Source organism: Cetorhinus maximus, chromosome 15 (assembly GCF_964194155.1).
Source record: "Cetorhinus maximus chromosome 15, sCetMax3.hap1.1, whole genome shotgun sequence".
Taxonomy (NCBI): Eukaryota; Metazoa; Chordata; class Chondrichthyes; order Lamniformes; family Cetorhinidae; genus Cetorhinus; species Cetorhinus maximus.
In genome coordinates, this window is record NC_135893.1 from 88,451,494 (window position 1) to 88,595,672 (window position 144,179).

At 41.6% G+C, this 144,179-nt stretch overlaps 3 protein-coding genes and 1 long non-coding RNA gene across 7 annotated transcripts in view; 3 read left to right on the forward strand and 1 right to left on the reverse strand.

Annotated features, from left to right (window-relative positions):
* The first annotated feature begins 7,564 nt into the window (after window positions 1-7,564).
* On the forward strand, window positions 7,565-63,312 carry sun1b (Sad1 and UNC84 domain containing 1b). 2 transcript variants are annotated; one of them, XM_078558887.1, is made up of 23 exons: window positions 7,565-7,802; window positions 14,926-15,016; window positions 25,501-25,701; window positions 27,389-27,585; window positions 30,677-30,706; window positions 30,818-31,012; window positions 33,272-33,391; window positions 33,942-34,025; window positions 34,157-34,273; window positions 34,475-34,573; window positions 34,939-35,032; window positions 35,163-35,221; window positions 37,311-37,459; window positions 37,545-37,805; window positions 40,706-40,792; window positions 45,451-45,494; window positions 45,577-45,718; window positions 45,903-46,154; window positions 47,889-47,973; window positions 56,208-56,323; window positions 61,060-61,227; window positions 61,743-61,835; window positions 62,457-63,312. In XM_078558887.1, the coding sequence occupies exons 1-23, from the start codon at window positions 7,799-7,801 to the stop codon at window positions 62,571-62,573; spliced, it is 2,805 nt and encodes a 934-aa protein (XP_078415013.1). In that variant the 5' UTR covers window positions 7,565-7,798; the 3' UTR covers window positions 62,574-63,312. The 2 variants fall into 2 exon arrangements, with proteins under 2 accessions (XP_078415013.1, XP_078415014.1); XM_078558888.1 differs by lacking the exon at window positions 34,475-34,573.
* Window positions 63,313-75,092: 11,780 nt separating this feature from the next.
* On the forward strand, window positions 75,093-106,774 carry get4 (guided entry of tail-anchored proteins factor 4). Of its 2 annotated transcripts, none has more exons than XM_078558891.1 (9): window positions 75,093-75,264; window positions 84,648-84,726; window positions 85,958-86,039; window positions 88,961-89,110; window positions 89,864-90,002; window positions 92,135-92,275; window positions 92,378-92,453; window positions 98,960-99,032; window positions 105,500-106,774. In XM_078558891.1, the coding sequence occupies exons 1-9, from the start codon at window positions 75,131-75,133 to the stop codon at window positions 105,529-105,531; spliced, it is 906 nt and encodes a 301-aa protein (XP_078415017.1). In that variant the 5' UTR covers window positions 75,093-75,130; the 3' UTR covers window positions 105,532-106,774. The 2 variants fall into 2 exon arrangements, with proteins under 2 accessions (XP_078415017.1, XP_078415016.1); XM_078558890.1 differs by having other exon boundaries at window positions 105,520-106,774.
* Window positions 106,775-112,735: 5,961 nt separating this feature from the next.
* LOC144690960 (arf-GAP with dual PH domain-containing protein 1-like) overlaps window positions 112,736-144,179 on the reverse strand; it is a 115,985-nt gene continuing 84,541 nt past the window's right edge. Inside the window, exons 5-11 of one of the 2 annotated variants that reach the window (XM_078558892.1) lie at window positions 135,826-135,938; window positions 132,018-132,164; window positions 130,441-130,524; window positions 127,565-127,627; window positions 119,729-119,800; window positions 116,769-116,997; window positions 112,736-115,106 (exon numbers count right to left, since the gene is read on the reverse strand). In XM_078558892.1, the coding sequence (XP_078415018.1) occupies window positions 115,078-115,106; window positions 116,769-116,997; window positions 119,729-119,800; window positions 127,565-127,627; window positions 130,441-130,524; window positions 132,018-132,164; window positions 135,826-135,938 (737 nt within the window). In that variant the 3' untranslated portion in view covers window positions 112,736-115,077. The remainder of the gene's footprint in view (window positions 115,107-116,768; window positions 116,998-119,728; window positions 119,801-127,564; window positions 127,628-130,440; window positions 130,525-132,017; window positions 132,165-135,825; window positions 135,939-144,179) is intronic. The other variant, XM_078558893.1, reaches the window with a different exon arrangement.
* The window catches only part of LOC144690961 (uncharacterized), a 54,718-nt gene continuing 35,830 nt past the window's right edge, over window positions 125,292-144,179 (forward strand). Inside the window, exons 1-2 of the long non-coding RNA XR_013578997.1 lie at window positions 125,292-125,388; window positions 133,774-133,889. This is a non-coding gene — a long non-coding RNA (uncharacterized LOC144690961). The remainder of the gene's footprint in view (window positions 125,389-133,773; window positions 133,890-144,179) is intronic.

Consider the following 144,179-nt stretch of genomic DNA (forward strand, 5'->3'; position numbering starts at 1 on the left):
GTGCTTTAGAACAGTTTTCCCCCTAGCAAACTCTCAAGCTGAAGCAATTTGCAAATCCTTCTTCAATATGATCAATGTTGAAACAGTCTGAGAAGTCGAGGCAGGTTTATTTATAATTTGCTGATACAAAAATAGGTGGGAGGACATGTTGTGATGAAGACATAAGGAATCTGCAAGGGGATATAGATAGGTTGAGTGAGTGGGCAAAAACTTGGCAGATGAGTTTAATGTAGGAAATTGTGAGGTCATGCACTTTGTTAGGAAGAATCAAAAGGCAGACTATTATTTAAATGGAGAGGGACTCCAAAAAAAGTGCAGCACAGATGGATATGGGTGTTAAAAGCAAAAAACTGCGGATGCTGGAAATACAAAACAAAAATAAAAATACCTGGAAAAATTCAGCATTCCTGACAGCATCTGCAGAGAGGAATGCAGTTAACGTTTCGAGTCCGTATGACTCTTCAACAGAACTGTTCTGTTGAAGAGTCATACGGACTCAAAATGTTAACTGTATTCCTCTCCGCAGATGCTGTCAGACCTGCTGAGTTTTTCCAGGTATTTTTATTTTTGGATATGGGTGTTCTTGTGCATGAAACACAAAAAGTTAGCATGCAGGTACAGCAAGTAATTAAGAAGGCAAATGGAATTTTGGCCTGTATTCCTAGGGGGTTGGAGTTTAAAAATAGGGAAGTCTTGTTACAACTACAGGGTGTTGGTGAGGCTGTACCTGGAGTACTGTGTACAGTTTTGGTCCCCGTATTTAAGAAAAGATATACTGGCATTGGAGGCAGTTCAAAAGAGATTCACTCGGCTGATTCCTGGGATGAAGGGGTTGACTTATCAAGAACGGCTTTACTAGCCATTTATTCATTAGAGTTTAGAAGAATGAGTGGTGATCTTTTTGAAACGTACAAGATTCTGAGGCAGCTTGACAAGGCAGATGTTGAGAAGATGCTTCCGCTAGTTGGGGGAATCTCAAACTAAGGGACATAGTTACAGAATAAGGGGACACTCATTTAAAACTGAGATGTGAAGGAATTTCTTCTCCTGAGGGTAATGAATGTTTGGAATTCTCTACCCCAGAGAGCTGTGGAGGCTAGATCACTGAAAGTATTTAAAGAGGAGGTATAGGTTTTTGAAATATTGGAGTTGAGGGCTATGAGGAGCTGGCATGAAAGAGGAGTTGAGGCCTGGGGCAAATCAGCCATGATCTTATTGAATGGCGGGGTAGGCTTGAGGGGCTGAATGGCCTACTCCTGCTCCTATTTCTTATGTTCAATATTATTTACGTGAAAATGCATGGAAAGTGTACCTTGTTTTGTTTGAGTTCTTGCAACATTCTGATTCATTTAGTTCAGATTGCATGAGTGATTTACTCAACATCCCCTCTGCTGAATAGGAAATAGTAGGTCTGAAAGTGACCGGGAAACACTGAAACCCTTTATAGGTATTACTGCCCCCTCCCCAAGTTCCAAGTTTAGTTTCACAAATGCATGAGAAACTTAAAATCAGCTGGTGCTATTTTTAGTCTCCGTATTACAAAGCTTTATAATTCCAATGGCTAAGTATTTAGCGCGTGAATCTTGTTGAATGAAATTAAAGTTCTTGGCAAATGAAATGGTTGAAGAAATCCTGCTGCACAATGGCTCCAGCTAGTTAAGATCAGCAATATGTAATTATATTCTAGAAAGAAGCTGATGTCTTTGGGGAAGAAGGTTGGAGAATATTGTCAGTTGTGGGGAAGAGAGAAAAATGACAGGATATCAGTTAGATGTGATATAGCAGTATAACTAATTTTAGGGAAGTGTTGGATGGTAAATTTTAGATCCTTCTCATTTATATGTAAACATGTGAGTTGAAGAGATTTAACGTTAATGTCAGTGGAGCTCATTTTGAGACCACAAATGTTAAATTACAAACCCTTCCACAATCTTGTCATCACAGCCTGTGGTTTAAATAGTATATACTTTTCTGTGTACATGTGTTGATCATTGCTGCACCATTTTTTTCTTACTAGTGTTTACAACAAATTTTGGGAAGACTGATAAAATCCAGAAATTTAACATAATGTGAATCAGCTTGGAGATTCATTCCAATGCCACTCTTGGCATCGGGAAGTATCCAGGTCTCTCCCTGCCCTGCCCCTCCCCCTCTTTGTACAGATACAATAATCAAATCACTTAAGTTTGCATAAATATACACTTCACATTGAAAACTGATCAAAGCTGATGCTGTTACAGGTGATGATAACAATTTTTAAAATATGTGGTACTATGGGTTTTTTTGTTCCTCTTGGGTATTTTGACATTCACTGCATGAGCAATTCAGAGGCCCAGGCTAATGCTCTGGGGACACGAGTTCAAGTCCTATCATGGCAGCTGGTGGAATTTGAATTCAATTAATAAATCTGGAATTAGAAGCTAGTCTCAGTAATGATAATGAAACCATTGTCAATTGGTGTAAAAATCCATCTGGTTTGCTAATGCCCTTTAGGGGAGGAAATCTATCATCCTCTGGTCTGGCCTACATGTGACTCCAGACCCACAACAATGTGGTTGACACTTAACTGGCCTCTGAAATGGTCCTGGCAAGCCACTCAGTTGTATCAAACCACTACAGAAAAGTCAATAAGGAATGAAACCTGATGAACCACCCAGCATTGGTCTAAGCACTGGAAAAGACAACAGCACACCCAGCAAAGTCCTCCTAACTAACATCTGGGGGCTTGTGCCAAAATTGGGTGAGCTATCCCACAGGCTAGTCAAGCAATATCCTGACATAGTCATAATCACAGAATCATACCTTACAGACACTGTCCCAGACACCACCATTACCATCCCTGGGTATATCCTGTCCCAGCAGCAAGACAGACCCAGCAGAGGTGGTGGCACCCAGCAGAGGTGGTGGCACCCAGCAGTGGTGTACAGTTGGGAGGGATTTACTCTGGGAGCCCTCAACATTGACTCCGGATCCCATGAAGTCTCACAGCATCAGGTCAAACATGGCAAGGAAATCTCCTGTGGATTGCCACCTGCTGCCCCCCTCAGCAGATGAATTGGTACTTTTCCATGTTGAACACCAATTGGAGGAAGCACTGAGGGTGGCAGGGGCACAATGTACTCTGGATGGAGAACTTCAATGTCCATCACCAAGAGTGGCTCTGTAGCAGCACTATTGGCGGAGCCCTAAAGGGCATATCATCTGCAAGACTGGTCTGTGGCAGGTGGTGAGGGAACCAACAAGAGGGAAAAACCTATTCACCTCATCTTCACCAATCGATCTGCCACTGTCCATGACAGTATTGGTAGGGTGACCACCTGGTGTCCTAGTAGAGGTGAAGTCCTGTCTTCACATTTGAGGACACCCTCCATTGTGTTGTTGCGCTACCACTGTGCTAAATGGCATAGATTTTGAACAGACCTAACAATTCAAAACTGGGCATCCTTGATGTGCTGTGGGCCATTGGCAGCAGCAGAATTGTACTTGACCATAACCTGTAACCTCATGGCCCAGCATATCCCCCACTCTACCATTACCACCAAGCCAGGGGATCAACCCTGGTTCAAAGAAGAGTGCAGGTGGGCATGCCAGGAACAGCATCAGGCATACCTAAAAATGAGGTGTCAACCTGTGAAGCTACAACACAACTACTTGCATGCCAAACAACAGAAGCAGCATCCTCAATGATGGGGTGGCTCAGCACATCAGTGCAATTCACAAGGCTAAAGCATTTTCAACAATCTTCAGCTAGAAGTACCGAGTGGATGATCCATTTCTGCCTTCTTAGTTGCCATCTCCAGCCAATTCTATTCACTCCACATGATATCAACAAACAGCTGAAGACACTGGATACTGCGAAGGTTATGGGCCTTGACAACATTCTAGCAATAGTACTGAATCCTGTATTCCAGAACTTGCTGCACCCCTATCTAAGCAGTTCCATTATAGCTACAACATTGGCATCTACCCGGCAATGTGGAAAATTGCCCAGGTATGTCCTGTACACACCACAAAAGCAGTACACATCCAACGCAGCCAATTACCGTCCTATCAGTCTACTCTAGATCATCAACAAAGTAATGGAAGGTGTCATCGATAGTGTGATCAAGTGGCACTTACTCAGCAATAACATGCTCACTGATGCTTGGTTTGGGTTTTGCCAGGAGCACTCGGCTTTTGACCTCATTGCAGCCTTGGTCCAAACACGGACAAAAGAGCTGGATTCTTGAGGCGACATGAGAGTGACTGCCCTTAACATCATATTCGGTGAAATGCTGCCTTGGCATCGTCGAGCTCTATTGAAGCTGGAATTAATGTGAATCTGGGGGAGAAAATGCCACTGGTTGGAGTCATACCTAGCACAAAGGAAGATGGTTGTGGTTGTTGTCAGTCAATCATCTCATTCCCAGGACATCGCTGCAGTAGTTCCTCTGGGTAATGTCCTAGGTCCACCATCTTCACCGCTCATCAATGACCTTCCTTCCTTTTATAAGGTCAGAAGCGGGGATGTGCAATCATCAACGAACAATTTTCACCATTTGCGACGACTCAGATACCGTCCCCATAAGCAGCATGACCGGGACAACATTCAGGCTTTGGCTGACAAGTGAGAAGTAACATTTGCGCCATACAATTGCCAGGCAACGACCATCTCCAACAAGAGAATTCAACTGTCTCCCTGTGACATTCAATGGCATTACCATCACTGAAACCACCACTACCAACATCCTGGAACATACCATAGACCAGAAACTGAACTGGACCAGCCATATAAACACAGGCTACAAGAGCTGGTCAGAGGCTGGGAATTTTGCAGCAAGTAACTCACCTCCTGACTCCCCAAAACCTGTCCACCATCTATAAGGCACAATTCAGGAGTATGATGGAATACTGTCCGCTTGCCTGGATGAGTGCAGCTCCAACAACACCAGCTTGACACCATCCAGGACAAAGCAGCCTGCTTGATTGGCACCCCATCCTCTACCTTCAATATTCGCTACCTCCACTATCAACATACAGTGGCAGCGTTGTGTACCACCTACAAGATGCACTGCAGCAACTCATCAAGGGTCCTTCAACACCACTTTCCGAACCCATGACCTCTACTGCCTAAAAGGACAAAGGCAACAGGCGCATAGGGATACCACTGCCTGCCAGTGCCCCTCCAAGCCACATAACATCCTGACTTGGAACTATATTGCTGGGTCAAAATCTTGGAACTCCTTTCTGAACAGCGCTGTGGGGTGTACCTCACCACATGGACTTAAGAAGTTGAAGAAGGCAGCTCACCACCACCTTCTCAAGGGAAACTAGGGATGGGCAATAAATGCTGTCTAGCCAGTGATGCCCACACTCTGAAAGAATTTTTTAAAAAGTATAAACTTGAGGTGGCAGATGGTCTGATGTTGTGTTCTGCCTGTTTGTTACCGGGTCAGTTACCTGGAAGTGGCAGATGGCCTGATGTTGCGTTCTGCCTGTTACTGCATCAGTTACCTGGAGGTGCACAGAGTAGTCAATAAACTACCTCCTCAGAAGATACATGGAAGTTGTCATCTTGGCACTTGGTGTCCTTGTGATGAGAGTTGTAGCTCCACGTTCCGTTGAGACTTGAAATTGCATGACTTTTCCACATAGCGGCAGAACTTCCTGCACACTCTTCTGATGTGCTTTTCTGAATTAATTCTAAAGTGTGGCTCCTTTTGTAAAGAGTGTGTGTTCAGGGACTGAGCACTGTCAGGACATTTGGTCAAGTGGCCATTTTTTAGTCATCACCTGACTATGTAGGCTAGCTGACTGGGGGAGGTGTTGGGCCATCACAGCTGAGCCTGACCTTGTCCTTAATCAGTCATATGCTCCTTTTCAGCAGAGATGGCTGGAGAACAATGGGGATCCTTGGCTAGTTGTTTTTACCTCCTGTGCGCTAGGGCTGTTTGTAGCCACTCCCACCATTGGCCGAATGAGATCTCCTAAATTAGGGCATTGAATTGAAAATGATTTTGCTTGGTATGGCTCAACTTTTTTATTGAATCAGCTCACTGGAACTGTCAAAAGGTGTGGGAGCCCTTTAAATTCTTCAATGATCTGAGTGGGCCCAAGTAGCAGGCAGCAAACATTAAAGAATGGAAAGCAATATTAATGAAAAATGTAAACAGTTTACACAGAATAACTCTTTAAAGTCTTTGTATGTAATGTGGAGAGATCACTTGAATAGTAATCTTGAATTCTTTTTCAAATTTGATCTTTAAATTCCTTTTAAAATAAATTAACACAATAATCTGCCTTTGCGTTTATTGTATGCAAAACTGGAATTTCTTATCTCAATTTCAACTGAACTTTGTTATTTTTGCTTTTGTAATCTCAAATTAGACAATGAGGAGTTAAGTAGCTTGTTTACACTTATATTACCACTACTGTTCAGTATTATAAATGCCTGGATCATGGCTTGCTCAATTGTTTGTGGGTTTAGAAAAAAAGAAATTCAGATTCAACCCCAAGGGCATATAATTTGAACATCACTAATTCGGAATGCATGTGGTCTTTTGCAGAGGTCTGCTCTTTTGGTGCTGTTACTGGTGCAGGGTCTCTGGCTGTCTTAGTCCTACCCAGAAATTCCCTACCTAAAGCTCACAACTTTTATACTTAGCCCTCTAAACTTATCCTTTTGATCAATCCATGTTAGCTCTTCTAACTCTCCCTCTGTGGCTTATTGTCTATTCCTTTATGGGGGTGGGACAGGAATGAAAATAAAGCATTTTGGGATATTTTTAATGCACCTTAATGTTGCTATAATTTGATTTGGCATATGGAACTTGCACTTGTGTACACCAATCCCAAGTGATATATTTGGATAAGCCAATGAAGATAACATTTGATTGTTTTCCTTAGTGTATCTTTTTAAATTGTGAATACTGTGGTGAAAAATGGTTAAAATGTTAAATTTACAGCATGTCGATAAGCATGCCTTAAATACCATTCCAAAGCTGGAAGAAAACAAACCATAGCATCACCAACAGTACCTTATGTAAACATGGCTTCTAAAAGTACCTAGTAAAAGTCTGTTTATACAATATACTGCGTATTTAAATATTAGGCATTCAGCAATAACTTGCGTTTATGGTGCCATTAATGTAGAAAACCATTCTGAGCCATTTCAATTACAAGTTAAATTCCCACTTGTCTAAATGTATTTTTTTTAAACTGTTCTCAAATGTACAAGTTCCTGGTGATATTATCTAATCCATGAACGTGATTATCATGTCTAGAAAAGACATATTAAGTCTCTAAGCTTCTACTACTTAGCAGTGCAGTACAACAGTTAAGTGGTTAACATTCCCAATGCAGCAAGTACTGTAATCCTGTTCCTGCTTTTCCTTTCTCCCCCTCTCATTCAGATCTGTCTATTGCAATAGGTTGGAATCGGAAAGAGTTTTAATTGCCTTTGCAGTTGGCTGAAGTGCAGCTGCAGTGGCCAATAGCTTTAAAGGTTGTTCCTGATTGACAGTATTAATTGTTAGTAGGTGGACCAGATTCATAATCCTTCATGCTTTGTGGAAACAGGGAGGCCATTTTGGAATACTGTGTTGTTGACTGAGAAATACATCGGCAAGTTGTGGAAGTTTGCCTGCCGTCAGCCGGCATTAATCACTGTTTAAAACGGTGGAATACAACAATGTGTTGAATGAAAATAAACCCCTGTGTCTAAAGATGTAAAACAGATCTGTGATTGTAGGAAACTTGGATTTGCTGCCGTTTTGGATTTGCATCAGGAGGTTATGCTGACAGATTCCGTGAATGCTGCATGGGCAAGTCATTCCGATGAAAGCTGGTTTACTATAGTTTACATAGGGTTTAAATATTTTTACGTGCCCCAGATTCAATAAGTTAATGACAAATATAATATGGTTTGTAATTTGCTTGTGTGTTGTGGGCCTAACTTGATTTATACTTGCTGCAGGCTGCTTGATGTAGTAGACAAATGTGCCTAACTGGACAAAGTTCTAGCTCTGCATGAGCAAATTTTAATTTGCCTTCTCTCTGTTGATGTTTATCTTCAGTGTAGATAATTTGCTGTGTGTGTGTTTATTCACTGCATTCTGACGTACTGTGTTCAGCCTGTTTTTAATTAACTTAACATTTGACCTCACTAGATGGTTTGGATGAAAATGGGATTAAAATTTATTCTTGATTGTGTATTTGGCTGGAGAAACCTTTAATGATTGTTTTCTTAAAATCCTTCCGTGTTCAACCTGTGTAAAATAGCAACTGGAAGCTTCAGACAATTCAGAGCTTGGGAATATGGTGAAGGATGCTGCCGTGGGGTCACAGCAGTAAAGATAATTTTAAAATATTGTTTAGACTTGTGATGGTTTTTCCCATTTAATTGGGTATAAAATGTTTCCATTCTTTATTTTTGGAATGCATGCTAATGTCAGACATTTTAAGGACAATAATATAACATCTTTACTAACATCCAGTAAGTTGAATTTCTGAAAAACTGTCTAGCAATGGCCAATTTTATTCCTATTGAAAGTCTGCTCAAGGTTTTTTTTTCCTACTTGCTTAACACTAAACAAGAGAAGCAATAGAGTGAGCTAACATGTTACATGACTTGTGAATGTTTATCGGCCATCCCAGGTTTCCTGTTCGTTGCTCGTAAATCAACTTTGGGATTTGATCAAGCAATAACATGTGCTGGTGATGGAAAATTGTTCTGATAAACTGCCATGACTACCACTAGGACAGTGAGATACTGGGAAAACATTGATACGTTTAAAAGGTCAAGAAATGTCCACTTGAAGTGCTGATTTTTAAAAATATGAATGAGGTTCTAATGTTGTAAATAACTTTTTAAGAAAGACAGTCTTCAAAGGAATACAGTTGAGCTCTGAATACTGCCGAATGCAACAATTAATGATATAACTATGCTGTACGCAGTAAAAGATGCATTTATTGTTGTGTACAAATGGAATTGTTGGATTTAAATAATAGTGATCGAATAGAACATCAATATAGGATCAGTACCTCAACTGTTGGTGGCACAAGCGACGTATTCAATATTGATAGCTGCTCTCTTGCACTCTCCTGAGAGAGAGAGAGGTGATGTCTCTGGTTCCTGTTCATGCTTCAGTTCTGAAACCATTGCTAAAGTGGATTAAAATGATTCCCTCTGACATTTCACTCTTTGTAGGGAAACCACTGGCTGAGACAGGGAACTCCAGCAATTGAAGATGGAATCTGCATCTATCCCACTGTGGCACTGTCTGGTGCTTGACTAAATTGCCCTATTATAAGGTTGCCAGACTTCCCACATTGTCCTGGAATCTCATGGAATTGAAGACTGTGAACTCCTGCAAATAATCTGGCAGAAAAATGGGCAAAAAAACTTTGCATTTTAATTTCCTTTAGGACATTCTGATACCAAAATATTGGAGCTAGGGAGGAAGAAAGGTTGTTTGACTGGGTTAAGATTCACCCAATCTGTTAATGAGTCTGTTTGCTTTCTAATTGCCAGAGGAAGATTTTTTCCAAAAATATACTTTTATTCATAAAATTTGTATAACTGCATTACAGAACATTTCAAATTGAATAGGACAGTGCAATAAAATTCAACTTTTCTCCATACATCCTGTTCCACTCTGAGGCTGCTCAATACTTTTGATATTTGTGAAAGGCATACAGCCCGGGAGCAAAGCATTTCAAGATGAATATTACTGAGTGCAATAGCATGTACAGCATATTCCATTCTTGAGATGTCTCACTACAAGCCATGGGAAGATGATATACTGCCAGGATGGGTGTGTTAGCCAACTAGCAGCAGGAGAATGGGGGCTAGTCAGTGGGAGGACGTGATGAAAACTACCGAACTATATTTTAACCAATGTTGATAACCCTGCTGTGCTTGGGACTGTCCCATGGTTTGAAGGTTCCCCCCCTCCTGTTTGTGTAGAGCATTAAAACCAAAGGTGTCTGCATTTAAAAGAAAATAAACAAACAACTGGTGGCAACTTACACAATTGTGCTACAGAATGATGGGATGTGGCATAATTTGGCCAAATGATAAATTCCTCATCTCGTTTGAGTTGCTGTGGAAGGGCTTTCCCCCAGATATGATGCAAATCGCTGTAAGAATGTCTGATTGTACTGCAGTGGTATAAACCTGAAACCTGGTTGCATGTTCATCATCTTGGCTGTGGAATTGTACGAGTTAGGGAGGTAGAGGAAATAGGAAAAAAGTTCAGGGTTCTGAACCCAACACTTGGAAATTCTTAAATTATGAAGGAGAGTACTTTTTTCCCTGGCCATTTGGTACATTGAGCATGCCCATGTCATTAACAGCAAATGAAACTTGTCTGATGGGATATATATTTTTCTGGTGACTAGCTTGCACTGCTGATAATACATACATACGAACATACGAATTAAGAGCGGGAGTAGGTCACTCAGCCCCTCGAGCCTGCTCTGCCATTCAATAAGATCTTGGCTGATCTGATTGTAACCTCAACCCCACATTCCTGCCTACCCCCGATAACCTTTCACCCCCTTGTTAATCAAGTATCCATCTAACTCTGCCTTTAAAAATATTCAAAGACTCTGATTCCACCGCCTTTTGAGGAAGAGCGTTCCAAAGACACTTAACCCTCAGAAAAAAATTTCTCCTCATCTGTCTTAAATGAGTTACCCCTTATTTTTAAACAGTGACCTTTAGTTCTAGATTCTCCCACAAGAGGAAACATCCTCTCCACATCCACTCTGTCAAGACCCCTCAGGATCTTAGAGGTTTCAATTAAGTTGCCTCTTACTGTTCTAATTTCAAGCCTAACCTGTCCAGCCTTTCTTCACAAGTACAATTTGAGATAAACCAGTGTTTAACTGTTCAGCTTTAGACTCGTTTAACGACAAATGTAGATTGCCCTTGTGATTTGTGCTTTCAGTTGAGTTTTTCTATTTGGCTTAATAAATTTATCTCAAATACACAATTTCTAGTAGGAGTGGACGTTTTTACATTTCCTGCATTTTGGAAACCAGATTCTAAAAGGAGATTGAAATAGAAGCTGTACCTGACAGCCTGGTTTTATTTTGAAAGTAATGAGGGGGGATCCCCGATAGAAATTTAATTTCAGCATATATAAGCATTGCTGGCCAATGAAATCACGTGATGCCATTACAGCAATGTTTTCTTTGGGTGTGTCTGATTTGAAAACATCCTCAGAGGAGGGCATTCTGGCACAATTTGCCTTGCAAAGTGAGTTTAAGTCATTAGATTTAATAATAGTAGCTGGTGAGAATGATGAATGTCACATGAAGGGGAGTCTTTTTTAATTGAACTTTGGGGTGGTTCTCATGATAGATAAATAGTTGACTGAATCCGGAATGGAAGAGTTGGACTGGATAATCTTGAGCCTGGTCCTAATGGGATTTCAGTAAACATTACATCAAAATGAATATTATTTTCCAGTACTTCAGGCAATGTTGTACATATTGCCAGGAGAATAATTAATTCTATTTGAATGCAGTTAAATTCCGTTTAAATTAAAGCTAGTAACTTAACACCCTTGTGGACAGGCAGAATGTTGCATGTCATAATCTAGGACATACACCTCCACTTTTGGTTTTTTTTAAAGTCTCAAGCAAGTTTAATATTTAACAATAAATGACTTTAAAAAATGCAACATCCAAAGCCAGATGCACCAGAGAATGCAGATACAAGGTGCTATTCTGCGTCAACACAAGGTCAGCCCAACCACTCGCTGCTCTTTAAGTGAGAGGAGGGAAAACCCACAAACAGTCATTGTGCACACACGTCCCTGACCTTGGCTGTCCATGCTCTGCTTGATATTCGCTTGCTAATACTTTTATTCAGAATTTTAGGTTGTGGCCTCTTCTAATCTATCATAGGTTTGTGGTGGCTGATTCAGTTCCAACTTTAATTGCTGTAAACCTGAAAACTAGAAACTCTGATAATTTTTTTAAGGATTTTCCTAATAGAATGGTTAGCTTTTTTAATAAAAATGGAGTTACATGGTGCTCTCAAAATATTTTATGTATTGTTTCATTTGCGACCACCTCTCTCTCCTATTTGGTAATTTGCTTTGTGGAAGATTGGGGTTTTTTTCTTTCAGAGAGCAGGGAACTCTTGATGTTGGGCCCTGCAGCTGCAAGCTGTAAGACGTTCAGGATCATGTTAATTGCATTTACATAGCACTTTAATGTATAAATACATCACGAGGTGCTTCAGCAGTGTAATCCCACATGCATATGGTGGCAGAACTAAATAAAAATGTAGTCCAGAAGCTTGTGGAACTTAGGGAGGACCTTTTAAGGGGAGGGGTTTAAGAACGTTATTCTAGAATTGGGCTGAGGGGTTTAAAGGCACAGCTGTCCATAATGGGGTGAAGAGAGGGAGTTTGTACAAAAAGCCACTGTTAGAAGAATTAGAAAAACTGAGGGGGTGTTATTAGACTGCTGGAGCTATGATTTGGGCAGTGGTGAGGCCATGAAGGACTTAAGTTTGACAATTTAACAATGGAAACGTTGGAAGACTGAATCAATGTAGGCTAGTGATGGATGAGTGGAACAAGCAGCAGAGTTTGGATAAGTGAAAGATGCGAGGCTGGGGCAGGGGAACTTTGAAATAGTAATGTCTGGCGATGATGAAGCCATGGAAGAGAGATTTATCAGAAGATAGGCTGAGGCAGGTGTAATGTTATTGAGGTGAAAGGCCATCTTTGTGATGGAAAGGATGTGAGGTTGGAGACTTTAGCTTGGGTACTAATTTTATTAGTAATATAAACATATTGCTTGGCCTCTGCTAGCTAGGTGCCAGATTTCACCCCACTTCTTGAATGCTCTATTCAAAAAGTGCAAATGCACTCTACCTCTCTCATACATCTCAAAACTAGTCCACATCAAAGCACCCAGACTAGTTGGCTTTAATCCAATTAAGACACCCATAGACTAAACCTCTATTTTAAAAGAAAAATATTTTCCAATAATATATACATTAAAAGCTTCATGATAGTTGCTGAGGTTGCAAATGGCCTGGATGAAACTGAAACGGGGACAAGAAGAGAATCAGTGGCAAGGGTAGAGAGTTTGTGACAGAAGTTGTGCCTCATCCAAGACTGAACCTCAAGCAAGCAGTCTGATAACATGGGTGGTGGCGGGACTGAGGGAGGTGATGCATAACTGGAAGCTGACTCCGTGTCATGGCGACAAGTCAGAGGCAGCATATAGATGAGGATTGATCCTTGGGGAAGACTGGAAGTAGTGGTGTGAAGAAGCCATTGCTGGGGATGCTCTGACTACAATTTGAATGATAAGATTGGAACTAAGTGAGGTCAATGACACTGATATAATACTGATTCCCTTAGGTTGGAATTTTCTGCGTGGGAAATGGTTCTGGTTCACAGTATATTTATTTACAGGGGTTGTCAGCAACAGTTTTTGGTTCTTGTGTGAAACACCATTCCCCTACACAGAAGGGACCAGCTTCCAGAGGTTTGCCACATTGTTGCACTAATCACTAGGTGCATGAGAGCAACCTAGATGATTTGCCTGCAATAAAGATAACAGAAAATGCTCTAAATACTCAGCAGGTCATGTAGCATCTTTGGAGAGGCCATCAACCTAAAATGTTAAGAGATGTGCCAGGTTTTAAGAGGCAGAGACAAGTGACTTGACTTCACTTCGATTTATTCTCCCTCAAAGAAGTTATTTCAGAAATCGGTCTTAGTTATTGAAAGTTTTTGCCTGGGTTCTTTAATGTTAGATGGAGTATTTACAAGCTTGTGTTGTCCAGGAAATGTTCTGTGGTCATGAAAGGATTGTGTGAGATCTAGAGTTAATAGGATACTTAAAGCATCAGAATCGACCTTTCCTTAATTCTCACCTAATGCTCTTCTAAAATGGTGTTGATTCAAAATGTTTTTGTACTTGGCAGCAGAGAATAAAACTAAACCTGAATTATTTAGACTATTTAACCTAGAACCATGTGTCACTTAAAAAGTGGAGGTGATGAAAAGGGTAAATAAGGTGCTTCATATTGCCTCATCACAACTGCAGGGTAAACCTGCTTGGCTCCTTCATACAGCAGTCTTTTTAAAATCCTGATTCTGCTTAAGATTCAGACTCTAGAACAACAATAATAACTCAGTGGCCATTTCCCTTGAGTTACAGAACCCTAGAAAGACTAATAGCTGTGTAAGAGGTGCCCATAAAAGCATCAATGCTACCGGCCTGGAAAATTCCTCTGGGCCTGTTGAGCCTTTTCCTATTTTTGGAATAATGGAAATGTTCCAGATGCATTTACCACTAAGTTTTAAGCCTGGCATGAGATAAGAATCATGAGATTAAGCCACCCTTATGGTAGCCCAGATTGTGATCTTTTTAACCTCCTATAGAACTTGGCAATAGCATGGTTATCCTTTATGTAGTTGATGCTAGCATTGTATAAATGCTTTTATTCATGTATATAATAACAAATATATTGCTCATAAGTTAAAAGCAGAATTTTAATAGACTGAAATCTCATGAGTTTGGCATCTCCCTGGGCTTACTGTCTTTGTAGTTCCTATGGACTTCAGTTGATGAAACTGAAGTAGATAGATCTACCTGAGGTGCAGTATGCTTCACACTACAAGTAGGGAACTCTTCAATTGTCAAGATTCCTTTATATCTTTAACTTTTTAGGGGGTGACTTGGGTCAAAAGATGTAAAACACTCAAAGCTTTCAACCATCCAGACCCCAGCTTATCCATGCAGATATTCCCAAGAATACTGTAGTAATTTAACCAGTGCATTTTACCATTTTGATTTCTTGTATCAGAAACAGGTTGAACACGTGGATTTTTATATTCTGGTAAACTGAAATGTACATAGTGTTGTGTTGCTTGGAAGTATTGCATCATGTTATTATTCACCTTGCAGTAGAACAATTGAGCATGGATTTTTCCCGACTGCACACATATGCTCCTCCTCAATATGTGCCAGAGAACACTGGCTATACCTATGCACTCAGGTGAGATTCTTCCAGCTAAGGTGCATGGTGTTTGCTGTAAATGGTCTGAAGCTGTGCTTCTTTTGACTTGAATGTTTGATAGTTATAAACATTTGTGATAATTTAAATGTATTCTAGAGGATGAGAGCGATACACTGACTTGTTTTTGGAGTATTCAATCAACAAACTGAAATATCCTAAATTGTTGATGGTTGTAAAAATTTTCCTAACTAGAGAATAGAAAAACATTTTAACCATTCTTATTTTGTGTTTAGAGCATATTTTAATCTTACTGCCTAGCTACAGGGGAAAGCTTCATAAAATAAATAGAAAATTGTGATTGTACAATGTGATTGTGTCCAAATTGGACTTAATTTGAAAATGTAGGACTATGTATTGAGCATCCCTATAATAGAAAAGTGAGCATCCAAATGCTAGTCTAAATGCATCTGTTTTGGAGTGTACTTGCTGCTTTTCTAGGAGAGTGTGAGAAAACCAACACATGCTTGATTTTGTAACTTGAACTGACCTTGAGTTCAAACTGGATATCTTCATTAATCTTATTCATCATTGTTCTGACTTGCCCTCTCTTGTAAATCCTGCTTGCCTCTATTTTTCTGATTAAGGAAATTAATTTGTATTATGTTGCTTCATGTTTGTGTAACAAAAGTTGGTACATCATTGAATGTGCTGCTTGGCCAGATTTCTCTTGACTTTTGTTAACTATTTCATATGTGCAGGCTTCTGAGAATTATACCTGTAAAAGTATGTTAACTTGCCATCTGCACAGTGTGTAAGCAGTTTTCTCTGCCGTTTTGAGATTCTGACAGTGCATTTGTTTATTTTCATTACCATATTATACTGACCTACTTTAATCCTTTTTCAAGATCTTGGTCGCCAAGAGTTTCAGTAATTGGCATTATATCTGTGTAAGGATCCTCTACCCTGATAATCGTATCTTAAACTTCAGTTGTTTGTTCAGTCTCTCCTAACTCTGTATTCGTTGACTTGAGCAATGCAAGTTATGGAATTTGGGATGGGTAAGCACATTCAGAAACAAATGCCACGAGCCTGTTAACACAAACACTGCTTTATGTTTCTGGTTATTGCTTTTGGTCAAGAGTGAAGAGACCTGGCAAGAGTATCCCAGTTGTCTTGTGAGAGTGCTTATGGTGTGCATGTTTACAAGAAGATAGCAGCTGTCATTTCTTCTTTGGATTTGTGCTTCTAGTGTTGCACCTAACACTGTCAATATTTGTTTAGTGTGGGGAGAATGAAGACAGGCAGATGCACATTACAAGTGTATGATGAGTTAATGGAGAAAGCAGACTGTAGTGTATTCAGAAAAGCCTTTGAGCTGATAATTAGCTTTTGAAATAAAGTAATCCTACAGGGTGAGATTAGGGTTTTCAGCGGGTTAAAGATTTACACAAGAACCACTGTCCTCAATTCAAAATTTGAACAGTGAATTGCCTTGTGTCGATTTGTATTGCCATAGTGAATCTAAGACTCCGTAACATAAAGAAGGCAGAACAGCTTTCAGTTTCAAATGCTGTTGCTACCCTTTTTAATAAAATGTTTTAAGTGATATTTTAGTTTGGCAAAGAGAAAGTAGAAGGCAAAATTTGATTTTCATTGTAGTTTGACAACTCTATCAAGTCATTATTGTAGACAACTAATGTAGTGGAAAAACTAATATGTGCTGTACCTGGATAAAAGCAAAAATACTGCGGATGCTGGAAATATGAAACAAAAACAGAATGCTGGAAAAACTCAGCAGGTCTAGCAGCATCTGTGGAGAGAGAAACAGAGTTAACGTTTCGAGTCCGTATGACCCTTCAGACCTGAAGAGAAGCGGAAATGTGATATAATTTATATTGTTAAAGGAGGGTGGGGCAGGTGGAGCTGGATAGAATGCCAGCGATAGGTGGGGACAAAGGAGGGATTGACAAAGATGTCATGAACTAAAGGACAAGAAGAAGAGTCATACGTACTTAACGTTAACTTTTTTTTTCTCTCCACAGAGGCTGTCAGACCTGCTGAGTTTTTCCAGCATTTTCTATTTTTTGTTTGATTTCCAGCATCTACAGTATTTCTTGCTTTTATCAGTATTAATGGTAGCGGTTAGTGCTAAAAAAGATGCTGATAGTGGTATAAAGGTAAGAAAGCAGAATGTGATAATAGCAGAACAAGGGTAGCATTGTGTGAAAGAACATCATGGACCAGGTAACAGATGGCCATGTAGGGGATAGGGTGGGGGGAGGAGGCAGTGGTGGTGGGGGCAAAAAGAATAGAAAATGGGATAGAAGGGGGGATAAAAAGGGATAAAAACACAGATAAATGAATAAAAATAAAAATGGATGAATGTAGAAAAAAGGGGATTTTTAAAAAAGGGGCAAGGATGGAGGAAAGAGTTCATGATTTGAAGTTGTTGAACTCAATGTTAAGTCCAGAAGGCTGTAAAGTACATAATTGGAAGATGAGGTGCTGTTCCTCCAGTTTGCGTTGGGCTTCACTGGAACATTACAGCAGGCCAAGGACGGACATGTGGGTATGAGAGCAGGATGATGTGTTGAAATGGCAAGTGACAGGAAGGTCTGGGTCATGCTTGCAGACAGACTGGAGGTGTTCTGCAAAGCGGTCACCCAGTCTGTGTTTGGTCTCCCCGGTGTAGAGGAGACTGCATTGGGAGCAGCGGATGCAGTAGACCAAATTGAAGGAGATACAAGTGAAGCACTGTTTCACCTGAAAGTGTTTGGGCCCTTGGACGGTGAGGAGGGGGACGTAAATGGGCAGGTGTTGCTCTTTCTGCAGTTGCATGGGAAGGGGATGAGGTGTTGGGAATGATGGAGGTGTGGACCAGGGTGTCTTGGAGGGAACGGTCCCTATGGAATGCCGACAAGGTGGGGTGAAGGGAAGAAGTGTTTGGTGGTGGCATCATGCTGAAATTGGCGGAAATGGGCGGAGGATGATCCTTTAAATGTGGAGGCTGGTGGGGTGACAAGGGGGACCCTATCATTGTTCTGGGAGGGAGAGGAAGGTGTGAGGGCAGAGGTGCGGGAGATGGGTCGGACTCAGTTGAGGTCCCTGTCGACCACAGTTGGGGAGAGGCGGAGGGAACCTCGGTGAAGGAAGACACATCAGAAGCACCGTTTTAGAAAGTGGCATCATTGGAACAGATGTGATGTGCTGTACCTGACATGGGACTAGGTGAGTTGATGACACTGGGTAGAGTCAGAAGAAGTTCTCCCAACTGTATTAAAATCAACCATCTTTGCAAAATCCACCTTAAGCTCATTTATTTGCTAATTGGGAAGAAGGATTTTGTTTAATTGCCTGGGTTAGCAGTGAAGAAGCTGTTCTATTAGTAATGTTGTATCCTGGATGCAAAAATGAAAATGAATTATTGCAGGTGCCAGCACATACTCAAACTAAAACAAAAGCAAAATGCTGTGGATGCTGGAAATCTAAATAAAACAGTGCCAGAAAAACCTAGCAGGTCAGGCAGCACCTGTGGAGAAAGAAACCACACTGACGTCTCAGGTCGAATGTGACTTCTTCGGAATGAAGAACACTTCCTGTTTTTATTTCAAATGAACTTATAGTTTGAGTATGAAGGAGAATCACAAGTTTTTTTGATAGCCAGGGTATTGTCTCTCTGACACCAATATTAAGCATATCTCATTAAATTCGATATTAATAATTGATTGCTTGGTCCACCATGACCACAGCAAGGTACTAATTAGCTCACCCTGCTGTTAGTCAGGTGGGACAGGATACTTTCGGTATCCTGATCAGTAGGGAAGCTATTCAATTCGGACACCCTGTGATTTGACATCTTTAGGATTGTTCCTAAAATTGTTGGGTTGCTTGACAGCACTGAGGGAGACGAGGCCAGCTCTGTAACTATAAGCTTCTGATTTGTTGGATTTTATTTCTCTTAGCCCACCAGTAAATCTGAAACCTGCATGGGTGCCAACGAGTTAGAGGACTCCTTGGTAATTGAGGTCTCTGTTTCTATCCTGAATTTTAAAAAATTCTCATCCTCCTGTTTAAATCCACTCAAAGCCTCAGTCTCTTGCTCACTTATGTCCTACAGCATCACGGTTTCAACCCCACCCCCACCCCCCACTCCTCCAACATTGTTCCTCTGACTCCAGCCTCTTGTGCGCCCTGTTATGACCTACTCAGAGACCGATAACATTTTTTCTTAAAAATAAGTTTGAATTTCCGGTTAGTAGCTGAAAGGACGATGCAACAAGAGTTCACATTTTAAGACTTTTACTGTAACAAAAGGCTAAAGGGACTATTGACTAAACACAACCTTTGTAGGCAACTTGAATACTTTTATTTATAGCACAACTGAAAAAACATACTTTTTGGTATACTTAAAATGAATACCTAATTCATAGTTCATGTTAATATTTTAGAGGTAAACTTTAATCTTCCCAGAATTAAACTTTAACTGTAGAAAATTGGATAGTACGACTAAAGCAGCTTGGAGTCTATTACACTTAACACTTTGGGGTCATGTTGACTTAAGGGGTTAACAGTTAGAGGGGTTAACAGCTATAAAACAGCAGGTGGGCTCACTTAGCTGGAGACAGTGATGTCTACATCGCTTGCAAAGAAGTACAGTGCAGAAAGATGTTTTGTTTTGGGAGTTAGAGATAAATTAGTTTGGAAGCATTGTGGTCCCTGAAAGGTACGTCATCATAGAGACGGGTGGAACTTGAGAAGGTTCCCTGAGTGTTCTGCAGCAGGGGAAGAGGCTAGACTGAAAGGGTGCTGCTGTTAAGCAGGCTTAGGGTTCGAAGAAGCCCTGGGAGCAATTGGTGCAGCTGAAGGTTCCAGTTTGGATCATGCAGGCTTGTTGTCAGGCAGACGACAGGATAGGTCTCCTTCATTTTATCTTAAAGAGACAGTCCCAAAACATTACAATTATGAGATTTATAAGATTGTTAACAGCCTTCAACTTTCCTTTATTGGTGGTCCTGTGTTCTAGAATTCCTGCCTTAAAACCCTTCACCTCACTACCTGGCTCTCTTTTTAAGCCCCTGGTTAAAACTCCTCACAGAACTTCTGATCACCCTGGCCAATAGTTAACCATACAAGTGGTTGAGGGAAATTTATCTCATTGTTGCTTGTGGGTTGAGGCCACACGCCAAGCCTTGAACACACATATTGTAATCCAAGGTTGTGCAACATGTCCACTGGCCACAATCCTGTCCGCTATTCCTCTCTATCCAGCCCGTGGACTTGCTGATCAAAATACAGGTAAGTATTTCTCTCCTACGTTTGCTGCTGATAGGCTCACCGTTGATTGAAGGAGCAGCGTGAAGTTGAGTGACCGTGATGCATTCTTTCCCTCTTGTCCTCTTGTGTAGGCGCTGGCTCCCTAAAGGAGCACGGATCAAGATGACAGAGGGGGCTGGGAGGCCACAAGGAGCAGCAGTTGCAGTAACAGTGCGCAGCCAGGACATTTGGGGTCTCTAACAGGACAGAGTGAGGAAGTGCATCTTGGCACTTTCACAGCTGCCCCAAATTCCTAATGTCCAAACGTCCTGGACGGGGAATGAATATGTATGTGAAATCTGAGCCTGGGAGTGAGCTGGACACACGCACCATTCCTCCCCCTCCTGCCCCAAAAACCTAGCCACAAAGCAGGCCAGGAGAGGAGGAAAACCCAGGTCAAACAGCAACCTGCTTCCAACCCACCCCCCCGCCAAACTTTCATATGAATTCTGCTGAGGCCAGCTTGGGGTATGTGTCACCAGAGGCAAACACAAGGTCAGAGTATAACCCTAACTCCTGAGCTTGGCCCTGATCCCCACCCCATCTCTGGTGCCCAGGCCTAGGGCCTATTCTGTCTCTCTAGCTCTGCTTCTTAAGTAAAAAGGCAAAGGCTTTATTGGTTAGCTCTGCTACTTGGCACTTTTTTAATGGGCGGTTTTATTATTGCTCTTAAAATTATCAATTTAACTTTATCAATTTTGTTGCTTTGACATTGGTTTTTAAAAAAATTCATCTTTAATGTTGTGCCAAACCTTATCTTTCTGAAATTTGCTCATTGGCCCCTTGAGTGAAAAAAAAATTGAAATGTGGCCCCTCATGCAAGAAGGTTGGACAACCCTGATGTGATCTGACTTTTTGATAGGATCGTATGTGACCACCGAAATTTTTCACCTTAATCAAAGAGGCGGCGGTCCTTCCTGCGACCCAACACTACCAAAACAGATTAAGTGAAATAAACAAATCATTTATTCCATTACTGTTTGTGGGACTTGGTACAAATCAACTGCTGCATTTGGCTACCAAACAACTTTGACTGTACTTGACTTGTTTTTAGTGACTTTGAAGTATTGATTGTGTTACGCCCTTGTTCAAAAAAAGGTGTAAGGATACGTCCGGCAACTACAGGCCAATCAGTTTAAGACAATTTGATTGGCTTGCAACTTTCGAGTCCCTGCAGCGACAGGAGCTGCAGTGGACAGAAGATGAAGTGCATAAGGACAACTGACACAAAGTCTAGGCACTGGAGGTCCAGGTAAGTGTTCTAGGGTAGGGAGGGTCTGGGCGGGCATGTGTGAAGGGGGAGATCGGGTGAGACGCCAGGGGTAGAGGGATAGAGGGAGGTCCGGAGGCGATCGGAACTTGACGGGGGGGGGCAACTTAAAAGGGCTTCTGATGGAGGCGCCACCGTGCCCAAGATTTTTGGGCTTCCCCCATGCAAGGCCAATCCTCCTGCCAGCCTAAAAATTGAGGCTGGGTGGGAAACAGCCCTTTGGCCACTTAAGGGCCTCAATTTGGGCAAGGGCAGGCTTTCCATCTGAGGCCTTGCCCGTCCCAGCGTAAAATTGCTGCATGGCCGGGATGGGCCAGAATCCCATTCCTTCAATTTATGCGCTCGCGCGCGCATCCCCTCCCCCCTTCTCCCCAAAACCCCAGCTGCCTGAAAACCTGCTGCAAGGGGAGCATAAAATTCAGGCCCTGAAAAAAAGAAATAATACTTCCTGGAATATATTGCATTGCCTCTAGGATACATAGGCCTCCAATCTTGAAGCAAAATTCAATTCAAGAATTGTCATCTGCAAAAGCTGTATGCAGAGAAGAATTGAGATTTGCAGAATTTACATTCATAAAGAATTTAGGTTAATCCAGTGTCATTACATAAGTTATTTTTCTTCAATTGGTAATTTCATCCTGTTGGATGAAATTTCTTCTAATTGAGAGTACTGCGTATCATTAATGCTATAAACAGATGCATTACTTGCTCATAAATTGTATTTAATTTGTTGACACTACTTGCTACTTTTACTTCCTCCTTTCCAGCTCTGTGGTTGGTTGGCTAGATTTCCATTGAGATACTGTTGGCTGCCACCTGTAGATTTTTAAGTGAAAGACTTGGCTGGTAGATGGGCCAGCAGTTGATTTCACCCCTGCTTATGTTGGGATTTATTTTGATTTCTGCCTTTCTAATCCTGTGCAGCTTTTTACTTTCCAACCTATTCACCAGCGAGATGTCTTTCCATATTTTTTGTTGCTACACTTGCTCCATTTTGAATTGCTGTCTTGTAGAGAAGAGCATAGTGCAGAAACAAGTGAGGGGCTCAGAAAAATTGAGAAAGTGGATAAGCGAAAATTGGGGAAATAAAAATAGAATGAGATTCTTTGGTAATAAGGAAAGAAGGGAAGAAAAGTTTGAATTAAACTGCACCACCTTGTACTTTAAAGGGACAGGCACATAAACTTAATCTGGAATTTATACTCCTTGTTCACACAAACAATCTGTGTCTTTTTGTTTGATGGAAGTGTGTCCCATTATCTGCTTATTCTCTTTTTAGTTTGAGATCTTCAATGAAACACCTCACACACCTTAGTGCCCCTCTGATAATAGAATCCCTTGTGTGAAGTGACATTTAAATAACTTGTGGGCCTGACCGAAGACGACGCTGAAGCAACTTGTATGTTACATACCCGAATGGGTTTGAGCTTTCATTGATTCACAGGAATACCCATGTGGTGTTCTGTTCATTTGTGCAACGGTGATGTAATGTTTAAAATGGGAACAGCAGATAACCTACGATTTGAGCAGTTTTTCAGGTTTCTGTGGATATTGCAGAAGTTGTGTAATAAAATAAGCTCTCCAATTCTGGGTTGGAGACTTGATGTTTCAGATGATTTGTTGACAGTCAGCAATGCTGTTGAAATACGATAGAATGTGCAGTTTAGTTGTAGCACCATTATTAACTAAATTTATTTAAATTTTGCTATGCTCATATTTTGTAATTTAACTATTTGAAGTAGTGTGTGACAGCAGCATGTGGAGCCTTTTCAGAAACTGTAGCTTCTAATGATGAAAAACAGTTCTGTGCAGAATTGTTGCTGTTTGTTATTGGTTTAGAGACCACAGCTATATGTAAACTAAAAGACAGTTCTCTGCTAACAAGGTAGCTTAAACGCCTGCATAGAACTACTTTGCTCAAGCTAATAAACTTTGAATGTTTAGCTGAGAGCTTTTTCAAAATACTACAAAAAGGCTATGCTTCATCTTTTAAAATGCCATGATAAGCAACGTGGCACAGAGTAAAATCAGTAAAGTGTCAAACTTGTTTTTAAAAAGTGTTAAAAGAAATTTCTACTATAAGTAAGGGGATCTCTCAGCAGTTGGGGAAATTAGAAACTTTCCCCAAAAAGCTGCTGCGGGTAGCTCAGTTGAAGATTCCAAACCTGAGATTGATAGGTTTTTGATAGACAAACCAGTAGGTGTTACGTACCCAAGACAGTTGGGTTACTATATGGATCAGCCATGAACAGGCTTGTGGAAGCTGAATAATAGCAGCAGCAGTGCTGTTCCTATGTTCCACCAGTATTTGGGTCAGTTCAGTCCATGTTCTGGAGTTCTGTAATTTTGGCATTACTACAAAGTGGAAACCGATTTTAGAGGTTCTCAAATTATTGCATAACTGCAAAAGGTTGCATCCAAAACATTTCATCAAACTTTGTAAGGGAACTCTTACAAAACTCGAGCAATCCTCAGCTGTTTTAACCAGTTGGTGTTCAGTTCATATGTTGTTACTAATGGCTCAATTCAGTGCCTTGTATTCTTTGTTTGTTTGGCACGAGCACAAATCTGCCACTCTACTCCCCACCAACAGTGTGAATAGAATTAATACTGTTTTCCGTAATCCCCCATCATGAAAGGGCATCTTGTTCTGCTTAAGTTTCATTGGGATGAATTTGGAGGCCAGGCTAATGAAGCCCGCTGTGAATTTTCCTCAACTGTCTCCTTGTTACCATCATTGTATTTGTCAACTATTCATAATTTGTTTTGCATTACTTATAAGGCACAAAAGAGCCTTGATCATAGTGCTTAAATCGTTAAGAGGCATGTACTGCTGAATTTAGAATATTGGATGCACACAAGGGAAAACCCAAAACTTGTTAAAAGTGCCCTATTTTTCCATGGACTATTATTAAAAAAATTTTCCTGCTTCATATAAACTTGTAGTAGAATGTTAAAGTCTCTGGTAATTTGAATATTTTTTATGTATGATATACCTTTTTTGCTTTCTGCTGCTTCATTTTACTTTCTCTTGTCTCCCCCCACCCCCGCAACCAAGAAAATTGTTTGAACTTTGATAAAAGTTCAATGACACAATGACATTTACTGGGCACAGATGTTCTAAGTTGCATGTTTTATCCCTGTAATGTTCTGTATCACTCTTGGTATCGCTCCGAGTGAAGTCAAGATACAGAATAAGGAACCAAAGACATGTGAACTTAGATGGTTCTCGAGGCCCCTCCCCCACCCCCAAAGCAGTTGGTTGCAGAGCACGGTTGGGAAAGACGTAGGCAAACTATTTGTGTCAGTTTGAGCGGTGGGAAGAACATGAGGAGGAAGAAAAAAATAATTGAAGTAACTCTGTTCCATGCTAAAATGTTTGAAAGTGTTTTTATTTTCTTTGCAAATGGCATTTAGTGCAATAACCTGCAAGTTCATAACCTCTGGATTTTGAACCTTAAAAGATTAACATCACAGGAGGATGCCAAAATGCATGACTTTGTAAAAGTTTGAGTTTTTGTGACTTGTTGTTGATGATCTTTGCTAATCTAAGCACTGTCTTTTTTGCAATGGTGCTTTAACACTGAATCTTTGCATGTTCTTGAAACTGGAACTTTCACATCAGTAATTTTGATTATCTATAAAATGTGAAGATATAAGATCTAGAACAGCAACTACCAGATTGTGTTTTTAAACTTCTGGTAGTTTGAATTAATGATCTGAGATTGCCAAGTCCACATTACCTCAACCTGCATGTTATGTATTGCATGATTTTAGTGGAAACTGCATTAATGACTGGTTAACTGTTCTGAGAACAATGTGCAAATTCTTTAAAACTGAAACCAGAGCATGAACAAGTCAGTACATTACTATTCTTCAGTATTAATGTTTAATTGCTAAGTGCATGTGTGAAATATTCACAGAGTATATTTTATTACAGTTCCAGCTACTCAACAGAGGCAGTGGATTTTGAAAGTACGCATCAGTTGCATCCAGTATACGACTCGCCAAGAATGTCACGACGCAGATTGCGTCCTGTTAGCAATGAGTTTTATTCCGCAGAGAGTGTGCACAATGAGAGCATTGGGAGCAACCATTCTTTCACGGGAAGTCTCTTGTCCTACAAAGAATCTTCATCCAGGTACGCCTGTTTATTTATTGAGAGAAGGGGACAACGATCAGACTGACACTGATCGGTGGTGTGAATGTTACTGGTCACTTAAGTGCCAGGCAGTGACCATCTCCAACAATGAATCTAACCATTTCCTCATCACCTTAAATGGCATTACTAATGCTGATTCCCTCACAGTCACATCCTGGTGTTACCATTGACCAGAGACTTAACTAAACCTGCAGGTTAGAGGCTGGGAATTCTGTGGTGAATAACTCATTGCCTGACTCCCCAAAGCCTGTCCACCATCTACAAGGCAAAAGTCAGGAGTGTGATGGAATACTTTTCCATGTGTCTGGATGAATGCAGCTCCAACAATACTCAAGAAGCTAAGCACCATTCAAGACAAAGCAGCTCGCTTTATTGGCACCCCATCCACCAGCTTAAACATTATCCTCCACCACCTGTGTACCATGACAGCAATGTGTAACATCTATAAGATGTACTGCAGCAACTTTCCAAGGCTCCTTCAGCAGCAGTTTCCAAATTTGCGGCCTCTATCACCTAGAAGGACAAGGGCAAGGACACAGACACTTGGGAATGCCATCAGCTACAAGTTCCCCTCCAAGTCGCACACCATCCTGACTTAGAAATATATCGCCTTTCCTTCACTATCACTGGTCAAACCCTGGAACTCCCTCTCAAGCATTGTGGGTGTACATTACATTGCCTGCAGCAGTTCAGGAAGCTGGCTCACCACCACCCCTCCAGGGCAGTTGGGGATGGACAATAAATGCTGGTAGTAACGCTCATATCGCAACAAACCAAAAAAAAAATAATGATGCTGAGCAGATCTCTTCACCAATCCACACCACCACCCTCTTCCCCCAACAACTGGCATCTTTCATCTTTCTCCTTGATTTTCTTTTTCTTTTTCCTCTTCTACCCCAAAACCAATAAAACACCTGCCAACTGAATCAGATCACTTCAGTGCCTGATTCAGATTGATGGTTATGATTCAATCCTTTGGTTTCCCTCAAGCACTTGAGATAAAAGAAACTCTGAAAATGAAACAGAAAATGTTAAAGCACAACAGTTGTGAACATTTGAAGGTTTTTAAAAAAAAAAAGTAACTTAATAGGCAGAGGCTCCTCATCAGAAAATATGTGATGCAGATGCTGTTTCTTACACCTGATGCTGACTTACACAATCTTCCAGCCTGGGAATGGGAAATGGAGGTGACCTGATTCAAATGTCACTTAAAGTCATGATGTGTGCCCACAGAATGTGTAAGTTTTTGGCAAGATTGCACCATTTTGGGGCTACTGAGAGACACTATTGATGTATTATTTCTATTAATTGTGCTACTGAAATATATGAAAAATTAGACAAGATCATGAGTTGTGTATGTTTGCATAACATCAAATCATGACGTTACCAATGGGAAGTGTTTGGTTATCATTGGGTTTTCCCCTCTTTTGAAGTTTCAAGTCGACCAGAGACCTGGTTCAAGACCTCTGCTCTTTTTGTTGTTGGTTTCCAGGTGTTTGAAGGCAGCCTTGGGGTTGACCATTCTCCTTCGCTTAATGTTTTCCAAAGTGGGTGTAATTGGAATCTCCCATGTGCTACCGTTTGCCTGAACTCTACTGTGACACAGTGCTATTGTGCAAAACATTAAAATTAGCTGAAGATATTTTAACATAGCTTTCTCTTCCAGAAACACACAACAACAGAAACACAAAAGTGCAAGCAAGCAAACTGTTTCTGTGTCTCATACTCCAAGGAAATCCATGTTTGAGTCCTCGGTTTCCAGTCACAGCAGTATCCTAAGCTATGGGACAGACATATCAATGATGTCCACAGTACTGGATGAGTCATCAATTCGAGAAAAAACAGAATTAGGCCATTTCTGGGGTAAGCAGGATAAAGTGCAAGCTGTTAAATTGGTTATAAAAATAGCTTATGATTTGCTTCAATTTGTTTGCAAGTTGGAAGTTTAAAGAATTAAATAACTTCAGTTTAACTTGGGGCAATTTATTTCCCTGGAGATTGTTGAAGGTTGAGTTGGAGACTGAGAATGTTTGTTTGAAAACAAATCTGATCCAGTTCTGCTTAATATTTTCAGATTTATCAACTTCATTTGAATTTTTCTGTCACAGTATCTGTCCACGATAGGGCCATGCTGGTTCATTTTTGTCTGGAAATCCTAACTGTGAAAGAGCATTTCAGAAATGGCTCACAAAATGTTCTTGAGTTTTACTGAAGCATCTCCTGTTCCTTCAACTAGGAGATGTTTCAGAAGCTACCTCTTTACTATAATCACAACTCTTGTTAGCTTCTTTCTCCAACTGACTTTGTAGCATTGTGGTCCTCTTTTAAAAAAAAAAGAGTGCTTAACACAAACTCCTTCATATGCTTCATTACTGATTTGAAATAGAATTTCATGATATTGATGAACCGTGAGTCCCCTTTTTCCCTATGTGAGCAATGCTTTTTCACTTCATCTTGTGAAATCTCTGCTCCAACACTGTAGCACTGCAGCAGTGGGCTTGAAATTGTCTAATGGTTGTAATTTGCATATACCCAGTGACTGACTTTTGTGAGCCTTGCCAGGAATGTTTTGACTTTTTTGAATAGGAGCTTGGGTGTGATTAAAATCCAATGTGGAACCGTAAAATCTGTTTCTGGCTTCACTAGCAAAAACTAATCACCAGCTTAGCAGTTAAAATTTAAACTCATTTTCACTTTAATGCATTTAGCCATTTTTACATTCTGAGTGAGCAAAACTTCTTTTGAATGAGGAAAATGCTCCCTCAAACTTCATGTCAAATATGAATTTGGTGTTTTACTGGACACTTGGGTTAGTTGGGATAAGAGTTTGATAGCCTTGAAAATTAACTAATGCTTGTGTAAAACAGTGGAAATTTGTGAATCCTAACTGAAAACGCACGCGCGCGCGCACACACACACACACACACATACAGGTCATTCTGGTGTATAAAAGGCTCGACATTAGATTTAATGTAGACAAAATGCTCAATTTTAAAATCCGTTAACACGTGGAGTGTCACAAACATTAACAAAGGAAACAAGCGATGTTTGAAGACATTATCTTAAAACCACCAAGCACGTTCTTTTCGGAAACCACTTCGACCGCAGAAAGGGAAGCAAGGGCAAAAGAAAACAGCTTTAAAACTGCTCAATATTACTTGGTGTGCTGTTCAAACAAAACCGCCCTTGGGGAGCAAATTTCAAATTGATTTCAGCAGATCTGTGCCTCCACCACCAATATATTTGAGTTTGCATGGAGAGCCCTGCATTTAAATCCATTCTGGCAAATACTTACACTTCCTGCACTTCAAAATGTATAGACAGCCAAAAAAAGTTGCACGAGTGCTGTCTTTCAAATGAAGGATACTGTTTACTTTTGATGAAAAAAGAGAGGAAGTAACTTGAAACACACCACCTGAGCGTGGGAAAAAAAACCCCTGAAAACTGTCATAATTGCTCTGGTACTTTATGGCCCATAACATCTGAGCTCCCCAATGTTGGATTTTGGGGGGAGGAGGGGGGACCCCAAAAATGCGCTGGGGAACCCCTCTGGGAAGTTCCCAGGTAAGGGTTTGCACGGCAATTGCCCAGAAGTGCACACTTCCCATGGGCAATTGCGCTGTGTTGGGAACCATCTGAAAATGTAGTTTAAATTGCAAACTTTAGATGGTTCTGCCAGGGTTATACCAGTGGTTACTTAGAAAAAGTGAGAAGAATTAAAACCTCTTCTAACTTCTGAGTAACTATTGTAAGTCTTTTGGTGCAGGCCCTAAGCAGCTCTGTCAGCATAATTTTCAACACCAGGTAAGTAGGTATTTCTTTCCGTGGGCCAGCACTTTCCAACGCTAGTCGGAGGTTATGGCCCTATGTCTTGTGTCTGTGTTTCTTTGAATAATGCTTAACTTTTGAAACTGGATATGAAATGTGGTCCAACCCTGAGGCTGTGTCAAGCCCTAGCTGTATTGTTTTATTGTCTTCTCCCAAATGTGATTTAATATACTTGAGGTTAGTGTACCTGAATGTTAATCAGAAACTTAGTTGTATCAAGTGATTCGATCAATAGCAACACATTTAGTAGTTATAAATCTTAAAATGCCTTTTTTTGTATTAATCATTCTTTATAAATGAGTAAATGCACTGTCCAGCATAGAAATGTTATACAAAGTCCCACATTCGATTCTTGTATCTTTACTGAGTAAACAAAGGGGTGCAACAACTGATCCCAATTCATTTTGGGCCGAAGGGTGAAAAATTAGCTTTGGTTTTGACTGCTAATAGCTATTCATGGATCTCTGCTGGAAAGTGGGTTGATGTGGGTGATGGGCGAGAACTAGTTGATCCTTATGGATGAATAGCCTTTTGCAATTTGCTGCCTAAACTCGTGTGAAGGACAGCTTGGGAACAGGTGTGAAAGGAATGATGGTGCTTGTGAAATTGTGCCCCGCATAAGCTCAGGAAATGGTGGGGTGAGAGTGAATTTGTATAAAAGAGCATTGATTTCCATTTTTAATGTGTTACTTGTGGCGGAAGTTTATTTAGTGATTTGTTAGTCATTTGCTTCATAATGCAATGGAACAGGATCAGTTGCAGTTAAAAGAAGAATTTGCATTTATACAGTGCCTTTCATGACCTCGCGATGCCCCATGGCACTTTACAGCCAATGAAGAACCTTTTGAAATGTTCTCACTGCTGTTGTGCAGCTAGTTGCTTTTTAATAATGATTTTTGTAGCTATTTGAATTAAATGCTTTTTTTCAGCATAACTGAGCATTAAAACTTCTAGGTGTTACTGCTGGCACTGGAGTGAACCCTCTTTGTTCCAGTGTTTGACCTGAAGTATCTACACTGAAGGGTATTTGCATCAGTCCACTGATGCTGAAGTTGCTTGAGATAAGTTAGCTAATTACTGTGCATTTGAGCAATATATTTAAAAAAATTGTTTTGTTTTTACACAGGTCTAGATGATGAGGATGGTGATAGCAAAGGTAAAGAAATCTTCAGCTGTTAAGACTCATTTGACATATTAAAATACTACACCTAATTTCTTTGGTTAGTGCTGGTGTCAAAAATCCAAGTCCCTCTCCTTTGTTATTAAGGAGGAAATACAACTTTAATCCGAGCAAATGGAGACATAGTGACAGGAGAAATGCAGACGGCCATGTTCAATGGTTACACCTGTAACGACTGCAGCATTCTTTCTGAACGAAAAGATGTTCTGACTGTATACTGTGCCTCCCATGCACCTTCTTCAACCGTGTACTCCAGGAGCAAAAACAAAAAAGACAAGTCAAGTAAGTGACTGGCATATAGAAGATTCCCATTTGTAGCATAAAAACACTGCACGGGTGAAACTAAGCCACATGAAATGGTGGCTGCAGGACCCCAGGGCTGTTGGGGTGACAATCCAGTTGGGAATCTCACTTCTTGCTATGTACTTGCAGACATCGTATAAGGATAGGGTCGATTTGTCTGTGATTATCGTTACCCTATCAGTGGTAAAATACATTGTGGTCATTCAGACAAGACTCAGCCCTGGTTGGAGTATTGTCTGATCCTGGGCCACCACACATTAGGAAGGCTTTGGCAAAGTAAAGGAGAAATTTACTACATTGGTCCCAGGGATAAGGGAGTACAAATATGTGGATAGATTGGAGAAACTGGGTTTTTTCTCTCTGGAGCTGAGAAGGCGAAGAGGAAATTTGATGGTGTTTAAAATTATGAAGGGTTTCACTAGAAACAGTAGATAACAAAAGAGCACCAATTGAAAGTAATTGGGGAAAAAAATCAGCAGCAACATGAGGATGATAACCTCTTTACTGAATGAGTAGTTTGGATCTGGAATGCACTGCCTGATAGTGGTGGATAAATATCCAAAAGTAGCTTTCAAAAGGGAACTGGATAAATACTTGAAGGAGAAAAAAATTACAGGGTTATTGGGAAAGAGTGAAGGAGTGAAACTAACTGAATTGCTCTTTGAAAGAGTCAGACTCAGGGCTGAATAGCAACCCTCTGATGTACTGTTCTATGGACAGGGTAGTGGGGTTTACCACCCCAGCTGCTGAAAAAGTTGTGAAACCTGCCCCTGTTTTGGTGGGCTGCACCTATTTAGGGAGCAGTGGCTACTGCTGGGACTGTATCCAGAGACCAGGAAAAGGGGCCCATGAAGGAGGCACCCCTCACTTCCTAACTGAGGCTTAATTGGCCACTTAAGGGCCTCAGTTAGCGTGAGGCTGTGCAGGCTGCTGAATGCCTTGTCTTCCACCCATTAAATCATGGCCAAGACCAGGGTGGGTAGGTAGATGGTGGGAAAGGCACCCACAGAATTTTATGGGCCCCACCCCTGCCTGCAAGTCTACCCAGAGGAGCTGTAAAATTCTGCCTTATGGTTCTGTTCCATGATTTTGTTTAAAAAAAAAATGCTTGAGTGAAGTACCAAAAGACCATAGATTTGATCATTCATTCTTTCTTCTTTCATGGGATGTGGGTATCGCTGGTTAGGCCAGCATTTATTGCCCATCCCGAATTGTCCTTTAGAAGGTGATGGTGAGCTGCCGCCTTGAACCGCTGCAGTCCATGTGGTGTAGGTACACACTCAATGCTGTTCGGAAGGGAGTTCCAGAATTTTGACCCAGTGACCCACTCATTCTTAATCTGTGACTAAAGCTCAAGTTGATACTTTCACTGGCAATGGATAGAAAAGGGGGACTGTATGCAGAAGAGAAATCTCTGTACGGAGGAGTGGAGGCTTGGAATTCTTGACTTTTATGGATGGGGGATCCAGGAAGCTGGCAACCTGAAATGTGTTCCTATTTATAGGGAAGGGATATTGGAAGATTGGTTTCCCTGAACTGTATGCACTTGCCCTTTGGGCATGTGATATTATCAAGGCTCAGGAGCAAACTTCCTTAGTTAAAGAATTGCATGAAAAGGGGGAATATGAAATTGAAGGAAAAGAACAAATCTAATTCCTGGTTTTATTTGGGTTCAACAATAAATGTACAATTTAAGTCTACATGGTGCATCTCATTGCTTACATTGAATTGTTGTTTTGAAAATGCAGTACACCCTAAAATACCTGAATGTTAATGTTTGGAATTCTGGGCTTGTGCCGAATAGCTTACAAGTTTGTTGGCTGTTACTGTAAGTGAAGGTGGCAATCCTTTTTTGTACTGCTGGGAGGGAGCGAGTAATTAATCTGCAGTTCAGTAAAAAAAAAAATCAAAGTACACAAATTGATAAAGCATTCATTTTTAGATGGGGCGGCAGACCTGAGAAACTATAATTGAGTATAGACAGTGCCGTGTAATTTTGTGAAATTAAAAATTATTACTGAAATAATTATGTATTTTGTTTTATTCTAATAAGTGTTCTGATGGCTTGAATTCAATTTTACCGAAATTTAATTTTCATGGTTTAATCAGCAAATTTTAATCCCTTAAATTTTGCAGTAGGATCTGCTCCTGGGTTTAACAGCCCCTACATAAGTGTCATGAATGTAATATTTGGATTTTTTTTTTTAAAATTGGTTGCATTTGCTTGCTTTTTTTCAGGAGTGCAGTTATTCATGAATCACACACTCCAGTTGGCAAAGTATACTGTATCAACTGCAGCCGCATGGTTTTTGCAGCTATATCAAACACTTTTGTTGAAGACTGGTTTTTACTCCAAAGGTATCTAACTGTGTGGGGTGAAACATGTGCTTGCATGTTCTTAAATCTGTTGCTGCCTAGTTGAGCCCATTACTTTTTTTTGTATTCCCCTGTTGTAGAAAGTTTTTGCCACTTTATTAATTTTCAGTGTAAGATTACTGGTTGTGGTCTCTTCAGGTGCTTTTCCTAAAAAGCATATCCAAAATATTTAAAATTCTTCTAATCATTGCAGTGGTATGTGCATGGCATGGAATGTCTTTTCTATAATAGATCACTTTCACTTGTTTAAATTTAAGTAGCACGTCACCATTTTCACTTTGTTTTGGAGGGCTGACCAAAGCCAGCAAAGTGAGCTGTGAATGGGTATCTAAAATTTAAATGGCTTTTGTGCTTGTTTATTTCAGTAAACTCTTAATTGCTTATGCTTATTTGCATGTATAAGCAGCGTAGTCCTGGCTACATGCAAATGTAGTAACTTCACTACTCATTGGTTTGACAAGTCGAGATTTTTCTCTGCAGAGTATTTTTTCCATCTGAGAAAGACAGCTAAGAATCAGTTTCTGTGTTGCAGCCCATTCAAGTTACTGTGGAAGAATGAATGTAAAAGAGTTGATTACTGGGGATGGACACCTGAATATAAATGGGGAATCTTTGTGTAAGTATTTTGGTTTGATACCTGCTGTTGCCACTTCATTCCACAGTTGCTTGTGGGGCAAAATGCACTTGACCACAAATTGGGTTCACTTTGATCACTCCACTAATGTATTGTACTGCCACAACCAACAGGTGATGACTGTAAGGGGATGAAACACGATACATATAAATCCACAGAGGTGGGGTCCACAAAGCACATGAAGTTTACACAAGTCACGCGGACCATCTGGCTGGTCTTTGCTTATGCAGGTTGATTTTTAGACTTCTATTTCGTCCTCGCGCTTTGACAAAATTGTGAAAAATGGTGATATTTGATGCTGTTACAACATGTTTGGGATATTTGGTGCATTAACTATTGTTCAGTATATTTAGTAAAATAAAAGCTACACCAAAAATACATTGCCTGAACATGCAAAGTTGATGTACTGCAGATCTGTTTTTTATTTGTAGGCTCTTTGTTGCTGCAAGTGATGCAGGCTGCTGGTGCTGTTGCCTGGTTTGTATCCAGGAAGGTCTTGTCTATTCTGTGGTTGGCCATTGTATCTCCAGGTTATTTAATTTTTTTATTTTAATTTTTGTTCTGCATCTGTTCCACCTATTAATTTTTGCACACTTGGCCCTCTAGAGCTGGTGTTTATTGTGGCTGGCTATTTGGTGGTAGAGCGTTGCAAGCTTAGATTTCACCCCAAGTCCTGCGCATCTAGTGATGGCTTCAGTAGTATTAACCCTGGCTTAATTTTCTTCAATGTCATGGACTTGCACTCTGGATTCATGCATTTGCTTTTCCTATTTTCTCCGATTTATAGTTGGGCTAGTTCACACAGCATGTTTTTCATTGGATTTTCACCTACTTCCCAGGGTAAGCACCTGAATTTGTAATCGTACATCAATCTTGTGCATTTGTTTTTTTTTAGGAAAGGCTGCTTCTGGAGCTTTCTGGTGGCTTGGGACTGGATGGTACCAGCTGATCACTTTAATGTCCCTTCTTGATGTATTTTTGCTCACTAGGTATGTTCAGCTGATGTCAGTTGATTTCAGTTTGTTTAGCAATGAAAATATAATGCCTGAATTTATTATAGGTTGTAGAATTTGCTGGATATAATCTGGTTTGGCAATTATTGTTTATCTTTGCATCCAGGTGTCTGTCCAGATTGCTCAGATGGTTATTCCTGTTGATCCCACTTCTGTTTTTATTTGGTAAGCAAACACCGACGAGTTTGAATCTGTGGTCCTGATAGTAAGTGTTATGTGATGCGCTGGAGTATGGTGAAGATGCCTGTTTGGCTGGATTAACAAACTGCCAAAGCAACATTGTACATGAAAGCTGGTTTGTGATTTGGAAGGACTTGAAAGCATACCTGTTGTGTGTTATATTTTAGGATGACTGTTGCATGTTGCAAGACTGATACTGAAGTGTGACATTTCCATTCCCAACCCAACACAACATTGCCGTGCTTCAAGTCCAAATTAAAGTGTACACCAAACTCAATAATGCTCCCCTCTGATTTTGTACCTCTGGCAACCATATAAATGAATGAATATGTTGTCCTATCTCACTTTCAAATGCCACCTGTGGGACCCAATTATTGGTTTGGAGAGAGATGTGCTTCATCTTGAAATCCCACTAAGTGGCCTTAGAATATGGCACAAGAAAGAAATGGCCAGGCCTGTGAGAGAAAGACCTTTACCCCTTTAGACAAATTGCGAGCTTGGATCTATTCTTCTACCTCTAAATACTCAATATTGAGCCAACCCCCAAAAGAGCAACTCTACCTCCACCCAAAGTGGCTCACAAGTTGACATATGACACACATATCATACTCGTGTTCAACTTCACAAAGTTCACAAAAGGTCTGAAAGAGGACTTGAGGTAAAATTGAATCCTGTTGTTCATCTACCACAGGAACAGTATTCCTTCACCAGGTAGAAGCTTTGTGAAGTGCCCCTGTGCAGCTAACCCATTTCACTGCTCCATTGTGCCAAAACATCCTGCTTATGAAGCGTACAACACTATCTGCATATGCTGCCTTCTGGCAGCCTCTCGAAGCAAGGAGGACACTTTCCACTGAGTACAGCCTGTGGCAAGAACCTGCGCGTGGAGTCCTGTAACGTGGGGAGGCTCTTGTGCTCCCACTCATATAGCCTGCCATAGATGAACGTGGCCATCAAGTCCTGGAGTGGGATTTGAACAAAGAGCTTCTGGGCTCGGGGCAGGAATGCTACCCACTGTGCCACAAGACCTCCTATGCCGCTATACCAACAAACTTGCTATCCATGTTTATTCATGAAAGAAAACTAATTTCATAAGTATATATTGAGTATAAAATTTTCAATTTTTCTTTCAAAAAGAAACCAATTTAGGCAAATTAAACACGCTAATGGGTGGAAACCAAAGACCACATGCAAACTAAAACACAATTGAGAACGTGCAGTGGGAGGGTTTATAATGTGTTCTGAGTCAACTGGGTCAGAACCAAAGACTGCTTACAAGTTTTTAAAAAAAAGCTAAACTTACTCTTTGCGCTTCAAATAATAACCGCTAACCCTACGTGTGCATTCCTTTCCATTACCTTTATTGAATGAAAGTTTAAATGACTACGTTTAAATATATTGAATTACAATTGGTATCCAAATGGTTCATTTGTCAGTGTCCTGAAAGAAATTACATTATTTTTTGTTGTGGTGTTTGTTAGTCAGGTTCCCAAATCCTGTTGGTTTTGATTCTATTGTCCTCCCACATCACGACAACAACTTGCATTTATGTAACAGTTTTTAAACATGAGATAAGCATCCCACTCCTCTTTCACTTGTGTGCAGAAAGATATGACTGCATATACCCCTTTACGTATGTGATGGTTGACGAGACTCCTTTATTGGTAGTAGAGTGTCATCTACTGGGTTGTATAAATATATATTCTGTGGATAATCTGGTAAATCGTTGAAAAAGGTAGGGGAAATAGTGCTATTAAATTCTTGTTAAATACCCAATGACTAAATTGTTTTTGTCTGCATAAGGTCTAAAAATAAACAGTCTGAATTTGCCCTGATGCAAGTTATTTAAAAATATGATGTTTCAAAAGGACCAGGAGAACATGTGAAAGAAGAATGCAGAAAAACTTGTGATAGCTCAATGCATTTAATAGCACTAAAGGTCTAGACAGAAACAACAGCTCTCCAATTTCTATTTGTAGCAAGTCTTTGCTTATCAAACTTATTGCAAATAAACTGAATATTGTGATTTTTTTTTTCTCCCCCCATAAAAATAACATGCTTCTTCTTTCTTTAGTTGGCCTGTGGTACTTTGGTCTGGCAGGCTTGTGGTCATTGTTACCAGTCCTTAATGGGACAGCAGTACAAACAGCGCAGGGCTCAAAAGAAACTGTACCAACTATCCGGACAAATGGGGAGATTCCTGGTTCTCTGCCACTTCCACAGGTAATGCTTCCAGCATAAATATCTTTGCGCAGCATGGTTTGAGGCCTAAAGGGCAACTTTGTCACCATGTAACTATCTGTTTCAGAGTACTGGACACTCATTCGATTGGAGTCGTGTGACAGAGTTGGAAAAGCAGATTGCCGTGCTCAGTGACCAGTGTTCTCAGAGCTCCCTTGCTTCAGATGAGCGTTACAGTCAGCTTGCCAGTTTGTTACAGAAACTACAGGAACAAGTCGGGCAGATGAACGATAAAGAAGCAATCATGGTCCTCATCAGAAACTTGATCAGACAGCACTCAAATGGGCTGTGGGAAGAGATGAAACAGGAAGGAACTGATGTTCTCCAGGTAAACTGCTGGAGTCCAAAACATCGAGAAAAAGCAACAGCTGAGATGACCAAATACGTCTTCAACTATGCAGATGTTGGGCACATCAGTGTTGCAGCAGCTTTGGAATACTAACTTTTTTTCATTTGAGTTTAATGTGTTAAACATTTCTTAATTCATGCATGAGTTGTCCATATACTTGCAACCAGCTTTTAGCAGGTGTGTATCCTAATTGTAACCTTGGCTACGGGGTAGTATAACTACCTTAAATTATGGATTTACAAGTCTGTCTCTGGGAGCAGTTTTCTCCTACTGCCAGGTTTAAAACATATAAAAACTTGGGTTGATATTCTTAGCTATAGTTTTGATTTTGAAGTGCTTTACATATCTACATGTACTTGAATTTGTGTGCAGATCAGTGATGGAGCGCATTTGCTATTTTTGGGGGCTGTATCATCATTTGCATGGCTGTATGTCAGTATTCGTGCTTGGTGCAAGGTGATACTAAGTGCAGCTACCTCACTTGCTTGGGAGGGCTGTACCACAGTTAAAGTGTTTATGTGCACGAGCACATTTTGTATTCCTTTTTAAAAATTCTCCATTGTCGGGAAAGCATTATTAACAGGTGCAAGTCCTATGATTTTTATATTGAGTGATGTCAAATGTTCCTCAAGTGAAGCAGGAACTACATGTAACTTGAGTTTATAATGGGGATTGGTGATGACGTTTCAGATATTCCACTGCATTTGTTGATGCCACTGAGATCAAGTGTTAAGATCAAGTCTCTCTTGAAATTACCTGAGGGTGATCATTGGCACTCTTGCTCTGCAAATGCCACATTTCTGGGGAAATAAACATTTTAGCCTTCCTATAGAAAGGATATGACTTAAGGTGCCTGGGTGTTTTGAGCTTTCTAACAAGAAGCAAGCTGCTCTTTTGGTTGATGAAAGTGAGCAGCTCAGTACTTTTTTCAGGCAAATGTGCAACTGGAGCTGACCCGGTTAAGTAAGAACTGAAAATTTTGTACATATGCTTAATTGTCTGTCACAACTATGGGCAGAATTTTGCCGTCGGCGAGCAGGGGGCTGGGCCTGCTCGCTGACGCGTAAAATGACGCGAATGACGTCGGGCGGAAGCCCCGACGTCATCTCGCCCCATTTAAATTTTCAGGAAGGCGGGCCTGCAGCAAAATCAGCTGCGGGCCCGCCGACCTGTCAATGGCCAATTGAGGCCATTGACAGTATCATTTATATAATTAAAGGGCCTGCCCGTCCAACCTTAAGGTTGGCGGGCAGGCCAGGAGCCCCGGCGGCAAATAGATAAAACATGAAACCTCATCCAGTGGTGGGATGAGGTTTCATGCAGGGTTTCAAAAATTTTAATAAAGTTATTGTGTAAATTATGAACATGTCCCATCTCATGTAGGGGACATGTTAGGGAATTTTTTTTTTCTATTTTTAATATTTTTCAACGTGTAAGCAATCTCCCTGAGGCAGCACTTAGCCTCAGGGAGATGTGTGCTCTTTCGTGCGCATGCGTGAAAGAGCGCACTTTCGCTTTTGGGGAATATCACCCCCCCCCCCCCAAGGAAGCGCATAACGCTTCCCGCCGGACGTCATGCTGGGCGGGCCTTAATTGGCCCACCCACGTAAAATGGCGGCGGGGCCCGCTTCTCCGGCGGAGATCGGCTCCCTGCCCGACAGGTAGAAAATTCTGCCCTATGAATAGAGATAACATGGAATCCTTCAATTAGCAACAGTGGAGGTGCATTCAAAGCAACTTTTTCCATCATTGGAACCCAGCAGCCTTAAATGTCCAAGCTAATTCCATAAATGCCCCTGTTACAGACAGAGTCCATATCAAAGCTTTTGTGTTTTGAAACACTCAAAACTATTAAAATGGGACTGCACTCACTGTCGGGGGCAAAACAGAATGTTATCTCAGATATGTTGAGGCCCTTTTTTGCCTCCAATGCTTCAGAGGCTTCAGAAGTTGCATTTGCCATGGTCACTTGACATGGTCATAATGTAAATCGGCTCCATAGCATTTGTATTTGACATTTGCATATGACATGACAACCCAACCAAAATTGCCTTTTGTATCTGCCAATTGATCTAGTTCAAAAGCTATCAATCCAATGTAGGCTACTTAAATATTCTCACCAAATGAAACGAGTAGCCACCTAGGTTTAAATCCAAATGATGCATGTCAAATGCAATGATCCTTAAACAGCAGTAAACATGGCAGGGCAGGCAGCATGTATGGGAGAAAGAGTTTAAAATTTCAGGTCGATGACTCCTGATTGCAGAGGAATGTTTCTCTAACCATTTTTACCCTCTCTCCACCCCCCCCCCCCCCCCCCCCCCCGCCCCCAAAACAAATAAAGCAGTATTCCTCGCCATACACCTGTAAACAAATCATGTGCGGACAGCTGGTAATTTGCTAAAGTTTGGCAAAAAATTATTACATCTCCACACTTGTTCATTTTGCATGAAAAATTACTATCCAAATAACTTAATCAGTGTGTATGCTGACCATTTTACAAACATAGATGTATGCTACAAATCTCAAGATTGGCTTCGGTTGAGCCACTTGGATCTGCTGGATGTTATTCCTTCAGGTTACCAACCCTAACCCCTTTATTCTGCAGCAATGTGATAACTTATTATATTGTTTGCATTTATAGCTGTGCAATTTAGCTGTTGAGCTTTCTCCCAGAGAACTCGTGGAAAAACCAATTGTTATTACAGGCTACGATGTCAGCTCCTTTATGTAGTCTCACCTTGCAGAGAGGCAGTGAAAAGTTTCGGGATTACTTGTTTTACATATATTTATCTTCTTGTTTATCTTCATGTACAGCTGTCAGTTAACCACTTTCAATAGACATATTTTGAATATATTTCTCTTTCTTCCCTCCCTAGAATCAGTTTATGGCTTTACATCAGAAGCATGAATTCCGAATCGCTGAACTGGAGTTTCTGCTTAAGAGTTTGTCTAACAGATCAGCGGTATGGTAACATTGTAATTATTCATCTGCTAGCTTAATATTTAACACAACTGAGAATTGTAGAATATTTAGCTACTTGCTACTGGGAAGCCTCTAGTGGATGGTGTTCGTGCATAGGAATCTTTGAATAGTTAGAAACTGATATTCTTGTGTTTGAGCAAAAACAGCAAAAAAAAAACCCTGAACTATACGGTTAGATAAACAGCAAATCTCGAGATTAAAATATTACTAGGTCACTTAAGCTTCACCCTTCGGTGGTTCATGATGTCATTTAAACCTTTTTTAATGCTCTACAATGCAGTGTAGCTTCTGCAACATAATTGCAGTTTCACGGACTTCACTCATTTTCAACTCCCTTGCTAGTTGAGTGGGTAAGTACACATCTATTCAATTGTTGCAGTCCAGGCAACTTAGATGGGTTTGAGCCAGAGTTAATGGTGATTAATTTCAGTACAAGGGTGACAATAGAAGGAACTGTCCTGAGGAGAGGAGTGTCAAAATTGGAGAAAGTTCATGTCTTGGGACTAATATCAATCTGATTTTTATGTGGTTAATATTGGTACTGTAATGAGTCCTTAGTCCTTTAGCTGAATGAAGTGAGTTGTTGAATGAAAAATTAAGTTGATTGTAGGTGATTGAAATGCCAACTATCGGCATTGCATCGCACTTAAGATTGCAGACCAGAAAGTTGCAATAAAGGCACATTTCCCCGTAAGATGGGAAAACTCATACCTCATGCATTAGATACCTATATCTGTTTTACACAGAGGCCAGCATGGAGTCATGTCATTAACGAGAGCTGGCTGTAAATGCTCATTTAAAGAGATTACTTGGTGCATTGCTTGTTACATGTATGACAATTGTTAGGTTAGTAGTGGCTTATGACTGTTGTAAAGAGGCTGATTTATTTATATATGCTGCAGCACTTAAGGAAGAGCCTGACTATGGAGATGGTGTGTTTACAATGGTTTTCAAAAACGGTATTCATTGAGAAATTGAGAGCAGCATGGGTGTGTTTTAAACTGGAGGCTAGATGTTTTACTGAGAACTTTTCTGATCTTGAGTATCCAAATGTTTTACTAAAGTAAATTTTATTTTCACTGTTTACACTGCAGAAAGGGTGTGTGTGTTCGTTTGGATGCAGTTTGGAGAAAACGATTGTATAATTGCATTACTGCAAGTTAGCTCAGTCTGGGCATCTTCATCCTGAGGGTTAGGTTCGGGGAAAAAGAGAAACTTAAACAAATGCTCACTTTTCAAATGATCACCAGAAATATGCACACTGTCATGATCTTAGCTGGGTGTGTTGATGCTCATAGAGAAGCTACAAGCGTACAAAGTTCATATCTGTTATTTGCCCAAAAAAGTGCTTAGGTGTGAAAATTGTGTTTAACTACACAATTGATGCACAATAAAGCTGTTTGAAATGATGGTGTTCTATTACCAGTAACAAAGCCACATATAGGGTATAATTATCTGTATAATGTCCTGCATGTGATGCTTTAACTGTTTGAGCTCTAAGACATTTTAGTTTGCTAAATACGCATCTGTCTGTCCACGCTCATTCTCAGTGAGAACTGTTAAATTGTTTTTTCTGTTCTGTTGTAGAGTTCATGAAATCAGCTAAAAGTGATTCTTGGGCAGAAATACCAACACAGTTCTGAAAGTTTAACTAAACTTTTAACTTCTAAAGTTAACAAAGCAACAAAAAAATAGCAACTGCAGATATATTGTGTATTAGTTTACACTTCAATTTTCTTCCCACATGCGCACCAGTTATTGTTGGAAATGCATTTTACTCTTTTTAATGGTAAAAAAAATTGTTTTGCAAAAGTAGTATAATTGTATATTGTCAAAACACCAGAAATAGGAGCAGGAGTAAGCCACATGGCCTCCCAGACCTGCCCTGTCATTCAATAAGATTGTGGCTCATATAATCTTTGCCTTAACTCCATTTTCTTGCCTGTCCCCCATAACCCTTGACTCCCCTGTATTTCAAAAATCTGTCTACCTCAGCCTTAAATATATTCAATGACTCAGACTCCACAGCTCCGTGGAGTAGAGAATTCCAAAGATTCATATCCCTCTGAGAACAATTTCCTCTTCGTCTCCATCTTAAATGGACACCTTATTCTGGAATTATGCCCCTTAGTCTTTGATTTCTCCCAGGAGGGGAAACATCCTCTCAGTATCAATCCTGTCAGGCTCCCTTCAGAATCTAGTATGCTTCAATAAGATTGCATCTCCTAAACTTTACTGAGTATAGGCCCGACCTATTCAACCTTTCTTCCTCAAGACAACAGCTTCATCAAAACAATTAACTAAGAGAACCTTCCCTAAACTGCCTCTGCTGCAAATATATCCCTCCCTTAAAAAGAAAACAAAACTGTACACAGTACTCTGGGTGCGGTCTCACCAATACATCATACTGTCTAAGCTTAGAAACTATTATCAGATTAATGGTATTTTTAAAAGGTATTTTTGAAAGTGCTTCTGAACTTTATGATCCTGAAAGGTCCGAGGAATACTTTGGTACAAAATTTCAACACTCGGGGTCCAGATGCAATATTCAAGTGGTTCCTTTATTATGCATGCGGGGAGCAAACGCTGGGCAGTCCAGGCGCTTCTCCACCGAGGTTCAAATGAGCACAGTTTATATATTTTTCACTATCAGTTACAACTTAATGGTATTAGTTAGATACAATTACCCCCCTGGTGGGCTGATAATTGTGTTCTTGTACAGTAATTGCAACGCAGAGACTGGGTATTGTCCTTTTGGAGACAGCAAAGTATGTATGTTTGTCCTATACAAAAGGTTTACGGGAGCTGATTGGATGTGGTTCGAGGCCTTCCCAATTTCTTAAATGAGTTGTCCTGTGTCCTTGTGTGTGTGTCTCCCATTTCCTAATTGCAAATTTGCAGCTGAGCCCTTTTGTACAAGTTTTTAGCTTTCATAAAAGCAAACTACTGCGGAAGCTGGAAATCTGATGTAAGGCTGTGATTTGTCTGTGTATGCTTTGGCGCCTTAGCTGCTGGTCCTGGCTGGCACTTAAAAATAAATCCAAATTTTCTGCACCTTCAACCCCAACATATCACTTAGTGTGGGAGAATGCGCTGACTTAAAAAAGAGTGTTTACCCCAATACCTTCACATTGCTCCCTAGGCCGAGTGTAATTTTTATCATCATTTGCTGGAACCATGGCTCCTCCACCAAACAGGGTTTGGGATAGGAGGGTCATTTGAAATAAAATACCTACTTCAGTTGCAGTACTCACTGGCACATGTTTATTTAAAATTTGCATACTTCAAAGTTTCTTCCTCTTGCTTTCTTTCTCTCCTGCACCACTGCCCCACCCCACACCCCCAAACAAATTTGAGTAATTGCCCTGCAAAATCCTGTGTATTTCAATGACTTCATTTTGACAAGCTGGTGTGCATGGTGATGTCTTCTTTGCACGGTAATTACTGGCTTCCAGTGTTACTGAAGCTTTCCTGAACAGGAGTTTTATTGTTATGCATGGTGGAAAGCTTGTGTGTCTGGCTCGCCATCTGCTGTGACCATGATTTCAATAACTTGCATCAGCTTTCAATGAGTAATTATTCAGGCTGGTGGAGCAGGTTAGTGAGAAGGTGCTGATCTGTAACCATGATTTCTCGCACATCCAAGTACTAAATATCAATTTCCACAGCCTTTTTGTAGGTCTTGAGCTGCAGTTAAAATGGGCAGCTGTGCTTCTGTAACTCATCAGGTGAAAAACATAGGTTTGGCCAAGTGTGGGTGTGAAGGGCATATGGCACAGCTGTATAAGTTCCTGAAGAATTTGGAAATCAAGCCATCCCAGCACATTGATAGGAGGGACAATAGTTAGTGATTGATCCATTAAACAGTAGTGTATAGCTTGGTGAAATTCAGGGGAAGGCATTTATTTTTTTTGTTTTGAACATTAATCATGCATGTGTAATAGCGTTAACCATAGTTGGGTGTGTATAAAATACATCTTTATATAAAATCCTGCACCACAAGATTTTATATAAAGATGTATTTTTGTGTCGACTTAGCTCTCTCAAAGGTCTGGTAAAAGCTTGTGCTATCAGGTTTGTCGCCCCCCCCCCCCCCGCCCGGTTCTTTACCCACAGCACAGCAGTTTTATCCAATTCCCTTTTGAAAGAGCTATTGAACTGCTTCCACTGCCCTTTCAGACAGTGCATTCCTCATCACCATAATACTATTGCTGTGTTTTGAAAATAACTCCTAATTTCACCTCTGACTGTTTAGCCCATGAATTTAAATCTGTCTCTTCTGATCACCAGCCCTTCTCCCAGTGAAACAGAGTAAATAAGGAGAAACTATCAAAAATGTTTATATTTTGAACACTTATTAAATCTCCCCTTAATCTCTGGGAACAAACTAAATTTCTCTAGTTTCTCCCCAAAATGGAAATAACTAATACTAATTTAGTAAGTCCACTTAAATTCCTCAATTCCTAGTCCTTTGAATATTACATCCCAATGTAATGGGCAAATTAATCATTGGAAGGTAAACTTGAATAAGCTATATATTCTATATACATATTCCTGATGGTCGGTTAAGAACGTTATGTTTGACTGAAAGCAGTTTCTCTGTATGTAAGTAATTTTCCTTTTTCTCTCAACCTACAGGAAGTTTACAAAGAGGTTGAAATTGCCAAGGCCAGCACTCTGAGGTATGATGCACCATATTCCTTTCAACAAGTATGCAGTAAATTCTCATTGGATACTATTTCCAATTTCTTTTTCTTTCCCAAGCAATGAAAATGAGGAACAATACCAGCACCTCATCTCTGAACTCAAGAGACTGGATATAGAATTGTCCACAGTCAAATCAGAATTGTCAAATATGCAAGAGCTAAAGGCATCCTGTGCAAAGATTGATGGGATACAGGGAAATGTAAGCATAATTTTTTTTTTCTCATTTTTGTAAAAATATTTGAATATTTTGCTGTTGTGCTACACAACTCACTGTTCACTATTGGATAAGTGCATTTATAGTGACAGTGGCCAGAACAATCATCCCAGCAAAATCTGCAAGGTTTCTGTACACAAAATTGCCGTTTGCTGTTCTGCTTTTCAAGGTTGACAATCAGGTCAGAGAATTGGTCAACTTACTGGTTTTTGGAAACAAACAAACTTCACCCGAGTCCTTCAAGGAATGGCTGTCCTCACAGTTTGCCAACCAAACTGAACTCCAGGTCCTGTTAAAAAATTTGGAAATGAAGATCCTGAAAAATCTTACTCAACATTGGATTGAAACAAAAAAACTGCCAGATGCACAGGTAGCTGCATGTGCAGTCACGAGTGCTGGGCTAAGTGGCATTTCAGAGGAGGTGAGTACCATTTAGATTGTTACTCCTGTACCTTCACCTCACACACTGCCTCTTTTTCTTTATGAAAAAGGACTTTGTCCTGCTCCATAAGTTTGTCATTGTGGCATCAATGTTCACGTAACATTTTTTGATGTGGTGCTTGGTCTATGGGCTAAGGTGCTCCAAACCAACATCCTTCTCCCTGATCAACACAACAGAACTTCTCCCACTATGTATAGAGACTAGATACTTCCAATCCATTTAGAAATATATTTGGCTCTCTTTCCTGTTTAGTACGCACCTCCCCCCCCCCACCCCCCAAAGTATTTAGAAGCTATTAAAACATTTTTAGCATTAGTAATGTCTGTGGAAGCATCAAAAGGCTTTGTGTAGTGTTTAACCATTCCTCAACTTCCCCCTGCACGCGCACAATCTGTTGTCAATACTGCTTTATTTTACTTCCAAAATGTTAGCTGTCCTCTCACCCTCTGCTGCCAAATCCCCATTCCTTTGTTACTTAGAGGCTTGATTTTTCTCCCAGGCAGTCCTTGTTGACCTCCCCTGCACAAACTAAATGATACAGAATACTGTGACCCTTGTCTTGGGCTCATGTCCCCATCACCTCTGTCTCTACAAAGCTACAGCAGCTCTCAACATACAAATAAATGGAACTCGATCCTCATTTTCACCTTCAAATCGTTCCGTAGCCTAGCCTCCATCTGTGATCTCCAGCAGTATGAGTCTACAAGTACCCTTCACTTTGACATTGACCTACACCTTGATCCCCACTCTCTTCACTCCACTCTGTGACCACTCATTCAACCGCAGTGCTCCACCCTCTGGAATTTCTTCCAACAACTCTGAATTTTAAAATTTGCATTCTTGTTTCCAAATCCCTCCATGGGTTAGTCTTTCCTATCTTTGACCTCCTCCATCTTTACAACCCTCCAAGATATCAGTGCCCCTACAATTCTGGCCTCTTTAGCATTCCTGATTTTAATCGTAAATCATTGGCAGCTATGCCTTCTAGGCCATTGGCTCTGGAATTCCCTCCATAAACCCTGTGCTTCTCCACACCTCTTTTCCTTTAAGTTGGCCCTGACCAATCTCTTGTCACCTGCCTTAATATCTCCTTATGTGACTCTGAGTCCATTTTTGTTAACACTCCTGTAAAGTGCCCTGGGATGTTTCACTACATTACTTCAAGTCGTTGTTGCCCTATCAAATTTCACCAGTCGGTGAAGCTTTGTGTTCAGTTTTTAAATTGAGCATTTTGCAAATCATGCAACCTTAAAACATTGCCCAATTTTTGACATGTTGCTGGCATGTCAAGGATTTTGTCAGACACTGGGTTTGAATTTAAGATTGTATTATGGGTTGTTGGTGTGTAATTACTAACACAACTCAATGTTGCTGAGCTATCATTGTATTTTGTACTGAAGAAAGTTCTTTAAAATGCACTTGTGCTGTAACAAGTTGTTTAGAAATTTATATTCATGGTCCACATGAACATTTGTGTGCACGTCCTTATGTACTTAAAACATTCTGTCTGCTTCTTTGAATTTTTTTCAAGGGTTAAGTGCTGGAGGGAATGGATGTGTTTGTATCTAGCTTGATGTACTTTATTAGTAGCCATCATTAGTATGTCTTAAGAAAAATTAGTATTACTTATAATTCTATAAATATACAGTTTTTCAGCCCTTAAGTTTTTTTTTTATGTTTATTTCCCATCATGTCTGGTTACCTGCTGTCCAGCAAGTGCATATCATAGTGGACAATGCTTTGAAACTGTACAGTGAAGATAAAACTGGAATGGTGGATTTTGCTTTAGAATCTGGAGGTAAGTAGCTGCAGTTTTCCTTTGGGGGTGGGGAGGGGAGTGAAGTGGGAAATAATTTGGAAACAAACAAATTCATATGAACAGAAATATATATTAAAGCACTTGATACCGATATTATCAGAGAGCAACAGTGGGACCTGTAAAAAGTCAGGCATAAAATATATTTCAATCTGCTTTCATTTTCCATTTTCTGTGCAGTAAGTAGGTGCTTCAGTTTGTGTTTTGAGTTAAGGAAATTGGTGATCTCTAGGTTTCTCCAGTGCAAATGAACTTTTGATCTATATTGGAGAGGATAATGGGTGAAACAGAAATTGGTCGTCTTGTTGAACAGTCTAATGTAGATAGCATCAAGGTTTATTTGAAGCAATGATTTGGCTGCTCTACCCCTTTTAGGATCTGTCTTTGCAGGGGTGTTTATTGAGGGATGCAGCAATCTATTTGTTGGATTTGTGATATGCCACCAAACCCTTTTAAATATATTTTCTACATATTTAATTAAAATTAAGTGATCAAGCAAAGAAATTAATTACTGAAGTTCAATGTATCTGAACATGCAAATTAATAAGTCAGGTGTATTATTTTTTATAACAACCTTATGGTTTCTGGATGCAGAGCAGAGTTCTGTATCTGAATGGCAAATTCTGTATGCCCTGTCTCTGACCATGTGCCTGAACAGTAGATTATACAGTTACATAAGGTATCAAGATGAGTTGTTTTCACCTAATTGCATGCCAAAATTTTTGATGGGTGCTTATTTACAGCCCACATTTCTTGGAAATTTCAACCTCCAGCTTTCCAGATCAAACAGTGCTTCCCACTTAAACTCGAGTACAGTGGTGTACAGAAATTTCTCATTACGGAAATTCATACAGTTCACGTTTTCTGGGCTTGTACACACTTCTTACGATGAATGAACTATTAAATCGATATACGAAGGCTCAAAGTGACATGACCAATTTGCATGATTGTCACCTACAAAACCCACACAAAGAATAGACCATTTTCTTCTGATTTGAAGGAATTAACAGTACAAAAACTTTAATGAAACAATCCTGTTCAACAAATGCTTGTCAAAGTATACAATCTTTTGAAATTGGAATTGAAGCCAGTAAATCCACACACGCATTTGTGCCAGACTCCTTGGATAAAGCTTGCTGTGCTTGTGCAGTGATTTAAATCGGGCAAAGGATTAAACTGCTTGCTGTGGTTTGATATTTTAAATAATTTATTTGGGAACTCTTCTGGAAAGGTGATCTCTCTCAGCAAAAGATTTTGATGTATCACTTGGATTCCATTCAATCTCTACAACCATACAATCTTTCTATGAAAGCAAATGATTTGTCATCAGATGTAACTCAATCAATCTAGTAATTCGACCTGTGCACAGGATGGGGCATGAGCATTGCGAAAAGAGACCAGATTGCGTGTATAGTGTTCGTTAATCTATTTGGAGAAGTCCCGATCATAAATGGTGACAGCAGCAGATAAGTTGAAAGTGTTGCGGGTATTTCCTGTGGGTGCCACTTAACATATCACACTGCTGTATGACACCTGTTCATCAGGTTTTAACTTCCCCAAGTGGTACGTTTAGATCTCTCTTTCAAATTTAGATGTTTTGAATTGGGACTCCCATGATTCCAAAGGTTGCGAATTAATGAGTCCAACAGGAAATGGAAGTAGCTGCAAATATATTCAGCTGAGAACTTTTTAAAAAAAACTGTCCTGGAAGAATTATCTTTGCTGTTCAAAAATCATGTGACTGAAATTTGCACTCTGTTGGGGACAGAAGTATTCAGGAGTAATTGAGCCAGTAGCACTATTTGAGTCAGTAACTTGGCAATTCCATGATATGGGACCTTCCACAAGCCGCCAGAGCATGTTGTAAGATAAATGTGTGTAGTCGTTTGATAGTACAGAGCTTGAGTATTGCTGAAAAAAGAGACTTTTTCTTTGGTCAAAGCTTTTCATCTTGCACTCATCTGGACAATTCACACGAAATGGATTTCAGTAAGGCCTTTGGCAAGGTCCCTCATGACAGACTGGTACAGAAGGTAAAGTCGCACGGCATCAGAGGTAAGCTGGCAAGATGGATACAGAATTGGCTTGGTCATAGAAGACAGAGGGTAGCAGTGGAAGGGTGCTTTTCTGAATGGAGAGCTGTGACTAGTGGTGTTCCGCAGGGATCAGTGCTGGACCTTCGCTGTTTGTAGTATACGTAAATGATTTGGAGGAAAATGTAACTGGGCTAATTAGTAAGTTTGCAGATGACACTAAGGTTGGAGGAGTGGCAGATAGTGAAGAGGATTGTCAAAGGATACAACGGGATATAGATCGGTTAGAGACTTGGGCGGAGAAATGGCAGTTTAATCCGGACAAATGTAAGGTAATGCATTTTGGAAGGTCTAATACAGGTAGGAATTATACAGTAAATGGCAGAACCCTTAAGTGCATTGACGAGCAGAGCGATTTGGGTGTACAGGTCCACAGGTCACTGAAAGTGGCAACGCAGGTGGATAAGGTAGGAAGGCATATGGCAAAACAAAAACAGAATTACCTGGAAAAACTCAGCAGGTCTGGCAGCATCGACGGAGAAGAAATCAGTTAACGTTTCGAGCCTTCATGGCCCTTCGGCAGAACTGAAGCATAGTTAGAAGAAGGGAGAAATATAAACTGGTTTAAGGTGGGGGGAGGGGGAGAGAGAGACATTGAGGGTGTGGTGATTGTGGAGATGAGCAGATAATCAAAAGATGTCACAGACAAAAGGGTCAAAGAGGTGTTGAAGGTGGTGATATTTGTCTAAGAAAAGTGCTAATTAAGAATGGAAGACAGGATATTCAAAGTACAGCTCTAGTGGGGGTGGGGTGGAAAGACTAACAAGGTTTTAGTTTTAGATTTAAAAATAATGGAAATAGGTGGGGAAAGAAGAATCTATATAAATTATTGAAAAAAAAGCGGGGGGGGGGCAGGCTGGGGGGGATGGGGGGAGGGGGAGTTTAAGATCTAAAGTTGTTGAATTCAATATTCAACCCGGAAGGCTGTAAAGTGCCTAGTCGGAAGATGAGGTGCTGTTCCTCCAGTTTGCGTTGGGCTTCACTGGAACAATGCAGCAAGCCAAGGACAGACATGTGGGCAAGAGAACAGGTTGGAGTGTTAAAATGGCAAGCGACAGGGAGGTTTGGGTCTTCTTGCCTTCATCGGCAGGGGTATTGACTATAAAAGCTGGGAAGTCATGCTGCAGCTGTATAGAACCTTGGTTAGGCCACACTTGGAATATTGCGTGCAATTCTGGTCACCACATTACCAGAAGGATAGGGAGGCGTTGGGAGAGGGTGCACTGGAGGTTTGCTGCCTGGTCTGGAGGATATTAGTTATGAGGAGAGGTTGGCGAAACTCGGATTGTTCTCACTAGAGCGACGGAGATTGAGGGGCGACTTGATAGAAGGTGACAAAATTATGAGTGGCATGGTCGGAGTAGATAGTCAGAAGCTTTTTCCCAGGGTGGAAGGGTCAATTACTAGGGGACATAGATTTAAGGTGAGAGGAGAAAACTTTAGAGGAGATGTGCGGGGCAAGTTTTTTACGCAGAGGGTAGTGAGTGTCTGGAATTCGCTGCCAGAGGAGGTGGTGGAAACAGGTACGATAGTGGTGTTTAAGAGGCAGCTTGAAAAATACATGAATAGGATGGGAATAGAGGGATACGGACCCCAGAAGTGCAAAATGTTTTAGTTTGACAGGCAATATGATCGGCACAGGCTTGGAGGGCCGAAGGGCCTGTTCCTGTGCTGTACTTTTCTTTGTTCTTTGAAAATACCAATGTCAGGGGACACACCATATTTATATTGTATGAGAAGAGAGTGTTAATTGGTTGGCAAGTGGACTCTGGTAGAGGCATTACCATGGAGAATACATCTGTTGATGGTGACTAACAGTTAACTGCCAAGCATTATTTGAAATTTAAACCAGGCAACTTGACACTAGTCAGGATGTTGCCCATGGGAATGAACCAGTGAAGAGAGAATCCAACCATTGTCCCTTGATGTTCAATAGCATTACCATCACTGAATCCCCCACTATCAACATCCTGGGGGTTACCATTGACCAGAAAATGAACTGGACTAGCCATGTAAATACTGTGGCTACAACAGCAGGTCAGAGGCTAGGAATCCTGTGACGAGCAACTCACCTCCTGACTCCCCAAAGCCTGTCCACCATCTACAAGGCACAAGTCAGGAATGTGATGGAATACACCCCACTTGCCTGGATGAGTGCAGCTCCCACAATACTCAAGAAGCTGGACACCGTTCAGGACAAAGCAACCCGTTTGATTGGCACCGCATCCACAACATTCGCTCCCTCCACCACCGATGCACAATAGCAGCAGTGTACCATCTACAAGATGCACTGCAGGAATTCACCAAGGCTCCTTGGACAGCACCTTGCAAACCCATGACTACTACCAGCTAGAAGGACAAGGAAAGCAGATAGGTGGAACACCACCACCTGGAGGTTCCCCTCCAAGTAACTCACCATCCTGACTTGGAAATATATCGCCGTTCCTTCACTGTCGCTGGGTCAAAATCCTGGAACTCCCTTCCTAACAGCACCGTGGACGTACCCACACCACATGGATTGCAGCGATTCAAAGAAGGCAGCTCACCACCACCTTCTCAAGGGTAATTAGGGATGGGCAATAAATGCTGGCCCAGACAGCAAAGCTCACACCCCGTGAATGAATTTTTTAAAAAAAAATGTCTGTCATTTATTTTGTTCAGCTGAAACAGGTGCAATGTGTGTACATGTTCTTTCTTCCTGCAAAGTACAGGGGCCTGTCTGTATTAATATGTGTAGCTTCCAGTATATGCAAATGAGCCACACTGCGAGCCTGACTGACTATCTTTAATTGGTTGTCAGTGTAATTCTTAGCACACTGAGCATTATTTAACAAATGTTGTCCAATTGCGGAATCACATCTAATGTTGGACAGTCTTTTGAGATTTGCAAGCACAGACTGGTTGGGTACGGTCCATACCTTGCCTGTTGTGAACAGCGAAAGGGATGTGCTGTTTGATACGATCTGTCAGTCTTTGGAATGTACCTCTGGCATCACACTGGCACTGAAATTCATAAACCACATTACTGGTGTGATAGGCAGAATGTTTTTTTAGCTTGATGGCAGCATCCTGTTAATGGCGAATACCACTCGTGTTGCTACTGCATAGTAGCAGTGTGAAACAGCTAGCTGCATCTGTTGCTCAAATTTTTTGAGATACCTTGCCCTTCCATGGTAATCTGAGATGGACTGGGCACGTTTCAGGGTTGAAAGTGAGGCCTTAGGCCCGTTCATGGGTTTGCGCGATACACAGCATGAAATGATCCGATCAGGGTAGCCATTATCCCACAGGAGGTCTTTGAGCCCTATTTCAGCATCAAGCTTGCACGGTGAGCAAATAGCTCGGGCCCTATTTACAAGGTTGCCAATAAGGCCAATCTTATAGTGCATGGAACTGTAAGAATGCCTTATATTGACCAGTGAAGATAGGCTTGCAGTAGACCATGGTAGAGAACCCCCTGGCAGATTTCTCAACTAGTACAACAAGGAAAGGGAGTTCATTTGACTCTTCCATTTCAAAGGTGAATTTGAACGTCAGGTGGACCCCATTAAGACATGCAAGGAAATTATTATAAGCAGCTGCGGATTTAAATATAGCAAATGTATCATCCACATATTGGAAATATGCAAGGGATTGGAGGTTGGGTGTCATTCCATCGAAGATACATTTCTCATGGAACCCAACAAAGAGCTGGGCCTAGAGGGGATCCCATCTATTTGGCCATAAATGGTGTCGTTAAAGCTGAACTCAACTGTGCGAGTTGCTGAGTTCATATGCTTAATGGATACTGAATCACACAATAATGATGGGTCTAGATTGCCAAAATATAGTGCTGCAGTGCAATTATCTATGGTTTCCTTAAGTGGAACATTGGTGAATAGGCTAGCAATGCCAAATGAGCACATGGACACAGCATTGCTATCAATATGCAAGTCCTTATGGTCTTCACCATGTATATGGAAAAGTTGCTGAAAATTGACTAACAATTTGCCCAACCATTTGGCTAATTTCATGCTGTGCAGAACCAGTCATAGATGAGGGACGTCATTTTTGTGTGTCTTGGGCACCCCATGCATACGCGGACACAGCAAGCCATGAGGACGGGCCCTGGCATGTTTATCATGCTGATCACTGTCTTGCACAAGTCTAGAAAGCATTTTTTAGCTTGCTTTCAAGCAAGGCTGTCCGGTCATGTTGAGCGGCAGGCCCAATGGATACGAATTTGGACCCGTCATTAAGAGTGGTGTGCATTTCGTTGATGTAGTCATGCTTGTTAAACCTGTCCCTTTGTCAGGTTTACTGATGTGTATGTCCATGTTGGTCTTGAAGCCTCGCACCGCTTTAAGACATTCCTGTGCATATGAAAATCAGACAGATCTTTCAGAATCCCGAAATATGTGTGTGCTAGATCAGCTAGGCGCACTTTCAAGGATTCAGTGATTGTCAGCTGGGCTCACAGTGTGGCGCATTTGCGTGTACTGGAAGCTACATATATTAATACACAGGGGCCCTGTCCTTTGCAGACACAGAATATCTACATACAGTGCATCTGTTTCCGCTAAACAAAATAAGTGACAGCCATTCATTGGTTCATTACCCAGCGCAATGTCATGACCAATCAGAGTCGAGCTGCCTGGTTTAAATTTCAAACAATGCTTGGCAGTTAACTCAGTCACCATCAACTGGTGTATTCTCCATGGCAACGCCTCTATCAGAGTCCACTTGCCAACCAATCAGCACCCTCTTCTCATACAGTATAAATATGTTGTTTCCCTTGACATTGGTATGTTCTTGCAAATTGTCCTGATGAGTGCAAGACAGAAAGCTTTGGCAAAAAAAAGTCTTTTTCAACAATAAATGTTTGATATTTTGCTAACTAGCTGTGTGCCGTGGATCTGTATCATGTCAGATTATAAATGGCCTGACCACCATCCATTCACAAGATATTTTCATATGTCCATTTAAAAATTGAATGGGTTAGAAATTGGTCTCTGATGGGCAAAAATGGGCAGTAATTGGCTGTCCCCTAGATGCAGCATATGATGTTTAATTCCACTAAATGTACTAGGTGGATGATCTTGTACCACCCATTTTCTCCTCCAAACGAGGTGAATTTCTACCCCAGTGTTTGAACCATAAAAATCCAACCAGCTACTCTTAAAACAACTGAATAGGTCTCACCAAAAACGCAGAAGCCATCCTCTTTAGTGACTCTGAACAGCCTCACTATGCCCTTTGACATGGTTTACCACATCAACCTTCTCCAGTGCCTCTTCTCTATTGTTCAAATCTGAATGCTTGTGTTGGGTTCCACTCATCTATCCGATCATCTCCAGCAAAGGCCTCTATTCCACCTTCTGTGCCATTATCTCGAGTCCTCCAAAGATTTACCACCCTCCTAAATTCCCCCCTATTGCCCCCATAACATCTCCAATGTTCCTTGCCAATATCATCCTTGGGCATAGGGTTAGCTACCATATATTTACCAACAACAACCAACTCTGCCTCTCCAACACCCCTTGAACTCCTCTACTGCCTCTGTTACATGAGTGCTTTCCCAATATGCAGTCTTTGAGCTGCAGTTTCCTCCAGTTAATATTGGAAAGACGGAAGCATCATCTTTGGCCCCAAAATTTATGCCCTCGCCACTGATTAACTTCCTGACCTGTGCACTGTTTCGGGCTGAAAGACAATGTTCCCAACTCCGGTGCCCTGTTTGAATCTGACCTGAACTTCTGAACCTACGTTCCCCATCTTTACCCAAAGCTTGTTCCATCTGCTACTAAAACCCTCATCCATGTCATTGTCACCTCCAGGCCTACTATTCCAAAGCATTCCTTGCTCACCTCCCCTTCTAAACCCACTGTACACCTCTGCTAATCCAAAACTCAGCTCCTGTGTCCTCTTTCCTATGACTGATGCTAGATTTTCCACAATACTTCAGATTTGAAGCTGGCAGGTTGGGTGTGATAAACCAACTCAGTTGGTCCATTTGAGATCTTTGGTGCTTCTTGGGGGGGACAAGCAATAGTTTGGATGGGTTGGAACTTTCAGATCCTTCCCAAAAATCACCCATACTGTAGTGTTCCCCATCGATTACTGCATCTGTCTTCATATTTCCAGGTGGCAGCATCTTGAGCACTCGTTGTTCTGAAACTTACGAAACTGCAACAGCTGTGATGAGCCTTTTTGGAGTTCCACTTTGGTATTTCTCCCAGTCTCCTAGAGTGGTAATTCAGGTGGGTAGATTACAAAGAAAGACTTGTGAATTATTTTCCAATGATTAGTGTATGATGAATGATATTGGCAGTATATTGAGCTGAATAGCATAGATAACCTTTTAATGGGAAGCCAGATACGCACATGGGTGTCATATGTAGATAGTACAAGATAAAGAAGTGTGGGAGGAGGTTCATGTGGAGTGTAACCATCAGCACCCTCCATTGTGGCTGAATGACTTGTTTCTGTGCTGTAAATTGTATGTAATGCTCCCAAATGAGCTCTTGCCTCAACTGATCAACAGCAGAGTTGAGAAATACAAAGAGTAGCAGCTCCTAATATGTACATGTGTGAGACCATAATGCTCTAAACGGTATTTCTTTTAAAACCTCCTTTATCCTCATTAAATGTCTTTTAAAATGGTTTCCAAAGAATGAAAAACCAACATCCTCCCGGAGTTTTGATTCTATGCCCTGTTCATCTTGTATAAGATTCCTTTCGAGGAGGGTAATTTCTCAGGATTCCTTGCAAAACAGCAAAAAAATTGCACTACCCTGGAATGTCTAATTAAAACAAACAAATTCCAGCTGGATCCAGTAAAACCGTACATCAGTTGATAGGAAAGTTTGATTTTTGGAGCATAAAGCAAAATTGATCCTGTCAATGTTATAATGAACCTTCCTGCTCCAAAGTGCTTTTTAAAAAGAAATTGGAACACACGTATCTAATTATGTTCTATCCAACTGGTCCATGGTTTTTTTTTTGTCTTGGGGAATCTTTCTACTTCAAGATAATTTGTTCCTAAAGTTAATTGTTTATAAAGTTATCAATCCATTTATTTACTCGACTGTGCGCAAGTTTCTTGGTTGAAGCCACTCTGTCGTGTGGCAATTTAAAAAGGTATTTTTTTGAGAGAGGATTTATTTTCAGACAAAAGGCCACTGATGCCAGTGGAAGAAGCCAGTTCACCGGATCAGCAGCACCAGAACCAAGCTCGTTCTACAGTCTCGGGATCTTATCAATGTGTATTCATTCTGGGTTTAATTACTTGCCTTTGTAGTATTACATAGAACTTGCATTACAGAAACAGGCTATTCTGTCCAACTGGTTCATGCCGGTATTTATGCTCCAAACGAACCTCCTCCCACCAGTCTTCATCTCTACTTGTCTGCATATCCTTCAATTTCTTTCTCCCTCGTGTCCATCCATCTTCCCCTTCAAATGCATCAATGCTATCCACCTCTAAGTACACTTACAATTATTCAGCGGAGGTATTTTTATATAATCCTACTAATGACTGCAGTGGGTGCAGAACTAATTACAGAGCATTACAAACCCAGGCCCAGAGAAGACTCGAATATCCATTCCCAAAAATCTCCCTGAAATTTGTCCTGAACATCATAACAAACAGGGGCAGGAGTGGACCATATGACCTCTCTCCAGCCTGCCCCATTATTCAGTACGATCATACTGATCTTTGGCTTTAACTCCACTTTCCCCACCCACTATCCCATATCCCTTGATTCCTTCACACCAAAAATCTTGTCTATCTCAGCCTTAAAGATATTCAACAATGAATGTCCACAATCACCTGGGGTAGAGAATTCCAAAGATTCATATTCATTTGAGTAAAGAAATTTCTCCTCATCTCAGTCCTAAATGATTGGCCCCTTATCCTGATACTGTGCCTCCATGTTTTAGATTCCCCAACCAGGGGAAGGAACCTTTTCAGTGTCTGCCCTGTCAAATTCTCTCAGAATCTTGCATGTTTCAACGAGATCACCTCTTATTCATCTAAGTTCCAGAGAGTAAACCCAGTTTACTCCTCATCAAGCAACAACTGCTCTGTGTAAGGAATTGTGAATGGCAAATAAGCATTCTAAAGTATATTGGGGGCTTTATTTTACTGTGTGATCCTTTGCTTACCTGAGTTTTCTCACTATCACTTTTTTTTTCTTTTGTGTATACAATCTCTTGGTCATTTTATTAATAATATCACTAATTATTCCCTGTTAGCATTTGTCCCCAAACCAGCAGCATCCTTTTCAACACCAATATTTGTGCACTTGTTCCCCCTGGTGGTGGAACCCATGAACGTGCTTCAGTTTTATTTTCTCCACAGCCCCAGATGATTTTCAAGCTATGCTTTTTACATACAGCTCTGCATTGCGGGGTAACTGGGTCCTGCATGGGAAGAACATGATGACTTAATGTGGTTTTGAAAATACAATTGCTCTATATTTTGTATATATAAAGAGAGGGAGACGGGAAAAATATATTAAAACCCACTTACGCTCGGTTATTATTCACATCATTGTAAGTGCTTAGTTTTCCTATTGCTGGTGATTTTTGATTCCGTGATACTTGGATTCTTCAAGTGTAGACTTGTTGAATTCGGTTTGCTAGGAGGATCATTGGCGTCCCCAGTGTAGGCCGGGTACTGACGGGTGGCGCAACAAGAAAGCTAACCTATTGCCACCCGAGGTGAGCTTAAATAATTCCAACTAGTCACTGACAAGGCTATTGCTTCACTCTGTGACTAAATAAACCGTGCATGATGCACATAGTGATGGTTTTAACGCCACAAAAAAGGAACTAATGAGCGTGTATGCTGGATCATTGCTATGGAGCTCTCTGATTCGAAGCTGATACCTTTCTGCTGCCCCTTTCGGTTAATGTTTAGGTAAAGGAATAAGCTATTGAGCTAGATTTCAACTGTGTGAGAGAATCTGTGGCGCAGTAGGGAGTACCCTTGCCTCTTGAGTTGCAAGGTTCCGGTTTCAAGTCCCACACCAGAGATTGAGCATAAAAGTCAAGGCTGACACTCCAGTGCATTGCTGAGAATGCAGCAGCACCATCTTTCAGACAAAACATTAAACCTGCCTGCTTGGGTGGATGTAATGATCTCATGGCACCACTTTAAAGAGCAGGGGAGCTATCCCCAGTGTCATGGCCAATATTTATTTCTCAATCAGCATCATAGATTATCTGCTCATTATCATATTGTTGTTTGTGGAAGCTTGCTTTGTGAAAATTTAATGCAGTGTTTCCTATATTACAGTGACTACACTTCAAAAGTACTTCATTGGTTGTAAATTTCTTGAGACACCTGATGGTCGTGAAAAGTGCTAGAGTCTGCTTAACTTCTCAGATTCACCTTTTCAGATGGTGCATCTTGGCCGCAGTTTGAAAACTGCAGCAGCACAACCTCGCTTCTGTATTTCCCTTCCAAACATACAGATGCATTCCCTTTGTCTGTTGAACTCCATCATAACTGATTAGTGCTTCGTATCTAATGTGGCAAAGATTTCAGGCCCAACTCCACCACCAGCTATGTAACGGAAATGCTTTGCAAAGCAATTGCCTGTAATCCCTGTTTGTTTTTCACCTTGTTTTACAAGGTTTCCGCATAAAAGTATGGCAGTTCAATTTTAAATACTTTTGCTCAAGGCAGTCTGATGTCCTGTTGCTGCCCATTCTTGATTTTTGTTTTAAAAGTGTGACCGCATGTGTGATAATTATAAATGTTGTGTGAGTTGACGAGTACCCTTTTTTTTTAAAAGGGCTTCTATAGTTTACCTCGGCCTCAATCCTAAAAGTTGTTTAAACCTGAACACTTACTAGTGTTAATATCACCTGTTTCCTGTTTAGCGCTCTAGAATTCCTGGCTGGAGGCAGCTTGGGATTAGGCATTTTGTGTAGTGATCTTCCAGTTGTGATGTAAAATTCAGGTCCAAGGATATGGCAAAGAAACAACGACCACAATCCTTGTTAAATTTCTCCCCTTCCTTCCGCCTCCATTTTTCTTCCCTCTTCACCCTTCTCCCCTAGAGGCTCCAACTTGGAGCATTTCCACAGGTGTAAACAGTTTTCTGGTTGAGTGGCCATTCACTTTTGAATCTAGGCAGAGACCATCAATGGTCTATTTGTGCAGGACTTATAGTCTAGTCTAGCTCAGTCCTATCCTGGCCCAAAATAAATAATACACTTTCCAGCTGGGGTAATTGCATAGCATTTGGGAATAGAATTAGCCAAGAGTTCCATCACCACCTGGGCAATGAGCCCAGTTGCACTGTCTCTACTCCTGCCCCAGCTGAGATTGTCTAACTTGGCATAGAAGTGTGACTTTCCTGGTCTGGGTGTCTCCGTATCACACACGTGATGGCTTTACCTCCCGAGCCATCTGGAGAACAGCTGTCTCCATTCATAAATGCCACGGGAGTGGAACCTTTTATGATGTTGCAGCAGAAGGAATGTTATGCAAAATTTATTCCCAGACTGTTTTGTGTAACAAAACTCTTCAACCAACCGTTGCAGAACATAAAACTGAGTAACAAAGGGCGACTTGAGACACTCCAATAAATGTCAGGTATCTCCCTATAGGGTAATCGGATTATGGCTAGCTAAAATTTTGTGTTATAAAAACAGTGTCGCTGAAATGTTGCATGGAAATTTGACTTGTGCTGAGATTTTTGCAAGGCTACAGGGAAAAGGCAGGGGAGTGGCACGAGGTGAATTACCCCCTTCAGAGGGCCAGCACAAACATGATGGGCCGAATTGCTCCTTCTGTGCTGTAACCATTCTGGGATTCCATGAGATGAGTTGATGGAACATTACAGAATTCTCATAACTTGTGTGAAAACCTAGGATCTGAAAGCTGAAAAATTTAAGAAATTGTGAATCTGAAGTTTGCAGTGGTTTTGAGGGGAGCATTGAGTGGAATATTTTATAATGTTTTTTATTCCTGTTCTCACAGCCAGATGTGTACCCTGGAAACTGCTGGGCATTCAAAGGATCCCAGGGGTATCTGGTTATTCGCCTTTCTGTGGAGATCCACCCTTCTGCTTTCACTCTGGAGCATGTACCAAAGTCTCTCTCACCAGCTGGCAATATCAGCAGCGCACCAAAGGACTTTAACGTTTATGTAAGTGTAAGCAAATGATCGTTCGAGAATAAGGGGATGGAAAGCATTGCTCAGCTGAAGTGGTCTCATATCAGCTATGTCCACTTGTGAAGAATGACCAAGCATTAGGTTGACAATTGGAGAGGTACCCAGGTCTGTTGGGAGCACATGAGTACCTGGTGTTATATCTGCATTTTGGTTTTAAGTGGCTTATGTGCTAACAACTTAAACTTCACTTAGAAACAATACATTTATGGAATATAAAAGCAAAATACTGCAGATGCTGGAAACCTGAAATAAAAACAAAGTGCTGGAAATACTCAGGTCTGGCAGGATCTTTGGACAGAAAAATGGTTGACGTTTCGATTCTAATATGACTCTGCAGGGAAAGTTAATTCTGATTTCTCTCTCATTTATAGAATATTCTTTTTAAGAAAAAAAGTTACATGTCGGCCTTGATGGCAGCATTTTAAGAGGCTTTTTATGTATGGCTTTTTCCAAGTAACAAGAAACCTGTCTTGTGCATTCCTGTTCAGGGCCTTGATGATGAGTACCAAGAAGAAGGCACAATTTTTGGAAAATACACATACAATCAAGATGGAGAGGCGATACAGACTTTCTTTGTCAGGGTAACTTAGTTTCAATTAATTTTTTAAATTGCCAGTTTAATGCTTTTAAACTTTTTGATATTTTCAGGAAGTAGTTCAGATTTTTTTACGATGGTTTTGCATTTGCATTTAATGTTCAATTTATGATTTATCCCAGTGCTTTGATGTGTGAAAATTGCAGCCGGTATATTGCAGGTCATTGGGAATCTTTTTACCCCATTTCAGTGCTGACTGACCATTACGGAATATCGTTTCGGTGCAGGCATAAAATCATAAGATGTAATCAGATAACTATTTGCAAGATAAAAACAAACCAAATTAATTTGTCTCAAGTCTTCAGCTGTCTAGGCCTGAAGTTCTGGAATTCCCTCTTCTAAACAACTCCTTTGACACAGTTTTTCGTCGCCCTGTCCTAATATCTCATTATGTGTCTCATTGACAGATATTCTGATAACACTTCTGTGAAGTGCCTTGGAATGTTTTTTTTACTACATTTGAAGATGCTATGTAAATACAAGTTGTTAATTCATGAGTGAAATGATTCGAGGAGTGCAATCAGATAATAATTGGGAATTTGAGTATGTAATAATTCCTCTCTCTTCTGTTTTTGTTCTCCCCCCAACTTCCACCTGCAAATCTTAGGAGGAAAGCTTGAAGAGCTACCAAATAATTGAACTCCGAATATTCTCCAACTGGGGTCACCCAGAGTACACATGTCTCTATCGGTTCAGAGTGCACGGCAATCCTAGGAAGCAATGAAACATGGACTGCACTAATTTGTAAAAAATGTAAATACTGGAAAAACTGAGAATAATTCTGGACACTGGAATTTGTTCTTGGGGACTGTGGCATGAATAACGTGTACTGCTGAATCGCCTACTATCAGATGCTTTAAGAACACTGCCAGCTGAACGGTTAATGGCTTTGTCACCTTTTTAGAGAACGTTTGTCTTGTTTTTATTTTGGTGAACGTCTGGGTGTGTTTGCTTCGCGCAACAGGAATATCGAATGCCTTTCCTCTTGGAAAAAGTGGAAAGAAATTGATGTACAGAGTATTTTATTGGACATTGGATAATGTTTATTTGTATATTGCACAACAGTCCTTGTATTTGTAAAGAGAATACTTCAAGTATAAACTTATATTAACCGATGTAATCCATATATTTAACTATTGACATTAAACCTGTGGCCTGTGTAGAAAGACTGGAATATGAAATGCACTCGTATATTTCAAACTATGATATGAAACAAGGCATATTTCCTCCTGTAAAGCAAATTTAGGGATTTTGGGGAAGGGACTTTGTGAATAACTATTTATTTTTCAAGAGCAACATAGGACTTTGTGCAATGTATTTTTGTAAATTTTTTCACACTGTCTTGAAGTGTTTTTATTTCCTTGGCTGTCGCTGAATTGACGATGCTGTTCAGATGTTTAAATAAAGAATTTAATTTTTTGAGAGGCTGCATGTAATTGAGACATAATAAAGGGTAAACTTTCTTTTGTGTAACATTTGTATTTAGATATGATAAATTTCCAAAAGTTGGAGCTTTTTAAATGTGGGACTGTGTAAATTGAGGTCCAGTTTTAGGATAAACTGGTCAGTAAATAGCATGAGTTATGATCTGGAATGTACTACCTGAAAGGATGGTAGAAGCATATTCAATCAGAATCTCAAAAGGAAATTGGATATATATACTTTTTTTTAAAAAAAAGAAAAATTGCAAGGCTATGAGGAAAGAGCAGGGTCGTGGGACTAATTGGATTGCCCTTTGAATACTGGTACAAGCCCAATGGGCTGACTAACCACCTGTGCTGTATAATTCTGCAATTGCTGAGTTGTCTTCTGACCCGTCACGCACAAGAAAGGTTGAAGGTTCAAAAGAGAAAACATGGTTGGAGCATCTGTACATTTTTCAAAGTGCATCAGAAATGCCACTCCCTCTGATAAATTTTGGTAGGATTCATGCAATCAGCCACAGAATGGGGTAAGGGACAGTGGTTATACAGTATGAATGGTATATGGGCACAAAGAAAAAAATGGGTAAATTATGGGGTTCATAGGGAAATAATTACTATCTGGTAAAAGCAAAAAACTGCGGATGCTGGAAATCCAAAACAAAGATACCTGGAAAAACTCAGCAGGTCTGGCAGCATCTGCGGAGAGGAACACAGTTAACGTTTCGAGTCCGTATGACTCTTCAACAGAACTAAGTAAAAATAGAAAAGAGGCTTATATTTCACCTCTTCTATTTTTACTTAGTTCTATTGAAGAGTCATACGGACTAGAAACGTTAACTGTGTTCCTCTCCGCAAATGCTGCCGGACATGCTAATTACTATCTGGCCTTATTTAAATACTTCTCATCTTGGGATGTTGTGCCGTAAAAAGCAATGTACTCCTATATATGTATTGACTGTAGCAATTGGTTAGTTATCCACTGCTGAATGCACTGTGAAAACTGCCAATGCAGAGTGGGTAATAATAGTGCCTACTGCAGTCAAAACCTTACTGTTGCAAAGCATTGGTAACAAAGTATTATCTAATCCTTCAATTCGTAAAAAAATTGCTAACTTTCACCTCATAAAACACTGATTCTGAGGTATGATTCCATGTGTACTGGCAATCTCCTGGTACCCCAGCCAAGCGGCTGTTCATGTGGAGAGAGACTGGATAAGCTGACATTGTTATCCTTTAGAGCAGAGAAGTTAAGGGGAGATTTGAGAAGTATTCAAAATTTGAGGGTGTTTTTAGGGTAAATAAGGAGAAACTGTTTCCACGAAGTAGAACCAGTGAGATTGGCTAAAGAATCAGAGATGAACTTTTTTTTTCCTCACTTAACTGTTTATGATCCTGAATGCACCACATGAGAGGGTGGCAGAAGCAGATTAACATTCAGAAGGCAATTGGACGTTTAGGGGAAAAACTTTGCAGGGCTATGGAGCAAGAGTGGGGGGTGTGGGGTGGGTGGAATGTGTGGCTAATTGGATGTCTTATTATAGAGCAGGCATGGCAGGGGGTGGGCTGAATGGCCACCTCCTGTGCTGAGAGATTCTGTATCAACTAGAATGGGGAAAGGCACTGTAGCCACGCAGCACAAATGGAAACGAGCTTTGACATTTTGAACAACCTGAACAGTCTGGGATATAATCTAGCACCTTGTGTGGCTTATTGCTACACCAGGTGGTGCCTTACACTCAAACATCACTAGAGCTCAATTTTAATCATGGGTTTGAACTAATTCTGTTGTTCAATGTTAAAACCAGCTAGATGGACCAGCAGTTATTTTGGGATTTATACATTCCTGTGTTTGAAACATTTTTATTGAAAGTTAATTTTCACAGCAACTGTTATGAGGAAATTTCTTTATTAAAGTGCATGCTGTTCTGTTTGATTTCTATAGAAGTTCATTGGGACCTGATTAAAGGTTTGAGACTAAAGTTTTGACTAGTTATGATTTATTGCATACTGTTTAAATGGTAGCATGGCTGAACTTTTGCTGTCTGTTTTATTGTGACTGTTGCAGATGTTGGGATACTTATTTATTTCAACAAACATGATCCTTTCTTGCCTAAGATTTGTACAAGAATATGCAAAGCTCCAAATAAGCTATTATTGCTGATCAGTTGATTGTAAATTCTCACTAGTGAGATGCATTTAAAAGCTATTTGATATGAACACTGTTTCCTGCTAGCAAAACTTGGGAGTTGTGGTAAAGTAATGCAGCACAAGCACAGAGGCAAAAGGAGCACAGCATTTTCATCCTGGGCCTTCGCTGACCATTAGATGTAATGGTGAAAAGTTGGTGTTCCTGCTTGAGAGGAAATGGAGTAGCTGCCCTGACAAATCTTTCCTGCAAGATCTGCAACATGCTTGTAAAATCTTCATGGAAGCAAAAAGAATTTACACATTCCAATGGCTTCAGCTGTGAGGTGAAACATTTGGGTATTCCTCATTTTGGAATGCACCATGATCTTCCCATGCCATGTTGGGGAGATGCCACACAAATCGGCGGGTGAGACGTCTTGTTCACATGTGTTTCCAAACCTCTTGTTTAGAGCAGTTTTTTATGGTAAGCATTTGGCAGGAAACAATACATGGCAATTTTTACTGCGGTGTGGTGGGGTGGTTGTGGTAGAGGGTGTGGTTGATGAGCAGCACGTTTTCCATTTTCAAATCTGGTTAATCAAGTCCAAGTCACTTGTGTCCTTGAGCAGTTGGTGAAAGCTGACAGCCCAAGTAAATCAGTCTGAAATAAAAACTATTAACTGTTTCTCCACAGATGCTGCCAAACCTGCTGAGTTTTTCCAGCACTTTTAAAAAAAATTTCAGATCTCCAGCAGCTGCAATATTTTTGCTTTTATTCAACAGTCTTTTTTGTGATGACGTGTTGCCTGAAGAAAAGCACTGCAGTTGAAATGTCCAGTTGACAGGAGTCTTGTAAACAATCCTCGTAGAACTGGTTGCTGTGATCACTCCCTTTAGTGGTTATTGTCTGGACTGTAACATGTACTGCCACCTACTGGACTGGGAGCATATCTCCCACTGCTGAGCACATTGAAACAAGAAACTTAAAATATTCACAGACTCTATATTTTCAACTTGCTACATTAGAACCCACTGCAGGACAGGGAAAAATGAGAAAAAATAGCAATGCTGTATTCATGGAGTATTGTGTTGAAATTTAACAGCCTGCAAAATGTTCAAAAATAGTACAAATTACAATCTGTATTAAACAAAAACAGAAAAATGCTGGAACTCAGCAGGTCTAGCAGCATCAGTGGAGAGAGAAATGGTTAATGTTTTGAGTCTGTATGACTCTTCAGAGAGACAACGTTAACTCTGTTGCTCTCTCCACCGATGCTGCTGGACCTGCTGAGTTTTTCCAGCATTTTTCTGTTATTTCAGATTTCCAGCATCTGCAGTAGTTTTGCTTTTATGCTACAGTCTATATTGTTGCCTGACAAATTTCTTATCCTGTTGTGGTTTTCATTTTTTTTTAAATAAGGAAGCAGCTTCAAAAAAATTTTTTTTTCTCTAACCATTAATTATTCTCTGATGGTTTGGCCGGTCTTTCTACCCTTAATGTTTATGTCTGCATTTGGGATACTTGGAATTCGGTATTATTTGGGAGTGGACTGATAGCTTCAGACTGTCCAATCATATGAAAGGGCTTTCATAGACATACAGACAAGAAACAAAACAAAAAGCAGTAAAATTTAAAAAAAACACTTTATTTCTCTTTCTGCATTGAGAAAATTGAGATTGAGACCATACACATTGGGTCAAAATCCTTAAACTCCCTGACGGCATCGTGGGTCTACCTACACTTCATGGACTTCAGTAATTCAAAGAAGGCAGCTTGCCACCACCTTCGAGGGCAATTAGGGATGGGCAATAAATGCTGACCTAGCCAGGGATGTCCACAACCTGTGAAACAATTCGAAAAATGTAGGAGCTAAAATATTCCAAAAAAACTTTTTCAAAAAATTAAATCTAAATTTAACAGCACTTCATAATTATTTTTTTTCACAGCCAGTTCTGTTCATCAATTTTTATTAATCATCACTATTAAAAACTCAATTGCACCTGATTGAATAAGGTGTAACTTTATAAGGGGTTTCGAATGACAATGTGGGAGCAGGAAAGCTAAAATTCTTAGTGATATCATGAATGTTGTTAGGGGATTGGGAGGCATCACAGCGCAGCATGTATTGGAGCCTTGTGTGACAGATCATAACTTCAGGAATTCTGTGCTAATCTGTACATGCCCATCATGCTTAAGTTGGGGTCAGTTTGAGGGGTGAGGACGGTGAAAGCTGACAGTTGTTTTGGATTTGCAGGCTCAGGAGTGAAGCAAAATTTAATTCCCTTGGCAGTCTACTGGAGCGTCTGGTAGGCATTCAAGAATTACAGTCCTAACTGCACTACTACTAATGAAATAAATCACTTTGTATACCGGTGAGCTTTTTGTGAATGAGGGCTGTGACTTTTGGAGTAGAACATGCCTCTCAGATCTGTGTCACACTCAGCTGGTACTGGTACAATCAATAACACCCAAACGTAATGAGCCTTGATTGATTGTGGAAGGGACATAACCCAGTCTTTCACTTTGTAGAATCTATCTGGTGTTCAATTTGCATCTTCATGTTCGTGACCTTAGAATACAATGGAAAATGTGGAAGGCCGACTATGAAATTTGAGATACGTGCATCTTATTGCACCTCATTGCAGCCTAGTTTAGTAAAGGTTAAACTTATTTGTACAAAATCTCCATATGTAAAAGATCATGGATGGTCAAACCCAGGCCTGGGAAAGCAGGGATGAAATCTTTTGGGAACATTTCTCTTGAACTTCTTTCCCTTGGAGACTCCTCATTTCTTCGATAACCCAACAGCAACTTTCTGCTCTGTACTGAGAAAGTTAATGTTTCTCCCCTTTTATTAGCACTATTCTATTTGCAAGTATAATTAAGTATATGAATAGCAGCATTTTATTATTTCAGTATTTCAAGTCAGATTTCCCTACTGTTTCCAAACCCACTCTCCTCCCGGGGCCCAGGCACACTTAAGATATAAGCTTGATCTAATGTTCTGGATATCTATAGCAGAAATTGCCTTATGGATAAACCAAATAGATTTTGTATTAAACTTTCATATTTTTTGCCTGATGTTTCTGGGTCCTTCCTCTCCTTGGGGCTGCAATTCTGCAGGTGTTGGAAATTGTGCTCTCATCATTGCTCACACATGAAGCTTGGCGGCGAATGTTAGACAGTTTAACTGCAGGGGTGGCTGAATCAGCATTGTAGCTGAGCCCAACCCTCTCCTCACCTGTCCTTAGAGGTTTGTTTCCTGTGTGGGCTTTGCTGGGAAAAGACAACCTAACTTTTAACTGGTGCGGAGATCACTAAGCCCTACCTCTGAACTGGTTGAGTCAGCTAACTGCACCGATTAATCCTAGTATCATCATCTCTCTAGCCTCTCTTTGTGAGTACTGTGGTCAAGTAGAAAGCTATAGTGTGGTTCTCTTAGGTCAAAGACACCTCCAGCTTCAAGATTGTAGATACTGGATTCCTGAAGATTGTAATGCTTCAGCTTAGTACCAAATCTCTAAACCACCTCAACTTTGAAACAAAGTGAAGTTTACAAAGGGACTATTTTTTTTTTGGAAAGATATACTTTATTCATAAAATATCTGAAGGAACCTTACAAAACATTTCAGAATTGCCATCACATTCAAGTTTTCCACATAGATCATGAGGTGCTACAATACAATCAATGAACATTACAAACAGTGCAATGGTATTTGTTATCTACATAGATCATGTTGCAGTCTGAGGTGCTTCAATACAATTGTGATGCATGTAATATTAACTGCATACATTCAATGTGAATCATACAACCCAAGGGGTCTATACAATTCCCAGCCCCCTGGTTCACTATGGTTGAAAAGTCTACACACTGACCTTTCCCCATTGCGCCTTTGCGGCAGCTGCCCCAAGCTTTAGTGTGTCCCTCAGTACGTAGTCCTGGACCTTGGAATGTGCCATTCTGCAACACTCGGTCAGGGACAACTCTTTGCACTGGAAGACCAACAAGTTTCGTGCAGTCCAAAGAGCGTCTTTCACCGAGTTGATGATCCTCCAGCTGCAGTTGATGTTTGTCTTGGTGTGTGTCCCTGGGAACAGCCCGTAGAGCACAGAGTCCTGTGTCACAGAACTGCTCGGGATGAACCTCGACAGAAACCACTGCATCTCTCTCCAGACCTTCTTTGCAAAGGCACGTTCCACAAGGAGGTGAACAACGGTCTCTTCCCCACCACAGCCACCTTGAGGGCAGCGTGTGGAGGGGGTGAGACTCCTGGTGTGTAGGAAAGATCTGATTGGGAGGGCCTAATTGTTAAGAATTAAAGATACCTTCCTAAAGCAGTGTTCTGTATATGCTGAGAAGACAGTGGGAATCCTCAGTATCTTGCTCAACCTCCTAGGTTTGATCATGGAAGACCTCTACTGAAATGATTAAAGCATCACAGTTATTGACCTAGATCTTCCAGTCAGCTGTCTCTGCCTGCAAAGATTTTACCGACTCGACACTACTGCCCATGTCTTCCAGGATCTTCCGGTCTCGGCTGACACAGAAATGGGCAGGACGGTATCTCCCGTCTAATTCCAGCAAGTAGACTAGAGTCGGGGTGGTGGGGGGAGGCTTCGGCACTAGCTACCGTGTTTATGTAAGTTTTGAAAGGTCCAGTCTTTTAATGAATAAGTGTGGGTTAGCAAATGGGTGAGTGAGTGGGTAGTCAGGTTGGGGTATTAGGGTCTTAGTGGGTAGTCAGGTTGGTGGGGTATTAGGGTGTGGTCAGAGGGGGTAGCCAGTTTTTGGAAGGGTAGTTGGTCAGGGCTAGTTGAGTTGGATGCTCGGGATAGTTGGGTCTAGTTGGGGGTGGTTGGGAATGTATTTGGGTGGGGGGTCAGGGGAGTAGTCAGGGGTTGGGGATGGTAGTCCGGTGGGTTTGGGGGGTGGGTGGTATTGGTTGTGGAGTTAACCAGCTGTTAAGACTGTTTAAGAACTGGTCTAACATTTCCAGGGTAAGTATACAGCTAAGTCCCCTGTATCTGGCCCAAGTCTCCACCCTCACCTCAGGGTCGGAGACATTCGCGGAGGGTCCTGGACAGCAGGGCTGACCCATTGGAAGTTAAAACTTCCCAGGCAATTCCCACATTATGTCTGTGCGTCAGGACTCCAGCAGGGTCCTAATACACATCTCCCAACATACGCGAAATCTCCGACAACCTGGAGACAGGAAGATTTGGGCCATTAATTGGAGCGAAGGTATTTTTGGTAATATCGAAGCAGTACACGTATCTCTATTCAGGAATTCGTAAGGTCTACCCAAGTCAATGCTGAGCATTATTTCGATGTGCCCTGCACCTCAGGAGGAGTATAAATGGCCAGTGCTCCAGACTGATTCTGAAGGGCGCCAGTGAAAACCTGGCCTTTTCATTAATTTGTTTCCAGCACCAAAATGGATACACACCAGTAACATGATCTCAGATCTTTCAAGATTTAAGAGCCTGGGAATAGGAACAAAGTAAATAGGAAGAGTAGGCCATTCAGCCCCTTGAGCCTGTTCTGCCATTCAACTAGAGCATAGCTGACCTTCTACCTCAATGCCATTTTCAGCACTGTCCCCATATCCCTTTGTCTTTAATAACTAGAAATCTATCGAGCTCTGTCTTGAACATACTCAATGACCGAGTCTCCGCAGCCCTCTGGGGTAGAGAATTCCAAAGATTCACCACCCTCAGTGAAGAAATTCCTCCTCCTCCTCAGTTCTAAATTTCCTACCCCTTATTCTGAGATGGCGTCACCTGCTTCTTGACTCAGCCAAGCAGGGCAAACATCCTGCATTTATCCTGCTGAGCCCTGTGAGAATTTTGTAAGCTTCAATGAGATCACTTCATTATATCATCCTGTGACCTTACTGTTATTGTTTACGCTTTCTTAAAAATCTCAATGTAAAACCTTTTTATCACTGGGGGTTTAGGTGAAGAGGAAAAGAAATGGTGCTTTATGGCACTAAGACAGTTTGTTCATCTCACACTTACTGCTGACAAATATCTTCAAGCAGAACTTTGTTTTGTGTTCCCTATAAAGAGTGTTTTTCTCAGCTTCAACAGAAAGTACAGTATGTGGAATCTCCTGATGGAGGGAAAAGCTGCACACTAGGGCAAAAACATAATCTGTTGAGGGCTATAGTATAGAGCTTGGGCTATGTGTCTTTATAAAACCCTGATATGGTTGCCCCATTGTTTTTAACCACACAGATGTTGAGAGAACTGAGCAACACTAATGAAGAACCAAGGGTTATGCAACCCTCCTCTCAAGCTTTCATTCTGTATTGTGCATGTACTGTCCACTGTTTTTGTCATCAAGACACATTAGATTTTGTAGATCTGTATTTTTGATGTCCGTTTTATCAATAAAACTCATCATGGATTCAATTACCTGCATTTAAAAAGCACATTTATTATGGTAAAACATCCCAAGGTGTTTCATGGGAGTGGTAGCAGACGAATTTGACACAGTCACATCCGGAGTTAGGTCTTGAACAAAGAGGTAGGCTTTAAGGAATGTCTTAAAAGAGGGGAGAAGGGCAGAGGGGAGAAGGGCGGAAATTCCTGGGCTTGGGCAGCTGCAGGCATGACGCCGATGGTCAGACGAAGAAAATCAGAGATGTGCAAAAGGCTGGAATTGATATCATATTCCTAACTTTCAAGAGAGACTTCAGTCGATGCAGACTTTTGAAAATTGACTTTAAAAAAAGGGTCAGAATGTTGCCCTAGTTGGTCACTGAGGGTCAGGTGACCTTCTGTGATTTCTGCACAAAGGATTAACTCATGTCTGAACATGCTTCCAGAAAGTTCTTACAATGTATATGACCGTGGGTGGAGCACCCTCCCTTGAATAGACGTTCATAATGTGAAACCACTTGTGAGATTACACCTCTCATTGACTGGATGTTTATTGAAACTCAAAATTAATAGCTCTCCCAGACGGAGTGGCTGGGATTTTCCGGCCCTGCCTGCGGCCGGGATCTTACGGTCCCACCGAAAGTCAATGGACATAAAAACAAAAAAACTGTGGATGCTGGAAATCCAAAACAAAAAATAAAAAATACCTGGAAAAACTCAGCAGGTCTGGCAGCATCGGCGGAGAAGAGTACAGTTGACGTTTCGAGTCCTCATGGCCCTTAGGGTTTTTTTTATTTTGAAAGTCAATGGACTTTTGGCTGCCGGCCACCACAGCGGAAAATCCTGGCCAGTGTCTGCCAGCTCAACTCTTGACAAATGAAAGGTGTAGAGAAACTAGTTATCACAAGCAGTTGTGAACAGCAACCATTAAAATCCCATTAACAGTGGCTTCTAACCTTGAATCAGTCATGTCAACAATGGAGGTATTTATCAAGGTGGGGTGTCACATGACTGAAGCTGACTTCAGATCACAAATTATTTTACTCCCAGAACCAAGGAATGACAGTCAGTCTGCAAATCAACAGGAGAAGAGGGACCATCCTCCAGCAAGAAGAATAGAACTCTGCCTGAACAACCAGTCAACCCAGGCAGTGAGGGAGAGGGAGGGCTGACGTGTCTTCCTCTGCAAGACTCAACTCCACAGAAACTTGGCCACGGAGACTTTTAACCTCCATTTGTCTTCAGAGGATCAGAAGGAACTCACTGGGCCTGCAACACTTCCCATCCTAAAGGGTGGTTTCAAATCCATCTTCACTTGTGGGTATGTCTGTGTGCATGACCGAGTGAGTGTGTTTCACTGCATTTACTTTCCAGGGTGTTGTGTGAATAAACATTATCCTTACTTTTGATTTAGACTTACCTAAAAGCCTGCTTCCTGTTTATTGCCGACAATCACAACACAAAAGTTTAAAAACACTTCCTCTAAAACACAAATAATAAAAATACCTGGAAAAACACCCAGGTCCCTTTGTACATCTACACTTACTAATCTCTTACCACCCCAGCCTCCCCCATTTCACCTACTTCAGCTATTGGAGATGGTGGATGCATTTGTGATCATCTTTCAAAATTCTATAGATCCTGGAATGGTTCCTGTAGATTGGAAGGTAGCAAATGTCACCCCACTATTTGAGATAGGAGGGAGAGAGAAAACAGGGAACTAAAGACCTGTTAGCCTTACATCAGTAGTAGGGAAAATGCTAGAATCTCAAGGATGTGATAAATGGACACTTGGATAACAATGACCTGATTGGGCATGATCAACATGGATTTATGAATGGGAAATCATATTTGACAAACCTGTTGGAGTTTTTTGAAGATGTTACTAAGGGGAGTCGGTGGAACTAGTATACTTGGATTTTCAGAAGGCTTTTGATAAAGTCAGGATAAACAGGAGGTTGGTTAGCAAAATTAAAGCACATGGAATAGGAGGTAATATACTGGCATGGATTAAGGATTGGCTAACAGGCACACCACAGAGGGTAGGGAGAAATGGATCATTCTTGTGTTGGCAGGCTGGTGGGGTACCGCAAGGAGCAATACTTGGGCGCCAGCTGTTCACAATATATATCAATGATTGGGATGTGGGGACCAAATGTAATATTTCCTAGTTCGCAGATGACTCAAAGCTAGATGGGAATGTGTGCTGTGAGGAAAATGCAAAATGGCTTAAAGGAGATTTGGACAGACTTATTGAGTGGGCAAGAACATGGCAGATGAAATATAATGTGGAAAAATGTGAGGTTATACACTTTGGTATGAGGAACAGATGTGCAGGGTACTCCTTAAATGGTAAGAGATTAGTAAGTGTAGATGTACAAAGGGACCTGGGTGTTCTCATCAATAAGTCACTGAAAGCTAACATACAGGTGCAGCAAGCAATTAGGAATTATAATGGAATGTTAGACTTTATCGCAAGAGGATTTGAGTACAGGAGTAGCAAAGTCTTTCTTCAATTGTATAGAACCTTGGTTAGACCGCACCTGGAGTACTCTGTGCAGTTTTGGTCCCCTTACCTTAGGAAGGATATTATTGCCATAGAGGGGGCGCACCGAAGGTTCACCAGACTTGTTTGGGGATGGCGGGACTGTCTTATGAAGAGAGATTGGGGAAACTGGGCCTGTATTCTCTAGAGTTTCGAAGAATGAGAGGTGATCTCATTGAAACCTACAAAACGCTTAAAGGGTAGATGCAGGGAAGATGTCTCCCCTGGTTGGGGAGTCCAGAACCAGGGGACACAATTTCAAAATAAGGGGGGGAGCCACTTAGGACCGAGACGAGGGGAAATTTATTTACTCAGAGGGTCGGGGAGCTTTGCAATTCTCTGCCCCAGAGGATTGTGGAAGGTCAGTCACTGAGTATGTTTAAGGCAGAGATTGGAAGATTTCTAAATCCCAGTGACATAAAGGAATATGGGGATAGTGTGAGGGGAAAAGCCATTGAAGTGGATGATCAGCCATGATCACACTGAATAGCAGAGCAGGCTCGATGGGCTGAATGGCCTCCTCCTGCTCTTATGTTCAAAACCTGTTGTGTTTCTAACTATTCCCCGTTCTGGTGAAAGGTCACCAACCTGAACCGTTTCTCTTCCCTTGAATATTTGAAGCATTTTCTGTTTTGAAGTTAGATTCTCAGCAGCGGCAGTATTCTGCCTCTGGAGAGCGTCCCCTGCCGTTTTGAAGTTGGCGGTCTGGCGCCTTGTGATGAGTGAGGGACGCCGTAGCGATGACGTCAAACGCGGCGCGCATAAGCCGCTGCCCCTTTGACCTTTGGCTGCGAGCAGCAATGGCGGACAGTGAGCTGCCGAAGTGCTGCAGGAACCGGGGCGGAGTCCAGCGGGTGGAGAGCAAGCTCCGGGCCAGCGTGGAGAAGGGCGACTACTATGAGGCGCATCAGATGTACAGGACGCTTTTCTTCCGGTGAGGAGTAGGGGTGGGTGGTGTATGTATGTATGTGTGTGGGTGGGGACGGCAACGGGGAGGGCGGCTCCGACAGACCAACCCTTTCTCCCTTCCCCACCACCCCCCCCGCCGCTGCCGGCCGCACCTCCGGCGGCTTCCAGATCCTTCTCTCCCAGGCCCCCGCGAGCGGAGCGACAACCGAATCTGCTGGTAGCGGCAGCGGTCCATCCCACTCTGCAGCGGCGCGCTGATTGGTCCAGGCTGCGGATGGTCTATTGTGACGCGCGGCTTGTGAGTGGCCAACTCTCTTGTCAGTCAGGGGATTGACAGCTGAATGGGGGGAGTGGGGGGCGGGGAAGAGGGGAGCATTGAGAGCCAGGGCACAGCACAGGCGTTATTTCAAGGCAGAAAATGCTGCAAATACTTCGGAGAAAGTTAGAGAGGCAGGGAAAGGCAACAAAAGGTGATGGGCTGGAAAGAAGGAGAGATTGAATGACAAAATGGCGCAAGGCAAAAGGAGGTGGTCAGGGGACATATAAAGGAACAAAAGATCTGTCCAGAGGAGGTGTAACTGGTAAAGGCAGAATCATCATCAACTGCTGTGTAAATGTAAGATACTGAAGTTGCTGGAAATCTGAAGTAAAAAGGAAAATGTTACAAGAGAGAAAAGGTTGGAGAGAGGAAGTTAACGTTGCAGGTTGATGACCTGTCAAAACTGGAAAAAGTTAGAAATGTAATAGGATTTAGGCAAGTACAGGGGTGGGGAAAGGGAAAAACAAAAGGGTAGATCTATGATAGGGTAGAATGCAAGAGTGATTAAATGACAAAAGGGTGATGGTCTAAGATAAAAGGGGTGGGGAACGAGACAAGTGAAGAGATAAAAGACGGGTCCAGAGGAAGTGTAAATGGAAAAAGCAACATCATCATTGACTTCTATACAAAAATAAACTATAGCAGATGCTGGAAACTTAAAACAAAAACAGAAAATGCTGCAGATACTCAGCAGGTCAGGCAGCATCTGTGGAGAGAGAAATGTTTCGTGTCGAGGCCTTTCATTTCAACAGAACTCTGTTCAGGATGCTCTGATGAAAGGTCACAGACATAAAATGTTAACTCCCTTTCTCTCACCACAGATGCTGCCTGATCTGCTGAATATTTCCAGCATTTTCTGTTATGTCGCCAAGAGCTACCAATGAAAGAAAAAGGGCAGAAGTTAAGATGTGAAATTGTTGAACTCAGTGTTGAGTCTGAAAGGTCGGAAGGTATCTGATTAAAAGATGAGGCGCTGTACCTTAGGCTTCTTTTGATCTTCATTGGAACAAGTGTAGGAGGCCAAGGACAGATCTGTCATTGTGCATGTGGGGTGGTGAATTAAAATGCAGGTGATCAAAAGGCTCGGGTTATGCTTCTAGGCTGAATGGAGGTGTTCCACAAAGTGGACACCCGTTCTGCGTTTGGTTTCCCCAGTGTAGAGGGGACCACATCGTGAGCAGCGAATACAGTATACTAAATTGAAAGAAACAGTTACATTGCCATTGCACCCGGAAGGAGTATTGAGGCCCTGGACAGTGAGAAGGGAGAAGCTAAAAGGGCAGCTGTTGCTTTTCCTTGCATGGGAAGGGGGATGATTGAGGAGTGAAACAGGGTGTGGCAGAGGCAACGGCATCCCTTCAGAATGGAGACAGGGAGGGGAGGGATGTGTTTGGTGGTGGCATCATGTATGAGGTGGCAGAAATGGCAGAGGATGATCGGTTGAGTGTGGAGGTTGGTGTGTTGGAAGGTGAAGTCAAGGGGAGCTTTATTGTGGTTCTTGGAGGAAGGGAAGCGGTGAAAACAGAAGTGCAAGAAATGGAACAGATACAGTTGAGGGCCCTATCAAACATGGTGGAGGGGAATCCGAGGGAAAAGGAAGACACATTGGAAGCAGTGCTGTGGAAGGTGCCATTGCCAGAACAGATGTGACATTGAAACTGGGTGAATGGAATAGTCCTTACAGGAAGCTGGATAGGAGGAATTGTAGTCAAAGTAGCTGTGGGAGTCATTGCATTTATAGTGGATGGCAGTCAATAACCTATCCAAAGAAATGGAGACAGGGAAGTTGAGGAACAGTTGGGAAATCAACCTTGTGAAGGTGAGGAAAGAGTGGAAATTGAAAGCAAAGTCAAAATTTTCAGGCTTGGGATAAAGGCCAAAATGACATTGAAAGATCAGAGTACTGGAAGAAGAGATGAGGAAGCGAACTTGACTAAGGCTGGAACAAACAAGGCAGGCATAGCTGGGACCCCTATGGGTTGCCATTGCAACATCTTTTATTTGTAGAAAGTGAGTGGAGTTAAATGAGAAGTTGTTTAATGTGTGAACAAGCTCAGCGAGGCCGAGGAGGGTGATGATGGACGGGGACTGGTTAAATCTCTGTTCAAGGAAGAAGCAGAGAACCCACAGACTGTCCTGGTGGAGGATGGAGTTGTAGTGATATTGGATGTAGATAGTGAAAAGGGGGCCAGGATATTGGAAAAAGTGGTGGAGCATCTCAGAAGAGTCGTGGATGTAGGTAGAAAGGAACTGGACAAGGAGAGGAGTAATGGAGTTGAGGTAGGAAAAAATCGGCTCCATGGGGCAAAAAAAGGCTGAAATGGTGGATCTACCAGAGCAGTCCTGTTTGTGGGCCATGGGAACGAGGTAGAAGTGGGCTGTGCAGAGTTGGAGAACTATGAGGTTGGAAGCAATGGAGGGACGATCTCCAGAGGAGATGGGATCGATGATTGTTTGATAGTGGGGTCATGATACAGGGGAAGGTTGGAGGAAATATCAGAGAGTTGGCATTTAACCTCCGCAAGGAAGAAGCCAGTTCACCAGACAACAAGCTTCATGGACCAAGTAGCCTCCTCCTGTGGTCTGTTATTCTGTGAACAACAGGGTGCTCCATGGGCTTTTATATAAACACTACCGGCAGTTGGAAAGGAATTTCATCTCCCAACAGTTTTTGATTTTAACTTAAGGAAGAAAAGAAATCAGGGACCATGTTACAGTAACAGGCCATTTGGTCCAACTAGTCCAGTTAATAAGGCATATGGATCATGGGCTTTATCAATAGAGGCACAGAATACCAAAGCAAGGAAGTTATGGTAAGCTTTTATGAAACACTGGTTTGGCCTCAACTGGAGTATTGTGTCCAATTCTGGGCACCAGACTTTAGGAAAGATGTGAAGACTACAGAGAGAGTGCAGAAAAGATTACAAGAATGGTTCCAAGGTTGAGTGACTTCAGTTACTTGGCTAGATTGGAGAAGCTGAGGATGTTCTCCTGAGATAAGAGAAGCTTGAGAGGAGGTTGGATAGATTCAAGATCATGAGGAGTCTGGTCAGAATAGATACGGAAAAATGGTTTCTGTTGGCAGAGTGGTTGACAATCAGAGGACACCAACTTCTGATGAATGACAAAAGAACCAGGGGCAACGTGAGGATAAGCTTTTTTTACCCAGAGAGTAATTAGGATCTGGAATGCACTGCCTGAGAGTATAGTGGAGGCAGATTTTATCATGGCTTTCAAAATGGAATTGACTAATTATCCAAATAGAAGAATTTGCAAGGCTACAGGGAAAAGGCAGGGAACTGGGACTGGATGAGTTGCTCTTGCAGAGAGGCAGCATGGACCCATTGGGCTGAATGTCTTTGTTCTGTGCTGTAACTAATCTATGATATGAGTATGCTCTGATGAGTTTCCTCCTACCCCTACATCATCTAACCCCATCAATTTTCTCCTTCCCCTTAAATCTGTAGGTTTATCTCACCTACGAGCTCCACATTCTTATCGCTCTTCAATTTTTTATTGATTTACTTGTGACTATGTTCTATTTATGGCCCTTCAGTTTGGTCTGTGCTCACAAATGGAAACATATTTTCTACATCTATCCTATCAGTTCCTTTCATAATCTTAAAGACCTCTACCAGGCCACCCCTTCAGCCTTTTTTCTGGAGGAAAATATTGTATAGGATACAGAGCTGAGCATTCAATCTCTATTAAAACGTCACCTGAGTGGGCCCAGCTTTACGTACAGTAGAAAAAGAATCTGTTGTTTTTCAAAACAGCAGCAAATGCACCTACACAAACCTGGCTCAGTGTCAGTTACCTCCTGCTACCACTCCGTGACTGTGAAGTTTGAGGTCTATCTCTGAGGCTTCTGGTGGCACACCTTTCTACGTGTCGTTAGATTTCACGGATTGAAGTTCGGTTCACTGTATGATCAATAATGGAAACAAAATCAATTTCTAACCTTTAAACCCAACAAGCTTGGGGACTGTTTGCCATGTTCTATGGAGGTTAACTTTTCCAGGAGGGAAGTTAAAAATGGGATGCTGGAATCACTGTGATTGTGATTTATTCAAGAACAGCAAAGGTCAAGGAGCAGTGTAACATGGTCACCTGTCAGTAAATGGCACTTAAGTATGTGTGCCTAAAGAAGTGTGTTTCATATTATTGGGGAGGGATAGGTAAAATATGGAGCTTTAGCTATTAGAAGTAGCTTCTTCATGCATAATCAATCGATGGTTACATTTCAGTGTTCTGGGATGAATTTGGATCATACCAGATGTTGCCCCAACAAATTATTCAATATATATTGTTATGGCTCTTTCCAACACTCTTTTCCTGTGCAATAGGCTGATAATGGTTTCCTTAAATTGACTGCAACTCCTGTGATCTGAACCATGTGATTTTCCTTCTTTGCCATGCAGAGTTCTATTTATCTATTTGGAATAGATATTTTTTATAGTAATGAAATATATAGAGAGTGCTTAATAGGGAGCATTACAATGCATTTTATTCATTGAAGACCATCTTATTCAAGTTATAAATACTTACAAAATAGGTGAGTAAATTTTGTATTCTGTAAGTAAGTTTAGCTTTATAATCATGTGATTTTGTAAAACAAGCTTTTTTCAATTGTCTTAAAATGTATGAACATTAGGCCTTATGTTAAATGGTAGCATTCAACAGCTAAAAATATGAGCAATTGGCCAGATATCAAGTGTTGCACCATGCCCTTAAGTAAACATTTTCTTTTTCCATTATTTAAACTGTAAACTTAGCCTAAGCAATTGCTGCAGTATTTGGCTAACTATTTCCTGTGTAAAGTTGTTCAGCTGAACTTCAATACTGTGCTGATTAAATCTTGGAATTGTGAATGGCTATGTGCTGGAGGAAGAGTTAAATGCTTTTTTCATGTAAATGTCTTTAGGTGCCTCCTTAAGAAATAAATCTTCATACTCAGCAACAATCAGGTTATTAAAAAATACTGCTATGTGACAATTCTAATTTATGTGAAGAGCCTAAACTAGCAGTTGTAGATCAAATTGGTTAAAATTTGACAAGCAATAATTGGTAAAAGTGCTGTGCAAGTTGATCAGAATTTCTTCATAATGCATACTGTATGAGTTTGCAGTTTTAAAGACGTTAGTTTGAGATATTGAATTTGACTGAATCTGCCACTTTATTACAGTACTTCACATCATTTATGAATGTTTCTGCAGCATCCTTTGGTTTGGTGCAATATGAAACTGAAATGCATGTACCCACAGACAAGGAGAGGATCACTGAAACATGTGAAATCTGAAAATTCATTGGATTTGTTTGACAAGTGTGAAATCTTGGCTCTATGAATGAATTTAATGTTTATCACAAAACCAGCCTAGTGATTAATAAGCTTCTATTTTAAAAAGATGGGTTGCTGTTTCATTGTGACCAGTGGTGGGATTTTAAAAGTACAGTATTCTGTGTAGTATTGATGGTGGTTACCATAGTGCTGAGACTTCAGGATCTGTTGTGACGTATGTGCACAGGAGGATACTGTTTTTCAGGCATACAGCATGTGGCAAGGAGTGTAAGAGATATTTTCAGATCTGTGTAATATTTTTAACTTCACAGTTGTGAAGAATCATTAGGAACTGTGGAAGTGACTTATGAGTGTATAATTAAGGGAGAAAAACATGTTCTTGAGTTGTAACTCAGAACTGTACATAACTAATGCAAGATATTATGTTTTCTGGTTGCTGTTGTACCCAGTGAAATGCAAAGTAAGTTTAGTAGATTACTGTTTAAGCAGGCCACTTGTCTACCTTTAATCCAGATAGTTTGTGTGTGTATTAACACATATGTGTGGATTTAAAATTTATGACATCAAATTGTACACAGAGTTCAATGGTTGTAACTGGCCCTAGATAGTCTTTTTAAACATAGTCTGGACCTTCCATCTGTAAGGAGGACTGGGGATTGTGTTGGGTGTCAAAACTGAAGAGTCACAATGAATATTTTTCTGGAAAACAATAAATGACTCAGAATATGTTCTAAATTGTACAATTTAGTGACTCAAATGATGTTTAGATATCACCGCAGTTCAGGCTCAACCCTTCCTCCCATATCTTTCTTGGCCAGGAGAGGCAGTATGTTTATTTGTCTCGATTCTTCCCCAGTGTCACTTTTGGAATTCAATGTAAAGAAGCTGGGTTGCTTTGGCCACTGGTTCATTATTTTGTCAGTGTCTTAAACTTTTAAAAATCTCATTATAATTGTTTATAATTACCCAATAATGTTGCCAGTTTTCTCCTTTGTTGCATACTATTGTGCCATGCTTAACCGGCTTTGCATTTGACCATGGGAATGAAAAGTACTTACAAAATTATGTGACGACATCAGGAATGTTGGTGATGCCAGCTAACAGCAAAATCATTTCACTAAAGTGATTTTAAAATTGGGTTACAAAAGGTCAACAATTACTTTCTAATTGTACAGTCTCAGATCAATGTAGAAAACTAATTTAAAATCAGTGGCTCAAATCATACAAATGCAAGAAAATGTTGGTATCTCATTTTAGTCCCCTTTTATATGATCATATCTTTCCTTCATTTTAATACTTTCCAGATCTTTAAGCCTCCTATTTTGGTCATTTTGAACAGATCAAATTTAACCATGGCTAAAACATCATTGGATTAATTAGAAATAATTTAAGTGTCCTGGTTTTTTGACCTTTTTGACTCCGATTATACTCTTCAGATGCTTAGCTCTTTTAGAATAGATTTGAAAAGAAAAATATTGTAAAACAACAAAATATGATTGGGAGTAGGAAATATGTTCAAGGCTTTAACACTCTCTTGGATTGCTGTCAAATCCAGTTTTGCTGTAATAGATTATGCCTTATTTGGGCTGCAACTCTGTCTCTCTCGGGCAGACAGGATTTGCTCATGGTTATATAATATGACCTAAAAATGATTCCCCTCTCACTCGATTTTTCCTATTACAATCGCTACCAAAATCTTTCACTGGTTAGCTATGTTAAAGATGTCAATAAAGCACAGCTTCTGTGGAGAGAAGCAACTTTAATGTTTTAGGCATTGCCTTCTTCAGAACCAGGAAATAATGCAGATGAGCAGCTTCTAAGAGTGGAGGGGGGAAAAAAAACCTTGTTACATGGGATTAAAAAAAATAAGCTGAAGTAATTCATGGAAAACAGGAGATGGCTAACTTACAGAAGTGATAATAGTGAGAGATGAAAAGAGGTATGAAGAGAGAAATTAGCGAAATAAAAGATGGATATGTGACAGTGGGGAAAGAAAGACAGCAGTGGCGCAGACCATCCCGCCATCAATTTATCGATGGAGGACCATTCTCTTGCCTTGAAATGTAGATGCTGCACCTGGTTTTTTGAGTTTCTATTACAGATATCACACACCTATATTATTTTGTGCTTTGATAGATGTCAGTGTTGGGGGACCGAAGCACTTGCACTTTTAGCATCCAATGTTAGCATCAAACACGTAGCCATTTAGGTTAGAGCTCCCATTACAGTTTTGTAGTACTCTTGGTCCTGATCTCCACATTCCACTTCCAATTGCACAGAGTGACCTTTCTTTTCCCCATTCTAGGCATTGAAATCTTAGGCTTTGGATGTGAAGGTTTGGTATTTTAATTCGTCGTGCTACGTAACATGTAACTTTTAATCATTATGGATGTAAAGTAATACCTATCCACTTACACTTAGGAAATCAGAATTTCAAATGAAATTTCAGAAATTTGTGTTATTTTAGATCTCTTGTGTGTAACAAAATTGTAGGAGGTCTAAAATTGCCTTGGCTGAAATTATCCAACTTGGCACAGAATAGGGATCACACTTTCCTGGTCTGTATTGCTCAGATACACGCAGTCCTAAGCCAGATGAAACATTGGCAGTGTTATATTTCGAAGGTTCAGTCCAGTTCCCAGTGACTGTGGATCCAGAATGTAATAGGGCATTATATTTTGGTACCATCTGATGCTGAATTGCACCGTTACTCAAAGGAGATTATCAAGAAAACCATGTTTTTCTGTCAAATTGAAGAATTTACTCTGATGTAGCCAAACAGCTCACCAGCATCACTGTCAAAGGTAGTAAATGAAGAATAATGTACCTTTGAATGAGTGTGATGTATTGGGCTAGTGTGAAGTGGGCTTTACTGTGACCCATTCAATACCTGATGTAGGATTGCTCAGTACAGGCACTTAATGTCCACAAGTGGAAAAGTGCTCCACCTCCCTGTACTGAGTGGAGACTTTCACCCGACTCAACGTGTCAAACGTGCACACCTATTTTAATAATTGCATGTGTTATCCATGTAATAGTGCCCTTTAGAAAAGAACTTTAAAATGTTACTTTAAAATTACAGGAAAGTTCAGAGATGTATTGTTCCATCGGCAGTACTGTATATCAAATTTAAGTTAAATTTCAGCAGCGAATTGATATTTGTTCCCTGCTTGGGTAAGTATTTTCATTGACATGTATATTGAAACTTTCCATAGTGCAGTATGATCTTCTCCCAGACACACTACAGATTATGAAGTTTTAAGAATGTTTGTTTCTAACATACTACATTTCCAGACATCAGTCACATGTTCCCATCCCATTTTATTTGAATGAAGTTTTAGGAGGATTCTTGCTTTAAAATGTCTTATCGCGGAGGTTACATTTTCTAAAGATCTCTATTTGCATTTTATCATGTAAAATTGGTCACATTTTTTCTATTTTGTAAAGTTTCCTCACGCTACCTTTGCTTCATTGTGCCAAATAATAAATACTGATCTCTGAGGTAATTGTATCTTATTTTCAAAAATGCAGGTTTCCCCAGTGATTACATTCTGGTGATTCAAAAAGCTTTAATGTATTCTGATTGAATAAGGATTGTAATACAATACTTAATTTACATTGTTAAATATTTGCAGGAACTCTTTAGTTGGTGAAAGTGTAAGCATTGCTGGAGGTGACCTGGGGGAATGTAGGTGTTCTTTTACAGCTGTCTCTGAAGTCATTGTTTTTAGAATGTAAGTAGTATGTTAATTTCTACTTCTTCCAAAAATAATGCTTGCCTTTTTTCCAGGTATATGTCACAAAGTAAACATGCTGAAGCTAGAGAACTTATGTATTCTGGGGCGTTGCTGTTCTTCAGTTACAGCCAGGTAATCTCCGTTTTCAAAAATTTTTAAAATTCGCAATTCTTGGCTGTTTTGACAACACACAAAATATTATGCTAACAATTATCTGTTCTTTTGGTTGAAAATTATTATTTATTCAGGAGTTAATGTGATGCTGTATAAATGCAAGCACTTTCCTGCTCACTTTGTCCTTCATTTTAAACTTTGGCATTGACCAAAAGTATTCAATTCTATTGAGTCATTTTAGTGAATAGGTTATTTGGCAAGGCACCCTGAAGGTTAATAATGTCTGAGATTTTTTTATTCGTTCTTGGGATGTGGGTTTGCCAGCAAGACCAGCATTTATTGCCCATCTCTAATTACCCTTGAGAAGGTGGTGGTGTGTGCTGCCTTGAAACGCTACAGTCCATGTGCTGTTAGGGAGGGAGTTCCAGGATTTTGACCCAGCGACAGTGAAGGAACAGCAATACATTTTCTAGTCAGGATGGTGAGTGACTTGGTGGGGAACTTGCAGGTGGTGATGTTCTCGTGCATCTGCTGCCTTTATCCTTCTAGGTGGTAGAGATTGTGGGTTTGGAAGGTGCTGTGGAATGAGCATTAATCAGTTGCTGCAGTGCATCTTGTCGATGGTACACACTGTTGCCACTGTGTGCTGGTGGTGGTAAGACTGAATGTATAAGGTGGTGGATAGGGTGTCAATCAAGGGGGCTGCTTTGTCTTGGATGATGTTGAGCTTCTTGAGTGTTGTTGGAGCTGCAGTCATCCAGGCAAGTGGAGAGCATTCTATCACATGGAATGCAGTGACTTTTGCCTTGTAGATGGTGAACAGGCTTTGGAGAGTTAGGTGGGTTACGCACTGCAGAAATTCCTAGTCTCTGACCTATTCTTGTAGCCACAGTATTTATACGGCTGGTCCGGTTAAGTTTTTGGTCACTGGTAGCCCTCCAGGATGTTGAAAGTCAAGGGGAGATGGTTAGATTCTCTCTTCTTTAGAAGGTCATTGCCTGGCACTTGCGTAGAGTGGATGTCTCTTGCCACTTATCTGCCAAAGCCTGAATGTTGTCCATGTCTTGCTGCATGCAGGCAAGGACAGCCTCAGTGTCTGAGAAGTTTCAAATGGTGCTGAACACTGTGCAATTATCAGCGAACATTCCCACAGATGCCAGGAATCTGTTTTATTGTCCATTGGTGTTTACTTTCTGAAGATGAAAGTTTTCTCCCAAGATATTAATTTGCTCTTGTTTTCTTGGTACAGCTAAACAGTGCTGCTGATTTATCTATGCTAGTTTTAGAGTCCTTGGAAAAGTCCGAAGCAAAGGTTGCTGATGAACTCTTAGGTATGTAACTTGTTGACATTCTCCCTTTTCTGCTGTTCCAACGTTTCTGCAGATATTTGAATAATGAAATATGATTAATATTAGCTTCATGGCAGAAATAGAAGAAAATGAACTTGGTATGCCATCTTTACAATGAGTTATATTTATTTTATATTTTGAACTTTGGCCTAGTTACTATTAGCTGAGCTCCTTAGTTAATGAGGAAATGAGCATTTCTGCATGTGGAGAGATTGATACTCTTTCGAGTTATCAACAGTCACAGATTGCAACTCTTTTGAGTGCAATCACAGTTCTTGGTTTCCGGGAGTGGGACATGAACCCACAACCCTCTGATTCAAAGGCGAGGGTGCTATGGACTGAGCCACAGATGTAGCACAAGAAATAATTCAGAGGCAAATGGGCATTATTAACAGACAATGTAAATATCTTGCCAGTTGCTCAGTTAGAAATTTGAGTGCTTGGTGTGTTGTTGAAGCATATGGATCAAGGAGGTCCAAGGTTAAGCCATTGGTCAATACTAAAATTGTTGTTTACAGCAAGGCTCTTAATGGGACACTGTAATTGGTTGCTGTAGAGGTTAAGGAGGGTCAAGTCAGCTTGAAGTCCTGAGACTTGCTGATAGAAAGTGGATGTCAGTTAGAACTGGATTTGGGTTGGCAGATTCCGTTCCATCTCTGCTAACAAGCTTTTTGTGAACATTGAGATTTTATGACATGACTGCATTGCAAACAGAAACAAAAAAATGGTGTGGAAGAAATGAGACACCTGAAAAATGAACACATGCGGCAGAGATTTTGACATTTTTCTTGATGTATTTTGTTTCAGTAACATTACATATAATATTTATTGTTCAGAAATTACCAGGAAAACTCTTAAAGGTATACAGTTGAAAAGTTCAGATTCAGATAGTGAATTGCTGGATGTTGATTAATACAGTGATTTATTTTTGTTTTCTTTTTTATTCCAAACCTGCAAGCTTGTTTTTTTTGTGAGAAAGCTGAATGTGTATGATAAATATGTAAGGATTGTTATTATGGTTTGTAGCTGTGTGCCATGTATCTCTCACTGGGTGGTGTATTGCTGCGCCTTAGTTTTGGTGCCTGCTGCACTTAATGATTTTGTAGGAGACTGACCATTCCTGATTTGTACTTTAACTGATTGCCTTTCTCAAAGCAAGCTTGTGGTGTTTTAACAGAAAACCAAATGACCGTCAAATTGGCCAATGTCCTTTCAGATTTCAGCATTGTTTCTCTTGGTACCACCCTGTCTCATTTTTGCCTGGTAGATTGTGTTTAAAAAAAGTACACAATATATTGCGGGTCTGTTAGCATCTGTAAATAGAAAGGGTAGGTTCATGTCTGGAGTGTAACTTAGGCAGTTCTAGTGGAAGGGTAACTTCAGCATGTTAACTCGCCTGTTCCCTTTATAGATGCTGTTGGCTGAGTATTTCTAGCATTTTCATATTTTGCTTCTGGTTTCCAGTATTTCTATCTGTCTATAGGATATTTGTACTTGCAAATAAAAAATTGTCAGTTTGTCCATACGAGCTGACCAAACAACCAGTTCTGCACCAATCTGAACAAGCTATGCATCCGGCTACAGGTCCTGTGTTAATGTTGATGCAAGGGCCTTGCCCTTTTCTACATTGAACATTATCCCTCCCCCATAGAAAGTAATAGAAAATACTGCAAATGTACAGCAGGATCATCAGCATCTGAAAGAGAACAATATGGTTTGATGTTTTGTGATAGAAAGTATTACAGATATTTATATTTAATGGAGATGCAAATCAGCATGGTGAACCTTTATAAAACACTGCCAGGAGAATTGGATTAGCTGAGTAGCTCTTACTGAGAGCTGGCACGGCCTGACGGGCCAAATGGCCTCCTCTTGTGCTGTAATAATTCTATGGTTCCAAGGATGAGCAGTTCCGGCTGGATTTGATTGCTGAACCTGGCTCTCATTGTAAACAAGGATTAAGGCAAAATGTTAGGATCACCTGACGTTGGGGCTGGGCATTATTTGTGTTTGCAATTCTGAATTCAGCAGCAGTACATTGGCATGTTAGCAACTTCCATGGGCTGGTGCTGTATAACATAACCGTAGTACAGAACTGGGCTTAAAGAATGTCTTGCTAAATTACAACTAGTTTAATTCTAAGAAAATACTGGTGACTCCTGAAGAACTGTACTAAAGCTTCCATATCTTCCTTTAGACTTGCCACATTTTACTGAAACTCTTTATGCTTAGCCACTTTTTTGATGCTTGTAATCTCACTCCTTCAGGTTGGCCATTAGACAACTTTTATTATACGCAATACAACCTTCGTTACTGCTTTTAGTCTTTAGTGATGCACATAAAGGACTTCTTTTTCTCACAGATGTTTTTTGAATTATGTGGAGTTAATGCCTCAGATCTGTCCAGTTAGTGTAACTATCTAGAGATTTTAAAAATCTATTTGCCCACCAGGTAATACGTAAATAATGTAAAAAAAAAGGATTAGGCATCATTTCACAGTATTTTATTGCTTTCTGCAAGCTGGACTGGTACAATACAGATTAGTTTGGCTGTAGAAGCACTTAAATTGCCGTTTTCCAAAATCTTTGAAATTGTTTATTCCAATACTTCATGTTGGATAATGAAAATGTTGCCAAGCCTCTATTGAAGCTGAAGTAAATTTCTTCCTTCGTTTCTGCAACACCAAATACTGGTTTTTGAAAATGTTTATAGATATTGACACGTTTTAGATCCTAATGCATAACTGCATTTCCTCTTCCAAAGGTTGGATGATTTACTTATTTCATGTGTTTTACCCGAGTACAGATTTTGACATGACTTAACGCTATTTTATCTTAATTCCAGGCACCCTTCGGAATTTAGTAAAACAGTTGCAAAACTTATTAACATTTCATGTCTTTCAGAAAATCTTGGTAAACTTTTTAGTCTAATGGATCCAAATTCTCCTGAGAGAGCAGCATTTGTATCCCGAGCACTGAAGTGGTCTAGTGGAGGTTCGGCAAAACTTGGCCATCCGAAAATACACCAACTGCTGGCAGTCACACTGTGGAAAGGTAAGACTAGGGTAGGCGAAATCAATATCCAAAGCTGCAGTTATGCTGCTATTTTGTGATGATCTGGAGTGATTTAAGATGACAGTATAACATATGTCAGGTTTTCATCTGATGCCCAAGCACCGAGGCAGCCTGGCCAGGAGCCAGCGCACACTGCTCGCACTTCATACCAACAGGATGTAACTCCCAACTCGTATGAAGCTAGGTTTAAAAGTTGTTTGTAATCTGATTGACCTCAAGCACTTTACTATAAATTTAATCTTTAGCCATTTTAATGTTTTGAGAAAGTGGATGCTGCTGTCCACACTTGCCACCCTTCACAAAAATAGTCATATATATTCTGCATAAATTATTTGATTCATTCATAATGCTGATCATTGTACGTTGTTTTTCTCTCAATAAGTGGATAAGAATTTTGGAATCTTGTTGCAGTATAGAAATGCTTCTATTAGATACAATTAAAAAATATAATATTAGTACCAAAGTAATGATGAAATTGGCTGCCAACCATTCTACTGACAAACTATAGTCCCATATATGGTTGAGTTAATAGACTTAATGATTTGATCAGATTCTAATAGTGCTCAACTATTTGCATTTATTTATAGTGTGCTTAGACAATCAGTGAACGTGCTTCAAATAGAAACATAGGAAATTTATGGCACAGAAGAACATTCAGTCCATCATATTTGCGCCAACAAATTATTTTCAGTTTCATTGCTTATTTACAATGATTTTACATTTTTTTTTTAGAGCATAACTATAGTGAATCTCGGTATCACTTCCTGCATTCAGCGGATGGGGAAGGTTGCGCAAATATGTTAGTAGAATATTCTGCATCAAAGGGTTACCGGAATGAAGTGGACATGTTTGTGGCTCAGGCAGTCTTACAGTAAGTATTTAGTAAACAAACAAATGTGTAAATTTATTGGTTGATCTCTTTATAGTGTAATAATAGCTCTACCTAATTGCATTATATTGTTAGATGATCCTAGCTGAGTCTGATGCACCTGAATTTCTATTGAGAGTTTTTCTTTGTATTCAAGTCCATTTTGAGTAGTACACCAGGCTGAAAATAGCTTGATGTGCAAGACTTTTATGTTTTAGCCAGATCCACAAGGGAGAATGAAGTGAGAAAAAATTGTTCTGTACACCACAATTGAACTAATTTCTTCTGCAGAGTTCTTTTACTAGGCACTTGGAAACAGCAACAAAACAAAAATGCATGTTGACTCACAACATTATACAACCTTCATGCACTTCGGAAATTGTGTGTTTTGGAGTTTTAAAAAGGCATTCCTTAAATATGTTTAGAAAGATTAATTCAGTAAAAATCTTTTATTAGTATTTCTGGATATATATCTATTTTCTTGTCATAGTTTGTTTGAAATTCTTCACTGAAGGATGCCTTTTTAGTTATATCTTACATTTTTGGAAAAATTTGTAAAAAAGACCACGGTAATCATGGCATAGCTCTTTGTAGTTTTACTTGCCTTTCACCTGTACAGTTTAGAAAATATCATAGCAATAAAGTACACTGAGCTTCTGCTGCAAAAAAAGTGAAGTACTCTGTGTGTGTTTTAAACTAAAGTCCTTGGATCAAAGGAGTAATTTGATTCCATTTTGATTGGTGCCCTTTGGACAGTATCCCAGTGAGAGTTGACATGTTCAAGAGAGGGGCAGAGGAAAAGGGGAAAAGCTTTTTAAATGACATTTTCAAATGAATGAAATACTACCTGTTTTGAGTGCCACATAAAAAGCATACAATAAAAATAGAGCCATGCTGTTGATGCTTTTCGTCTTGCACTCAGCAGGACAGATTCATGAGAATATCAGTAGCAAAGAGAACAACAATTTATACTGCATGAGAAGAGAGTGCTATTGGTTGGCAAGTGGACTCTGACTGGTAGAGGCGTTGCCATGGAGAATTCACCAGGGAACAGTTAACTGCCAAGCTTTTGTTTAAATTCAAACCAGGCAGGTTGACTCTGGTCAAGACATTGCCCTGAGGAAAGAACCAAGGAATGGCTGTCCCCCAAGCTTCTTTTCAGTTGAAAAAGGCGGAATGCGTGGACATGTTCCTTCTGTCTGCAAAAGTCAGGGCCCTGTGTGTGAACATATGTGTGTGATTATATTCACACACAATGAAAAATATGCCCCTCGCCTCCTCCAATCAAAGTTTTACATTCATATGTAACCCTGTGCAATATACTGGTAGGTCAGTTTTACTTAAATCAGAGCAGTAAATTTGACTGGTAATTATTTTCAGAATGCTCATCTAGCTGTTGTTTATAGCGTTAATTCTGTGACTTTGGAATGTAGAATATTTTTCAGTTTCGAAGAGAAAATAACATTTACATATTTGCAGATATCCCAAATCAAACCAAGTGTTTATCTTTACATTTTTGAGTTGAGTTGCAATTCTTTTCTGGCCATTAAAGAGTTGAGAGAGAACTCACCTATTGTAGTATGTAGTTGAATCAAATATTAGAATAAAATAAAGAATTGCATTGCAAAGAAATTGCATTTCTGTAGCACCTTTCACAACCTCAGGATGTCCAAAAGCACTTTACAGCAAAGATGAACTTTGAAATGCATACACTGTTTTAGCCACAAACAACAATTTAATAAACAGATAATCTGTTTTTGTGATGGTGATTGAAAGATAAATATTGGCTGCGACACTGGGGGTTCTTCCCCTGCCCCTCTTCAAGGTAATGCCATGGGATCTTTTGCTTCTGCCTGAGGGGACAGAAAGGGCCTCGATTTAACATTTCATCCAAAAGATAGCACTTCCGATAGTTCAACATTCACTCAGTACTTCACTGGAGTATCAGCCTTGATTTTATTGCTCAGGTCCTGGGTACCAACTGAGCCACAGATGGCACTCTGTGAAAGTGATATGCTGCCTGGGTCTGTGTGTTGCACATTTGTGGTTTCCTTTGCATTTTGTTTTTATTACAGATTATTATTACAGATGAGTAGAAATACCATTTCTGAATATGGTTCTGATTTTTTTTTCAGATTTCTTTGCTTAAAAAATAAAAATACTGCATCACTGGTCTTTACAACTTACACAGAAAAGCATCCCTCTATAGAAAAGGGACCTCCATTTATACAGCCCTTGTTAAACTTTATCTGGTTCTTATTACTTGCTGTTGAGGGGTAGGTATTTCTTTTTATAAAAAAAGGTTATTGGTACTTTTTTAAAATAAAAAGTTAAAACTCTCCCAACTTATAATCATTGTGCTTGTTTTTTTGCTGAAGGGGGAAACTAACCGTTTTTACAGTGTTATGTGAACAGTATCAGCCATCTTTAAAGAGAGACCCAATGTACATTGAGGTGAGTTACTTATTCCCCTGCTGCATTAGTTGGGTGGAACCAAGATTCATGTTTTAATTTGTTTTGCATAAATTATTTGGATGTGAATGGAAAGCAAAATTTTAAAAGTCTGAGCTATTCACAACATTATACAGGCTTGTGCCTGCATGTCTGAAGCCATACCGTAAATAGCCACTTCAGAAAATGCCCTAAGAGAAAAGTGAGAGAATGTTTTAGTGCATTGTTAGTTAAATGATCAGCTTCCAAGATTTATAAAAATATATTTCTTCACCACCCAATGCCTGTCTGTACTACACCAAAAATGGAAGAATTTACCTTATATGTTCATCATAGGAATTGCGGTGTGGTTGCTGAGTTCCCCCACAAATTCAAAGCCAGTTTTTGGACAAATTAATTGTTTGCAGGAACTAAAATGCAGATAACCATGTAGCTTGTGTACTGTTGGGACTGATGTTCTTATCTCCTCAGGACTCATCCCCTCACAAATGGAAATTTGCCTCCTATGGTATGCCTGAAGAGAAAAGAGAAAATCAGGCATCCCTGATCCTCCTCATACTCTTAGCTTTTCCAGGATATAGTGAAATCATGACTGTACAATATAATTTTCTTTCAGCCCTACAGCAGTTTATTTCATGTGACACAAGTTTTGCTTCATATAAGAACCTGATCATTTTTAATGACAGATAAAGCTCAATCTCTTTATCTGCGAGATACCCAACTTCTTATGATATCCCTCCAACCTTTCAGTCCAGAAGTGCATCATGTGTTAGAATTTCCAAACTAAGGTAGTATAGTGCAGAGCAAGGTGTCTTTCTAAAACACACTGCTTAGTGAATGACATGACCTTGAGTTTCTGTTTTGAAATCTCAAGATCAGTTGCTTTTACATATGCTTTCATCAATTCCACCTCCCAAAGAGATTTTCATTGATAATGCCATTTCTCAAAATGCACTAAAGTCATCACATAATAGGTGTGTGATTACAGAGGGGCATATGGGGCCTACTTTTCTAACCTTCAGCCATGAATGGTGTCTGTTTCCGGAGTGCAAAGATCAGAAAAATGACAGAGACCCCTTTACGTTGTTCTGGAATTTCCAAAAAGGTGGCGGGGAATGTATGTGCGCAGGGGAAAATGGAACAGTAACTGCAGTAGGTGCAAGCCTTAGAGATGTGCTGTACCTGTCTGAGGCATGGGACAGTAAAATGGCCCCATTTTAACTAAATCAATTAGCTGCTGCAATTCATGTGGCATAGGTAAAGACCAAAGAATAGATTGTTCGTGTGATTGGGCCTAATTCTTTTTAATTTTGCTGTCTCCACTAATTATAGGCCAATACCCATTCAGCACCAGATACCAGAATTTATTTGTTTCTGTTCTTCCCCCATTCCACCATGCTATTTTGTGGAGCATCAACTTTCAGTGTAATTTAACGTTTTGTGTATGGAGGCCAGAGAAACAAATGAAGAAAGCCAGTTTCTTGCCCTGCAATGTAAAGGTCTTCACAAACATTTTTACACAGTGAGTTGTTAGGATCTGGAATGTGCCGCCTGAGGGCAGTGGCATTAGATTCAGCAGTAACTTTCAAATGGATTTGCATATATACTTGAAAAGGAAACATTTGCAGGACTATAGAGAAAGAGCACACAAGTGGAAGTGGATAGCCCTTTCAAAGAGCTGGCATAGGCACAATGGGCTGAATGGCTTTCTGTGTTCTGTGGATCTAATTACATAGACAACTCCACCCATCTCTCACTGCAAGCTATTTGAAGCTGGTAAAATTGAAAGTTGGGCCACAATATCAATGGGGGAAAAGCATAATGAAGAGGATTAGGAAGCCCTTATTTCCTCTTTCTCCCATTCACACATTTCAGGCTGCAAAGGGAAGCAAATGCCCATTTGCGTATGGAAGAGTCACTCTATTTGAATGAGGACTGTAAGGTGGTAAGTAAGTTTTAATATAACTAGTGAATAGCAATTGCATTTTCTGCTTATAGGTACATGGGAATTTTCATCATACATCTTGATAGAAACTCTTGTTAGGCTGAAATTGTTGCCCTAGGATTGTCATTTTGTTAATGCAGTGCTGTGGGCAGGAGTAGTTTTTAGAACCTGTTTATGATGTGTTTAAGATGTTCTCATGCATTGCTCAAGAAGGAAATCTTCCTTCATAATGGCTATACCTTCATAAAGGTAAGATCTCTGATGAGGTAACTAGATTAAGCTTAGTTTAAAAGCAAAATACTGCGGATGCTGGAAATCTAGAACAAAAACAAAAATACCTGGAAAAACTCAGCAGGTTTGACAGCATCTGCAGAGAGGGATACAGTTGACGTTTCGAGTCCGTATGACCCTTCATCAAAACTAAGACATGAGATGAAATATAAGCTGGTAGAAGGGGGTGGGACAGGAGAGCTTGATAGGGAGCCAGTGATAGGTGGAGGTCAAGAAGAGACTGCCAAAGATGTCATAGACAAAAGGACAAAGGGGTGTTGACGGTGGTGATATTATCTGAAGGATGTGCTAATGGGGACATTAAGGGAAGCAAGTTAGTGGCAGATGGCCCTAGTGCGGGTGGGGTGGGGGGGAAGGGATTGAAATGGGCTAAAAGGTGGAGATGAAACAATAGATCGAAATACATTTAAAAATAGGAGGGAAAAGAAAAATATACAGTTGTAAAAAAAACTCATCGATGCCAACGCCCATCCAGGACCCCCACCCCTGCCCGTCCCTCTGTCCCCATCCCGTCTTCCAATCCCAGCCCCGGCCATGTATTCACCATACCCTCTGACCTTCCCCTCTCTGTTGCTGAATGTTCAGTGCTCAGCAAAGGACTCAGTTTCATACCCTTACGCCCTCACCTCAATGAATTTCAGGCTCGGCACGATGCTGAACTCTTCTTCCACTGCCTTCATCTCCGTGCTCACTTCTTTGCGCAGGAGTCCTCTCCCCATTCAACGGATCCTTTTACCCGCCTCCAATATTCTCCCTCCACCTGGACCCCTCCCTGTGGATTTTTACCTGCTCTTGATCTTTTCATTGAGAACTGTCGGCGTGACATCAGTCATCTCAATTTCTCTGCTCCTCTCACCCACTCTAACCTGTCTCTTTCTGAACTTGCTGCACTCCGTTCTCTCAGGTCCAACCCTGACTTTGTCATCAAACCTGCTGACAAGGCTGGTGCTGTTGTTGTCTGGCTCACTGACCTCTACCTCGCAGAGGCTGAGCGTCAACTCGCAGACACTTCCTCCTACCTCCCCCTGGACCGTGACCCCACCACTGAACATCAAGCCATTGTTTCCGGGACTGTCACTGACCTCATCTCCTCTGGAGATCTTCCATCCACAGCTTCCAACCTCATAGTCTCCCAACCTCGGACAGCCCGCTTCTACCTCCTTCACAAAATCCACAAACAGGACTGTCCTAGCAGACCAATCATGTCAGCTTGTTCCTGCCCCACGGAACTCATTTCTTGCTATCTTGACTCCATTCTCTCTCCCCTTGTCCAGTCTCTTCCCTTCTACATCCGCAATTCCTCTCTCGCCCTACATCATATCAACAATTTTCTGTACTCTGGCCCCAACTGCCTGCTCTTCACCATGGACGCCCAATCCCTCTACACCTCCAACCCCCACCAGGATGGTCTGAGGGCTCTCGGCTCCTTCCTCGAACAGAGGCCGGAACAATCCCCATCCACCACTACTCTCTTCCGTCTGGCTGAACTTGTTCTCTCACTGAACAATTTCTCCTTAAACTCGTCTCACTTCCTCCAAATAAAAGGTGTGGCTATGGGTACCCGCATGGGCCCCAGTTATGCCTGTCTCTTTATGGGATATGTGGAACATTCCTTGTTCCAGTCCTGCTCAGGCCCCCTCCCACAACTATTTCTCCGGTACATCGATGACTGATTTGGTGCCACTTCATGCTCTCGTCTGGATCTGGAAAAATTTATTAATTTTGCTTCCAATTTCCACCCCTCCATCATTTTCACGTGGTCCATCACTGACACCTCCCTTCCCTTCCTTGACCTCTCAGTCTCAATTTCTGGTGATAGGCTATCCACCAATATTCATTACAAGCCTACCGACTCCCACAGCTACCTCGACTACAGCTCCTCACACCCCATACCCTGTAAGGACTCCATCCCGTTCTCTCAGTTCCTTTGCCTCCGTCGCATCTGTTCTGATGATGCCACTTTCCAAAACAGTTCCTCTGACATGTCTTCCTTCTTCCTTCACCGAGGTTTTCCACCCATGGTGGTTGACAGGGCCCTCAACCGTGTCCGGCCCATTTCGCACGCATCCGCCCTCACACCTTCCTCTCCCTCCCAGAACCATGATAGGGTCCCCCTTGTCCTCACTTATCACCCCACCAGCCTCCGCGTTCAAAGGATCATCCTCCACCAACTCCAGCATGATGCCACCACCAAACACATCTTCCCTTCACCCCCACCTGGGGGCTTTCCGCAAGGATCGTTCCCTCAGGGACACCTTGGTCCACTCCTCCATCACCCCCTACACCTCAACCCCCTCCCACGGCATCTTCCCATGCAACTGCAGAAGGTGCAACACCTGCCCCTTTACTTCCCCCTTCCTCACCGCCCAAGGGCCCAAACACTCCTTTCAAGTGAAGCAGCACTTCACTTGCACTTCCCTCAATTTAGTCTACTGCATTCGTTGCTCCCAATGCGGTCCCCACTACATTGGAGAGACCAAACGCAGACTGGGTGACCGCTCTGCGGAACACCTTCGGTCTGTCCGCAAGCATGACCCAGACCTCCCTGTCGCTTGCCATTTCAACACACCACCCTGCTCTCATGCCCACATGTCCGTCCTTGGCCTGCTGCAATGTTCCAGTGAAGCTCAACACAAACTGGAGGAACAGCACCTCATCTTCCGACTGGGCACTTTACCGTCTTCCGAACTTAATATTGAGTTCAACAATTTCAGATCATGAACACTCTCCTCCATCCCCGCCCCCTTTCCGATCCCCCCTTTTCCAATAATGTATCATTTTTTTACAACTATATTTTTTTCTTTTCCCACCTATTTTTAAAGTTATTTCGATCTATTGTTTCATCTCCACCTTTTAGCCCATTTCGATCCCTTCCCCCACCCCACCTATACTAGGGCCATCTGCCACTAGCTTGCTTCCCTTAATGTCCCCGTTAGCACATCCTTTAGATAATATCATCACCGTCAACACCCCTTTGTCCTTATGTCTATGACATCTTTGGCAGTCTCTTCTTGGCCTCCACCTATCACTGGCCCCCTATCGAGCTCTCCTGTCCCACCCCCTTCTACCAGTTTATATTTAATCTCATTTCTATATGTCCTAAACTTAGTTTATTGATTTTCCAAAACTAAAGAAAACTTTAACAAAACTTTTTCCTAAGTATTTTTTTTCTATCATTTGCTTCTTTAATGGATTAAGCTTCTGTACATATAAGTTGATAAGCTGAGTGTGTGATTTTGGTGACAATATTTGAATAAATAAAGCATATGGGCAATCAAAAACTTAGGTTGCACAAGATAAATTTACATCAGCTGACCTTTTTATTTTATGAGGTCTTATTATAGCTAAATAAGGTAACATTAAAATTATCTAAGCAATCTCAACTATTTAGTTAAATGGAATTCTAGACATAACTGAAGTGAAGCCATGATTATAAATTACCCTTTAATGATAATAAATTTCTAATGAGTTATGGAAACTGTGTGGGGGAGCAGAGAGGCAGTGAATTAACAAAAGTTGCAAAACTGCTAGGTAGAAATTAAAAACACTATTGAGATACAGGGTGGATGTGAAGAGTTTTAGGTATTAAGTTTATATTAAGTTTGAATTACTGCTAGGAGAATTTGTGATATTCGAGGGGCCCTGGGTGTGGATTGTTTTTATTACAATAAAAGATATTTTGTAACCGTAATGAACTGAAATGTGGCTTTCACTGTACTTTTATTGTAACTATACATTATGCAACTTTTATTCATATAGCATATAAATTAAAAGCGGTATATACTCAATTTTGTGCCAAACATGTTGACATTTGACTGGATTATTATCCAGTGAAGATTGGCTGCCAGTGAACACCAACTGAAATGCTAAATAATAACACTGCTTGAATTCTGTTGTTGGACTAAGATACCTATAATCATTTTAGTGTATTAAAATAATTTCCAGTAGAACAAAGCATAGCACTTTTAAAACACGTTAAATCAGATTAAAATTAATTTGCAGAATTTTGATTTTTCCAGTGTCCAAAGTTCCATACAGTGTTGGGCGGGAAACCCTTGACACAGATCAAATTGTATATATGAAAATTGTATATTGTGTTAATCAATACAAAACTTTAACCATCAGGATACCATTACTGTAATAAATTTGTGAAAGGGTTCATTTGAGAGAATCTCCATCTAAGCTCCTGATTACTAATGATTTTTGTTTTCTTTCCTTTCTGTTTATTAGATTAAGTCTTAAGCTTTTAATTCTGTACTATTTTTAATTCTAGTATCTAGATCGAATAGGTCAGATTTTCTTTGGAGTTGCACCAAGACAGACATCCTCATACGGGGGATTATTAGGTAAGTTAAGCATGGAGCCACTTACATTGATTACTTTCTTCAATTGTTGTTTAATCCACCTGCATCCAACATGTATATGGACAACTACAACTCCTATTTAGTGAGGTGTAGACAGTGTAGTTAAGAAAACAAATCATATATGGATGCCTGTTATTAAGGTCATTATGCCTATGAACTACAACCCATTGGAACAACAAAAGGTTTTGCGTATATTTCTTTTTGAATTTTGTGCTCTTTAAGGTTGAAGGATATTACTGCCCATTTGCATTTCAGAGAAACACTGTTAGCGTTAAGTTCTAACAGATCAGATGTGGTTAGGTGGAGTTGAACTCCCATCTAATCAGATCCAGCAGTTCAACCTCAGTACTGCACCAGTGTGACTTTTTTTTTCTTATACCAGTCATCCTGTGGCACTCTGTGCTGAGTGTCATAAAGGTTTTGAGTTATCAATCCCTGCCCAGTTGGGTTTGTATTCCTTTGAGTTTAGAAGTTTAAGTGATGATCTAATTGCAATTTTTAAAATGATAAAGGAATTGAATAGCATAGATACATAGAAACTGTTTGAGAATCCAGAACAAGAGGATGCAATGTTAAAATTAGAGCTGGGCCATTTAGAATTTAAATTAGGAAGCGTTTTTTCCATACACCAGGACTGGAAATATCTACTCTGGCTGTGGATGCCAGGTCAATTGAAATTTTCATGGCAGAAGTTAATAGATCTTTGTTAAGTAAAGTTATCAAGGGATCTGGAACAAAGATACGTAATTGGAGTAGAGATACAGATCAACCATCATCTAATTGAATGGCAGAATAGGCTTGAGGGATTGAAAGGTCTGCAATGTTCCCATGTTTGCTCAAGTTATTTTGTAACAAGGATAGAGAGGAGCCTGTAATTCCATCAATTTAGAGTGGATTTCAACAATCTGTAATATCTGTCTCCTCCCACATTCCCATGTAATTTTTAAAATTATATTTTCTTTGTTCTTGGATGTGGGTAACATTTTCCATAGCCCATGTTTATTGTCCATCCTACTTGCCTTGAGCAGGTGGTATTGGGCCTTTTTCTTGAACCGCTGCAACCCTTATGGTGATGGTGTTTCTACAGACATGTTAGGTTGGGAATATTGACCTACCCGGGATGAAGGAACAGTTCTATATGTTCAAGTCAGGATGACGTGTGACTTGGAGGAAACTTGGAGATGAGGGAAGAGAGGTGCTCTTGAAGTAACCTTGGTGACTCGCTGCAATGCACCCTGCATACAGTGTACACTGCAGCCCCTGTAATAGAAGGAATGGACAGTTCAGCCCAGTGACAGCAACACTGATGAAGCAGACTCCAGGCAAGTGGAGAGCATGCCCATCACACCCCTGACCTGTGCCTTGTAAATGGTGCCCAGGCTTTGGGGAGTCAGGGGGTGAGTCACTCGCCATAGAATTCCCTCTGACCTGCTCTTATAGCCACAGTATTTATATTGCTGGCCCAGTTCAGTTTCTGATCAACGGTAACCCCGAGGATGTTGATAATTGGAGATTCAGCGATGATAATGCCATTCAATGTCATAGGGAGGTGGTTGGATTCTCTCTTGTTGGATATGGTCATTTCCTGGTGCATGTGTGGCATGAATGTTACTTGCCACTTATCAGCCCAAGCCTGAATGTTACCCAGGTCTTGCTGCAAATGGGCACAGACTCTTCCAGTATCTGAGTCATTGCAAATGGTGCTCAACATTGTGCTATCATTAGCAAACATCCCCACTTCTGACCTTATGATGGGAGGGATGGTCATTGATGAAGCAGTTGAAGATGGTTGCACCTAGGACACTACCGAGGAACTCCTGCAGTGATGTCCTGGGGCTGAGATGATTGATCTCCAACAACCATAACCATCTTCCTTTGTGCTAGCTATGACTCCACCCAATGGAGAGTTTTCCCTCTTATTCCCATTGACTCCAGTTTTGCTAAGGCCCCTTGATGCTATACTTGCTCAGATGCTGTCTTGATGTCAAGGGCAGTCACTCTAACCTCACCTCTTGAGTTAAGTTCTTTTGTCCATGTTTGGACCAAGGCCATAGTGAGCTCAGGAGCTGAGTGGTCCTGACGGTACCCAAACTGAGCGTCATTGAGCATTTTATTGCTGAGTAAGTGCCGCTTGATAGCACTGTTGATGACACCTTCCAATAGAGAGGCACTAATGGAGAGACATGGGAACTTTGGGATGCACAAAAGTTCGGAACTGGAGTAACTTCAGTGAGTTGTAGGGTTGGAGAATTGCGGAGATAGAAGGGCAAGCTTATGAAGGGATTTAATCATGTGGATGAGAATTTTAAACATAAGTTGGGGGGAAAAGGAACCAATGTAGGTCAAGAGCACAGAAGTTGAATGGTGAGTGAAACTTGGATAGGGCGCAAGCAGTAGAGGTTTGGATGAGCTGAAATGTATGCAGGGCGGAAAATGGCAACCAGGCAAGCATAGGAATAGTCGAATCTGGAGGTGGCAAATGTATGAATGAAGATTTTAGTAGTAGATGGGCTGAGGCAGCATGCTGATGGGTGGTGGAAGTAAGCAATCTTTGTGATGGGGATGAAATTGCAAACCAGCTGGTTCAGCCTGAGATGGTGCCTGGGGAGAGGGTTAGAATTGGTGGCAAGGTGAAAGTTAGTCACAAGGGCTGAAATTGATTATATTGATTTTTCCAGTGTTTAACTGAAGGAAATTGCAGTGCATTCAAGACTGTAATGTTGGACAAGTGGGCTGACAACACTGAGGCAGTGATTTCAAAAGAAGACATGCATTTTGAAACAACGCATGCATGGATTTTGCTAATATCGGAAGTTTTAATTTATGGGATGTGGGCGTCGCTGGCTAGGTCAGCATTTATTGTCCATCCCAAATTGCCCTTGAGAAGGTGGTGGTGAGCTGCCGCCTTGAACCGCTGCACTCCATGTGGTGTAGGTACACCCATAGTGCTGCTAGGGAGGGAGTTCCAGGATTTTGACCCAGTGACAGTGAAGGAACGGTGATATATTTCCAAGTAAGGATGGTGAGTGACTTAGAGATGAAGGAGTATGATATATTGAGTCTGTTATAATGGCGCAGTTTTTGATTGGTTGTCAAATGTGGCATAGTTACTGTAGTACTTTTGTGATTAAAAAATCTACCAGTTTATCTTTCTCCTTTCTGATGGTGTTCTTGTATCTCACTTATCTCAGTTTCCATGGAGTTGACTGTTGTGTTGGTGGAGGGAAGGAATGGTGGGGGGATGGAGTAGGTGGTCAAGAAGTGGCTCAGGCCAGGGCAGGCAGACAATAATTGAAAAATTATTAAATGTAAGAATTACACATGTTTTATCTTGCATTGCATGGATGCTATAAGTGTGACGGACTTGCCCAGGGGAGTACTGCATCCTTCAAATTTAAATATTCAAAAAGCATCGAGAGGAGAATCTCTGTCAAATTGAGGTTAGTTGGATTGAAAGAGTTCCTGGAGGTCCGGTTGACTGCTGATCACTATATAAACCAGGTTTGATGTTGTATGGGTTACACGCTATGCAACATCAAACCGGAGTGATGTGAGACCAGCTCCCCCAACAAATCTCTGCTTCTCTGAGTGTTGGCTAACACTCCCAAATTAGTGTCATTGCAAAGCTCAAATTCCTTCACCTTAATACTAGATTGGAAATTTGTATATAACTTTAGAGAATGTTACGAACTAGTTGCCAACAATAGTCAAGGCATTCCAAAACTGAAAAATGGCTACATTTATAATAATAATTAAATGTATCAGCATTTTTAATGTGATTTTATTTATTTCTGCTCCTTTCCCCTATCTTAATTCTCTTTTATATTAAAAAAATGAATTTATTTGAACTGAATTTAGATAGGGATGGGATAAAACATTAACAAACAATGTAAATGATATTTGCAAATGGAACTAACATTCAGGTTAAGAGAAAATGTAAATATAATGAATTCAAATAAAGATAAGACTTTAAAGGACAAACTTACTTTTACGCAAGAGAGGTTATGAACAGACTGCGTGTGGTTGAGGTATACTTTGCTAGGCAAAGATTATTGACACTGGTGTAAGAGAAACCTGACTACAAGCAGAACATTGAAAAGACATTGATCTAAGATGCTGTGCAATAAGTGTAAAGATAATCCAATTGAGCTAAATGGGGCAATGTGCATGGGCGGGGGGAGGGCTGATACTTTTGGGAAGGGATCATCAGTTGGAAGAAAACAGAAAGGAGAGAAGTAGAAGAAACATGGAACAATTTGGTAATGAAATAGGTAACAAAATAATAACTGGCTATTGATTTGGGTGAATTTGATTAGTACCTGTGACAGCACTGAAGTACCAATATTGTGGTGGTACAAGATTTGTGCCCATGATTATCCAACACTGTTGAGCTCCCTGCCTCATTCATGTCATTGTTGAGGAATGCTGAGAGTGGCCAGGCACTACTCCACAGGAGAAAAAGAAAGGCTGTCTGTGGGTTCTTCTTGCACATCCCAGGACACCAATTTTTAGAGAGACAAATGCAAACACCTGGTACCAGAGAACCAGGCATTTTTTTGCTATTTGTGTAGTGATGGTATTGAAAGGGGCTTTGGATAAAATAGAATGGCCTGATGTGATTCGATGATCTTTTACCAAAAGGAAAAGTGATTTAGGTGTGATTGTCAGCCATCCACTGAATTTATTCAGCTAATGCAACACTGTTATCATCAAAGCTAATCAAGTACTAGAATGCATTTCAAGGGCACCTGGTTCTGTCAGTAAAGGTCACTTCCATTGAGCATAGCCATTTAGCAAGACTACATTTTGAATATTGAGCGGAGTTTTGAACACACTAAGGACATTGGTGAGGATTCAAAGACAATTTCCCAAAAATGATTCCAGTACTTAAGAGTTCTTAAATGATGAATAGCTGACAGAATCAAACTTGTTTTTCATAGAGTAAAGATTAAGGGATGCTGTGATCCAGTTCTTTAACATGCAGAAAGGTGTGGATATACTTGGTTGAAATGCTGCTGAAGGGTGTGACAGGTTGATCTTGTGTTCTTTGACTGTGTTGAAGATTTACTGTCAGCTATGGAATGATGGATTGATAATCTGGTGTTTTTTGCAGTTACTTTTTAAAGTCTCAGAACCATATTGAAATTTTATGTTAGAAATGTTGCTTTTTTTATCAATCAACTGCAGAGAATTAAGGTGGAAAGTTGAGTCATCGCAAGTATGGATTGTACGTGTTCCATAAGATGAATTTAAACATATTGAATAGGCTTTTTGTTATTTCATCTGTCCCTGTTAAGAGGGTGACACTGCAGTGTCTGGCCAAGTGGTCAAGTATGATGTATGTTTCTACCAGAATGTATATTTGGACACTACTAAAGGATTCCCTTCCCAAGGCAGATATTCTGCCCCTCTAATCAATCTCCTGACGAGGTTGGAAAAGATTGCCCTCTGAGGACACACATTTACGGGCTGGATTTTGTTGGGGCAGTGGTGGCCCCATGGAAAACCAGGGGCAGCCCCTCTGCAGCCGTTTTGGGTAATCCCAACCGGAGTCTGTGGCAGTGAGGCAGCTAATAAGCTGCCATCATGGTTTCTGTCCTTTTAAGAGATAAGAGCCTGTCTGCAAGAGCTGATACCAATCAGAGGGCTGACAGCTCTTCAGTACTAGTTGTGCCTCAGGGAATGGTGGACACTGCTGGGACTGCACCCAGTCCAGGGAAGCAGCATGGACAATGCCCTCAGAAGAAGGTAAGTGGGGTCAGAGTCGTTGGAGGTCAGACAGGCCAGCACTGGTGAGGGGTGGGAATTGATAGGGGTGGTGTGGGGACTATCATTGCTGTTGGGCACCTCAGATCCATAGATTGCTTAATCAGGGGAGCTTCCCCAACCCTTATTTGGCTATTTAAGGGCCTCAATTGGCCTTTGGGCAAAAAGACCATCCTCCACCTCCCCTGCCAGTGATAAAATTCCATGGTAGCGAGCACACAGACCGCACCCCCCCCCCCCCCCCAATATTTTTCAGTCCTACCCAGTCCGCTACTGAGGACCCCATAAAATTCAGTCTGAACATGTGTGTAAACACTCATTTGCACATGTATGCACATACACACTCATTTTGCCATGCAGGACAGTTGGGAGTGCAAAAGAGAAGTGTTACAATGCCTTCGCTGGTGGGAGGGCATAATTACAACGTGACAAATTTCCATTGGCAGTTTCGATTGTAATTGTGGACACTCAAGTTTTTAGTGGAATTTGTCAACACTGGAAATGCATCCAGTTGTAAGATTTTTGATAGATTATAGATGCTTCTATTAATATAATAAATGGTTTGCACCATATGAACTTGAAGCAGTTTTGCCCTTCATCCAAAGGGAATTGGCATTATCAAATATTAGAAAAAAAAAATCAGATGGACTACATTTTCTTAGCCAAGTATTGAACTTTTATAGTTTTTATATTCCCTTCGCAGGAAACCTTTTGAACAGCCTGATGGGTGCAGGAGAGGATGATGAGGTGGATGGTGAAGGACCAGAAGATGTTAATCCTATTGATCTTGACTAAGAAGAAAACTAACTTTCTGATCTAAAGGTCTAAAGACAATATTCCACTGAAGTGTCTACAGAATGATCTGCTTATACAAGAAATAGAAACAGCTATACCATGGGACATTTTATATGACAGTTTCACATCTGAGCATCTGCAAAGAGCTTTCTTTCCCTTTCTACTGAAGGAGGTGCAAAGGATGTTTCCTATTACTGTCTCTATTGGAAATGCTGTATTATTTATGTTCAGTAGATATTTCATGATTTAAAGAACAGGTTCCAATTGGCTGTGTGTTGACTGATGTAATAAGTTTTGTCTTTTTAGATTAATTTACATAAGATTTAAATACTTTACAGCTTTGTACTGGGAACTGGTACACATGGCACTACACATGGATGGTCTCAACTGTATGATGTAAAACCATGCAAAAGATGCTCATCACAGAGTAAATTTTGCCAACTGGAGTCGAGACATCTCAAGTTGCTAAAACTAGCTCTTGTTTAACACGTCAGAGCGGCTGTCAATAGGAACAAAAGAAAAGCTGTAGGGATCAGCAGCACTTGATTTAACTTACACAATTGGTGTAGCTGTTGCGCACAGATTACAAAAAATCATGCACAAAAATGGGCTTAATTATTTCTGAACCAATAAACAACATTAAAGAAGATTGTTGTCACCCTGACTTTATTTGAGGTGGTAAATTATATTCTAATGTAAGTAAAATGCATACAGCTGCCACAAGAATGCTGTAAATACTTTGTTGGGGCTGGTTCTGCATGTTAAAGGTTTGCATGCCAGAAACTTGAATACTTTTTAAACATTGACATTTCAAGTGCTGGAACTTGTTAAAGAAAATTTGCACAATGACTCCTTAATCAGGAACTGGGTTTGTCTTGTAGTGAAATGCAAGGACCTGATTTAATTGGAGCCAGTAACACACACAATTTAGAGTAATTGTACATTATGCTTTATAGATCTGGTAACCATATCTAATTGTTTTTCCACCAAGCACTCTGTAATTCATGGCCTATGAAATGTTCACAAAGGTTAAATCTAAGGGGGATTAAATGGCAGCCTTTTAAACAATGGAAGATATTCCTCTTTAAGTGATATTTTTGTGCATAAGTTGGACTGTTGCTTTTTTAATACTTGTATTTATCATTAAAGAAAAATAATTAGTCTCCTTGTTTGATACAAAGTCAGAACTTTGCCTTGAGGTGGAATGTTTACAGTATTTAATATGATAAAACTTTTTTTTAACTACAGTTAAGTATTCACATGGGATAGTAGCATGCAAAACACAGGGCACTCTGTAGTATGTTGTACATGAAATAAGAATCTGTAATATTTCCAAGATTGTTGCACTTAGCTTTTATTTTAAATTGACCATCTGACAAATTATTTGTTTCAAATGCATGAAGAAAAAGGCTTTGTTAATATGAATGACTAGTGTAGAATTAACACATCGTACAGATCCAGTCTAGCTAGCTTCCACAGAAGCAGTTTCTGTCTGATGCTTCCATTCCCTCTTATTAAAAGCTGCCCTGTGCAAGCACTGTTGTGACAGCTAGATTTGTTCTGCAAATATTCAGCAGAGGGCACTAGAATTTGATTTTGACATACCATATATAACTCGTGTAAAAGTCGAATTTTTGAGACCAATTTTTTTAGGCCAAAAGTCATGGAGTTGACTTAGTTTTCGAGGCCTTCACATGCGTGCTTGATTTGGGCCCAAGTGAAATCCAAAAAAAGACGATTGCAATGGAACAAAGTAAAAACCAACAATGCTAAAGAATTCATATTAATTATCATCCATAATCCGATCACTTTAAACTTGAATAAATAAAAACAAAAAAATGCTTTAAGCGTTTATTTGCTGGCACTCAATTAGATTAGTATTTATGCATTTACAATGAAATTGAGTCATTAACATCCCCAGGATTATACTTTGGTTCTGAAATTTTTGGGCTTTGATCCCTGAAAAACTAGGGTCAACTTATACATGAGATAAATGAAAAATTGTTTTATTAAGCCAAAATTGACACGGTCAACTTTTATGAGATTGATCTTTACACGAGTATATAAGATAGATACATCTTTGAGCACACCTACTACATATGGAAATTCTTTTAACACGATTTTATAACTGAGCCTGAATGATTTTGTAGTTTATGGATTTATTTTACCATATTGATCTCTGTCAGAGCTAATCTGTGATTTAATATTTTTCTAAAAAACTGAATCCAGCCTAAACTGTGAAGCTGGAAAATGCAGAAGCTGTCTTCAAACATACTCTTAATGGAAAAATGGCAGCTTGATCAATTTGTTAACTGTAAACTTTGGATTGAATGTAGAATCATAGCCCAGAAGGAGGCCATTCAGTCCATTGTGCCTATGGCAGCTCTTTCTGTGTGAAGATGCCCTGTGAGCATAGAATCTTGAGTTGTTACAGAAGGAAGCCATTCGACCTGTCATGCCTGTGTGGCTCTGTGTAACTGCAAATCAGCTAGTGCTATTCCCCCACCTTAACCTTAGTCCTGCAAATTTTTTTCTCTTCTGAAAGACAAGATTGAATCTATCTCCACCACCCTCTCAGGCAGTGCATTCTAGATTCTAGCTACTTGCTGCATAAAAAAAGTTTTTTTTCTCTTATCGCCTTTGGTTCTTTTGCCATTCACCTTAAATCAGTGTCCTCAGGTTCTTGATCCTTCTGCCAATGGGAATGATTTCTCCTTATCTATTCTTCTATTTACTTAATAAGATTCATATAGAGTAAGATATCCAGCTTCCTTTAGACTACAAACCAACCATCTGCTGTGCCATCCTGATATGCTGCCAATCACAGCCAGCAACACTGACCAGTGTCACCAGCAGCATTTTCCTAGGTTGCGGCTAGGGCTTGTGGCATCTCGTTGACTGCTGTGCTGTTTGTGATGCAATCAACCATTTAATCCTCCATCAACATCTCCCTACCATATTGTACTTCCATGCTACCATCGTCTCCTTGTAACATGCCTATCAAGTACATCCTACCAGAGGCCCACTCATCACCTGGGAAATATGAGGTCAGTTTTCACTACATATGCTGATAAAACACATAGCTCTGTCTTCTGTTGACCTTAGGACTGCTGATAGTCTCTCCAACTCCATTTCTGATAGTAGTTCTGATTGAACCAAAACCCTCAAGCTGAAATAGAGCCATCTTCACATTGCTAACCTTGCCCTGCAGTTATGATTAAAAATGTCCCCTTTATATTTAGATTTTAGCATAGCAAGAGAGAGTAATTCATCCAGTGGCGTGGGGAATGTGGAAGGGTCAGAAATTGAATTAATTAGAGGAAGCAAAAAGTTGTGGACAGAGCTGCTTGAGAATGGAGAGAGGAATTAGTTATAAAACATTTATGCAAATGTATTCAAATCTGACAGCCAATTGAAATAAATAGCATTACAAGGGCACTAAACATTTTATTTTCAAATTTTACTTGAAAATTATGTTTTTAAAAAACTGGAGAAATAGAGAAATTGTGTGTTGCTCATTTAATGAAAATGTTTACTGATTTATAATTATTACAGGATTCTGACTGCATGGTGTGCAGAACGTTTATTACCCTGTATTTTGCTCAGTCACCTTAAAATATTGCATGAAGAGGAAACAGCTTGCATAGAGAAAGAGAAGCCATCAAAGCATCTCATAACTTTTCAGATGGTTTGATGTTGATTTTTCTTGAGGTAAGTTGTAATTTCTAACCAGAGGTGGATTACATGCAATACTTGGTTCCATGACTACCATTTGCAGTTCAACTAAAGATCAGAAAGGGCTGTTGCAGTTTTCAGCAAAGGAAACATGTATTTTGAAAGCCTGAATGAAAACTACCATTGATAGTGTCTATCTACAGGTCTACAGCACAGAAAAAGGCCCTTCGGCCCATCAAGCCTGCGCCGGTCAAACAAGTACCTAACTATTCTAATCCTATTTTCCAGCACTAGGCCCATAGCTTTGTATGCCATGGCATCACAAGTGCACATCCAAATACTTCTAAATGTTACGAGGGTTTCTGCCTCTACTACCCTTTCAGGCAGTGACTTCCAGATTCCCACCACCCTCAGTGAAAAAATTCTTCCTCACACCCCCTCTAAATCTCCTGCCCCTTACCTTAAATCTATGCCCCCTGGTTATTGATCCCTCCACCAAGGGGAAAAGTTCCTTCCTGTCTACCCTATCTATGCCCCTCAATTTTATACACCTCAATCATGTCCCCCCTCAATCTCCTCTGCTCCAGGGAAAATAACACCAGTCGATCCAATCTCTCTTCATAACTAAAACTCTCCAACCCAGGCAACATCCTGGTAAAGCTCCTCTGCACTCCAGTGCAATCACATCCTTCCTATAATGCAGATTCTAGAACTGCATGCAATACTCTAGCTGTGGCCTAACCAGTCCTAAAGAGAGTGGGATTAACTGGTAGCCTTTTAAACACCTGAATAGTTGCTGAGCATTATGCTTCAATATCTCACTGCTTTGTTCCCTGAATACTCTTTTTTAAAAAAATAACCTTTCTACTAAATCTGCAGTTGTGCTGTATTATTCAATCGGAATAAACTGTAGACCAGTTCACTGGAAACCCAAGGTCAACTTTTATATACCATTTAATTTTGGGGTTTATATTTTTTGTCAGGGCAAATGCTTCATACTTGCTAAAGATAAGTGAGTAACCACAAGTATTTTTCTTGCCCACCATTCCCGTAGACTGCCCCAGGAACCAAGTGAACACTATTCCAGAAGGCCCATTTGTTTCAATTGTAATTGCAGTGAAGATTTGCATTTTTATAGCATCTGATCAGGTCATATCTCTGTTGTGTGAGCAAATTCAGCAGTAATGTGGGGCACAATAAAACTGCACATGAACAATGATGAGTTTTTTGTGGACATCACTGGCAAGGCCAACATTTATTGATCATCTCTAATTGACCTTGAGGAGATGGTGGTGAGCCACCTTCTTGAACAGCTGCAGCCCTTGTGGTGTAGGTACATCCAGTATCGTTTGAGAGGGAGTTCCAGGATTTTGACCCCATGACACTGAAAGAATGATGATAAAAACAAAAAACTACTGCGGATGCTGGAAATCCAAAACAAAAACAGAATTACCTGGAAAAACTCAGCAAGTCTGGCAGCATCGGCGGAGAAGAAAAGAGTCGACGTTTCGAGTCCTCATGACCCTTCAGCAGAACTGAGTGTAATTAGGAGAGGGGTGAAATATAAGCTGGTTTAAGGTGGAGAGAGAGAAGTTGAGGGTGGGGGGGTGGTTGTAGGGACAAGCAAGCAGTGATAGGAGCAGATATTCAAAAGATGTCACAGACAAAAGGATCAAAGAGGTGCTGAAGGTGGTGATATTATCTAAGAAAATGTGCTAATTAAGAATGGATGGCAGGACACTCAAGGTACAGCTCTAGTGGGGGTGGGGTGGAAAGACTGACAAGGTATTAGTTGTAGATTTAAAAATAATGGAAATAGGTGGGAAAAGAAAAATCTATATAAATTATTGAAAAAAACAAAAGGGGGAAGAAACGGGATGGGGATGGGGGGAGGGAGTTTAAGATCTAAAGTTGTGTAATTCAATATTCAGCCCGGAAGGCTGTAAAGTGCCTAGTTGGAAGATGAGGTGATGATGGTTTGTTTTGTTGCTCTGGGTGGTGGTTGAAGGTGGAATGATGGCCATAAAATCAGAAGACCCCACTGTTCCTTAAATAGTACCATTACATCAAACTCTCTATCTGTTCCATTGAATTTTAATTAACATGGTGAAACAGTCTTTGTCCTACATCAAATGGGAAAGACAGTGGAATCTGTATTTTATAGTACTGCATAATTGTAAAACAACTATCAAGATGGAAAAATGAAACTTAGAAGTCTTCTGTATATACATAGGGACTCCATGACCTCAGGATATTCCAAGCACTTCACGAAACAATGAAGTCACTGTTGTCATGTAGAGAACTGAATTTCTTCCTTAGAAAGAACTGAGATGGGACGTGGTTGGAGAGAAATTTAGCACATTGCTCTTTCACCACTGAGTAACTGTATTTGAATACAGCTCACACTGTTTGGAACTACATAGGAATTGCTAGACGAAAAAAAGACAAAGGATCATCTTAGTTCACCTTCTATCGTCGTGTTGTCACATGATACAACAATAATGGATTTGTTGACTAATTGACTAGCCATCAATGTCAGCATTAGTCTACAACAGACCCAGATATGATTCGAAGACTTTCCGCCTCCAACAAAATATGGAAAAGTTTGGGGAACTATAAGCCTAAAGTCACTTGTTCCTTTCAAGTGTGCTGCACCCACCATCAGTCATGTCTCAAATTACTCATATCTAAGGAGTTTGGTCAGTCTTGATTTAGCTTGTAGGGAGTGTGAGCTGTTAATTTGGAACAGTCTCATTTAGAGGGATGGTGAAATGACTGGTGTGTGAAGACACAATAAGAGTGCTGGAAATGCTGTCATTTTCAGTTAGCATATGGGATATATTGTTGAGGCAGACAGTCAAGGAGATTGTTGTAGATCTAGCCTGTGGTATATCCTTACTGGGTGCCTGATGCTAACGCTGAGTGACTGAAATGGGGAAGATTATTTAACATTCCCTTTCTCGATAAGCACAAAAAAAGCGGTTGATACTCTTACAAGAAAACTGACTATTTCTGCCTTATTCTTTTTAATTCATTTGTGGGAATTGGGTATCACTGGCAAGGCCAGTATGTATGATCTGTTCCTTGTTGCCCTTGAGAAGGTAGTGGTGAGCTGCATTCTTGAAGCACTGCAGTCTGTGTAGTGAAGGTGCTTCCACTAGATAGGGAATTCCAGAATTTTGATCCAGTGATGATGAAAGAATGGTAATTATATGTCTACATCAGGATGTGCATGACTTGAGAAGTGAAGGTGTTCTGTTAAGCATCCAATAAGCAACACATTTCACAAAAGACATATTTCAGTGATACTGAAAGCAGAATAACTGTCCTTGGAACACACAGTTCTGTTTTTACTACAGTGTCCTTTCTTTCAAAGACTTTCCATGCTGAAAAAGGAACAGTTAAAATTGATCTGAAGGAATAGCATGCAATTGCCACACTGCAACTCATTTCACTTGTGCAACACAATCAAGACCTTTTAATTGAAAGTATCAACATACAAAGTCTGGTCTGGGACATCATGACAACTTTTTAAGTATTTCATTTCAGCACCATTTTTCCACTGTACATTATGTATGATTTCCATAACTAAATGCACACCATATTAAAATAAGACAAATGGAATGAACATGAACACATTTATGCTTCAGTTAAATCTATGCTTCATTTTACTCTTCCTCATAACCATCAGGATCTTAATTTTTGGTTATCCACTTGTTTCTTTTTTGATAACATTCCTATTCAAGTATAATGCCTGCTATCTTAAAACTTAGTGAGTAATAAGTTCTGCTCCTCTATAGCTACCAGTGCATACGTCATTTTAATTGTTAGCAGCATAACTTAATATTTCCAAAAAAACATATACAAGTTACCATAAGGACCAATTGCAAAAATCCCAATGACTACGAGAAAGAAGGAAGAAACAAAATGCAGGTTATGTTACTTCCAGAATATAATTTCAGCTACAATCTAGTTTGCCATACTGGCTGTGAATACATTGCATTATACAGGGAGGTGCAAGTGAGTGAAAATAGAGGCTGCAACAGTGCAAATTACACATAACTTCAAAGCAATATATAAATTAGATTCTGAAAATTACATTCTGTATTTGGAATAAAGAATATAACTTAGATTTTTTTCCCCTTCACTTAATTCACTTCCTGTCCTAACAAGTTTGCTGAGGCTCAAGTCTGCTGTCATAAAGTGTTGGTTAGCTGAGATATAGGGTTGCCAAGTGTGCTGTCAATGACATCTACGGAAGCAGTTACCCTCCATGTCAGTTGACATAATCCACTTTTCACACAATCAAACTGCTACAATGGAACCCTCACTTCAATTCACTTTCCCTTTGAAGATTAGAACAATCAAATTACAAGAGAAAGCTTCCACCGACTTTTTGTTAAAAAAAACACTACATCCACCACACAAGCATGTTTAAACTAAAGATCTTACTGTATGTAACAAACTTGTACGTTAATAGAAATTCTGTTTGGATGCTATTTTATCAGGGTACCTTAGGGATGCTTAATGTTTTGGGTTGAGATTACATCTCAAAAAAATTATTGGTCCCATTGTTGAGGTACACCTTAAAGAATGCTTTTAGCGTAATATTAATGTTACTGTAACTGTTGAATTAAAATTGATAAATATGGTCGGTGGCTTAATTGCAGGAGTTCATTCACAACTTTTCAAAATAAATTTCAGATCTTTCTTGTCAGTTTTTAAAAATATGCATATTAAAAAGCTGAGGATACAATTTTGGAAGAATTGTTGCAATGGGAAGGCTTTTTACATCGTTCACCATGGTAATTATAAATTACACTATAATCTGGCACAGACATCACAGAACACAACATATCACTAAAATTTAACTTTAAACTGAGCAGTATAGGGCAACTAATTATCATTACTTCAAGCAGAGAATATATCCCTTTGGGAACATACCCTTTGACAACAGCTAGATACATAATTTAATTCAAGCTGTACATTTGTACAGAAGAAAGCGGTACCCACTGAGACTACGTACTGACAGTAATTTCAGCTTCACTAACATTGTTTTTTTTCCTCTGACAGTCTGCAGAAAATATACACATTTAGGAGAAATAAAAAGCAATTTCAAGTTTTGTAGGTGCACAACTGCAACTAAGAAAAAAAAAATCTTTATGGACATTGGAAAAGGTTTATCATGTAGAACTGGTTAAAATCTGTACGGCTCATTTTAATTTTTACTTCATACACTTAAAATACAGTTGTTTGAAGACCTTAAGAACAAAGTTGACTAACAGAGAATTGGCACATGACCAGCAATGGACAATTACAGGTGGGTACATGAAACAAGGGACTGAATTAAAAAAAACTTAAGCTTTTCATGTCATTGTATTTATAGTGTCCTACTGCAATATAACATTCTCGGATTAAATATTAACGAACAAAAATACTCATGCAGTGTTGTCATGTGAATTGAACCATAAGTTTTGACAGTTGTCCCAAATGCCGAGGTGAAATTCATGCTCTCAATTTTACAACTTAGCGACATGCACATCACTTTCAACTTCACTTTCTTGCCACAGTTTAGTTTTCTTTTAGTGCTTGTACCCCACCTCCCCACCCCACCCCACCCCCCCCCCCCAAACTGTCCTGGTAATTGTTGGAGGGAGTATTGGGGGCACAAGGATGGAGGAGGGGGAAACAGACTGTTGCGCAAACACGGAACAACTCATATTTCAAAAAGAACAGTGACGAGCAGGTGATGTCCTAAATGTCCCCATGGTGTCAGGAACCAGAGATCCTTCTACGGTTTGTGTTTAAAATGTGCTTCCACTGGAAAATAAAACAAAAGGTCGGAGGTCATTTTGTTGGAAATACACTTTTTGACAACAAAAAAAATAGCTTAAAAGTTTTTCTTTGAAAAAAAGAGTCCTGTGGTCTAGCAGCAGAGAGTGTTGGTATCTGCGGAGAAGGAATCAGCGAATGTTTCAGGTCAGTGACTTTTCCTCAGAACTGGAAGATGTTGGAGCTGAGCAGGTTTTCAGCAGGTAAAAGCCTGGAAAAGCAAGGGATAGGAATGGAAGAAAAAGACGAGGTCTGTGGGGGGCAGGAGTGATTAATTGCCAAAATTATGAGAGCAAAATGGGGTGGTCATGGGACATGTTTAGAAGGGGCTGATGGTGAATTCATCGGTCTGTTCCCTTTGCCTTAATGTGATTGATCTAATAGCTGAACAGTTATGTCTTTGCATTCTAATTGGGCAACACTTGAAGTTTCATTTCCTGTAAACCAATCGAGTCATATTGTTGTTTTAAATGTTACATATATTAAAGGCTTTTTAAGGGCAATTAACGTGTTGGCGCTTGAGATGTAACAATGTTTCCCCTATGTAGATTATCTTGTTGAATTTTTCAGGAAAGCATTTTAAATAAGTGCAGGAAATGGGTAAAGGGACATGAGTTTTGACATTCCACTATGGGATATCATCACCGCAATCTCCAGCAAGTTGGTATCAAATTTCTTTCTCTGTTAAGCTAATGGAGGAAACGTACACTAAAAGAGAGGATACATTCCAGAAGAGTAAAAAGTGCTGCAGATGCTGAAAAACTGAAACAATGGAAACACATCCGTATCTTCAAGGCAGAAGCAATCGAGGTTAATGTGGGTGACAACCATTCTTCAATAACACATTTTTGTTGCAAATTTTCATTTCAATGCATGACAGCCTGATGCTCAGGTAATTGAATGAATTATTCAAAAGGGTAATACCAATTTGTACAGAAACATACACCACTGTTGATATTCAGCACCGTGCCTATAATCTTTATTCTCGTGCTTTTTATGATGGACTAGTTCCAGAGCTATACAGGGTTCGAGACAGAGAGACTGATTCTAATGTTGAAACCATATGAATCTAAAGGCAACAAGTCCCATACTTGTCACAACCCTTTACTGTATTCAGAATTTAGAGAATATTTCACTCATCACTTTTGTGCTCACTGACCTACATTGACTCCTAATCTGGCAATGTCTCAAATAGTTAAAACTCTCACCTTTGTTTCCAAATCCCTCCATGGCTTTGCCTCTCCCTACCTCTATAACCTCCTCTCATCTCTCAATCCTCCGGGATCTCTGCGCTCCTCTAATTGTGACCTTTCACACCTCCCTCGATTTTAATTGCTCCACCATTGATGGTTGGGTCTTCAGCTGCCTGGGTCCTAAGCTCTGGAATTTATTCCCTAAACCTCTCCAACTCTCTCTTTCGCTTCCTTTAAGAGCACTACCTCTTTGACCAAGCTTTTGCTTGCCTGTCCTAACATCTCCTTATGTGGTTGGGTGCCAAATTACTGTTTGATAACCGCTCCTGTGAAGGGCCGTGAGACATTGAAAAAGTCGCTACATAAACGCAATTTGTTGTTGATTCTACTGCAGATTTTGCTGCCCTGTTTGTATGCACAAGAGAAAAGACTTTGTGCAAAGGCTTTTGTTCCTTACCTGCGTACTCCTGGGGTAACATTGCCCTGTCAATAACCTTCTGAAAGGCTTCCATCCAAATGCGACGTTCGTTCTCTGTTTCACATGCAAACAGGAACTTCCTGTCCGGAGTGACTATGGTAATTCCATATTGCCAATGATTCCCTTGGGTTGCTGGAGGAAGACCATCTAAAACACTATAGCTATTTTCCTTACTCCCAATGAACACTTCACCCCGAGCAAAGGCATCCTGCAATGAGAGAATGTGGATGGGTTTTTTCTATTCCTTTTCTCTTCAGCACGGTTCTGCTTCATTGTGTAAGAGGAAACATAGGCCAGTAAATGCGATTTATATCTCGAAAGATTGGGCCATGCATGCTGGGGTACAGCCCCACGGTGAGTCTGGCCTACATGTGACTCCAGACCCACAGCAAATGTGGTTGACTCTTAACTGCCCCCTGAAATGGCCTAGCAAGCCACTCAGTTCAAAGACAGCTAGGGATGGGCAACAAATGCTGGCCTTGCCAGTGATGCCCACATCCCATGAAAGAACAAGGGGGGAAAAAAAGCTGCCATTCTGTATCTTACCCAAGGTCTTGTCTTCATTTATGGTGTCAGCCATAGTGCAGTGGGTAGCACGTTCACCTTTGAGTCAGAAGGCCCTGGGTTCAAGTCCCACTCTCGCACGTTTAGCGCATAAATCTAAGCTGACAATCCCAGGGCAGTACTGAATGAGTGCCACACTGTTGAAGGTGCTGTCTTTCAAATAAGACATTAAACCAAGGATCTGCTCTAACAGCTCCCACGGCACTTTTTTGAAGAACAGGGGAGTTATCCCCAGTGTTGTGACCAATATTTACCCCTCAACCAACATCATTAAAACAGATTATTTGGTCATTATCACATTTTTCGGACATTGTGCACAAATTAACTGTTGCATTTCAACAGTGACTGTACTTCATTGTAAAGTGCTTTGAAACATCCTAACAGTGTGAAAGTTGCTATAAAAATGCAAATCTTTCTCATCATGTTTGAGCCTAAATAGTGGGCGGCAGCAGGCAACTTCAACTGGGGCTGGGGGTATAAGACAACATAGCTGCCCCTACTCCTTTCCACCGGTGTTCCCCAAATTAGTGATAATGGGATTAGGAATATTTCTTGGCTCTTCCCTTATCTCTAATAAGCCCTCTATCACACAAAGGGGAGTGGAAACCAGCAACTCTCTTCCAGCAAAAGGCTGTGGATGCTGGGTCCAACTGAAATTTTCAACACCGAGACCAATGGATTGTTATTTAGGGAAGGGATCTGTGTTGTAAAACTGCCTCTAATCCACATCTACCCCCCCTCACCCCCCCTCCCTCCAATCACCCCCACCATCAGCACCTCTGTGCCTCTCTTGCATATCCCCATGCCCTGTGCTCCACCATTGACAACTGTGACTTCAACCACACATGTGTCATGCTCCTGAATTCCCTTCCCTGCCACTTTGCCAACCCCTCTCTCCTCCTTCTAAGAACTTCCTTAAAATTTACTTCTTTCACCAAGTCTTTTGTGATTTACCCCCACCCCATATAATCTCCTCCTTTGGCTTGATATGCTGATTTTTTTTTTGATTACTGTAAGTGTCTTGGGATGTTTCTCTCAGTTAAAGATGCTAAATAAGTGCAAGCTATTGTAGTTCTTTGGAAAGGGATATTGAAGAGAAAGAGGAGTCCTTCATTATCATATTTTTTTAGATTGAACTCTATCCTGAAGCTTTGAGGTGGTTGGTGGTGGGGTAGTTTGCCATACAATCATTTAAAAAAAAGGTTCCTTCCATGGCACTAATGACTTTTAATAAACCATATGTACAGTTGCACACATTCAGAACATGAAAGCAATGTTATACAATCCAACGTCAGCTCAAATTTCGAGCCAAGAATTGTCCTGGCACAGGAGTGATAAGGCACAGTGCAAAATAATTTTGTTATCTGTAAGCAGCCACGATCAGAATACAGTAATACAGATTCTGTCACACTGGGAGACTGACGCCTCTGTTGTTAATCTCACACTGGTAGAAAATGATGGGGCCTTCTTAAAATTTAATTTCAAAATATACATTTTGCTGCTCATTGCCATCAAGATTTGGCAGTGAAATTCCTCCTGCAGCTAGTAAGGGGTGTGAAACAGACCCTGAAGGTGGATTGGCAGCCCTGTTATACTCTATTCACTTTGAGGGAAAATAATTTTCTTTTTCTTTTTTTTAATTCATGGGATGATTGATGTTCTTGGCTAGGCCAGCATGTATTGCCCTTGTTCATTTGAGAGTCAACCACATTGCTGTGGGTCTGGAGTCACACATAGACCAGGCCAAGTAAGGGCGGCAGATTCCCTTCCCTAAAGGACATTAGTGAACCAGATGGGTTTTTACAATAATCGGCAATGGTTCCATGGTCATCATTAGACTTTTAATTCCAGATTATTACTGGATTCAAATTTCACCATCGACCATGGTGGGATTTGAACCCGGGTCCTCAGAGAGCATTATCCTGGGTCTCTGGAATACGAGTCCACCTATGCCACCGCCTCTGTCTGTTGGGCATCAAGAGCTCATTTTGCACTAAGGGAGAAGGAAGATCAATTTCTTCCCCTGGATTTCCTATTTCACACTGGCTGCTTAAGGATCAATTGGAGGGATACGGGTCCTCAAATGCTCTCCCTGCTGGGAGCACAGAAAATTTAGTACATCTGGCTTGCTTTAAATTTGGGTGCCACTTCATTCCACTTGTCCTCCTCCTCAGTTGGCTTGCACTCGAAATGCTTAAAGTTGTTGCTCATTCTTTTTAAAAAGGCGGCGGGAAAATAATGCTTGTGCCAGCGCTGGACTTGAGGAGGAATCCTGTGCCAAGGTTGCCTGTATGAGGTTACACCGTGAGCATTTAGAACAAGGAACAGGCTAACTTTCTAAGCGTAAGAAATGAGTACACACGTCCTGTGCCTACCAGTGGGTCTTTAAAATACATCAGCCTCCTGTCATCTAACGTGAACCATCGTTTCTTAAACCCTTCAGTTTGCTGAGAAAACACAAGAGCAAGGTTAGAAGCACTGGTGTAAGAGACGGGATGAAAATTATTCTGCAAAACAAATATACAAAGTCATTTTGCGGTCGTGACAATGGTTATTTTACATTTAAGAGCGCATCCACATTTTTCACAGGGTGTCTGAAACAGAGGGGGTTGACTGAAACGCTTGCAAGCGGAACAAATCATCGTTGGAAAAAGGAAGACCGGGATTTTCTGCCCCCCCCACCCGCCTTGGTAGGATCCGCCCCGGGGGATGCGAATGTCCGTCGACTTTCGGAAGGATCGGAAGATCCCAGCGACAGGTGGGGGTCAGAAAATACTGGCCATTATTTTAGGATAATGTAAAGTGGTCTCTTCACGCCGATGGTCATTTGTGTCCTTGCCTGTATGGTCACTGCAAGTCCCCATGTGGAATCAGATTAGATTCTTTGTGGATTTGTTTTTAAAATTCATTCTTGAGATATGGGCTTTGCCAGCAAGGCCAACGTTTATTGCCCATCCCTAATTGCCACTCGAGAAGGTGGTAGTGATAGTGAGCCGCCCTCTTGGAGCGCTGCAGTCCGTGTGGTGTGGGTACAACCACAGAGCTGTTAGGTAAGGAGTTCCAGGGTTTTGACCCAGCGACAGTGAAGAACAGCCAATATATATCCGAGGGCAGAAGTTCTCGGTGAGCGAGCGGGTGCGCGCCCGAACCACTCGGGCGTTAAAATGACATGCGTTGATGTGGGACGAGCGTCCGATGTCATCGTGCATTCGTGCTATATTTCGCTCTGCGGGCGCGTGCGGGAGTCAGAACTGCGCCCGCTGATAATTAACAGGCCTGTTAAGGCCCTGACAACCCAACTGATGGCGATTTAACATTGCCCGTGCGAGTTTTCGCTCATCGCACGGGCAAAACAAGCAGGCGGGCATTTTGCAAAACCTCTTCCACGGGTGAGGTCAGAAGGGTCAGCAGCATTGTTGATGTGAGTAGTGAGGAGTTTTGGAGATAACTTGCTGTTGGTGGCTTATTGAGACTTGGCAGCTTATTCTCTGATCGGGGCTTCATTCTTAGCATATCCAGCCTCCATTTCAGGCCTCATTGCTGTCTTCCAGGCCCCCTGAGGATTCGGACCGTGTGGACCCTTACAGGTATCAGACAGCCTTCCCTTACCCTGGCAATGGGGGTTGTGGTCTCAGCTGGAGGCACCTCCTCTGAGGAGAAGAGAGGAGCAGAAGGGAGAAGAGGCCAGGTGTCCAAATGCAGCCACCAGGGGAGGGACCTGTGGGAGGAGAGACGCAGGCACAGGCGGTCCAGCGCCAGCTGGCAGCCCAAGGCGGAAGGGGCCGCAGAAGACGCCACAATTTGCTGCCAGGGTTTACAGGCGGCGATGCAGCTACCTCAATATGTCTGAGGTGCAATGCCGAAGGAGGCTCTGCCTCTCAAGGGAGACAATGACCTCCATCTGTCAGATGATTGGGCCTGAGATCAGCTCTGACTCTGTGGGTGGACACCCCATGCCAGTGGCTCTGAAGGTCACAGTGGCTCTTAACTTCTATGCCTCCAGCTCTTTCCAGGGCTCAGTGGGGGATCTGTGTGGAGTCTCCCAATCAGCTGTCCACAGTTGCATCAAGCTGGTGACAGAAGCTCTGTTCAGGCAGGTACTGACCTTTATTCTTTACCATATGAACGAGGCCAGCCAGGCTGAGCGAGCCAGAGGCTTTGCAGTGATTGCTGGGTTCCCCCGTGTCCAGGGTGCCATCGACTGCACACATGTGGCCATCAATGCACCAGCGGGTGAGCCGGGAGCCTTCAACAACAGGGTTTCCACTCCATGAACGTGCAGATAGTGTGTGATCACAGGATGCAGATTCTGCAAGTCTGTGCAAGGTACCCTGGCAGCTCCCATGACGCTTACATCCTGAGACACTCCCAGGTGCCAAGGCTCCTCAATGCTCCAGCCTGACTGGATGGATGGCTGCTGGGTGACAAGGGCTATCTGTTGAAAAGGTGGCTCATGATGCCTCTCCACCACCCAAGAACAGAGGCTGAACGGCGGTACAACAGGAGCCATGGCTCCACAAGGGCAGTGATAGAGAGAGCCATTGGTCTTCTCAAGATGCGCTTCCAATGCCTGGACCATTCAGAGGGAGCACTACAATACCCCCCAGAGTGGGTGTCACTGATAGTGGTTGCATGCTGTGCTCTCCACAATCTGTACTGGCAAGGAGGGGGACCCACTGGAGGAAGAGGCTCTTGACACAGCTCCACAGGCCACAGATGATGAATCCAGTAGTGAATCAGAAGAGGAGCACGGTGAGGAGAACACTGAGGGCGTGGGGGCAGACCTTGGTAACCTCCAGGGAAGCAGGGACACCAGGGACGCCTTGATCCAACGCTCCTTCAGCTAGGCTGCCAAATAAGAACTACCACCTCATGCCAGGGCTGCCACCTCCATCGTGGATTGCAGAAATGATTCTTTCCTTGGCCCCCAAGATACATAAAGGTTCGAGCCACCCACATCCAGCATTACATACTGGCCTACCCTGCACCTACAAAAGAAATGAAGCATACTCAGGCCCATAACACAAAAGCAAAACTAATTTTATATTGAAACCCACATAGTCTTGGACAGAAAAAAACTGGTGTTGGTAGTCACACTATTAAAAATAGAAAAGCAAAGTGGGGGAACAAAAGATCACTCGTGACCGGCCCCTCTTGTGCTTAAGGTGCTTTAAACGTATGTTACGGGTGCTACATCTAGATGCTCCGCCCTCGCTGGCACTGGCGCTGGAGACAGCCTGCTGACTCTGCTGTCTTGTTGGCCTTGATGACTGTGGCGTTCATCCTCTGGCCAGTGGAGCCTGTGCTGGCCCTGCCTGGGAGGGAGCGGCCAGTGCCATTGCTGGTATCTCCCCAGTCATCGCAGCCTCATCAAATGCCACGGTCACTGGCAGAGGGGCAGACAAGTTGCTGCTGTTATCCAGAGCGCCCTGAGAGGAGCCCGCAGAGATGACAGGCAGCTCGTGCGCCAATGTGAGGTCGCTCTGGACCTTCCTACTCACCATTAATGCATGGGCACTTAGTTGGGATACTGATGCCCCATCCATCTCTCACACAGTCCCTGACCAGCTGGGGTCAGTGTCTGTGTGAGGGTTTGCAGGTCCAAGCCCAGTCCCAGGAACCCCTGATTCTGTCCCTGGAGCAATCTCTCCATGAGAGTCGCCATTCTCTCCATGGAGGAGGTAGTGTGCTCGGCCATGAGGGTCAACGCAGTGCTCACGCTCCGTATGGACTCCTCCACAACGGAGGACACAGCACGCAGACTCTCATGGATTTCCGCCAGATCCTCCCGCACATATCGCTGGACATCCAGCATCTGCTGCCAAATGAACAATTCCAGAGGCTCATCATCAGCCTTCAACTGAACATCACCCTGGTCCTCAGCAGTCTTCTGACTGCCGTCACCCTGGGCACTCTCTGCCTGCACCTCAAGCGAGTGTGAAGTGCCCTCACCAATGTGCATTGAGATACTAGCTGCCAAACTAATGCCCACCAAGGTGCTGGTATCTGCGCTGGTGCCTGCTTCAGAGAGTGGGTGTGATGCAGGTACTGGGGAGCATGGTGGTCCTCCAGGGTCAGGGGTGGGCCATCAGGGTCCAGAGAGTGAACACCTGCTGGCGAACATAAAAGGGAGAAGGACATATAATTAGTTAAAGTCATCACACTGTCACTGTGCATGCCAGGCACACGGGTGAGACAATGAAGATCTGCATCATGGTGCCATCGTCTTTCAATGATCAATGGGGACTCCAGGTTCGAGGCTCCCATCAATGAAGAGACTACGCTAGAATGGTTGCACAATCCAAAATTCTCACCTCTGTGCTCTGCACTCTTACCTTCGTCTGACACCCCAACCTCACTGTGGCCGCTTGACCGAGGTACATGGCGCCTCTCGAGCTCCAAGGCCTCCTGCTCATAGCGGGAGAGGATGAGGAGGTGTGGAGGTCCACCACCAGTCTGCGACCTCTCAATATTGTTATAGGATGTCTTCTGAAAGGGCAGAGGAGCATTGATTACTCCACTCTCTACCTGCAGCGCCACTGCAGCCTGGCCAACCCCAGGTGAGGAGCACCTTGCAGGGCACATCCAGTTCGTGGCCCTCGAGCTGCAAGGCACTCAGTCCAAGCAGCCAAGGCTTGGGCCCTTGGCTAGCGCCGGTGTGATTGATAGTTGGCACTCAGGCTCTAACGCCCCTGAGCTCCACGGGGCCAGTCTAAAACACTTCAACCCACTGACCCATGCCAGCACGGTATTCACCCTTCCTGAGCACAGCAGGTCACTGAAATGCTTATGGCACCGCACCCAGGTGCATCGCACCAGGTTGTGACTGCTCACCCGGGCTGCCACCTCCTCCCATGCCCTCTTGGTGAAGTGCGGTGGCCTCCTCCTCTCATCCCTGGGGACACGGGTGGCTCTTCTGGCAGCCACCTCCCCCAGGAGGGCAGTGAGGCACTCATTGGAAAAACGGAGGGAGGGGAGAGGGTGGGGCCTGGCGTTCGCTGCCACACTCGACTCCATCGTTGCAGCCGACAGACAGACATCCTTCCCTGGCAGCCTTTCTGGGGCTGCCTGGGCTGTTTGTAAACAGGTCACCTTTGGACCCAGTGGCCGACAGGCCCCCGCCCCCCACTCAGCCCTTCGCGGCCAGTGACCAGTCGCGTTTCACACTGGGCAGGGCCTTAATTGGCCCGACGAGCGTGAAATCGCCCCGATTGTGGGCGGTGGTCGGATTTACGACCTCCCCTCCCCCGCCGAGCCTGCCCGACAAGGAAAATATTCTGCCCCAAGACAAGATGGGGTGTGACTTGGAGCGGAACTTGCTGGTGATGGTATTGTCATGGATCTGCAGGTCTTGTCCTTCTAGGTCAGGGGTGGAGAACGGATCCGGCCCACAGCAAGATTTCTAAAAATATAGACCCATGACAGTCACGCCTTCAAAATAGCATTTATCATCATCATTACAAATCTGTTTTCGATAAAAGCGTGACCTAAATTACTATAATAATATTTAACAATATAACAATCAAATCGGCCGTTGCATCAAAACACTGGGTGAGCTAAAGGTTTCTGTCTTCTCTCTAAGAGTCTAAATTAAGTTAATTTGTGTGTGTGTGTGTGTGTGTGTGTGTACGTGTGTGTGGCCCGCGACTGATTTTGTCCATGTGTGAAAGGCTCATGACATGAAAAAGGAACCCCCCCCATTCTAGGTGGTAGAGGTGCTGCTGAAGAGGTCTTGGCAAGTTGCCGCAGTACATCTTGTACATGGTAATTCTGTAGCCACTGTGCACAAGGGATGGAGGAATAAGTATTTAAGGTAGAGGATGGGATGTGCATTGGTCCCTGGGTTAAAAATCCTCTCTGATAAAACTTGTTTTATTTTATTTGCATGCTGCTGCAGACTATATTTTAACTACCTTGTGGATAGTCTTCTATCTGTAATCACCCTCAGTCTTTTGGGGACAGTTACTATCTTGCCTTTGAGACCTGGAAAAGTGTGATATGGATCCAGGAGATTAGTAGAGTCTGAGGATATACGGTAAGTGTACAGAATTCTTAATTTTTATGCATGGCTTGCAAATCACTGGAATAATCATACGACCCAAACAAACTGAACTAAACAACGCCCCTCAAATCAGACTGCTGAGCAAGAGGTTTCGAAAGAGACTTTTCATCGGAATATGTTCAATGTTCTGAAATGTTTTAATGTGTTTGTGAGCAACCTGCAAAAGAATGGCTGTTGCTACCCATTGAACAATGCTAATTCCTCACAGTATACATTTTGAACGTTAAGTGAGGATTCAAACATTGTGTCCATTTAAGAGAGTTTTGTGAAAGTTTTTTCCCCGATAAGGAGTGAGGTTTATAAAAAGAGCAGAAGCCGAACGAGAGATGGGTGTTAAGTGAGGCCTACTCTGGTTTCTACTACTACGTCTACTCTTGGACATATCTGTGCAGAAAGGGTTGGTGTGCCTAATCACCACCGCAAGGATTAACGGAAGAAGAGCAAGAAGCCGACAGCGACGGAAGCAGCTACACATTAAAGGCTGGCTTAACCCTGACTCCAACAAGGTCATCCACTCTCGCTAGGATCGGAAAGTTTGGAAGACCACGGTTGCCGACACCGCTCACATGGCACTCAGACGACAACAAATGTAGTTTAAAATGGGGGAAAAGAAAACAACTGGGACTTGCTGAATGGCGTTCGGTTAATTCAAACTTGGGAGTCCGAGGTTTTTGGATTATCCAGCGCAGCTGTAATTGTCTTTCAGAAACACCAACCATTGAGTTCAGATCTGACTGTAATCTTGACACTGGTTTTGGGTGTTCAATGACACCAGCCAGCAGGGGGAGCCAACAGGCTGGAAGAGACATGGACTGAGCTTCCTTGCTGCTCATTCGAGCTGCTTGAATTTGTCAATTCGTATATGGAGCCTGTGACTTCAGCTTCCTCTTCTAATAAAAACAATCGGTGGTTGCCTGCAAGAGTTCCTACATAATTCTGAAAAACCTCTTAAAGATAGTGTGTGTGTGTGTGAAATAAAACAGATTTTTTTTTTAAATAGACAGATTCTAGGCTTGTGAAAAAATACTTCCCTTTCTTGTGAAATAATCACTTTGTCAAAGAACATCATAATTTATGCAACTCATATGTAAACCATGGGCAGTGTTGAAAAAGTAATAGTTGAGCCAATCTCCCCGGGTGGCTCAGTGTTATTACGTTTCATTACTTTTAAGGCTTTATATAAATGCAAGTTGTTGTTGTTCTTGAGAAGTGGAAAGGATTCTTGGCACATCTTAAGTGATCTGGCACTTTGCTCCAATCACTGGGACAGCAACAGCCACTTGCTTTCACATAGCACCTTTGAAAGGAAATAGAATGCTTAACTGAGAAGATGTTGCAATTGAACTGTACAGGGCCCTGGTCAGACTACACCCAGGATGCTGTGGTGATGGCATATAGAGAGTGCACAGAAGCATGAGGAAGCTGGTCTCGAGGTCAAAGGCCTCAGTAAAACCTAAATGGAGACACTAGGGTATTTTAATAGGAAAGAATGCAGCTGAGGGGAGCTGCCAATGGCAGGCAGCTGGCTTTGATCCTGAAGGCATCATGACATGACCCAACTCCTCTGACCACATCCCTCCACCACTGCACACCCCACCCCAACCCATCCCAGTTAAATGACCTTTTCTCTTTCCCGGGTAACTTGAGGCAGTGTCCCGGAAATCAATCTTTAATTAAAATCTTAAAGACTCAAGCGCGAGGGGGGACCCTGTAGAAATATACCACCTGACTGAAGGGGAGATTAAGTTTTTTTTTTAATTCAAACACAGAGTGGCCTAGGAAAGGTTAACCTTAGACAGAACTCCAAGGCATCTGCAGGTACTGAAAGAAAAGTGATAGGTTAAACCTGGGTGAAAGGAACGTTTGGAACAGATGTACAAAGAGTAGTCAAAACTTGGAACAGTCTTTCTGGGAAACCAATAGGGGAGAACCTTAGGTGAGACAGTACAATGTGGAAGATGTAATATTCCGGAGCGATTGGCGATCTTGTGGTCTAAACATCAGACCCAATATTTCATTTCATGGAGACATGATAACAGAAGCATTTGAAGTGAAAATATTACCTGGCTTGCTTATATACAGTAACTCTCTCTCATGGCTCAAAGATACCTATTTTTTCTAATGATTTAAGTGCCAAAGTCTTACCGACCTTCGGACCAGTCTTCTCCATGTATCCCTCTTTCCCATAATTTCTTGTCAGTTTTGGTACCAACTGAGATACAAAGAAAAATGTTGCCATTAATATTCTTCCAGAACACACGGCAGTATTACATCTAGAGCTCAAACCAAGGACTGGACCTAAAGTTGGCTGACACAGCTAGGTCCTTCCGGGTGTCACTTGGTGCCAATCCCATTATGTTACTTGTTACAGGCTGCATTAGAGACCTCTGTGGGTGTAGAGGTACAGAAGAGGGCTCTGGAACAACATTAATCTGCCAATTTGTGGTGGGTGGGGGGGGAGTGGGGGTGGGGAAAGAGGTTCTCACCGAAAAATGGGACATGGGATGTTGATATTGCTGCCTTCAGCAGCGATCGGGGATATTAAAGCTGTTATTCCCGAACAAGGAAGCGGTTCTCAGTGTGTGAAAAGTGGTGGCTGGGGTGCTGGATTTTGGAAAGAGCAGACTAGAGAGAGCCCCCTAGAGAGGGAATTTGGTCTTCCTGATATATACAGAGAAAACACAAGGGAACTTGTGTTGAAGCCCAGGGAACTTGGGGTGAGGAGCTCAGAGAATGAAGGCTTACTGATGTCCAGGGGCTATCACTGGAACTTCCAACGATTAAATATGGGCAGGACGAGACACTGGTAAGTTTCTCACAGCTTGCCCAGTTTACTACATTACAATGGTGACTACACTTCAAAAGCACTCTAACGGTTGTAAAGCACTTAGGTACCTGTACGTCCCGAAGTTGTGAAAGACGCAATTTAAATGCCTGTGTTTTTTTTTCCAAGGTGACATTTCTTGAAAACGTGATTATGCGTCTCACCATTGCAGTGTTGGCTGGATAGGCCAAACTTGACCAACAGTAACTGACCCCTGTACCATTCAGTAAGGGTAGATGCGGAGAGGCTATTTCCCCCCCGGCTGGAGAGTTTAGACCTAGGGGTCACAGTCTCAGGAAAGGGGTTGACCATTCAGGGCTGAGAGGAAGAGAAATTTCTTTATTCACAGGGCTGTGAATCTTTAGAACTCTGTAACCCGGAGGGGCTATGGATGCTGAGTCGAGGGGTGTATTCACAACGGAGATCGATAGGTCTCATGGAATGAAGGCATATGGCGATACGGCAGGAAAGTGGAGTTGAGGTACAAGGACCAGCCATGACCTTACTGAATGGCAGAACAGGGTCAAGTATTCTGCTCCTTCTTCTTATGTTCCTATTTAAGTTATCACAAGGCTATTTATGTGGGGCAAGTTGTCCAACCTGCATAATATCGATCCTACTTTGTGCTGTCTCCAACTCTGCCTAATCATTATCACCAACAAAGCAGCAAGGAAGCTCTCCAATTGTTGTATCCAGGTAACCCTCCAGAGCTCCATCCCAGTTCCAACCGCCCAACCAGCTAAACCCAACAAACTCCCTAATCAGCTAAAACTCCGGCTAACAATCGTCTGATTTATCGCAATTGAACGGCTCAGAAATTTGTGACCTTGGTTATATCCCATAATAATTACAGTACTGACTGACACCACTGCACTGAAGCCTTACTATTGGAGCAGCAGAAAACCTTGTGTGTTTTTATGTTCATTCAAAGAACGTTGGCATTTATTGCTCATTCCTAATTACCTTTGAGAAGGTGGCTATGAGCCACCTCCTTGAACCGCTGCAGTCTGTGTGGTGTTGGTACACCAGTACTACCTTCAGATAGGGCATTCCAGGATGTTGACGCCATGGCAGTGAAGGACCGAACGATGTACTTCTACATCAGGATGGTGTGTGACTTGGGCGGGGGGGGGAGCGGAAGGAACATGTCACAATCAATTGATCTCTGTGGTTCCTCAATTAAACCATAATAATTTTCAGACAGTGAAGTCACAGCATCGAGTTGATGCTGAAAGCCCCTGTTCTCTCTTGTACAGTGGGAACTCTTGGAGATTGTGAGATGCTTCACTGTGTGAAATCACCGCACTGGTGCCTTCAGTTTATTCCTTTTTGAACCCCCCAAGTAAATTGGAAGAAATGGTTTTATTTATCCAAGAACAATATCAGAGTTGGAAAAAAAAGTGCTATTTTGTAAAAAACAATGATGGGATTTACAGCACAGAAACTGGTCATTCAGCCCAAATAGTCCACGTTGGTGTTATATGAATGGGAAATAATTCTTGGCAAATTTATTAAAGTTCTTTGAGGATATAACAAGCAGGGTGGATAAAAGGGAACCAGTAGATGTAGTGTATTTAGATTTCCAAACGGCATTCAATAAAGGGGCCCCATTAAAGGTTACTGTGTAAGATAAGAGCTCATGATGCTCGGGGTGATATATTATCGTGGATAGAGGACTGGCTAACTAACAGGAAGAAGAGAGTCGGGGTAAATGGGTCATCTTCAACTGGCAAACTGTAACTAGTGAAGTGCTACAGGAACCAGTGCTGGAGCCTCAACTATTTAGCTAGTCCTACATTAATGAATTGGATGAAGGAACTGTGTGTATTGTAGCCAAATTTGTTCATGATGGAAAGATAGGTGGAAAAGCAAGTTGCGAGGAGGAAACAAAGTGTCTGCAAAGGGATATAGGTAGGTTAAATGAGTGAGCAAAAATTTGACGTGGGAAGATGTGAGGTTATCCACTTTGGTAGTAAAAATAGAAAAACAAAATATTATTTAAATGGAGACACACTACAGGAACCTCATACCATTTCCATCCAACCCCATCAACATATCTTTCTACTCTTTTCTCCTTCATGTGTTTATCTGGCTTCCCCTGAAAGGCATCTCAGCTATTCACCTCAACCACTTGCTGTGGCAGCAATTTCCACATTCTAACCACTCTCTGGATAAAGAAGTTAATAGATAATGGCACTCACATCAGCGTCACTGGCTCCTGGGAATGCCACTTGTAAGTAATGGAAACGAGCTGCTCGAATTGCATTGAACCAGTCAACTATTTCCTAATTATAAGAAGGAACAAATGAGTAAATATATCATTCAAATACGACTACTGATGGCCAGGCAAGTGACCGACACTGTACATCTGGCCAAACAAATGACCAACACTACATCTGCTGGCCAAGCAATTGACTGACACTGTAAATCTAATAGCCTATATTTAAATCATCATTAAACTTTAAATAATTACAGATGATGCATTTTGAATTTGATGAGTGAGATGACACTGAATGACTGTGGGGTTATTTCTTGAAGGTGTTGAGTTCTTTGCCATCTTATCAGGTGCATGCATGAGGAGGAGTTTGGATGGTTTATCTGATAATACAAAGAGTTCCAAGAACATACGGACCATATGTGTACGGTTCAACATTTTTATCTCATTAAGTGAGAGCCATGGTTCAATGAATACAACCTCGGTTATAGATTAAAGTCCCACTCCAGGACTTGAGCACAAAAATCTAGGTTGACACTTCCAGTGCAGTACTGAGGGAGTGCTGCACTGCCGGAGGTGCAGTTTTTTGGATGAGATGTTAAACCAAGGTCCTGGGCAGAATTTTCCAGTCCACCTCAGTTTAGTGGCGAGTTGGGGGGCTGGATGATGGGGGAGGGGGAAACAATGCGGCGGGAGCTGAAAAATCTACCAGGTGGATCCGTGAACTGCAGCAGTTTCCAAGCGGTGGATCTTCTACCTTTAACGGTGGGTCAGTTGATGTCCAGGGCGCCTTTTAAACATGGCGTCCAGATATGCTATACCCGCAAAACGTCAGGAAACCCCCCCCCCGCCCCCGGACTGCATAATTGATTGGGCTAGTGTTGTGCGATACGCCGCAAATTCCCACCGGCCTCCATGGCAGGAAACCTTCCCCATTCCCACCCCTGCCACGGGATTTTGTCCCGGGATGGAAAATCCCAGCCCATCTGCCCTCTCGTGGATGTAAACGATCCCATGGCACTATTCCAAAGAACAGCAGGGGGGCATTCAAGTCCCACTTAGGACCCTGAGCACATATTCTATGGTTGACCACGGTGGGGGGAGTGCTGCAGGTTTAAAATAGTACCACTGGTGTTAGCCTTATTTCGAGATGGTCAGTGCCCCGTTAGCACAGGCCCATTGAAACGCAGCTCAGTTTAGGCTACTTATGGAACATTGGACAAGTGTTCTTTGCTGTTAAAACCAGCGGCTAAAACAGCATCAAATCAGCACAAAAATGGCAGCTCAAGAGAAACCAACTCGTGGGTCACTGCGCTGAGAAATAGAACACAACTTGAGGAGGCCGCAAATGATTAAAGGTCAGTCTACTGCGGCCAGCTAGACTGAGCGCAATAGTCCATGGCCATTTGCAAAAAAACTCCGGGACCACCGTTTAAAAAGTAAGGTTCACAATCTTCTTGCGCCTCCCCCACCACCCCGGTCTCCTGCAAACAAAATTCCTCATAAACACACCTGATCCATTTTAAAATAGTTACTTTAATTTGCATAATGCCTTTACCTCACCTTGCCATCTTCATGATAAACAAAAATATTCCTTGTGCTGTTGTCTTTTAAATACGTAATTTGCAGTCCGTTAGGATTCCCAATTTTCATTGGTTGAAAGGTGGCGTTGATTTGTTCGAGCCTTAGAACCGCTTTCGGGTCTTTTGCCTGAAAATGGAGGAACCAAAAAGTGAGCGGAACTAATGGGGCGGGGGGGAGATGGTCGCCATCTCTGGTTGTACCTACTGGTATCATCAAAGGTCCTGCAACCTCCAACCGCTTTAGCCCAACTGAATGCTCCCCCCCCGCGATTACCAATATTTTCATGACTTTAAAAATATATATCTTTAAATTTCCCAATAATCTTTCTCCCAGGTTTGTTTGCACCCATGTCCTAGAGACTGATCTTTAATCCCTGGACACTCCAGGGCCAACCTGAAGGGTTGGCAACCCTAGAAGGGGGCCTTTTTGATGTTTCTTTTTTTAATCACTTTACAATCACAATTTGTCTTGCGCTGTTGTGGCCTGACATTAATCTCCCGAATACTTCTGTTCTGCACTGACAGCACATTCAACTCTAGTTTCTGTTCTTCCTTGTTAAGCAAAGTCTTCATATTAAAATTCTCATCTTTGCTTTTAAATCCCTCCCTGCTCTCACCCCACCATAGCTCTGTAACATCTGCCCACCCAGGCACTATTTTGAAGGGCAGGGGAGTTAACCAACACCACCCCACCCCCTGTGTCCTGGCCAATACTTATCCCTCAAATAACATCACAAAAGCATAATCACATTGCTGCTTGTGGCATCTTGCTGTGTGCGAGTTGGCTTGTTGTTGACCTACATTATAACAGTGATGACTCTTCAAAAGTACTTCATTGGCTGTAAAGGGCTTTGGGATGTCCTGAGGCTGTGAAAGGCGCTAGATAAAAATGGGAATCTTTCTTCTATAAAACGTTTCTTTATTCCCTCTTCTCCTCTTCCTCCTACCAAGTTGGGTGAAACATTGTGTGTTGGGGGCAGGGCAAGTAGAGAGGCAAAGCCAATTATTTCCTAATGAATGTGGCCACGTATTGCAAGGGGAATGGAATATAAAAGTAGGGAGGTTTTGCTGCAGCTGTACAGGGCCTTGGTGAGTCCACATCTGGAATACTATATACAGTTTTGGTCTCCTTATTTGAAAGAATATATAATTGCATTAGAAGCAGTTCAGAGAAGGTTCACTAGACTCATTCCTGTAATGAAGGGCTTATCTTATGAAGAAATATTGAACAGGTTGGGCCTATACCCATTGGAGTTTAGAAGAACGAGAAGTGATCTTCTTGAAATATATCAGATCCTGAGGGAATCTGATAGGGTTGATACCAAAGGATGTTTCTACTTGTGAGGAAGACTAGAACCAGCGGACATATATAAGTGGATATCTAAGCATAAGACATCTATCATTTAAGGAGAGAGGAGGAGAAATTTTCTCTCAGAGGGTCATTAGTCTGTGGAATTCTCTTCCTCAGAAAGCACTGGAGGCTGTGTCATTGAATTTATTCAAGGTAGAGTTAGCCCACCAGAATTTTGATAGACAAGGGAGTCAAGGGTTATGGGGTCAGACAGAAGAGTGGAGTTGAGACACAACCAGATCAGCCATGGCCTTATTGAATGGCCTGCTCCTACTCCTAAGTCCTAGGTTCCTATACTGAGGGTTCATGCCCGCTACTGGTCGATGCTTTAAGTGACTTCTGAACTTCTTCACATTTCAAACAAAAGGTCACCTTTCTCCATTAGGATTGAAGATTGGCAACACCAACGAATCGAATGTTACTTTCTTTCACTGGTCATGGGTGCAACTTCAGGATGCAACACTTGAAAATGAGTGGATAGCTTCCAAGTCTCAGCTGCAGGCAAGTTTATTTAGAATTCATTTCCAAATAACAAGCTGTACCAGGCTGCGACAGACAATACAAAAAATGGAGTGTTTCTGTCTGTAGCTTGTGGTTTCCCTCTCTGATTCTCTTAGCTTAAAACAATTGGCTATTTTAAGAAAGGTGCATTGATAATAGCTCCTGCAACTGCACTTTAGCTCTGCATGAAATATATCAAAGGGAAGCCAATACTTTAGAGGTGTTGGTAATAACCCAACACACTCAAGCATTGGAAACAGTATCTCAAGAGTGTTTAGCAAAAACACAATCTAATGATGTTACCCTAGCAAAGACTTATCTTCTTTCTTTTCCATCTTCTCCTCCTGATTTGTATGATTCAGTTACACAACAATTTTGCCAACAGACACAAAGATTAGATTGTCCTTCGCTTTGATATTTCAATGGGCTTCATGGGGACCCTGAGATTTATATCCTGGGTTGTACAACAGTGTCAATCCCTCAGTTTCTTAGGCCTTGCCATCAATGACCTGCTTCGTGATGCCACGGTGAGTTCTTGCTTCCTGATTTTGTGTGTACAGTTTGAGCTGAATAAAACATGGTCTGATGACTTTCCTTTACACAGAAACCAGAATGCTAAAAGTAATCCTTAGCGATCATAATAATGTATTGAGGGAAGGAAAAGTAGATGTGTTGGTTGTGAGTTTACACAGGCTGTATGTGTGACTGCAGAAATACAAGCTGATGTGTCAATTTGCTGTGCTATGAAGTAGAGGATGTGGCTTATGCCCACATTTCTACACAGTCATCTTCAGTCAGTGACTAGAACAGATCAGATTCAAGGAAGTGAGTCATTTTAGGCCACTCTTGTATGCCTTTTACCAGCTAATCATACAACAGAATTGGCATTGACCTTGTAGCAAGGTAATTGTACATGCCATGGAATTGTTGGGGAGGGTGGAACAAGGATTTTTTAAAAATAGGGCACAGTGCGGAGAAAACAGATTCCACTCCTCCAGAACCTGCCCCGTTCCATGCTCTACCCTTCCCAGTGGCACTCACTCCTCCAGAACCTGCCCCGTTCCATGCTCTACCCTTCCCAGTGGCACTCACTCCTCCAGAACCTGCCCCGTTCCATGCTCTACCCTTCCCAGTGGCACTCACTCCTCCAGAACCTGCCCCGTTCCATGCTCTACCCTTCCCAGTGGCACTCAATCCAATTGCTCCCTCCCTGCAGGGATCTGAACTCACATCTCCAGAATAGCAATTCAGACCTCTGGATTACTAGTCCAGTAGCATAACCACCATGCTGATCTCAATGGGAATAGAGTTCAAATCCCTGCTAATTAAATAAATCTGGAATTAAAAAACCATAATCAATAATGGGGACCACCTAACAAATGGACTGTTAGTGAACCAGATGGGTTTTTTCAATGCCCTTTATGGATGGAAATCAAGCAACTTCAGTCTGGCCAAACGTGACTCCAGACCCACAGCAATGTGGTTGACTTGTACCTGCCCTTTGAAAGGGCCTAGAAAGTCCATGAAAACTGCTACGAGAAACTGCTATAATCCACATGGACCGCAGCACTTGAAGAAGGTGACCACTCCCCCACCACCTTCGAGGGCAATTAGGGATGCCCATTTCCTCTGAATGAATGTATTAAAAAACATACTTATGTCCATTTAAGAGAACGAGTGGGTATTCAGGTTTGGGCCTGAAGTAGATGCGTTGCAGGATGATACTTCTCATGGATTTTGATAGTTACCGAAGGGATCAGTCACTTCCAGAATTGGGGAGGTTTGTCACCAATTTTGTAGTAAACTCTTTCAAACATTCATTTTTAAGCTTACAAACCGGAATTTAAATCCGAGAGTTTTATGTAGCTTTCAGATTTTGCCACATTAGGCGAGCAGACAAGGGTATTTGGCAGAGGTGACGAGCTTGTCTCCTTACATCATGTTTGTTGAAATATTTCAGCACGCCTTCTCGCTCTGATAATATGAACTTCCTGCTTAAGAACTGACCATTGTCACGCCCTCGCTTCCACAGAAAACCTTCTCTGTAACCTGGAATGAAACATAACAGGAGACTGAGACACAGTTTAATCACAACCATTGGGATAACAGCTCTCCTCAGAGGTGGCTACCAAATTATTCCAGAGAAATAGTTTACTCTTCCTTCGTGAAACCCGTGATCACGTGGAGACAAATAGGACAGATGTATTTGAGGGAAGCTAAGTACGTATGAGGGAGAAAGGAGTAGAAGGATATGTTGATAGGGTGAGATGAAGAAAGGCAAGAATAGGTTCATGATGCACTAAACACCAGCGTGGCCTACTTCTGTTATGTAAAATTCTATGTGACTGACTGAGTTGAAGACACTTTATTTTCTAACCTAACTTATTTTTACTTAACCACATTTAATAATCGGAAAGCACGCACAGTTGAGTTTTGGAGAAGGCTACACTGGCGGGAACTACATACAGCCATTAACTCCGGATCCTCCAGCCACCTTCAAGCACCATAATTCTAGTGTCACGTTGTGTTTTTATAATGATATAAAGTCACCAATCACTTATAAGGGATTGCGTAAACATGTTGCGGGGTCATTTATTTAAACTAGGCACATGAGAATATCTATCCATGGATAGAAAGCTTGAAGACATCAGCAACAGAGCTGTGTGTGCCATGTGCTCTGCTCGCAGGCCAAAGCGAAACTGAGACTGGATCACGTGACACACTTCCCTTCTAGTGATGGCATGCTGCTATCCCTTAAAGGCATATTACAACAAATCACAAATACCGTTTGACTACACAACTATTTATGGATTAAACATCAAGAAATGGATTGGGATAAAAGAAAAGCTGCAGCCCATTTGATTCACCCAATTTGGGGGAAGCTGTCCGAACATTCCATCTGTTGATGCCCCACCTGACCAGGCAGATGGTTTAACATCTCATTTGAATCTTCCTGTCCTTCTCTATGATTGTATTTTGCGCTGTCGCAATTCACGAGGAAGCCCAGGGCATGTGTGTGCGTTCATCGTACGGATCACTCTGTACAAACGGCACTGAGGGCAGATTTTTCAGGGGGTGGGCCTCGGGGAGATCGAAGTGCTCATGCAGGAAAGAGCGCTGGCCCCGACTCTCCCTCCTCCACCTGCCCGCACAGGTAGCGTTGAGCGCTACAGCTTGAGTCACGCTGGGCAGGCCTTAAGTGGCCCATCCACGTAAAATGGCGGCACAGAGCCGATCGCAGGCGGCGATTGGCTCCGCAACCACACCCCCCACCCCCCACCCCCACACCCGCCCCCGCGATCCTGCCGAGCCTGCCCGCCACCTGAAAAATTCAGGCCTGAAAGTTGCATGACCCAAGTCCTTTCTAACCAGCAAATTGAATGACCAACCACTTGGTCTCAATGGAGGTTGAACTCTTACAAATTACTCTTTGGTGAAGTTCTAATTAGAGAATTTTCAGCACTACACATAAATTAAACAGGCTGGGTGGGTGCGAATTAGATTATAACAGGGACTACATGTCAAAACTATTTATTTGGCTGTAAGCACTTTCGGATGTCCCAGTGTTGTGAGATACCATATATAAATGCAAGTTCTTTCTTTATCTGATGATACATGTCATTTTGTCAGTAAATGATTCGGTCACCTAATGATTAACTCATATCTGGCCCTATTCACCCAATGCCCGTGTTCTTGCTGACCAGTTTGCAACACCTCAATTTTAAAATTCCCGTTCTTGTTTACAAATCCATCCATGGCCTCATTCCTTCCTCAGTAATCTCGTCCAGCCCACAAGCCTTCGATATATCCATGCTCCTCCAATTCCGGCCTCTTATGCATTTCAGATTTTCTTTACCTTAGCTGCCTTAGGCCCCCTAAACTCATGAATTCCCTCCTTAAACCTCTCTTCACCTCTACCTCTCTTTCCTCCTGTAAACTGCTTCTTGAAACCCCCGTCTTGGCTATGCGTTTGTGTGGTTGAGTGTCAAATTGTGTTTGCTAACGCTCCTGTAATCTCAAGATCTCCGATGGAGTTGAAAATGCATGTTTTTGTTGAGATGTGCTTCCTCTGGTCAAACGGCCTGTCAACAATTACTGTCTAGACACAAGGGCTGGTCCCTGGGATGAGCTAGTGGAGGACAGCTGCAAGTGTGGAAATACATTTAAGCATGAATCACACCCTGCAGGTGGTGAGGGGTGGGGAGATGGGAAGAAGGAAACAGGCACAGCCCCTTCTCCCCTTTCAAAGTGAATCTTCATGCACTCAAATGTGTGTTTCGAGTTCGTGAAGGTTTCCAGTTGTCTTTTGTGCTGCCAACGCATCTTAAAAACAAACTAGACCGCAGTAACGCAGACCCTGAACCACATTACAACAGAGGTTCCAAGTTATTTCTGACAATGCTGGCTGAAGGGGGTTCGAAACCCAACACTGCATCTGTTCATGCTGAAAATATCAACCCTCACATTGGGCAGTCTGTCCGTCTCCAATTCCAGCAGTTTGGAAAAGCTCAAAATCATGTTCTTTATCTGTGCACATCCAGCTGACCTGCTTCCAGATCTTGTTTCTTTGTAAGCTGAATCTCACCCGGCCTTTCCATTGGTCATTTTGATCCATTCCCCCTTCCCTGTCTGAAGGTCCTGCCTGGGGCTTGGTTTCCTGTCCAGAATCAGACCCCCCCTCCCAGGTCTGGGAAGACTTTCTTCATGGTTAAGCCTGGGCGGTGAATGTCACAGGCTGTTCAACCATCAGCTATCCATATATACAGCTGGGTCAACTGGATAGTCATTAGGACCCTGGGTGACTTTTTTCTCTCTCATCCAGCAGGGCTGGTGATACTGAGCCCAGTTGTTGCACTCCCACTCTGCCTTGATAATACAGTTAATATCAGGACCATCAGAGCAGCCTTCTTCTGCATTCCTCATGGATACTCCAATGCTGCCAACCTCCAGCTGATTTTAGATACAGCAGCTACTGTTATCCTCCCATGCCACCTGTTGTAATTTCCTTGTAAACATCTCCGCCTCTCTCTCCTACTTTCCAATGCTCCTCCAAAATCTACCTCAGAGACCAAGCATTTGATCATCTGTCCTAATATCTCCTTATGTTGCTTGGTGTTTAATTTTGCTTGATAATCACCCCTGCGAAGTGCATTGAACATTGTACTATGTTAACAGCGCTATATAAATGCAAATGTGTGTGGTTGTTACTGCAGAATTTATTCTCTGGCAAACTACTGCTTGCATTATTTACCTGTTTTATTGCACACACTGGGGTCTAGTTGCTAATTACTTCCAATGATCACTCCCGAGTGACATAAGCCACTATGTACAAACCAGCACTGAAAGAAGGGCTGACATAAACCATCAGTGATATGGAACCACATAACCCATACCATGATGTCAGTGCTCTAGTCTCCGAGTCAAAGTTGTGGAGTCAAGTCGCACTCCAGAAGTTTTTAAACGGATAATCTAGGCTGACACTCCTGGTGCAGTACTGAGAGAGCGTGGCACTGTTGAAGGTGCTGTCTTTCGGATGAGGTGTCAAATCGAGACCCCCGATTGCCCTTTCAGATGGATGTACAAGATCCCATTGGCACTATTTCAAAGAAGAGCAGGAGAGATCTCCCCTGTGTTCTGGCCAATGGAGTCAAAGAATCATTGTGGCACAGAAGGAGACCAATCAGCCCATCAAGTTTATTCTAGACAATCAGTCTCATTTTCCCACTCTATCACAACAGCCCTGTAGGTTTATTTCCCTCAAATGCCCATTGTTGTATGTTATGTTCAGTCGGCCTCACAAAAAGGTTTTGAGTCTTGTGTGGTTGAACATTAAGTGTTTATTGATAACATATTACTACGTGTAATGTGTTATCATAGTGTATAGCCCAAGCTATGAGCTAACTCAGTGCTTGCTTCTACACAGGTCTCTGTCCAGTCTACAACTGAGCCTAGCCTTAGGTCATGTATCTCTTTACATCATACTGTGGGTGGTACCGTTTCCCAGTTGCACATTAGCCCTGGTTATGCCAGATTATACTACACCCATCCAATTTCCTTCTAAAATCATTCATCGTATACTCTTCCACTACCCTCGTAGGTAGCGAGTTCCAGGTCATTACTACTCGTTGCATAGAAAAGTTCTTCCTCACATACCTCTGCACCTCTTGCCCTAAAACCTGAAATCTGTGTCTATCAGCTGATGATAAATGGTGACTAATGATGACTAAGGGAAACAGCTTTCCTTTGTCTATCTTATGTAAAACCGTCGTGACCTTGTACACTTTGCGAAAACAGTTGATCTGGTCATTATCACATTGCTATTTGTGGGAGCTTGCTGTGTACAAATTGGTTGCTGCTACATTACAACAGTTTGAAAGTACTTCATTGACTGTAAAGTGCTTTGGGACACCCTGAGGTGGCAAAGGCACTATGAAATGAAATTATTTATCTACTTTCTAAAGCCAAGGCTCACTATCGTGACAATGTACTCTACATTTCTATAAACTGCTGCTCCCTGTATATTTACAACTTACTGATAAACCATGCACTTAAAAAATTACTTCCCAATAGATAGAATTGAGAAAGATAAATTTTTTAATAAGTGCAAATGTAATGCCTTTTAGGGAAAAAAATTATTTGAAATTCAATTTGAATTGAGGCATAGACTATATATTTTTTATTCTTTCATGGTACATGGGTGTTGCTGGTAATGCCAGCATTTGTTGCTCATCCCTAATTGCCCCTGAACTGAGTGGCTTGCTAGTCAACATTGCTGTGGGCCTGGAGTCACATGTAGGCCGGACTGGGTAAGGATGGCAGGTTTCCTTCCAACAATCGATGATGGTTTCAAGATTACCATTACTAAGATACTTTTAATTCCAAATTTTATTAATTTAATTTAAATTCCACCAGCTGCCATGGTAGGATTTGGACCCATGTCTCCAGGGCATTAGCCTGGGCCTCTGGATTACTAGTCCAGTGACATTATCACTTCACCACCGTCTCCCCATGTTCAAAATGAAAGATGCTTAAAATTAAATGAAAAAGTCTTCTGACTGTGATCTATTTGTGAGTAAAACAGAAACATTTTTACTGCCACATAACCTTTGAACTTGAGGGCTGTACATCAATAAATGGTTAATGTTCTAGTCAGCCACAGCTTACTGTTATTTAATTGGAGATATTTAACATGTTCCTATTTTTCTGCTGGTGTGGAGATTTCAGAAACACTGACTGTACTCGATGTAACTCGATGATTTCCCCTCCCACCCAAGAGCAGCTGTTGGATATTTATGGGATCTTTCAGTCTCCGTTCTGGGTCCAGATTCCTGTGGCCAGCAGAGTTCTGCCCACCCCTGCCCCACACCCCCACCCCCAGCCCCAGGTTGTCTGCCAGCTTTCTCAAAAATAAAACTTGTCCTGTGCACCAAGTGAGTTCATTCTTGTAGCTGGCTGCTTGGTGTGCCTGTAGAGGCAACATAATATTTTAGGTTTGATAGCAGATTGTTGGAAGATGCTAACTTGCAGCCTTATTAATCACCAGTAGTTTGACTGCACAAGATATCTAAACTGAGATTGTGAAGGTGCGGCTGTTGAAATTCGTTGCTCGGGGGCTGCTCCCATCTGAAAGCCAGAAAGTCATCTTTATCAGCCAGAAACAAAGTATCTTACTTAAGGCGATCATTTTCATTCCTTGTAATGTATAAAATATCTATGCTTCACAAGAAGGATGACCTACTTCGAAAGAACAGCGATTGGACCATAGTCTTGTATCTTGACTCAATTGTTGTACACAACGCTCTTCCCAATCATGATTTCCCTTCAATGCTAACAAACAGAAGCTTGCGTTTATAGAGCGGCTTTCGTGGAATGAAGGTTTAAAGGTGCTACTCTCTCGTTTTGCGTTACTCGCTCCACAGATGCTATCTGACCTGCTGCGTATTTCCAAAATTTTCTGTTTTAATATGCCAAGGCACTTCACAGGAGTGTTATCAAGTAAAATTTGACACCTGGCCACATGAGGAGATATTAGAGTAGAGGACCAAAAAGCTTGGCCAAAGAGGTAGGTTTTAAGGAGTGTCTTAAAGGAAGAAAGAGAGGTCAAGAGGCAGTCAAGTTTAGGGAAGGAATTCCACAGTGTAGGGCCTAGGCAGCTGAAGCCATTGTCTCCAATGGGTGGAGGTATTAAAACCCTTCAGATAAATAGGATGTTCTGCTGTCAACTGGATTTGCATCAGAACATGACACTATACAAAATAGCATTGAACTTCACAAAGTCAGAATTGGCCATGAATAATAAGGCAACAGTCCCTCATTATCACCATCGATGAGCAGATTCACGAGCAGAAACCTTACATGGAAGAGGGTTTCCCGGAACAATACGGCAGTTCCATCCTTGAACGATGAATGGAAAATACACAACAGCCTTGTCCTAGCAACAACTGAAGGAGAAATTGGGGGTTAAAAACAGAAGAGGAGGAAGAAGAACTGGATGGGTGGATAACATTGAGATGAGACTGAGGGAGGCTTGAAGAAAGGCAGAGAAGCAAGACCAGTTAATGACCATTTAAAGAGCCGTTTCCCACCCAGCCTCTGTTTTCAGGCTGGCGGGAAGAGGTCAGAGGTAGGGTGGGGTGGGGTTGGGGGGTGATGGGGAGCTGAAAAGTGACCCTGCTTAGGCCTTGGAATGGGAAGGGTGGCGGGGGGTGGGTCTCTACTGATAGCCTCCTTTTAACAATGGGCACCCCCCCACAAAAGGTCTGGCCACTGTCAGTGCTTCCTCCCTTCCTGGCCTCTCCTTCCTTACTCTGCCCACTCCTCCTGGGCCTCACCTACCCTCCCACCTCGAGACCCCCCACACTTACCTGGTCATGGGCTCCCGGGACTTAGACTGTGGGGGCTGCTTGTAGTCCCAGTCCTCTCCACTGCAGCTTCTGGCGCTACTAGGACTAGAGAGCTGCCGGCCAATTAGATTGGTCGGTGGCTCTCTGAGGTGGGACTTTCTCCCAAGTGAGGGGCGCAAGTCCCGCCTCCAGCCAATTCATGCTCCTTGGAGTGTGAATTGGCTACAGGGCAGCCAGTATTGATGAGGATATGTTCGACGCTGACTCCTCAGATGGTGGGAAGTGAAACTCCACCATCCTAAAAATCCTGGCCAATAACTAAGACTTCAAAACACCCTCATTGGATATAAAGCATTTTGGGATGGCCTGGGGTCGTGGAAGGTGCTATAGAAATGCAAGTCTTTCTTCCTTTTGTTAAAACTCAATCTCAACATCAGCAGTCAATTGGCGAATGAAAGACAATAAATTTTAAAAAAACTAATCCTTTTCCTTGTCTGGCACCTAATGAAAATGAGCAGGGCCATTTTTTTCAATTCTACTCAAGCAGACAGACAATATCTTCATATCGCTTGAAGTACTCAACAATCTGATAGCTAACCCAGTGCTAGGAGGAAATCCTGGCTATGGCAATTTGTCTGTAATGATTTACTTTCACTGAGGGGGCAACATAAAACGCACTTTGTATCAACACTTGCATTTATAGAGTGCCGTTAGCATAGTAAAATGTCCCAAGATGCTTCACGGCAGTGTTGTCAAACACAATTTGCCGCCAAGCCACCTACATAAGGAGATATTGGGAGAGGTGATCAAAATCTTGGTCAAAGAGGTTGTTTCTAAGGAGGGAGAGGTAGAGAGATGGAGAGGTTTAGGGAGTGAATTCCATAGCCCCGGGCATAGGCAGCTGAAGGCACAGCCGCCAATGATGCAGCGATAAAAATCGGAGATGCTCAACAGAGCAGAATTGGCGATGTGCAGACATCTCGGAGGGTTGTGGGGCTGGAGCAGATTACAAAGATAGAGGGGCACAAGGCCATGGAGGGATCTGAAAACAAGGATGTGAGTTTTAAAATTGAGGACCGGGAACCAATGGAGGTCAATGAGCACAGGGGTGATGGGTGAATGGGCTTTGGTGAAAGTTAGTATAAGGGCAACTGAGTTTTGGATGAGCTGTAGTTTACAGAAGGTGCATAATGACGACGTACGGGACAGGTTTCTACTTGAAACCGATAACTTAATTACAGAACTCTTTTAGAAGCTACATGCTTGAACCAGATCCATGACTAGAAAGCTCCACCACCCCCATATTACCCACACTTAGGGCTCATTCATCAAGATCACATGACCCTTAATAGGCAGTAGGAAAGGTTATACCTTCAATCGCTACATTTCCTCCCCCGCCTTTTTAAAAAAAAATGTTTCCTAGTTACAAGGAACATTTTAATCCACA

Coding starts and splice junctions, on each gene's coding strand:
- sun1b (XM_078558887.1), top strand. Junction 34,574..34,938: donor GTTGGCCATTGTATCTCCAG/GTTATTTAATTT, acceptor GTTTTTTTTTAG/GAAAGGCTGCTTCTGGAGCT. Junction 46,155..47,888: donor TAAGTGGCATTTCAGAGGAG/GTGAGTACCATT, acceptor CCTGCTGTCCAG/CAAGTGCATATCATAGTGGA.
- get4 (XM_078558890.1), top strand. CDS start 75,131: ATGGCGGACAGTGAGCTGCCGAAGTGCTGCAGGAACCGGGGCGGAGTC. Junction 84,727..85,957: donor TGTTCTTCAGTTACAGCCAG/GTAATCTCCGTT, acceptor TTCTTGGTACAG/CTAAACAGTGCTGCTGATTT. Junction 90,003..92,134: donor GTGGCTCAGGCAGTCTTACA/GTAAGTATTTAG, acceptor TTTTTTTTTCAG/ATTTCTTTGCTTAAAAAATA.